The sequence below is a fragment of the Schistocerca gregaria genome, chromosome 6 (assembly GCF_023897955.1).
Source record: "Schistocerca gregaria isolate iqSchGreg1 chromosome 6, iqSchGreg1.2, whole genome shotgun sequence".
Lineage (NCBI taxonomy): Eukaryota > Metazoa > Arthropoda > Insecta > Orthoptera > Acrididae > Schistocerca > Schistocerca gregaria.
In genome coordinates this window covers 271,820,305-271,964,483 of record NC_064925.1, presented here as the reverse complement: position 1 = coordinate 271,964,483, position 144,179 = coordinate 271,820,305, and the positions used below count along the sequence as shown (strand labels likewise).

The 144,179-nt window shown below is 43.2% G+C and overlaps 1 protein-coding gene across 1 annotated transcript; it reads left to right on the top strand.

Annotated features, from left to right (window-relative positions):
• Positions 1-46,683: 46,683 nt before the first annotated feature.
• Positions 46,684-131,205, top strand: LOC126278843 (odorant receptor Or2-like). The gene is made up of 6 exons (XM_049979119.1): positions 46,684-47,013; positions 69,758-70,248; positions 86,018-86,117; positions 89,222-89,326; positions 117,189-117,350; positions 131,130-131,205. The coding sequence occupies exons 1-6, from the start codon at positions 46,684-46,686 to the stop codon at positions 131,184-131,186; spliced, it is 1,245 nt and encodes a 414-aa protein (XP_049835076.1). The 3' UTR covers positions 131,187-131,205.
• The last annotated feature ends 12,974 nt before the right edge of the window (positions 131,206-144,179 follow it).

Here is a 144,179-nt window from a genome sequence, read left to right as displayed (position 1 = left end):
TGACGAAGTGAACAGAGCTCTTCATGTTCTAGAAAATTCGACAGCGAATTATGCAGTGGCGCTCATGAATAACATCGCGGGCACATCAGATAAGCCGATCGCGGTGGCCAAGCGGTTCTGGGCGCTGCAGTCCGGAATTGCGCGACCGCTACGGTCGCAGGTTCGAATCCTGCCTCGGGCATGGATGTGTGTCATGTGCTTAGGTTAGTTAGGTTTAAGTAGTTCTAAGTTCTAGGGTACTGATGCCCTCAGAAATTAAGTCCCGTAGTGCTCAAAAAGATTTGAACATCCGATAATCTTTGGTGGCCTGCGATGTTTGCACGTGTCCGAGGCCGCAGTGTCCCCAAATGTCTTTCTAACAACTTTTTAGACCATTGTAGCTTCCAGTGGATTACGGGCAGAGCAACGTAATCGAAAAGTTACCAAGATCTGTCCTTGGGGCTCCATAAATGGTCCAGTTTTCTGTGACCTTAGAACTGAACTCCTATTACATCTGATAGACGGGGCAGATACTGTTGAAGATGTTGATGTATACGCAGATGATATCCCAGTAGATGTGTCGGCACACTCCAGGGAGTGACTTGAGGAAAAGATGAATGATGTGGTTGCTCCTATGCACATAGGTGCAAGGGCAACACAATGGCTACAGCTGTTCATAAAACATCATACAAAATTCTGAACGGAATACTTTCTCTTGCCAGAGATTCTGGACGAAATTCCTGAAGAACGCAGCACTGTCTGCAGATATTTAGACATTCTCCTAGGTGGGATAATGAACTTTCCAGAACATGTAAATTTGTTACACAGAAAGTGGCAAAAACACTGCATATGATTTGCATGTGCTGGCATTGGTGACTGTAAATTAACGCTACATATGGTATGGCCAAATCACGGAGATCAGCGCCATAGTGGGTCGCTGCACTATAGCCTTCGGCTAGGAAGCGGCAAAAAATACTGTGACGAAATCAGCGGAGCGTTCTTCTGAGGCTCAACGGTGCAATTCGCACTACACCTGCCGATGGATTACTAGTGATTCTCGTGATGCGCTAGATGGCAGTACTGTGTTGGTTGGGACGTGGACAATATGATAGCGTGTACCAGATCTTATTGCTTATAAAAGACGGTTACGAGCCTGGAAGTTAGATGAATGGCCGTCTGAATGGGACACGAGAACCACAATAAGGCGAGTTTTCAAAATATTTCCAAGCATGACAGATAGGCTCAAACTACGTGACATTCTACCTACTCGATGTATGGTGCACCTATTAACAGGTCAAGGCTAATGTCCCAAACGTTTGCAGCGACTGAGCGACTGGGATTTAGTAACACTCCCATCTGTGAACGTCGAGAGGAAGACTGCGCTGATCACATCGTTCTCAAATGAGAGACACTGCAGACAAGTTGACTGCGATTTGCAAACAATTGCAAGTGACCAAAACTTGTTGACTACAGTTAACTTGATTGCACATAGAATATCTAAAAGGCAGTTGCTTAATTTTCAGTCTATGAGATAAAGTGGGCTCTGTGTCTTTGAAAACAACATCAACAGATGACAAGAAGTGATCCAGTGATCCCTCCATTACAGATAATGGTAGTCATATATAAATTTAATTAACACAAACTTTAAAATACACACACACACACACACACACACACACACACACACACACACACACACACACACAAACACACACACACATATACCCTCCAACCCTATAGCACACATTTTCCCCTCTATACATCCAGTTTTTCGTGTATTTCGGTGTCTGTATGTGTGTGTATCGTGCGTGTTTGTGTATATACCTGTAATGTTAATAACACATTGCAAGGTCACATAAGGCTACTTACAACATATTCACGACAACTTCTTATAGGTATTATTAAGGCTTTATATATTCAAGTGCCCGATAAATAAATCACTTTGGAATGTCTGCAAAGACGTAAAATAAATTCACAAGCTGCTACACTGTCGCGAAAAAAACAGTGATCCGTATATGTAATAAGTTTCCTTTAATTTACGTCTATGGTCACAAACTTTTTGTAACAAATTACCAGTTTTGGTGTTTAATGACCACCATCAGATCTGTTTCATAAAAACAAAGTCCTTATGGCTGCAGTACATTAGGACTTTGATTTTATGAAACAGATCTGATGATTGTCATTAAAGACCGAAACCGGTAATCTGTTAACAAAAAGTTTATAACCGTAGACGTAAATTAAAGGAAACTTAGTAAAATAAATTATGAACAGCTCCATATGAACACCTCAATTTTTCACTTTTAGAAATATCTCAGGATTGTAATGGAACATCTTTTCATACGAATAACAATTTATACCTTCGTTGGTTCACGTGGAGAAACACCTTTTGCGTGGTACACTTACTACTAATTCAAAGCCGCGCACTTTCTTAACTGTGAGAAACTCGTCACTTGAACAAAATATAGCCATGAAGCGGCAATTACAAGAACCGGTCTTCATATCGATACGAATCTTTGCAAAATGAATGAAATTAACTCAAATTAAGTGAATGTTTTTCGTTCCCAGAGGACCAGTACAAAGTTGTGCAGATTTTTTCTGAAAGTACAGAGCTCTTAAAAGCCACTATTTTTTAAACGTGTTTTATATATTTATGTTTATTTTTATATTTTAGTTCTTAGGGTTTGATTTAAACAAAAAAGAACGTGAACAGATCAATGTTTTATAGAAGCCCAAAGAAAATCATCCTTCTATAGATTTGAAAAACATCTGTAAGTTTTCATCTTTAAATTGTACTTGTTTTATGTTTTTTATACACTCCTGGAAATGGAAAAAAGAACGCATTGACACCGGTGTGTCAGACCCACCATACTTGCTCAGGACACTGCGAAAGCGCTGTACAAGCAATGATCACACGCACGGCACAGCGGACACACCAGGAACCGCGGTGTTGGCCGTCGAATGGCGCTAGCTGCTCAGCATTTGTGCACAGCTGCCGTCAGTTTCAGCCAGTTCGCCGTGGCATAGGGAGCTCCATCGCAGTCTTTGGTAGCATGCCGTGACAGCGTGGACGTGAACCGTATGTGCAGTTGACGGACTTTGAGCGAGGGCGTATAGTGGGCATGCGGGAGGCCGGGTGGACGTACCGCCGAATTGCTCAACACGTGGGGCGTGAGGTCTCCACAGTACATCGATGTTGTCGCCAGTGGTCGGCGGAAGGTGCACGTGCCCGTCGACCTGGGACCGGACCGCAGCGACGTACGGATGCACGTCAAGACCGTAGGATCCTACGCAGTGCCGTAGGGGACTGTACCGCCACTTCCCAGCAAATTAGGGACACTGTTGCTCCTGGGGTATCGGCGAGGACCATTAGCAACCGTCTCCATGAAGCTGGGCTACGGTCCCGCACACCGTTAGGCCGTCTTCCGCTCACGCCCCAACATCGTGCAGCCCGCCTCCAGTGGTGTCGCGACAGGCGTGAATGGAGGGACGAATGGAGACGTGTCGTCTTCAGCGATGAGAGTCGCTTCTGCCTTGGTGCCAATGATGGTCGTATGCGTGTTTGGCGCCGTTCAGGTGAGCGCCACAATCAGGACTGTATACGACCGAGGCACACAGGGCCAACACCCGGCATCATGGTGTGGGGAGCGATCTCCTACACTGGCCGTACACCTCTGGTGATCGTCGAGGGGACACTGAATAGTGCACGGTACATCCAAACCGTCATCGGACCCATCGTGCTACCATTCCTAGAACGACAAGGGAACTTGCTGTTCCAACAGGACAATGCACGTCCGCATGTATCCCGTGGCACCCAACGTGCTCTAGAAGGTGTAAGTCAACTACCCTGGCCAGCAAGATCTCCGGATCTGTCCCGCATTGAGCATGTTTGGGACTGGATGAAGCGTCGTCTCACGCGGCCTGCACGTCCAGCCGAACGCTGGTCCAGCTGAGGCGCCAGGTGGAAATGGCATGGCAAGCCGTTCCACAGGACTACATCCAGTATCCCTACGATCGTCTCCATGGGAGAATAGCAGCCTGCATTGCTGCGAAAGGTCGATATACACTGTACTAGTGCCTACATTGTGCATGGTCTGTTGCCTGTGCCTATGTGCCTGTGGTTCTGTCAGTGTGATCATGTGATGTATTTGACCCCAGGAATGTGTCAATAAAGTTTCCCCTTCCTGGGACAATGAATTCACGGTGTTCTTATTTCAATTTCCAGGAGTATATTTTAAAGCTATTAGGAAGGACAGAATGATGGATCGATGATAGCCCTCCCCTCACTTCTATGGGCCGACGGGGATGAAATGACAATAAAGAAAAGAAGTCCTGTTTTGTCCCAGTGATCCCTCCAACTCCATCTTAACCAGGTTTCGTCCTGGTGTAAACAATGACGCCTGTAGCTAAACCGCTTCAAGAGAAGCAATAATTGTGGGAGGGCCACCCGTTTTTTGGTATTCACAACTTTTACCTCATTATTTACAAACGTCTTATCCAATTATTCAATCCACCAATACATTAAAATATCTTGGGCTAACCCTCTATCAACAACTAACCTCGAAACTTCATCTTCTAACCATCCAAGAGACAGCACACAATATTTAGCCAAACAGGCGGATTACGAACTTCCATTGCACTCCACACCTACAAATCTTTGACCCACCCTATACAAACGTACGTCAGTGTTGGCTAGTTATCTCGTCGGTCAAATTCTATCATTTCTTTCACATACTTCGCATCTGTTTACTTTCCCCTGCATCGATTATCTACCACGTCACTCAATTCTCCCTCACCCCAGTCTGCCGGCCGTTGTGGCGAGCGGTCCTAGGCGCTTCAGTCTGGAACCGCGTTGCTGCTATGGTCGCAGGTTCGAATCCTGAATCGGGCATGGATGTGTGTGATGTCCTTAGGTTAGTTAGGTTTAAGTAGTTCTAAGTCTACGGGACCGATGACCTCAGATGTTAAGTCCCATAGTGCTTAGAGCCATTTGATTTTCACCACAGTCTGCAAACTAGATTTAAATAACCCTGTTGTTCTCCTCTAATCACCAATCCATGTGTGTTGCATGGTCTTTACGAACAAATCCTATCGTCTCCACTCCTACACACACTCCATATCCTGCCCCAATGCAATATCAACTAACTCTCTGTCAGATAACGCAATCCGGTGCAATAGTTATCCATTCAACAACTGTGAGTCTTCTTCACCTATCTTACACCGCATTACAAAATGGCTCTGAGCACTATGGGACTTAATATCTGTGGTCATCAGTCCCCTAGAACTTAGAACTACTTAAACCTAACTAACCTAAGGACATCACACACATCCGCCCGAGGCAGGCTCGAACCTGCGGTTGCAGCAGTCGCGCGGTTCCGGACTGAGAGCTTAGAACCGCTCGGCCACCACGGCCGGCACCGAATTACAGCTGCCCCTTCTCTCTTCTCATTCCATCTCTCTCTATCACTTGTTCTTTTGACACCAGGGCGCCACCAGACACTTCTCCACTTTCTGTCTTCCCACTACCCATCTCAAAACATTAATTTGTCTCCAAAGATACTCCTTCTTTTGTCAGTGCATGTCCTTTGACTTTTTACGAGAATGATGCGCTCTTTTTCCCGAGAGTTCCGGATGCTGTACAGAAAATTGGAATAGAGATGAACATCAACATCATTTCCGCCCTTTTTATTGCTCATGAAAACCACACATTAAATGTCGTACCGCCATACAGCGAAACCTTCAGAGGTGGTGGTCCAGGTTGGCGTACACACCGGTACCTTTAATACCTAGTAGCATGTCGTCTAGCATTGATGCATGCCTGTATTCGTCGTGGCATACTATCCACAAGTTCATCACGGTACTGTTGGTCCAAATTGTCCCATTCCTCAACAGCTATTCGGCGTAGATCCCTCAGAGTGGTTGATGGGTCACTTCGTCCATAAACAGCCCTTTTCAATCTAAACCCAGGCATGTTCGGTAGGGTTCATGTCTGTAGAACATGCTGACCACTCTAGTCGAGCGATGTCGTTATCTGAAGGAAGTCATTCACAAGATGTGCACGATGGGGGCGCGAATTGTCCTCCATGAAGAATGATGACTCGCCAATATGCTGCCGATATGGTTGCAATATCGGTCGGAGGATAGCATACACGTGTCGCAAGCCGTTACGCCGCATTCCATGACCACCAGCGGCGTACGTCGGCCCACACATAATGCCACCCGAAAACAGCAGGGAACCTCCACCTAGCTGCACTAGCTGGACAGTGTGTCTAAGGCGTTCAGCCTGACCGGATTGCCTTCAAACACGTCCCCAACAGTTGTCTGGTAGAAGGCATATGCGACACTCATCAGTGAAGAGAACGTGATGCCAATCCTGAGCGGTCCATTCGGCATGTAGTTGGGCCCATCCGTATCGCGCTACATGGTGTCGTTGTTGCAAAGACGGAGATCGCCATGCACGTCGGGACTGAAGTTGCGCATCCTGCAGCCTATTGCGCAAAGTTTGAGTCTTAACACGACGTTCTGAGGCTGCACGAAAAGCATTATTCAACATGTTGGCGTTGCAGTCATGATTCCTCCGAGCCATAATTCGTAGATAGCGGTCATCCACGGCAATAGTAACCATGGGCTGACTGAGCGATTCTTGTTATAGACACTTCCTGTCTCTCTGTATCCCCTCATATCCTAACAACATCGTTTTGGTTCACTCCGAGACGCCTGGACACTTCCCTTGTAGAGAGCCCTTCCTGGCACAAAGTAACAATGCGGAAGCGATCGAACTGTAGTACTGACGTTCTAGGCATGGTTGAACTACAGACAACCCGAGCCGTATGCCTCCTTCCTGGTGGAATGAATGGAACTGATCGGCTGTCGGACCGCCTCCGTCTAATAGGCGCTGCTCATGCATGGTTATTGACATCTTTGGGCGGATTTAGTGACATCTCTGAACAGTCAAAGGAACTGTGCTTGTATTACAATATCCACAGTCAACGTCTAACATCAGGAGTTCTGGAAACAGGGGTGATGCAAAATTTATTTGATGTGTGTATGTGTACCTGGCATTCCAACATCCAAGGGCTTCTCCGCGGTCGTTGCTACCTGCAACGGTTGTTCACTGCAGCACGGGAATCCAGGATCCGTTTACCTTGACGTTTTCTACTTTCTTGTTGTAGTTATTATCATGTTTGTGTATTTCTATAGCTTCTCTGCACAAGCTGTGGTGATGGCTCTTATCTACAAGAAAATAGCTCTGAGCACTATGCGACTTTAATTCTGAGGTCATCAGTCGCCTAGAACTTAGAACTAATTAAAGCTAACCAACCTAAGGACATCACACACATCCATGCCCGAGGCAGGATTCGAGCCTACGACCGTAGAAGCAGCGCGGTTCCAGACTGAAGCGCCTGGAACCGCACGGCCACTCCGTCTGGCTCTTATCTGCAGCCAGATCGTCCTTGTCGACAAATTTCACTATGTGGTTCGCCTCATACAACACCTGCTTTGCCACGACCGATTTCTCCACCAGCCCCAATCTGTAATGTCGCGCCCGCATCTCGTGGTCGTGCGGTAGCGGTTTCGCTTCCCACGCTCGGGTTCCCGGGTTCGATTCCCAGCTGGGTCAGGGACTTTCACTGCCTCGTGATGGCTGGGTGTTGTGTGATGTTCTTAGGTTAGATAGGTTTAAGTAATTCTAGGGGACTGATGACTATAGATGTTAAGTCCCATAGTGCTCAGAGCCATTTGAACCATTTTTATTTTTGTAATGTCGCTTATCTTATTTGATCCTGGTGTTGATTAATCGTTCAATCATTCGAAAACAAATTTTTCTGCGTGTGCATGTTATACAGTATATTCGGATACTGCATGTGGGTCCCTTTCATCCTTTGCCGATCTGAGACACTCATTGATCTTCTTTGTCGGTTTGTAATTAGTCTTTGCGCCGTCTTCGCGCAATATGCCGCCGATTCTGTCCGTCACTTTGGAAATGTATGGCAGAAAGGTCGTACCTGACATTTCTTTTTCCTATGTGTCACTTCGCTGAGTGTTTGGCTCTGTCATACTTTTAATAGAGCGTGATTGGAATTAAAGTTAAACTTTCAAACCCCTGTGGAAATAAGACCGCTGGTCAGAATGACGTCAAATTGCAAAGGAATATTATCGGAGAAGGAGGAAAACGAATGGCAGAACAAAAATAAATATTTACAAAATGTAGCCATAGTGGCGCTATTAGCATCATAATTTAATAGTGGTCGACTACAATGACATATGAATCATACAAAAATGCCTAAGGCGTACATTTGACGTAAAAAAACTGTACTACAAGATGTGCATGGGTGTGCAGGTGTGATAATATTAGTTACGTAAGCCCATCCAACACGACAAGGTCATATCAGATCGGATGGGTAAAATCGATTTATAATTGTCCTGAGGTCAAAAACCGCCTAAAAAGCATCAATCACATAGGTTTTTAATTGTCCTGTGGCCAAAAATCGCATAAAAAAGCATCACTCAAAATCAAATCGGATTATTAATTTCCGTGTGGCTGGCGCAAAATACGTTCAATATGCTGTCCACCGTTTTCTGCAACTCGTTGCAATCGAGAAACCTCATGTTCCACAACTTATCGCATTGTTTCCGCCACGTTCAGAATGTGTTACGCAGTGCATGTCTTCAATGCAGCTAAGTTTGCAATCGTAACACCGAACACAGCATCTTTCAGATAGCGCCACAGCCAGGATTCACACGGATTAAGATCAGGTGATCGGGACGACCAGGCTGTAGGGAATGGGAAATGGCGGTTGATAATTCTAGGATTTCCGAAACAGCGCTTCAGCAGCTGCAGAACTGGATTTTTAATATGCTGAGGCGCGTCATCTTGCATAAAAATGGTACCATCCACGCATCAACGCTGCGGTAAGGTTGGAATGACATGATTGCGCAAAATACACTCATAGCGCTTACCAGTGGCGGTACAGGGAACAAGGCCGGAAGCACCTGTCTCTTCGAAAAAATATTGCCCTATGATAAATGATGCCGTAAACCCATTCCACACAGGACCTTTTCAGGATGAAGTGGTACTGGTTGATTCGACTGTGGATATTCCGTTGCCCAGAATCGACAATTCTGTGTATTGGCATATCTTGTCAGATGGAAGTGGGCTCCGCCTGTCCACAAACTCTTCCACAGCCAATCACTGTCACTTCCATACGAGCAATAAATTCTAAAGCAAAGGCCTCTCTTGCTGGCAGGTCAACAGGAAAGATGTCGTGCACAAGGGTTATTTTGAATGGATAGTAAATAAAGGATGTTTCGTAACATTTTACGCACCGTACTCGCGGGTATGTCCAATGTTCGGGCAATTCTCTGTGCACTACTCGTTTGCACACCACCACTCGTCTCCTCCTGCATTGCTGTGACCACTGCTTCCAAGGCCGGCCAGGGTGGCTGAGCGGTTCTAGGCGCTACAGTCTGGAAACGCGCGACCGCTAGGGTCGCAGGTTCGAATCCTGCCTCGGGCATGGATGTGTGTGATGTCCTTAGGTTAGTTAGGTTTAAGTAGTTCTAAATTCTAGGGGACTGATGACCTCACAAGTTAAGTCCCATAGTGCTCAGAGCCATTTGAACCATTTTGAACTGCTTCCAATGACGTCGAATCAATTCGTTTCCTCCTTCTACCAGGTTGCACACCTAAAGAACCCGTCTTTCCGAATCATTCTCTCCAGATGCACGGCAGTCATCGTGCCACTGCCTTTTTTTAAACCCTTCAGTGTCCGAAACTTTGCAGAGCGACGCGTGCATAGTCATCGTTATTGTTACACAGCTTTACAAGCAGAGCGCGATCCTGCATTGAGACAGTCAAGGGGAACGTCGCAGACGCGAAAGGAGGAAGATCCGTGTGCCCGGCTTTTATATACCAGCTTCAATGGGCCGTGCGCTACACAGATGTTTTCATTTACGTATTTCGACACATACAGCGCCATCTACTGATCAATTTTCACGCAATTTTTTTTTCTGCAATACGTTTTCCTCCTTCTCCGATAATATTCTGTTGCAATTTGACGTTATTCTGATCAGTGGTGTTACATCTGCAGCGTTTTGAAGGTTTAACTTTAATTATAATCACCCTGTATAACTTGTGGTGTACCCATTGCTCCTCAGAACACTTCTCGAATGTTGCATTTCGCGTCTGAGGTGCTGCTTCTCACATACTCGTCTCGATCGCGTTACGAGACTAGTAATCAGGCCTCTTTTCTGGCTCGGGTATTGATTTGACAGTTTGTGCAGGTATCAGTCCACGTGTGTAGGTTTTCGATAAACGCTGTGTCTCAGGTTTTCACCATCCCTTGTGGTCAGAACATTTAGAAATGGTAGTTGTATCTTTTCTACGTTCTTGGTAAGTTTTATGTTGGCAAGTAATCAATGTCCTTCGGTATATACAATTTCAACGCAAGCAAAACAATTGAGTTGGTAAGGCACTGCTCTGGCGTTTGTACGTCGGCTTGTCTTCTACTGCCCGCGGCTAGCCGGAGCGGCGTTTTATTCTCTTGGCCTGGATGCCTCTCCTGTCTTGGTGTCGTCCTAGAGAGCGTACTACTGGCTGCAGTCGTCTCACAGCCCTCTCTGCTCTCCCGTACTTCATCGTCGTGCCGGCGCTTCTCCTTACGCCGGAACATTCCTCCCCCCCCCCTAAAAGCGACGGGACATCGTCGTATAGGGAGCCCAACAACGGCGGGGAAGACAGGAGGGTGGTGGACGCTTCGCTGGACCGGATGCTGCGCCTGCTGCAGGGGACGTCAAGCTTCCAGTCGTACCCCGCCATCTGGCCTGCACTCTGGCGTAAACGTCCCCGGAAATCGACCGCAAGGGTACGCGTCCACCTGCTGATGCCAGTAACCAGATTAGAAAGTGTCGGCTGCTGCGGTGTGGGCAGGTCCAGCCCCATCGGAATGACGAGAGGGGGCGGAGGAGGCGAAGGCTCCGTCTCCGTGGGGTCGCCCCGCGGTGTCGTGATGACACCCTCCGGCGGCTGCTGTGGCCGCGCTGTCCTCGGGATCCGCGATTCTGGGAGAAAAGATACAGAAGGAACACCGTGAACATGACAGTGGCGAAGTTAAAATTACAATTACATTAAATTACCAAATGAGTAGCAACCAGTCGCACTATCATGTTTTCTTTATTTGCTTATGCAAATCGATTTCAACTGATTAACAGCCATCATTGGTGGTACAAACACAAGGATAAAAATAAAAATAATTAATAACAGTGACCAAATGAATAAATGTACATAAAGCAACGTAATACCAATTAAATATATACAGACGCATTAAACCATTTAAAATGCACATACAAATTTACCTTTCAACGTGTATGTTCCCTGAGTAGTAACACTGTCTTAAAGAGACGTCAAACATAAAGTGATACATAGAGAACTGACTATGATAACGACGAACCAAGAAGGGGCGCTGCAAAGCAAACCCGCCCTCTATGCAAAAAATCTAGCTAAAATAAAAATAAAAATGAGAAGAAGAAATTACATACAAAGTGAGGTAAAACATGATGAAAAAATATTGAAAAACTTACAAAAATGGATACATTGACAAAGCTTTTGGCAACCACATAGTACAGTTATATACGGCAAATAAGTGAAAGTAGGTACAAACATAGGTGAGAAGCACACTATATAAAAAATTTTAAAAATCTTTTTAAATTCCTTAAAGAAATTAATTATCATTTTATCGAAGAGCAAAAGTTAATCATAATGCCAAAACGTATAAACGGTGTTGGCATCCATCTAGCGTACAGTAAATGATATTCAGGAAGATCAGATTGTTTCCCCGCAGATGCCGCCATATTGCTGAAAGCAACTAAACTAAGTTGAGATAAGAAACAAACGTATTAAAGAAACAAGACCAAATGAAGAAATAAAGTGCTAGCACATTTCCTACATCGGAAAATTAACACAGGCTCGATGGGATGAATTGAGAACTCGTAGGGGCTCTTATGGTGTGCTCGTATATCACGAGACGTGAATCCACACCATATTTCTGTTGGTGTAGCCGACAAAGACAGTGAAAGCCCAACTAAAGGGCGCCAACGCAAACTTAGTCATAATAACATAATTCATATCACCGATCTATTTCTCTTTCCCCATTTCACTCTTCCCTTCTCCACCCCTCTCTCATGTTCCTTGTTCTATCCTTTCCATTCCCATCAAGCAAATGCTCGGAGAAGAGATCCCAAAAATGAACTCCCCTCACATTTACCTGCTCATTGAGAAGGCACACACTAGCCGATCTATGATGACAAAAGATCTCCATATCCTCTAGCAAATAAAGATAATTTCCCTTTTCTGCTCTATGTAATAACCACACATGCGTCTCAATTTGAGGAAGTTCATGTCCACTATTTATAATGTGGGCTGAAAATTCGACCTATCAGCCGCGTCCAGTCTGACCAACGTAACATGCTTCGCAGCTTGAACAAAGTATTTTGTAAACCCCCGACTGGTGTAAAACTTTTACTTAATCTACGCCGCGATCTAAAATTTGTCCCAAATTATTCTTAGTTCAAAAAGCAATCTTAATCTTGAGTTACCTAAAAATAGCTGCAACTTTAAGACTAACTGCCCGATAGTATGATAAAGACATTTATTTCATTGCTTCATTTTTCCCTACAATTACTTCATTTGCTCGGATGTCTTTATATTTATTGGAAAATTTTTCATACATTTTTTGAACAAAGGGTAGGGGATAGTCATTAGATTTAGCTACGGAAAAAATAATATGTAACTCAGTTTTACGATCCTCTTCAGAAAGTGGGATACGGAAAACACGATTAAATGCAAATCTGAAGAACGCCATTTTATGCTGATTAGGGTGAGCTAAATGATAGAAATATACTGTCTGTATCATAAACTTTTCCCGAAGTATACCAAAATGAAGCCTTCCGTCACTATTCCTTATGTACAGATCCAAATGGTTTGCGGTCGCTGCACAATTTGGGAACCATATGGAGCCCCCCATTCAATGGCGAATTGTGATGTTGGCCCTGCAGTCCGTCTGGGCCTGGAATGAGATACATGCAAGCGCCAAGCCGATGGACGATTTCGCCCCGCGCCCACGGTCTGCTGCCGCTAAAATCCCTGTAAAACACAATACCACGCGACGCGAAACGACACTTGCGGCCTTCCATCAGCGCCTGATGCTGAGGAGGGTGGAGCAGGTGGAGCTGTGGCCGATGGCGGATGAAATTCCGTTGGCGATGATCCATCTCGTGGGTGCGAACGATAGGAGGCAAGAAATAGTTGCAGTGCTTGGTTCCCGGTGTGTGCGGAGCGAAGTTTGGCCATCTGCTGCTTGAAAGTTCCGACAAAACGTTCCGCTCCGCCGTTTGACTGGATGAAACAGTGCACTAGTTAAATGCTGTATGCTATTGCGTTCGCAGAATGTCTCAAATTCACTTGACGTGAACTGAGTGCCGTTTATCTGACCCTATAACTTCAGGAAAACCTTCGAGGCAAAAAATAGAGGACAACACCTGAATTGTGTTACGTGACGTTGTCGAGTTCATTGGCACAGCAAAAGGAAACTTGCTATATGAGTCAACCACAATCAACCATCGAGTGTTCCAAAAAGATCCTGAAAAGTCTATGTGCACACGTTGCCATAGTGGTTGCGAGTTAGGCCAAGCAGAGAATTTTTGTGCCGAAGCGGACTGATATTCCGCACGTGCATGACATTGTGACGTCATCCTATTTGGGTGTCCATACCCTGCCAAATATAGTGTCGACGTGCTTACTGTTTGGTACGAAATATCTCCCACTGTCGTTGATCAAGTAACTGCAACATTTCCTGTTGCAAATCTTTAGGTATCAACACATGTAACTATCCACTGTCATTTTGAAAAAGAACCACACCTTTCTGTACAGTGAGACTATGCTGACGTGCAAAGTATCGGCGCACTACAGAGTTCTTTATACCGTGCAAGGACGAGGCCAAGGTGTGCGAATGTATTTTAGAAAAATGTTTAAATCTGAATCGGCTTCCATGGCCTGTGCAATTTTCGTATGAATCAGCGGAAAAGATTGAAGCAATTGATAATCCTGAACATCGATGTGGCAACAAGATGCAGCGGAAACGCCAATATCTCTTTCCGGGCCAATCGGAAGACGTGAAAGTGCACCCGCATTACCATGTTGAGCTGTCCGACGATACACAACCTCGTACTGGTATTGGGACAACCACAAAGCCCAACATTGCATTTTTTGGGCAGTTCATGCAGGAACCGGTTTCGTCGGATGAAACAAAGACTGCAAAGGCTTGTGACTCGTTACTAGACAGAATTTTCTGCCATAAATAGTGGTGGAATTTGGTGGCACCATACACAATAGCCAATGTCTCTTCTCAATTTGTGGATAGTTACACTGAGCTTTGAACAACACTTTTGATGAGAAATCAATAGACCTGCATTCATCATCAACTCTGTACGAAAGCACTGCACCGATTCCGTAAAAGGGAGCGTCAACTTGCAACACTACTAGTTTGTCAGGATCAAAGTTAACCTTGCATCGGTCACTGAGCAATGCATCTTTAAGATTTTGAAAAGCTACTTGTCTCTCATCTGTTCTAACTAAGGGGACATTCTTGCACCTCAAGCGATGCAATGGCGATGCGATTTGTGCAGCATTCGGTATGAACCGAATATAATAGTTCATTTTCCCGAAGACTGACTGCAATTCTATGACATTGTGAGGAACTGGCCAACTCTCGTGTGGCTAAAAATGCAACTGAAGAGGATGTACACCTTGACTGTTTATGGCTTGACCAAGATACTGCAACTCGCGTTTAAAAAAATCACACTTGTCCAGCCTACACTTCAGTCATGCATCCGATAACACACGAAACAAAGCATGCAAATTTGTAATATAATCTTCAGGTGTACCACCTGCTACGACAATTTCGTCCAAATAGTTTGAGTGGTTTGGCACTTGAACAGTCAGCTTTTCCAAATAGTGTTGGAAAAGGCCGGTGCCAAAAGACAAACGCAAATATTTAAAGAAGCCTAAATGAGTATTCAGTACAAACACTTTTTGACATTCTTCATCAAGCAGTATTTGAAGATATGGTCGCAATAGCTTCGATATCTTGCAGTTCTTTAAGTTCAGCAACGACTTTGTCCCTTAATGCAATGGGAACGAGGCTGGCCTGGCAAAATTTCGGCTGAGCATTGTCTTTCAGAGTAATATGTACAACAAAATCGTTAGTTGCTGAAACCTTCAGAAAAGTGTTCTGGGAATTCATTTAATAAGCTAGCTACACTGTCATTTGCATGGAATGTAGACAGTGACAACACATTGTCCTGAATGCTAAAGCCAAACAAATCAAATGGATCAAACTAAATATATTCTCACAATCGTATGATTATAACACCATAAAAGTCTCTGTTTGGGTATGCAAGCGATACATGCCAGGCAAAGTACATTTTCCGAAAATGTGAATGTCTTGTCCATTATAAGCCGTCAGGTGTGTGCTAGTTTAGGCAAGCATGGGGAGCCTATAATTTCATATGTCCGAGGATTCAGCAATGTAACAGAGGCACCCGTGTCCAATTGAAATATTACACGTTGCCCACAAAGAAGTAAATGGAACAAAAAGTTTCTTGGACTGGAGTACCGCTGAAGAAACTGCTGGATTGCTAGTTTTTCTAATGCCCGTTACAGACATTGAACATACTGCATTAACGACATGAGCCTCGTGACTAGATTTTTGTGAGTGGGCCAAATGCTTATGATTGTTCTGTTGCAAATACAGTATAACCTCCTCAGCGCGAATCGCATAAGACGAAATCGTGGCTAACGCGAAAAAAATATTGGTCCCGCCAGGAGTACATTACTTCTTATAGCATGTTTTATCGGTTAACACAAATTTCGATTAAAGTGAATTACGAACTCTGTTTCAGTAACTAGCGTAATTAAATTTCACTGTAACACAAACTTCCGACCTTGGAGTATTCTAAAGCGTTATTTTTTCCGAAATAAATATAGGAAATGTAGCTAATTATACTTATTGTTGTTTTGAACGTATTGTAGGTCGGTAGCCGCGGTTATCACCTCAACAACCAGCGTATGGTGTACATTGTAAGACATTCAATAATGTGTGCAGCAGCATTTAGGAATGTAATCAGTGCCAGATTTGACAGGTTCTGTTAGTCGTAGCCGTATCGAGTTGGAATACTGAATAAAAACTACAGTTACAACCGGTACTGTAGCACGCGAGAATGGCAAAGAGGGAACAGACAGGTGGATGAAGTGGACCGTGGTACCAAGAAAACAGCAATTGCAGAGCAGTTTGGAATACCTAAATCTACTTTATTTACAATTTTTAAGAATCGAGAAAAAATATTAATGTTGCGGCATCAGGTTCTGGAAACAAATCTAAACGACTTCGTACAGCCAATTATGAAGACATCGAGACGTTACTGCTAGAATGGTTCAATCATATGCGTGCATCTAACATAGCTTTACCTGGAAATATGATTCAGTCAAAAGCAAATGATATTGCTAAAGATATGGGCATCGAAGACTTCCGTTGCTCTGCTGGTTGGTGGTATCGGTTCCAAAAGAGACATTCAATTTCATCTGTTCAAATGTGTGGTGAAGCAAATAAAGTTGATGAAGGAAGTGCGAACAGCTGGTCGTATGAATTCAATCGTGTGATGGAATAATATGCCTCTTGTGACGTGTTTAACATGAATGAAACTGGATTTTTCTACAATCTTTTTCCAAATCACACCCTGGAGATAAAAGGGATAAGTGTCACGGTGGAGCACGAAGCAAACAACGTGTGACTGTTGTACTGTGCTGTAATGCTAACGGCAGTGAGAAGTTTCGTCCCTGGGATATCGGTAAATCGGAGAAACCATGTTTTTCTAAAAACATAAATATGGACACTTTACCTTACCTCACCGCAAGTATGGACACTTTACCTTACCTCACCGCAAGAAAGCTTGGATCGATGGCACATCATTTCACAAGTGGCTTCTTCGTTTCAACAGTCGAAGTGTTGCTTAGAATAGACATGTTCTTCGCACATTGGACTGATGTACTGCCCATAACGTTCATGATTTGAACCTATCCAACATAAAGGTTCAGTTTTTTGCACCCAACGCCACAAGCCGCCTGCAGCCTTTGGACAAAGGCATATCATCTCTCATAAAGAGAGCTTATCGCAAGCGACTTCTAAGAGCTGCAATTCGTGCTGCTGAAAACAATAGTGCAACCCTAAATCGGAATCTGCTTGAAGCAATAAAAGCCATCGCAGCAGCCTGGAACTCAGTATCGCCACATCATGTAATGAAGTGCTTTAACAGAGCTTGGAGACATATCAACACTGAAGATGTCCACGAGTTAGAAGATGCCACTTCACCTGATGAATGGACAGTTCTGCAGGACGTTGCGAACCCTGGGATTAGTCGAAGAATTCATTAGCGTAGACGACCATGTTGCCTTATGTGCTTCTGTGCAATCTGATGTGCCAAAAGCTGTGAACGAGGTGCTGGAAGGCCGATGAGAAGAAAGTGAAGAGGAAGAGAATACAGATTCCATTCCACCTACCTGTCAGGAGATGTTTACAGCCTTTGACTGTTTAAAACGGTTCGCTCCAACATGCGACGTCACTGCTGGGTTTACGGAAGCTATTATTACAACTGGTTGCGAAATTACAAAAGATTACGGTTCCCCTGAACGTTAGCGAACCATGACCGATTTTTTTCCAAAAAAGTAACGTACATAATTTGTGAGTACTTGGATTTCACATTCACTTTATAGTGTTATAAGTCTACAATAACGTGATTCATGGTGTAGTGTATTGCACATTAGTGTACTGTTGTACATGTATACTTACTTAAATTTGTGTTTTTCACTTAACACGAATTTTTTTAACACGAACTCCTGATGTTTCGGTCCCTTCGGATTCGTGTTAACGAAGTTTTACTGTATAAGGATTATACATGTCCTTTCTTGCCACAAGCGTAACACTGTATGTCAGGAGTGGCGGTCGTGGCGTTTGCGCCTAGAATAACAATGAGGGCATGACTTAATTCTGTTCCCCTGTGTAGCCGCCTGTTTAGCGAGCTGCTTACACGGTGTAGAGAGTTGTTTAATCAGCGTGGCGAGCGCAAGGTGCTGCTGCCGAATAGGCTGGTAGCAAACGAGGGACTCAATCCGACAAACTGCTGGCTGCTTAGATTTTTTGGCCGACAGGGCACCGGAATTGTACTAATCTAGCATTTGCACTATTTTCTGAAATGATGGAGTGGACTGTTTCTAAATCTGTTCTCTGAGTTTGACATCAGTTACATTGTACATGATCGCATTACGCTACATAACATCTGAATATAAAGCACCACAAGCACATATCGTCATATCCTGCAATTCTGTTTTTTGCAGTTAAAGAATTGATACCTATCTGCTATCACATTTATTTGTTGGAAATACTAGTTGGTTAGCGAATCTACAACCTGATTATGCGAAAGTTCGTTCGGAGTGGTGTTAGGAAATAACTTCTGAATGAGTCTGAATACTGCACTTCCTACCATGGACAATAAATGGGGGTGTTTCACAGTACCTGGTACGCTGTGAGCAATTACGTGGGCTTCAAACTGTTGCAACCATTCGAGCCATTCCTCTTCTTGTTCATAAAACTGGCGAATAGGGGGTATAGCACCTGGAGATGCTGTAGGTGCTGCTTCTGCTGTATTAGCTGTTTGGTTCGCCAGGAGCTGCTGTTTCTTGTTTAGCAGCGAGGATATTTTCTGGCTCTGAAACAGAAACATCCGCATTAGCTGCATTGCATCTAATGCTGGCAGTTGCGGCGCCTGCGCAAGGGGGGTGGGATAGCTGGGGTGGGCATATTGGAAGAGACAAATGCGAAAATTTCTGCGACGCCCACCTGAAAACACTGATTACCAGAAACATGATAAAAGTAAGTAAATACACCTGCAAAGAAAAGACAAGAGAGAAGTAAAGGGCCAGAAAAACACAGAAGAAAATTCCGAGGCTGCCAGGCAGTGGGTTCTTCTTACGACTCGTCGCCACTGTGGTATGCTGCCCACTCGTTTAGAATCGGGTGCCTGGAAAGATGTTTTCTTGGATCGCTAGAAAACAATTCAAGCAAATCATATTAATGTAGTTTATTTATTTATTTACGCATTTATTTCACCTGGCAAGATTAGGGCCTTCAGGCCCTCTCTTACACCTAACCAGGCATACTCAGATTGAACGAGTTACAGTGTCTACAGAACATTAAGGACATATAATGTATTATGCAGTACTGATGTTAAAGAAAAAATAGAGATTATAACAGTAGTACAATGATAACTATAACAATAAAAAATATTATATCAATCAAGAATAACAATGATAATAATAATAATAATAATAATAGTAATGACTATGTACATAAAAGTAAACATACTTTTCTTTTGTGAATGTCAGTCCTATTGTTAGTTGGGAATTTTCTCGTTATGTTCTTGCAGCTTGTGAGTTATTCTCATCGAACAGAGACATAAGACGATAGAATGGGGTAAAAGAGATATATTAGAGGTAGATAGCTTAGAGGAACAGAAACAGAATGTTAAAATTCGAAGCTGTGATGGAGAGGAGAAAGAAAGAGATGAGAGGGGCACAACAATGGTGGCTCTACCGTCCCTAGTATGTAAGTTTTGAGTTCCCTCTTGAATGTTGAGTAGTTCTGGATAAGACGCAGATCACAGGGGAGCGCGTTCCATAGTCGTATGGCTGAGATGGAGAATGATACGGAGAAAGATTTTGTGTTATGTATAGGTACAGCCAAGATGTGAGACGTATCCGATCTGGTATTGCGATTGTGGAATGATGATAGGTGTTTAATGTGAGACGATAAGTATTTGGGGCACCAGTGGCTAAGAAATCGATGAAGTAAGCACATCGTGTGGAGATCGCGTGCCTTATGAGGGCGTATCCAACCTAGCTGGGAGTATGAAGGACTGATATGATCATACAACCGAATATTGCACACGTATCAAACTCAAGCATTCATCACTAGCTCGAGGCATCTAGAATTTTCACTATTTGTGCCGTGTTGAACTACATCACAATAGTAAAGATTAGGCAAGACTAGTGTTTGAACTAATTTTTGTTTAACATGGGTTGGAAATATTTTTCTAAATTTTTGAATTGCATGTAGGGAGGAGAGCGATTTCCGGCAAGCTGTGACTATTTTTTCTTCCCAGTTCAGGTGTTCATCCAAGATTATTCCAAGCTCTTTTACTGCTTTTTGGTATGGTAGTTGGGTACCATTGAGGAGTATTTGAGTGACTGTTTCGCGAAAGTACCGGCTGATTAACTTTGGATGAGATATAAGTATGACCTGGGATTTCTTGGGGTGTAGTTTCAGACCTGGGTTCTGTGCCCATCGAGAAACAGAGCAAAGATCTGCGTTCATATTCGCTACTGCGTCAGCAATGTTTTTGGGGCTTGCACACAGTTGGATGTCGTCGGCATATAGATGGTAGTTGCAGGAGTGAATCACTGAAGAAATATCATTAATGTACAGTGAGAAGAGTAGTGGACCAAGGACGGAGCCTTGGGGAACTCCAGAGAGCACGTTTTTCCATGATGACTTTTCCGACCCACAAATGACTTGAGTGTCAGTGTCGCCCTAACCGCCGTCTGCTTCACATCTGCTGTGCAGCGAGCTACCTTAATTTAAGTATTAACTTTATTTTTCTTACTTGACAATTCTTCTTCTGTGTGTTTTTGCTTTCAGGAACCTTTAATTGTCGAGTGCTATTAATAGCGTTCCATAGATTTCGTGTTAGTGTTGAATACAGTCAGAGAGAGTCCGTGTAGTCAGCCATAGTGCCAGTAGTGTCAGTGTCGCCCTAACCGCCGTCTGCTGCACGTCTGCTGTGCAGCGAGTTACCTTAATTTAAGTATTAACTGTATTTTTCTTACTTGACACTTCTTCTTCCGTGTTCTTTTGCTTTTAGGAAGCTTTAATTGTCGAGTGCTATTAATAGTGTTCCATAGATTTCGTGTTAGTTTTGAATACAGGCAGAGAGAGTCCCTTTAGTCAACCACAGTGCCAGTAGTGCTAGTGTTTGTTTCCAATACAGTCCAGAGACAGGTAGTGCTATTTTCATTGTTCTCTACAAGAAGTGGTTAGCAATCACAGATTAGTAAATAATCAGCCGCCTTTAGTGAATTAGCAGTCTATTTAAAAGTTGATTAAGTCTCTTCAGTAAATTGATTCCTTAGGATGGATAGGACGTGTGACTGCTGTGTACGGATGCAGGAGGAACTGGCCTTTATTCGCGAACAGCTGAGCGTGTTGATGGCCGCAGTTAGCCGTCTTCAGGCTGCTGCCTCGGAGTGTAGCGGCAGTGGGGAGTCTGGTGCGGTGCAAGGTACACCCCAGGTGTTACATGCTTCACCCACTGTCCCTGCTGTCGAGACATCTTCGCAGGTACCGGGCGCGGTTGGGCCACCCTCTCCCCAAGGGGAGTGGCGGGTTCAGCGGCGTTCGCGGCGCACGAGGCGGAGGGTAAATGTGGAGGCTGGCCGTGTGGCATCGCCCGCTCTGCCTGTGACTGGACATGTGGCTGCTCCTTCAGCAAGATCCGAGCAGGCACATGGGAGGAGGGGTTTATTAGTTATTGAGAGCTCCAACGTTAGGCGAGTGATGAGGCCCCTTAGGGAAATAGCGGAAAGGTCGGGGAAGAAGGACAGTGGTCACTCTGTCTGCTTGCCGGGGGGTCTCATCCGAGATGTGGAGGAGGCCCTACCGGTGGCGATAGAGAGCACTGGGTGCACCCGACTGCAAATTGTTGCTCATGTCGGCACCCTGCCGTCGGGGTTCTGAGGTCTTCCTCAGTTCGTACAGGCGGTTGGCGGAATTGGTGAAGGCGGAAAGCCTCGCTCGTGGGGTGGAATCAGAGCTAACTATTTGTAGTATCATTCCCAGAACCGATCGCGGTCCTCTGGTTTGGAGCCGAGTGGAAGGCTTAAACCAGAGGCTCAGACGATTCTGCGGAGAGGTGGGGTGCAAATTTCTCGACCTCCGCTATCGGGTGGAGAAATGTAGGGCCCCCCTGAATAGGTCAGGCGTGCACTACACGCCGGAAGCGGCTACAAGGGTAGCGGAGTACGTGTGGAGTGCACATGGGGTTTTTTTAGGTTAGAGAATTCCCTCCCTAGGCCCGACAAGACGCTTCCTGAGACGCGGCAAGGTAGGAGTAGGCAAAATGCAACAGGCAATGACAATATTAATGTGCTAATACTAAACTGCAGGAGCGTCTATAGAAAGGTCCCAGAACTGCTCTCATTAATAAACGGTCACAACGCCCATATAGTACTTGGGACAGAAAGTTGGCTGAAACCAGACGTAAACAGTAATGAAATCCTAAACTCAGATTGGAATGTATACGGCAGAGAGAGGCTGGACAGTGAAGGGGGAGGCGTGTTCATAGCGATAAGATGTGCAATAGTATCGAAGGAAATTGACAGAGAACCGAATTGTGAAATGATTTGGGTGAAGGTCACGGTTAAAGCAGGCTCAGACATGGTAATTGGATGTTTCTATAGGCCCCCGGGCTCAGCAGCTGTTGTGACTGAGCACCTGAAGAATAATTTGGAAAATATTTCGAGTAGATTTCCCCACCATGTTATAGTTCTGGGTGGAGATTTTAATTTGCCGAATATAGACTGGGAGACTCAAACGTTCATAACAGGCGGCAGGGAAAAAGAATCCAGTGAACTTTTTTAAAGTGCTTTATCTGAAAACTACCTTGAGCAGTTAAACAGAGAACCGACTCGTGGCGATAACATACTAGACCTTCTGGTGACAAAGAGACCCGAACTATTTGAAACAGTTAATGCAGAATAGGGAATCAGCGATCATAAAGCGGTTACTGCATCGATGATTTCAGCCGTAAATAGAAATATTTTAAAAGGTAGGAAGATTTTTCAGTTTAGCAAAAGTGAATTTTTCCGTCTAAAGTCGGTTCATTGCTTATATCATGCCAAGGGATGTCTGAGCAATCCTTTTGAAGAGCGTCATGGTCAACATTTTTTAAATTTCTGTAGGTTACCAGGTGAGATTTTTCTTTGGTAGTATGTAGTGAGTAATTTAAGAATATCACGTCATGAGCAGAGAGTCCCGGAGCGGATGTCTGATTGGCGCGGATTATTTTATCTGGTCTCTTTGTTGCTATTATATCTATGAGTGTGTGGCTATGTGACGTGTGATGAGTTGGGCCCAGCGGTGTTAAACTCATATCATTGGAGTCGAACAGTCGCCTTAGTTTTTCGGCAGAGGGAGATTTTAACTGTAAGTCGATGTTTGTGTCGCCCATAATGATTATGTGTTCATACTGTGTCACGAGTGAGGACAGGGCAGACTGAAAGGAGGACATGGGACCGACGTTTGGAGGTTTATAGATTACTCCAATTAGCAGTTTCTGATTTGATGTATTTATTTCGAAAAACAAGAACTCTGCTTCTCTTTCGCCTTTTGCTTCCGACGTGCGTAGCACAGTAGGTTTCAGATCAGAGCGAACATAGGCACCCACACCACCCCCGCGTCGTGTTTCGCGACCTGCCCTTTATTACCATAAGTTAAACTGACAATATTTAGCTTTGCATATTCACAAAGGCGTGTCGCAAACAAATAGCGACAGGCAAATAATCAATGTTCTTCGATATATACAGTTTCAATGCAAGCAAAACTATTCAGTTCATAAGCCACTGCTGTGGCGTCAGTATGTCGGCTTGTCTTCTCCTGCTCGCGGCTAGGCGGAGCTGCGCTTATATTCTGTTGGCCTAGATTAAGCTCCTGTTTTGGTGTCCTCCTAGAGAGCGTCTTATTGGCTGACGTCGTGCCCCAGCCCTCTCTGCTCTTTCTTCGTTGTCACGCTGGCGCTTGTCGTTGCACCAGAACAGTTCAAGTGCCTCAAGTCTGAGCTGTTCCTCACCATGGCCCCACACAACGAAGGTATCATCGACGTATCTGTACCACACCTTAGGTTTACAAGGTGCCACGTCCTGTGCCTGTGCTTGGAAACGATCCATGAAGAAGTTAGCCACTACTGGTCTAAGAAGACTTCTCATGGCAAAGCATTCCAGCCGTTTGTTGAAGCTGCCATTCCTTTTGAAATAGCTTGTAATGATACATGAGTGAAAGAGCTTGGTAATGTCTTGCGGTAAAATGGACGCTATGTGCTCCAGAGTGTCACTGAGTGGCACTTTCATAAACAAAGAAACAACATCAAAGTTGACCAGGACGTCATTTGGTGTAAGTTTTAGTTTCTTCAACTTCTCAACGAAATATTCTGAGTCTTTTATGTATGTTTCAGTATTTTCCATGTGCGGACAAGTATTTAACATTTCTACATCTTCTGGTCACAAGGGGTGATGAAAACCTGGGAAACAGTGTGTATCGGCATCAACACACAAATGATTCCTGCACAAACAGATGCCTGCACAAACTGTCAAATCACCACCCAAGTCAGAAAAGAGGCATAATAAATACGCTCGTAATGCGACCAGGACGAATATGTGAGTCGAGGCACCTGAGACACGAAATGCAACTCTTGGAAAGTGTTCTCAGGAGCAATGGGTACTCCACAAGTTATAGCAGAAGTGTAACAGAATCTAACAACCGGCGAAGTGACACACCGGAAAAAGGAATCTCAGGTACCACCTTTCTGCTACAGATTCCCAGAGTGACGAACAGAATCGGCCGTATATTGCGTAAAAACGGCATAAAGACTAATTACAAACAGACAAAGAAGATCAAAGTGTGTCTCAGATCGGCAAAGGAGAAAAGGGACCCACGTGCAGCGTTGGAAATGTACTGCATACCATGCACATGCGGAAAAATTTATGTTCGAATGACTGGATGATCAGTCAGCACCAGGATCATAGAATATAAGCGATATTGCAGATTGGGGCAGGTGGAGAAATTGGTCGTGGCAAAGCAGGTGCTGTATAAGACCGACCACATAGTAAAATTTGTCGACACGGGAGTTCTGGCTGTAGATAATAGCTGTCATCCCCGACTGTTCAGAGAAGCTATAGAAATACATAAAGATGAGAACAGCTTCAATAACAAAGAAGAAAGCCTCAAGGTAAACGTATCCTGGATTCCCATGCTGCACCGAGCAACCGTTGCAGGTAGCAAGAGGAGAACCGCACGGAAATGACCGCGGAGAAGCCATTGGACGTCGGCGCACCAGGTATATACAGGGTGTTACAAAAAGGTACGGCCAAACTTTCAGGAAACATTCCTCACACACAAATAAAGAAAAGATGTTATGTGGACATGTGTTCGGAAACGCTTAATTTCCATGTTAGAGCTCATTTTAGTTTCGTCCACCTACGCTCAATGGAGCACTTAATCATGATTTCTTACGGGATACTCTACCTGGGCTGCTAGAACATGTGCCTTTACAAGTACGACACAACATGTGGTTCATGCACGATGGAACTCCTGCACGTTTCACTCGAAGTGTTCGTATGCTTCTCAACAACAGATTCTGTGACCGATGGATTGGTAGAGGCGGACCAATTCCATGGCCTCCACGCTCTCCTGAACTCAACCCTCTTGACTTCCATTTATGGGGGCATTTGAAAGCTCTTGTCTACGCAACCCCGGTACCAAAAGTAGAGACTCTTCGTGCTCTTATTGTGGACGGCCGTGATACAATACGCCATTCTCCAGGGCAGCATCAGCGCATCAAGGATTCTATGCGACGGAGGGTGGATGCATGTATCCTCGCTATCGGAGGACATTTTGAACATTTCCTGTAAGAAAGTGTTTGACGTCACGTTGGTACGTTCTGTTGCTGTGTGTTTCTATTCCATGATTAATGTGATTTGAAGAGAAGTAATAAAATGAGCTCTAACATGGAAAGTAAGCGTTTCCAGACACATGTCCACATAACATATTATCTTTATTTGTGTGTGAGGAATGTTTCCTGAAAGCTTGGGCGTACCTTTTTGTAACACACTGTATAATCTGCAGCGGTGAACTCGGTTCCAGTCCACCACAAGCAATGGAGGGTGATCCTTTGACAATGCCAACCACTCGTGCTTGCGAAGTGTCCAAAAAATAATCACAGAAATGTCGGCTGCAGAACCCGGGACAGCAGCCAACAGGCAGTTTGTCAACGGAGACAATGCTCGTAATACTGATGTGTGTTACAAGAATAACTTCTGGCATTCATTCTAGAACATCCCGCATGGACCTCATCAAAAAATAATAATTCATGCAAGTACCTCGTAATACACGTATTTATTAATATCCATTGTGATTACCAACATTTTTCTTTCATCAAATAATGCGAAAAGGTTGAGTATAGCGCTAGGTCCAAAACCAACCCCTCCCCCTCCCCCCAAAGGGTTTAATTGGTTAACATTACTTGAGAAAGGAGTCAGATACATGTGTACACATGTATTCAACAACTTACGAGACCACATTGAATCTCATGTGTATAACGTCGAGAAATTTGTAACTGACTCAAGAACTTTCTTTGAGGAAACTTCTTCTAGTCCAGTGAGGAGTACCTCCACAATACATCTGACGTTGAATATTTTAGTTTTTATATGAACAGAATTGGCGCAGTAATGAACAATGCAGCATTTCACTTAAAAGAAATCGAATAAACATCTTTTCGTTCTTTACACATCCCGCAGATCACTCTCCGTCACATCCACGGAACGAGTCTGATTGCGAATGTATCGGAAAAAAATTGTTGCACGCGGAGTAGTCCCTGATCAACAGATGCTACTGTCAACAATACCACCGTCTAATAATGAGGAAAGACTAGGTCGTCACCATTCATAGTGGGGATGGCCGTTGTCGCCGAAACAACCGGTTTTCCATTAAACTGGTTTTCTTCGACACCACTTTAACCGGACCGTTATAACCGCTTTAAACGCAGAAATCGAAGAAAGACTGAAACATTTTTACAGTCGGGCATGGATGTGTGTGATGTCCTTAGGTTAGTTAGGTTTAAGTAGTTCTGAGTTATAGAGGACGGAGGACCTCAGCAGTTAAGTCCCATAGTGCTCAGTGCCATTTAACCATTTTTTTAAAGTCTGCTCAAAAAGCATGATGTAACCGCGGACATTCCACTATTTTAACTTTACCAATAGGTATTGGTAAACTGGCGAAAATGGGGCTAAAGAAATTTATTTTTAGTGTTCATTTGTCCGTTTTCAAGAACCAAAAGCAGGTAAAGGTATGTTTTGTACACAAATACTGCAGATCTGAAGAGTTTGGTGGCCAGCGGAAGTGCTTAAACTCAGAAGAGTGTTCCTACGGCCACTCTGTAGCAATTCTGGGCGTGTGGTGTGTCGCATTGTCCTGCTGAAATTGCCACAGTCCGTCGGAATGTACAATGGACATGAATGGTTGCAGGCCGGCCGGGGTGGCCCTGCGGTTCTAGGCGCTACAGTCTGGAACCGTGCGACCGCTACGGTCGCAGGTTCCAATCCTGCCTCGGGCATGGATGTGTGTGACGTCCTTAGGTTAGTTAAGTTAAAGTAGTTCTAAGTTCTAGGGGACTAATGACCACAGCAGTTGAGTCCCATAGTGCTCAGAGCCATTTGAATGGTTGTGGGTGATCAGACAGGATGCGTACGTAGGTATCAGCTGTCAGAGTTGTATCTAGACGTCTCAGGGGTCCTATATCACTCCAGCTGCACACGCTCTACACCATTACAGAGCCTCCAGCAGCTTGAACAGTCCCCTGCTGGAATTCAGGGTCCATAGATTCATGAGGTTGTCTCCATCCCCTTACACCTCCATCCCCTCGATACAATTTGAAACTAGACTCGTTCGACCAGACAACACTTTTCCAGTCATCGACTGTCCAACACCGGACTTAAAGAACCTAGGCGAGGCGTAAAGCTTTGCGTTTTCCCAGTCATCAAGGATACACGAGTAGGCCTTCGGTTCCGAAAGCCCATACCGATGATGTTTCGTTGAATGGTTCGCACGCTGACACTTGTTTGTCGTCCAGCATTGAAACCTGCAGCAATTTGCGGAAAGGTTGCACTTCTGTCACGTTGAATGATTCTCTTCAGTCTTCGTTGGTCCCGTTCTTGTTGGATCTTTTTCGGGCAGCAACGATGTAAGAGATTTAATGTTTTACCGGATTCCTGATATTCACGGTGCACTCGTGAAATGGTCGTACGGGAAAATCTCCACTTCATCGCTACCTCGGAGATGCTGTGTCCCATCGCTCGTGCACCGACTATAACACCACATTCAAACTCTCTTAAATCTTGATAAACTGCAACTTTAGCGGCAGTAACAGATCTGAAAACTGCGCCAGACACTTGTCTTGTATAGGCGTTGCCGACAGCAGTGCCGTAGTCTCTCCGTTTACATGCCTCTGTATTAGAATACGCATGCCTGTACTAGTTTCTTTGGTGCTTCATTGTATTATGACGCAACCAAATGCAGCGTTGTACTTCATCGATGCCGCACTTCGTAAAATACTTCCAGGCTAGGGATAGTGTCATTCTGTAATACAACTGCTGTCCGACGACGACGGTGAGAAACTAACGTGTAGAGGAGATGGATACGTCTCACGCATTGAATGTATACGCGTACCATCTAACAGGCCACGGCACATGGTAGCAGCTTGTAGAATCGGGCGTATTGCCGGTGTTACACGTGTTCCCAACACGATATTTCGACTTCCTTCCTCGGCGTCTTTAGCAGTTGTTTCCTGTCTCAGGAAAACCCCATGAAGACGCCGAGTTGCAACGACGGAATATCGTGTTGGGAAGACGTGGAACACTAGCAGTAGACCCGATTCTACAAGATGGTAACGAAATACTGGTAACATCTAAGAAATTATTTAGGTACATAATTGTCGTACCACTGCTGTCGGAGTTGTTATGCCATGTTTTGCTGCTCGTTTCTGTAGGCATTGTTATTAAAAGAGCACTGGTAGCTTTTGCCCATTTTCTATATTAACGCAAGATTTCAAATCAATGCAAATTTTATGAATAAAAACTACTAGATCTTTAAACATGTTTATTTAAAAACGAAAAATTTTAGACTGCTGCTACGACTGATCGATATTTCCTTTTATTATCCGGTTGTTCGTAAAAATCTAAAAACTCCTATTATAACCAAGATCAAACAAATGCTGAGATGTACCGGTTATTCAGAACTGAAACATCAGTTTCGGTTTTAACCGGTCGGTTTTTCGAACCCGTAATTCGTAGTAGAGTATGTAATATATGTGACACAACACTGTGCTTTTCTATACCAGATCCTATGGTGAATAATAATTTCTGTGACTGTATGCTAATGTTTACTATAGAAAATCTCGACTCACAATGAATATACCTCTTTTCTCCTCATTACCGTCTAGCAGTGGAAGAGTAGAGATTTTCGTCTGCTCTCTTGGTTTCATTTCCGCTTTTGCAAGGCTCTTATTGCAAATATATCCTGTAGTCATCTCCCACTTGTATGTACCAAAACTTTTGACCGAATAAACATTCCGGAACAGTCCCGATTAGATCAACGAAGCCAATATTTGACACAGACTTGCTCGATGGACTGTTTCTCCATTAAGTCTACCTCTCTATCTTCAGAGGGGTGCTCAAATAAAAGTGATTATTTAGTAAAAGTCTTCAAATCTCGGTTAAGTAAATTAGTCGGGTAACTGTACCATTACTGGACAAAAATATCTGTTCATTATGGAGACTTTAAATGATAAAAATGTTGATTACTGCCCTCCACGATCAGCTTTATGAATATTTTATACACGGTCTAATTACTGCCCAGATGACAGCTCGAGCTCCATACCCCATAACTTATGAAAAGATGGCGAGGCGTGTTTTTTTTATGCTCGGAGCACGATAGAGACTGTGCCTCTTAATTCTGGAATAATTGAGAGCTCAAAGCACTACGAAAGGTACAAAATTTATTAACAGACGCTTAAATGATGTATGATATTTAAGGCACCACATGCGATGAGATTGCTTACGGCTAAAGGTTGTGTAACAGTCGCGTTCTTAAGAAAATCGCCAAGGATACCAGTTGCTCCAGCGCAGGTGGCTAGGTGAGATTTTCCTGCTTTCAGAGTAAATCTAAATATCGAATCACTGAATGTAGCAGAATGGCACCAAAAAATCGCATGCTGAAATTAAGATATAAAAGCGTTATCTGTAGTGTACAAAGGTAAAATTTTTGTTTTCGTCCTATGATATTTATTAAGTCCTTTCTTATGGTCAGTTTATTTAGCCATTTTCAAGTGTTCGTATATTGTAGTGTCAACATGGACACAAAACAATCATGAGCAACGGCTGTGTTCAGCTGCTACAGTACACGTTAGGAAACAACACATCGTAGCATACAGGGTGAACGTGAATTCACAAATTCGTGCGCCACAGCTCTATTCGTCACATACTACCAGTGCAGAAGTATCCGTAACCAAATTTTATCACGTACATACTTTCAGTGGAAAACGGATGTCAAAGAAAGACAATATGGTAACACGACAAGTACATCCATTCAGTGCTCAGTAACTGTGCTGACCAGTTAGTGCAGTACGAAAAATTTTGCTTTAGAATACCAGAGCTTTGATTTCAGGTCTAGGTGTAATGTTCTGTACTATCTAATTTTAGTCAGTACAATAGGGTATCTGGATTTCCAAACGTTACACAGTAATTACGGTAGATTTTATACAAAACCCATACAATCCCTTAATACTAACGCAGGAAAGAGTACAAGTTTTTACTATCCAAACTTCCCTATAAACCTTTATCAGTTCTCTTCTACGCACTACACCTGTCCGTTTATTATGATCTATTGTCAGCATCGCTTCCCTTTTTTTCAATTACACTCCTTCCTCCAAAGTTAAAAAAAGGAACTCCACCCCTCTCCTCCTTGACCTAGCCCCGCTGCGTTACACTACATCATCACCTACAGTCTAACCCAGTTTCCAGGATATTTTGCTGCCACGTGTGCTATCGAATATATCAAACCATCGTCCTTAACACATTTCTTTGGGACATTTGTCAGAAGTTCGCATACCAGCGCGATTCACAGGTACCAAACTCTGTGACGTTTATTGGACTTCGCCAACAAATGCGGCAGAACGGGTACCGCACTTGCTTGCTGCTCTCGTAACTTTGGATGTAGGTCAGCGGTGGAAAGCTTAGAGAAGTACGATACAGCAAGGCACTAAGTGTTTGGAGTTGTAGGAAAGTTACTTTGAATATCCGTTTTGAAGACCGTGTTTGTCTTGTGAAAGACATGCTGTCGCTGATAATTTATTTAAAATAGTACTTCCATCCGCTCTTACCGAGTGTAATGCGTAAGTTATGTTTCACATCGCTACAGGGATAAGTATTGTAACTATTTATGATCAACGTGAGATAATTTATTTTTTACTGAGTAATACTTTTCATGAATGTATCTGACATATCTGACAGTAGGATTATTGAGTAGATCTTAGGCACAAAATAAAAAAAAAAATGCTGTACCTGGATACAATATCCAACTCTCGAACTCTTATTCTTACACGAAATGTTACCCGTGCGTTATCTTGTCTCCACAGGTACAGCGCATTGAATGAGAGCACTTCTAGTACATATCATTGTAGTGTCTTTGACATTCTTCACTGCCGAAAATATGCACGGGACGAAATTTGATTAAAGATATTTTTGTACCGTTAATACGCAAGAAAACACGCTATAGCTTCAGAGTGCACGTATTTTGGTTCTCCCAATACGCGCCCTTACCCTCGGACAAGCCCCCCCCCCCCCCCAACCCTCCCCTCCAGGGATCAGACAAAGCAAAAAAAAAAAGAGTGTAGTCAGGCGTTTTGCTTGCAATAATGTGTGTTATTTTTTAATTTTTTATAGAGCATGAGCACTCTGGCCTAGTACTTTAGTAAGAGGATAAAGTTTTAGTCAAGGTCGCAACTGTAACATTTTAATGTCTACTCACAAGTCGCCGTTCATCTTCCAGAATATTAAAATTCTCGTCACCCCCAGATCTACCACCCCCTCCCCCATTACAAACTTATCACATGGGCGCTCTTGAACGTGTGTTAAGTGCTCCTTTTTATTATGAACTGGAAATGAACATAATCATTACTCATGGATTTTGACACCCGTATTGACACTAATATATGCAAACACTTAACGGTGCTATATAAGGAGCAATAAAAATGTATAATAATATTACGCCTCTCCACAACTGTGGTCTAAAATTATCCACATAAGAAAGTGTTCCACGGTAACATTTGTACTGTTTGCTTTGCATGCTCTTTTCGATCGACTAGCAGCTCTATTGAGCACCCATATTTTTGTAACCGCGTCGGCTTCAACGGTCATTCAAGCCAAAGGTAAAGAGAGAGGAAAGTTCTGTGTGTATGGAGCTGTGTACACTTTCACAAACACAGACGCAATTGTATAAGTGCATATTAATTTATAAACATTATTTGCGACAGCTGTAAGGGTTTAGCAAACCGTGCGTTGCATGAGAAATCTTGTATTAACCTACATTACTTCGTATGACATTTAATCTATTTCTACAGCTTGCAGTAAATTCAGTTTACATTGGAGCAACACCCGAATTATCACTCGAAAATAGTAAAAGATTTGTATTGAATTAAAAGTCAAAGAAAACAGGAATGAGAAGCAACAAGAAGGGGGATAGAGATGAAAATATGATGTGAGCAAAAAGAGGCCCTGGTAAATACTACAGCCTGAGAAGAAAAATGTCACCTTCATTCGAAAAAAATTCTCCCAGTTAAGATCAACATGTGAAAGGATAGCAATGCTTCTGATGTTTTCTTGCCACCTTCCAACCACATCCTACATTCTCAAATAAAATCCGTGCATTCGATTTGTTGAAAACCATCAAAACGCCTTTTCGTTTTCCTTGTACTATTTACAACATTGCTCTGTTTGCAATATTTACATCATTGTCATTTAACAGTAACGGTTACGCAGTTCATCTCAGCTACTTCAGTGCATAATTAACACCTCATTTTTGAAATTCCCTTTGATGACAAAAAATTTATGATAAATGAATTTTAAGAACCTCATTTTTTGGTAGCGTGTTTTACAGATGGGTTCTAGTCCAATCAGCGTGCCATGATGTGACATTGTACTTATCTCTGCTTTACTGGTAACAGGATTGACTTTAACGATGACACTCAGTACTGGTTTCCATTTGTTAAATAATTATAAATTGAACTTATTGGTTATACACTCAGTCTATTGGGTGGTCTAATCCTATGTCGTGCTGTACTGGCATCGCGCGATAAAATCGTTTACCATCTGCACGACGTTCTGACTTGCTTGTTGCAAATCCATCCTTGTCATGCTCTGAATATAGATTATCCACTATTGAAGTGGGGCGCATCCTCTAGACTTTCGGCCGTCGACTTTTCCTAGTGTGCATGCCCTTCCAATTGCCTCTTGTTCTGGCTAGGTGACCAAAAAATTTCGACTGATTATGATTGACAAGTTCTAAAGGAAATGTCCTTAGGATGCGTAGTTAGATATAGCGGTAGGTTAGCGTAACTGGGGGAGCAGGATTCAAGACCGGAGTGTTGCTAAAAGACATAATTGTACAAGTAAATAAACAAACAAATTTCTTCACTCACAAGGCAGGATGAAACATTGAACTTTCCGTCCTGTAACACCCTGTCTCAGATGAAGTAAAAGTGTTTGACAGTACTGAAGCCACGCGAGGATCAAATCTCGTACTTCAGTGATGGTTGCCAGAGAAACTGCTAAGCCATGCTGATGACGGTCATACAGCAATTTTCCAAGAATTCTTCCGTAATGATACAAAAATTATATGGCATAATTTTTATGAAAAAATTTCTGGAAGACACGATTGATGACAAAAACCGAACTATTCTTTTGAAGTTCGAAGAATTACATACGAAATTTTCACATACACAAAAGTAAAGGAATATTAGGAATTTGGGTAACCAATAATTATATATGTTGGTCTTCGAGTACTTTTCACAATCAGAGTCACATCAGTTTCCGTAAACGTCGAATACGTAAAACGAATTTCCAATGAACTGTGACATTTACGACCACGGCAGAAGACAAAATAATTTTCACACAAATTATACAACAGAGCGAGGTGGCGCAGTTAACCACAATGGACTCGCATTCGGGAGGACGACAGAGGTTTTGCGTGGTTTCCCTAAATCGCTTCAGGCAAATGCCGGGGTGGTTCCTCTGAAAGGACACTGCCGATTTTTTCCCCATCTTTCCCTCACCTGAGCTTGTGCTTCGTCTCTAATTGCCTCGTTGTTGACGAGAGGTTAAACCCTAGTGTCCTCCTCTTCCTCAGAAATGATACGGGAATGCTCGCACATGGGATTAAGATTTTTCGATGCGATGATATATCTCATTCCTTCATTAGCTAACAGTTCAGTTTTCACGAAATTCCCTCCTTATCAATGGTGCAGAGTGAAATTCTGTATTCCGAGGGAAAAGTCTCTAACAAGTAGCTTGCAGTTATAGTGTGAAATTGGTTGAAAAAACTTACAAGAAAAAGAGCAAATCTGAAGTAAATGGCAATAAACAGGATGAGTCAGGAGGAAAGGTACGTGTTTTGACGGGTGATAGCATTATCGATTCTGAACAAAAAACTTGATGTGGACATATGTAATGTCCCGAATGGTTTCAGAGATAGAACACTTTTAATGTACATTTTTTATTTATTTTCTGTATTATTCATTGTCATTGTTTTATTGTTTGCAACGTACTACAGTAATATAGAGGAAAATGAAACGAACATTTTAAAACAGAACGTTTGTGGTCTATCAAGTCGGAAAACTACCCCAAAGTGGCCTACAAAAAGTAACTAAGCTACAGCGCACGCGCGTCGCGCGAGACTTTCAATATTCCCGCTTCGTTACTGGCTGGTGTTCTCTAGAATTACCCGACTCCAATGTTACTGGTTGATTTCTGTTTAACATAAATCATTGTGTAGCAACTAGAGCTGTAAAACTACCGTTGGATACCGCAGACTATGATAATTAAACGTAGAATACACAGTTTTCCTGGTACCTTTTGTCAGTTAAGGTTGTAACTGCACTATCTGTGAGTTAGATGTGTTGCGTACCTGTTGGGCATTACCTCATTTCGGTCGCTTTATTTGTTTATGCGATCAGTGTCTTCCTAGAGTCCGCTAGAAACCCGAAATGTCGAACCTTCTAGTAACTGAGTGAACATATATAAAGAAATCCACAACCTGTAACATGTTTATTCTATATAGTTGCCCTCCTTTCTGTTGCATACAAATAAACAGTATGCATAACAAAGTTTCAACAGCCAATGTTTGATTCAAGTGTTATTCGGAAATTGTAGATTTTTAACGTGAAACAGAGGGATGTTGTGGCAAAATAAAAAAAAATTAAGATTATCATACAGCGCTAAAAAGCGCAATTTTCTAAAAAAGTAGTTCATAAAGAAAACACAAAATGCCAACAAATGAAACATCGCTTCCGTACTTCGTCGATCTGATAAGAAACATGTTTCTGTTATTCACACAAAGGTTTCGCACCTATAACAGCAAACAATTACCATTGGTGACGATGAGAAAGGTTGTTTAGAGTACAAAATGACAACAATAATTACATACACTTCCTCACGTTTGTGCATGTAACTGCATCAAAAGTGAATGGTTTGGTTACATAAAAGCGCGAAAGTTATGCGATCAATTAATGTTATTACTTAGAAAATTTGATTTATATTTCGTAGTATTATTCATCGAAGATCGAAAGGAATTGGTTCATTGGTCCCCTCGAGCACCCACAAGTGCCGCAACACGACGTGGCATGGAGTCGACTGCCTGAAGTAGTGCTGGAGGGAACTGACTCCATGATTCCTGCAGTGCTGCGCATAAATCCGTAAGAGTACGAGAGTGTGGAGATCTCTTCTGAACAGCACTTTGCAAGGCAACTCAGATATGCTCGATAATGTTCCTGCCTGGGGAGTTTGGAGGCCGCGGAAGTGTTTAAACGCAGAAGAGTGTTCCTGGAGCCACTGTGTAGCAATTTTGGACGAGTGGGGTGGCCTGCTGGAATTGCCCAAGTCCGTCGGAATGCACAACGAACATGAATGGATGCAGGTAATCACACAGGATGCTTACGTACTTCTCACCTGTCAGAATCGTATCTGGAGGTATCAGAGCCACATATCACTCCAACTGCACACGCCCCTCACCATTACAGAGCCTCCTATCAGCTTGAACAGTCCCCTGCTGACATGCAGGGTCCATGGATTCATGAGGTTGTCTCCATTCCCGTACACGTCCATACGCTCGATAAAATTTGAAACGAGACCCGTCCGGCCAGGCAACGCGTTTCCAGTCATCATCAGTCCAATGTCGGTGTGGACGGGCCCAGGCGAGGCGTAAAAATTTGACTCGTGCAGTTATCGAAGGTACGAGAGTAGGCTCCGAAAGCCCATATCGATGTTGTTTCGTTGAATGGATCGCACGCTCACACTTGGTGATAACCCAGCATTGAGATTTATTTATTTATTTACACGTTAAGTTCTGTAGGACTAAATAGAGGAGCAAATATTCAAGGTCATTAAATATGTCAGTACATGAAATTACAACGTAAAAATAATACCAGATAAAAAAAGTGTTCATGAACCCGAAAAAGTCAATCCATAAGTTTAAGTAAACGCAATCAACAAGGCAACAAGAATAAGCTTAATTTTTCAAGCAACTCCTCGACAGAAAAGAAGGAATGATCTATGAGGAAACTCTTCAGTTTCGATTTGAAAGCACGTGGATTACTGGTAAGATTTTTGTGTTCGAGTGGTTGTGTAGAAGAGTTAAGGAAATCCGATTCAAATGCAGGTTTGATTTCTGCCGAGTATTAACTGAGTGAAAGCTAATTATTCTTGGGAATAAGCTAATATTGATAACAAGAAACGACAGGAAGAAATATATACATTTAGAGGCGAATGTCAAATACACAAAATCGTGAACTAGGGCCGCAAGAGGTTCCTGAACTTACACCACTTTTTGCCCGAACCGCCCGTTTCTGAGCCAAAAATATGCTTTTAGAATGGGAAGAGTTACCCCGAAATACAATACACTCCTGGAAATTGAAATAAGAACACCGTGAATTCATTGTCCCAGAAAGGGGAAACTTTATTGACACAGTCCTGGGGTCAGATACATCACATGATCACACTGACAGAACCACAGGCACATAGACACAGGCAACAGAGCATGCACAATGTCGGCACTAGTACAGTGTATATCCACCTTTCGCAGCAATGCAGGCTGCTATTCTCCCATGGAGACGATCGTAGAGATGCTGGATGTTGTCCTGTGGAACGGCTTGCCATGCCATCTCCACCTGGCGCCTCAGTTGGACCAGCGTTCGTGCTGGACGTGCAGACCGCGTGAGACGACGCTTCATCCAGTCCCAAACATGCTCAATGGGGGACAGATCCGGAAATCTTGCTGGCCAGGGTAGTTGACTTACACCTTCTAGAGCACGTTGGGTGGCACGGGATACATGCGGACGTGCATTGTCCTGTTGGAACAGCAAGTTCCCTTGCCGGTCTAGGAATTGTAGAACGATGGGTTCGATGACGGTTTGGATGTACCGTGCACTATTCAGTGTCCCCTCGACGATCACCAGAGGTGTACGGCCAGTGTAGGAGATCGCTCCCCACACCATGATACCGGGTGTTGGCCCTGTGTGCCTCGGTCGTATGCAGTCCTGACTGTAGCGCTCACCTGCACGGCGCCAAACACGCATACGACCATCATTGGCACCAAGGCAGAAGCGACTCTAATCGCTGAAGACGACACGTCTCCATTCGTCGCTCCATTCACGCCTTTCGCGACACCACTGGAGGCGGGCTGCACGATGTTGGGGCGTGAGCGGAAGACGGCCTAACGGTGTGCGGGACCGTAGCCCAGCTTCATGGAGACGGTTGCGAATGGTCCTCGCCGATACCCCAGGAGCAACAGTGTCCCTAATTTGCTGGGAAGTGGCGCTGCGGTCCCTACGGCACTGCGTAGGATCCTACGGTCTTGACGTGCATCCGTGCGTCGCTGCGGTCCGGTCCCAGGTCGACGGGCACGTGCACCTTCCGCCGACCACTGTCGACAACATCGATGTACTGTGGAGACCTCACGCCCCACGTGTTGAGCAATTCGGCGGTACGTCCACCCGGCCTCCCGCATGCCCACTATACGCCCTCGCTCAAAGTCCGTCAACTGCACATATGGTTCACGTCCACGCTGTCGCGGCATGCTACCAGTGTTAAAGACTGCGATGGAGCTCCGTATGCCACGGCAAACTGGCTGACACTGACGGCGGCGGTGCACAAATGCTGCGCAGCTAGCGCCATTCGACGGCCAACACCGCGTTTCTTGGTGTGTCCGCTGTGCCGTGTGCGTGATCATTGCTTGTACAGCCCTCTCGCAGTGTCCGGAGCAAGTATGTTGGGTCTGACACACCGGTGTCAATGTGTTCTTTTTTCCATTTCCAGGAGTGTACCATATGACATAAGGGAATGAAAATAAGCAAAGTATACTAATTTTCCTGTCGAACGATTACTCACTTCAGATACCGTTTGAATAGTAATAATGGCAACTTTAAGTTGTTGAACAAGATCCTGAACGTGGTCTTTCCATGACAGTTTACTATTTACCTAAACAACTAGAAATTTAAACTATTCAGTGTTACTAATCTTATGCCATTCTGTGAAATTAAAACGTCAGGTTTTGTTGAATTGTGTGTTAGAATCTGTAAAAACTGAGTCTTACTTTGATTTAGCGTTAGTTTATTTTCTGCAAGCCATGAAGTTAACTGCACTATTTGAAACCGAGCCATTGTTGCACACAACCTCCTTTACTACCAAGCTAGTCATCAGCAAACAGAAATATTTTAAAGTTACCTGTAATACTAGAGGGCATATCACTTATGTAAATAAGGAACAGGAGTAGCCCCAACACTGATCCCTGGGGCACCCCCCCACTTGACCCATCCCCGCTCAGATATTACATCACAGGCATTCTTAACATTGTGAATAATGACATTTTGCTGTCTGTTGCTAAAGTAAGAGGTGAGCCAATTCTAATTGTCCAACTTCCAGAGAAATATTTTCTGATCAACACAATCAAACGCCTTAGGTAAATCAAAAATTGTTTAATTCTTACTTGTTTGCGTGTTTTTGGGTACTTGCATTGTTTAATTCATAAATTTCGGGCGTATTATAGTATTTGAGAGTTGTAGCATCGTGATTTTGTGTTTACGTCGTAGATTATTACTTAAATTGCGTGTGAGTTTCGTATAGGAGGTGTAATTTCGAGTTTTAGTTACTGTAATCGTAAATTCAAGGAGATTGTAGCGCAGTCGTTAGGCATTTGTACAAGTTAGTTCATACATTCTTGGAGTGTTTCCCTTACGTATTCTAGGCACGGACTCCTGTTTCAGTAACTGTTGTTCAACATCGATTAGAATGGATAGGGACTGTGATTGCTGTGTTCGGATGAGGGTTGAGTTGGCATCCCTTCGCTCACTGCTGCAAGCAGCGCTGACTTCGTTCGCGCAGCTTGGGGCTGTTGTCAATGGGCACCACTGTGGGGAGCCGGACTTGGGTATCACTGGGATGTCAACCTCGTCCTGTCTGCCGCTGTGGTTGCCTCGGTTGCTGCCCGCATTTGGGCTGAGCCCTCGCCTGTGGTTGATTGGGAGGTCGTTCCAAGGCGTGGCAGGCAGCGAAAGACGTCCCCGGAGGCTGATCAGAAAGCCTCTCCGATGCGTCTGACAAACAGGTTTCAGGCACTGTCTGGCTGATCCAGATGCAGCTGCCTGCCCTGTTTCAGAGGATGATTCTCAGCCTTCAAGGTCCGGGCAATCGCAGAGGATGGGCTTATTGGTAGTTGGGAGCTCCAATTTTAGGCGCGTAATGGGGGCCCCTTAGGAATATGGTGGCTAAGGAGGGGAAGAAATCCAGTGCACACTCCGTGTGCATTCCGGGTGGAGTCATTCCTGATGTGTAAAGGGTCCTTCCAGATGCCATGAAGAGCACAGGATGCAGCCAGCTGCAGGTGGTGGCACATGTCGGCACTAATGACGTGTGTCACTTTGGATCTGAGGAAATTCTCTCTGGATTCCAGCGGCTATCTGATTTGTTGAAGGCTGCCGGTCTTGCTTACGAGATGAAGGCAGAGCTCACCATCTGCAGCATCGTTGACAGACCTTTTTATGCAGAGCCGGGTGGAGGGTCTGAATCAGAGGCTCAGATGGTTTCGCGACCGTGTTGGCTGCAGATTCCTTGACTTGCGCCATAGGGTGGTGGGGTTTCTGGTTCCGCTGAATAGGTCAGGAGTTCACTACACTCAGCTGGCGAGTACACGGGTAGCGGAGGCTATGTGGCGTGGATTGGGTGGGTTTTTAGGTTAGAAGGCCTCGGGAAAGTACGGGGTGGGCTGCGATCTCAAAGGACGCATGGAAAATACAGGACGTGCTTGGATCAATGAACAGTCGGAATTGTAGTTGTAAATTGTTGTAGTTGTGATAGGAAAGTTCCTGAGCTTCAAGCGCTAATAGAAAGCACAGAAACTGAAATAGTTATAGGTACAGAAAGCTGGCTAAAGCCTGAAATAAGTTCTGCAGAAATATTTACGAAGTCTCAGTGTTAAGGAAAGACAGATTAGGCAGAATTGGTGGTGGAGTGTTTGTGTATGTCAGTAGTGGTTTATCTTGTAGTGAAGTCGAAGTAGATACTCCGTGCGAATTGGTATAGGTTGAGGTTGTACTTAACAGCCAAACTAAGTTAATAATTGGCTCCTTCTACCGACCCCTAGACTCCGATGATATAGTTGCTGAACAGTTCAGAGAAAATTAGAGTCTCATAACAAATAAATACCCCACTCATACGGTTATAGTTGGTGGGGACTTCAATCCTCCCTCGATATGTTAACAAAAATACTTGTTCAAAATCGGTGGTAGGCAGAAAACGTCTTCCGAGATTGACCTAAATGCTTTCTCCGAAAATTATTTAGAGTAGTTAGTCCATGAACCCATGCCAATTGTAAATGGTTGCGAAAACACACTTGACCTCTTAGCCACAAACAATCCAGAGCTAATAGAGAGCATCATGACTGATACAGGGATTAGTGATCACAAGGTCGTTGTAGCTAGGCTCAATACCGTTTCTTCCAAATCCAACAGAAATAATTTTATTTAAAAAATCGGATAAAGTGTCACTAGAAGCATTCCTAAGAGACAATCTCCATTCCTTCCGAACTGACACTGCAAATGTAGACAAGATGTGGCTCAAATTCAAAGATATGGTAGCAACAGCAACTGAGAGATTGATACCTCAGAAATTGGTAAGCGATGGAACTGATCCCACATGGTACACAAAACAGGTCCGAACGCTGTTGCAGAAGCATCGGAAACAGCATGCAAAGTTCAGAAATCGCGAAATCCCGAAAATTGGCTACAATTTACAGACTCGCGAAATTTGGCACGAACTTCAATGCGAGATGCCTTTAATAGGTTCCACAACGAAGCATTGTCTCGAAATTTGGTAGAAAATCCGAAGAAATTCTGGTCGTATGTAAAGTACACAAGCGGCAAGACGCAGTCAATACCTTCGCTGCACAATGCCGATCGTACTGTTACCGACGACTGTGCCGCTAAAGTGGAGTTACTGAACGCAGTTTTGCGAAATTCCTTCACCAGCGAAGACGAATGGAATATTCCAGAATTTGAAACATGAACAGCTGCTAGCATGACTTTCTTAGAAGTAGATACCTTAGGGGTTTCGAAGCAACTCACATCTCTTGGTACGGGCAAGTCTTCAGGTCCAGATGGTATATCGATTAGGTTCCTTTCAGATTACGCTGATACAATAGCTCTCTACTTAGCAATCATATACAACCGCTCACTCACCGATAGATCTGTACCTACAGATTGGAAAATTGCGCAGGTCGCACCAGTGTTTAAGAAGGGTAGTAGGAGTAATCCATCGAACTACAAACCTATATCATTGACGTCGGTTTGCAGTAGGGTTTTGGAGCATATACTGTATTCAAACATTATGAATCCCTCGAAGGGAACGATCTATTGATACGTAATCAGCACGGTTTCAGAAAACATCGTTCTTATGCAACGCAACTAGCTCTTTATTCGCACGAAGTAATGGCCGCTATCGACAGGGGATCTCAAGTGGATTCTGTACTTCTAGATTTCCAGAAAGCTTTTGATACCGTTCCTCACAAGCGACTTCTAATCAAGCTGCGGGCCTATGGGGTATCGTCTCAGTTGTGCGACTAGATTCGTGATTTCCTGTCAGGAAGTTCGTTGTAATAGACGGCAAATCATCGAGTAAAACTGAAGTGACATCAGGTGTTCCCCAGGGAAGCGTCCTGGGACCTCTGCTGTTCCTGATCTATATAAATGACCTGGGTGACAATCTGAGCAGTTCTCTAAGGCTGTTCGCACATGATGCTATAATTTACCGTCTAGTAAGGTCATCCGAAGACCAGTATCTGTTGCAAAGCGATTTAGGAAAGATTGCTGTATGGTGTGGCAGACGCTAAATAACGAAAAGTGTGAGGTGATCCACATGAGTTCCAAAAGAAATCCGTTGGAATTTGATTACTCTATAAATAGTACAATACTCAAGGCTGTCAATTCAACTAAGTACCTGGGTGTTAAAATGACGAACAACTTCAATTGGAAAGACCACATAGATAATATTGTGGGGAAGGCGAGCCAAAGGTTGCGTTTCATTGGCAGGACATTTTGAAAATGCAACAAGTCCACTAAAGAGACAACTTACACTACTCTCGTTCGTCCTCTGTTAGAATACTGCTGCGCGGTGTGGGATCCTTACCAGGTGGGATTGACGGAGGATATCGAAAGGGTGCAAAAAAGTGTAGCTCGTTTTGTACTATCGCGTTATAGGGGAGAGAGTGTGGCAGATATGATACGCGAATCATTAAAGGAAAGACTTTTTCGTCGCGGCGAGATCTATTTACGAAATTTCAGTCACCAACTTTCTCTTCCGAATGCGAAAATATTTTGTTGAGCCCAACCTACATAGGTAGAAATGATCATCAAACTAAAATAAGACAAGTCAGAGCTCGAACAGAAATGTTTAGGTGTTCGTTTTTCCCGCGCGCTTTTCGCGAGTGGAATGGTAGAGAGATAGTTTGATTGTGGTTCGATGAACCCTCTGCCAAGCACTTAAATGTGGATTGCAGAGTAGTCATGTAGATGTAGATGTAGATGCCTAGCGTTCGGAACATTTTGTTTAATCCATCCAGTACCTACCAGAGAAAAGAGAATATAGCATGTTCAGTTGTTAAACGACTTCTAAAGCCGAACTGATGGCCTTTGTAGTCTGGTCCCTTCAACCCTACAAACCAACCCCTCTCCTCCCCCGCCCACCGAACTGCACATTTGACAACAAATAGTGTGATATAAAATGATCAATTCTCCTTAGATACACAGCCGTGTCAATAACGTTAGCATTCTCTTGCAGGACCTCTTTCTGCCCGCAGCGATGTCGGTAATTCGATGTTTCACCGGATTCCTGATATTTATGGTACACCCATGAAATGGTCTTACGGGAAAAATCCCACTTCATAGTTGCCTCGGAGATGCTGTTTCCCATCGGCCGTGCGCCGACTATGACACCACGTCGAAACCCACTTAAATCTTGATAAATTGTCATTGTAGCACCAGTAACCGATCTAACAACTGCGCCGTCTTGCTTTCTTATATAGGTGTCGTCCACCGCAGAACCGCATTCTGCCTGTTTACACATCTCTGTATTTGAAGCTGCATGCCTATACAAGTTGCTTTGGCGCTTCAGTGTATAATGCACAAACGAGTAACACTGAACTACGTGCGGTTGTAATTATGGTAAAACAACAAACTGACAGACCTACCAATGCTACCGGTAATCCTACCATTCACTACGTCGTTTATGGTGGTGTTGTTTTCAGTCCTGAGACTGGTTTGGTGCAGCTCTCCATGCTACTCTATCCTGTGCAAGCTTCTTCATCTCCCAGTACTTACTGCAACCGACATCCTTCTGAATTTGCTTAGTGTATTCATCTCTTGGTCTCCCTCTACGATTTTTACCCTCCACGCTGCCATCCAATACTAAATTGGTGATCACTTGATGCCTCAGAACATGTCCTACCAACCGATCCCTTCTTCTGGTCAAGTTATGCCACAAACTTCTCTTCTCCCCAACCCTATTCAATACTTCCTTACTAGCCATGTGATCTACCCATCTAATCTTCAGCATTCTTCTGTAACACCACATTTCTAAAGCTTCTATTCTCTTCTTGTCCAAACTATTTATCGCCCATGTTTCACTTCCATACAAGGCTACACTCCATACAAATACTTTCAGAAATGACTTCCTGACACTTAAATCTATACTCGATGTTAACAAATTTCTCTTCTTCAGAAACACTTTCCTTGCCATTGCCAGTCTACGTTTTATATCCTCTCTACTTCGACCATGATCAGTTATTTTGCTCCCCAAATATCAAAACTCCTTTACTACTTTAAGGGCCTCATTTCCTAATCTAATTCCCTCAGCATCACCCGACTTAATTCGACTACATTCCATTATCCTCGTTTTGCTTTTGTTGATGTTCATCCTACAGGGTGTTTCAAAAATGACCGGTATATTTGAAACGGCAATACAAACTAAACGAGCAGCGATAGAAATACGCCGTTTGTTGCAATATGCTTGGGACAACAGTACATTTTCAGGCAGACAAACTTTCGAAATTACAGTAGTTACAATTGTCAACAACAGATGGCGCTGCGGTCTGGGAAACTCTATAGTACGATAATTTCCACATATTCACCATGCGTAGCAATAATATGGCGTAGTCTCTGAATGAAACTACCCGAAACCTTTGACAACGTGTCTGGCTGGCGGAATGGCTTCACATGCAGATGAGATGTACTGCTTCAGCTGTTCAATTGTTTCTGGATTCTGGCGGTACACCTGGTCTTTCAAGTGTCCCCACAGAAAGAAGTCACAGGGGTTCATGTCTCGCGAATAGGGAGGCCAATCCACGCCGCCTCCTGTATGTTTTGGATAGCCCAAAGCAATCACATGATCATCGAAATATTCATTCAGGAAATTAAAGACGTCGGCCGTGCGATGGGGCAGGGCACCATCTTGCATAAACCACGAGGTGTTCGCAGTGTCGTCTAAGGCAGTTTGTACCGCCACAAATTCACGAAGAATGTCCAGATAGCGTGATGCGGTAATCGTTTCGGATCTGAAAAATGGGCCAATGATTCCTTTGGCCGAAATGGCGGCCGAGACCAGTACTTTTTGAGGATGCAGGGACGATGGGACTGCCCATGCGCCAGTTCTGTTTATTGACGAAGCCGTCCAGGTAAAAATAAGTTTCGTCAGTAAACCAAATGCTGCCCACATGCATATCGCCGTCATCAATCCTGTGCACTATATCGTTAGCGAATGTCTCTCGTGCAGCAATGGTAGCGGCGCTGAGGGGTTGCCGCGTTTGAATTTTGTATGGATAGAGGTGTAAACTCTGGCGCATGAGACGATACGTGGACGTTGTCGTCATTTGGACCGAAGATGCAACGGAAACCCGAGGCCGCTGTTGGATCACCTGCTGCACTAGCTGCGTGTTGCCCTCTGTGGTTGCCGTACGCTGTCGCCCTACCTTTCCAGCACGTTCATCCGTCACGTTCCCAGTCCGTTGAAATTTTTCAAACAGATCCTTTATTGTATCGCTTTTCGGTCCTTTCGTTATATTAAACCTCCGTTGAAAACTTCGTCTTGTTGCAACAACACTGTGCTCTAGGCGGTGGAATTCCAACACCAGAAAAATGCACTGTTCTAAGGAATAAACCATGTTGTCCACAGCACACTTGCACGTTGTGAACAGCACACGTTTACAGCAGAAAGACGACGTACAGAATGGCGCACCCACAGACTGCGTTGTCTTCTATATCTTTCACATCACTTGCAGCGCCATCTGTTATTGAAAATTGTAACTACTGTAATTTCGAAAGTTTGTCCGCCTGAAAATGTACTGTTGTCCCAAGCATATTGCTACAAACGGTGTATTTCTATCGCTGCTCGTTTAGTTTTTATTGCCGTTTCAAATATACCGGTCATTTTTGAAACACCCTGTATATCCTCCTTTCAAGACACTGTCCATTTTGTTCAACTGCTCTTCCACGTCCTGTGCTGTCTCTGACATAGTTACATTGTCATCGGCGAACCTCAATATTTTTATTTCTTGTCCATGGATTTCAATACCTACTCCGAATTTTTATTTTTTTTCCTTCACTGCCTGTTCAATATTCAGATTGAATAACATCGGGGACAGGCTACAATCCTGTCTTACTCCCTTCCCAACCGCTGCTTCCCTTTATGCCCCTCGACTCTTATAACTGCCATCTGGTTTCTGTACAGATTGTAAATAGCCTTTCGCTCCCTGTATTTTACCCCTGCCATCTTTAGAATTTGAAAGAGAGTATTCTAGCCAATATTGTCCAAAGATTTCTCTAAGTTTATATACTGAACTAAAATATCGGAACCGTAGTTTTGGTAGAGCGCAACTACAACTGCAGCGTGTATGCAGGCGCGGTGGTATGGAGTCCGCTACGGCAACGTCAGAGCACGGCGCCGGCGGCGGCGGCGACCTGGAGTACCTGCTGCGGCTGCTGCACTGGACAGGCACTCTGCGCCACCCGCGCGCCGGCCGCCGTGCCAGCCGCGCCTTCTACGCCCGCAACGCCGTCGTGGCGGTGTCGGTGCTGCTGTTCGTCTGCTCGCAGGCGGCGGTCATCCTGCTGGAGGGCACGGCCGACCTGGACCGCTTCACGCGCGCCCTCTGCTTCTTCAACACCGCCGGCACCTGGCTGCTCCGCCTCGCACACGTCGCTGTGACGGAGCGACGCTTCCACGCTATGGCGCTACAGGTCTGCTCCACCTACGTACTCCGTTACAATCAACTTCCATGTCTGTACTTATAACTTTTTCGTTTCATCTTTGTAGTTGATTAAACTCACCAACCCATACATACAGGGTACACAGAAAAACGTCAATCCTCGCGGGATTAGCCTAGTGGTCTAGGGCGCTGCAGTCACGGACCGTACGGCTGATCCCGGCGGAGCTTCGAGTCCTCCCTCGGGCATGGGTGTGTGTGTTTGTCCTTAGGATAATTTAGGTTAAGTAGAGTGTAAGCTTAGTGACTGATGACTTTAGCAGCGAAGTCCCATAAGATTTCACACACATTTGAACACAAAAACGTCAATATTTCCACAATCCAATAAAACTAGAAATGATGAACGAAACAAACTGCTTTCATAGTAACTGAAACCTTACAACTTTTCCATTTACGAAACATTGAAGGCATTCATCATTTTTTTAAAAAAATTACGCTCTTTAGATGGTATCCTGCCGGTCGTGGTGGTCTCGATGTTCTAGGCGCTGAGTTCGGAACCGCGTGACTGCTACGGTCGCAGGTTCGAATCCTGCCTCGGGCATGGATGTGTGTGATGTCCTTAGGTTAGTTAGGTTTAAGTAGTTCTAAGTTCTAGGTGGATGATGACCATAGATGTTAAGTCCAATACTGCTAAGAGCCATTTTTTTAGATGGTATCCTCCTGCACGAATACGGTTGTGACTGACAATTACCAAATCTTCGCAAACACAACTTTTATTGATGTAAGTTCACAAGGTTGATGATTGGACAACAAACCAAAGGCAACAAAAATGATGCCAGTAAAAGTCTCCTAATTGAGGCCAACAAAAGTCCACTTATAATTTTCCACAAAGGTTCTTGGTAACACTTACAAACACTAGTAACTGGCCAATTCAGAGACGAAGACGTAATCTTCAACGGTCGCAGTCCACGAGGTCGGCATCCGGCGTGAACTGAACTTGGGGGCTGGTTATAGCCATGTGGCTGTCTCCAGCCACTTGGTTTTGGCGTAGTGATACTTCCTGCAGGCCATGGTTCGAGCTCCCCCTGCAGGAAGTGGTGCCCCGAATGTCTATTTCCATTATCTTGTATGTAAATATCCGGTGTTTACCATGATGCGTTTGGTATGCCTCTGTGGTGTACTAGGGGTTGCTGGCCCTCAGGGGCTCCCATGGCTTCAAATGGTTCAAATGCCACTGAGCACTATTAGATTTAACGTCTGAGGTCATCAGTACCCTAGAACTTAGAACTAGTTAAATCTAACTAACCTAAGGACAGCATACACATCCATGCCCGAGGCAGGATTCTAACCTGCGACCATAGCAGCAGTGCGGTTCCGGACTGAAGCGCCTGGAACCACGTTGCCACAACGACTGGCCACCTTGACTCCGGTATAGCAAACACATTAGTGGAATCTGCTGTTGAGATTCCTCATTGACCGCTGCAACATCTCAGCTGCGATACTGTCTCTTGCATAGCGAATTGTCTGTTTTAGCTCATCCAGGGTTCTTGGTCGAATCATGTAGATTTCGCTCTTGAGTTAGCCCCACAAGATAGAAGTCACAAACGAATAAATCTGGCGATCTAGGGGACGAGGGACTGCTATCGAATCGTAAGATCACACGGTAGCCAAACAATTCTCGCACTTATGGCAGTGATTGCCGTGCAATGTGTGATGTCGCTCAGTCCTGTGGAAACCATGTTAATTGAACGTTTGGAAACTCATTCAATGCAGGTGAAACGAAAGTTAGTAACATCTCCATGTAACGATCCTCATTGACAGTTATTGTGTTTCCCTGTTCATTTGCGAAACTGTCCGATAATCCCATGTAATGAAACACCACAGGATACTGTCACTTTACTAGCGTGTAAAGGGCGCTCATGAACGTCATTTGGATTTATGTTTACCCAGTAACGGTAGTTCTGTTTATACACATAACCTGTGAGATGTGAATATGCCTCATCTGACATCCACAACTTGTTTAGAAATTAATCGTCATTGTTTATTTTTTTATCATTTCTTGTCAGAAACCTAATCGTAACCTGCAATCGTTGACCTTCAGTTGTTGCACCATCTGTAGTTTATATAGATGAAATTTTAAATCAAGATGAAGAATTCTGCGAACACTCTGCCGGGACATTCCAACCACAGCTGCTTGCTTGCGAGTCGAGCGTTTTGGGTTCCATAAGAGAGACTCTTGTACAACATTAATGTTCGCTGAAGAACGCACACTGCTTGGTCGTCCTGTTGGTTTCTTCTTGAAGGCAGATCCAGTCTCTTCAAAGTTATTAATCCAACATTTTATCGCGTGTTTGAACGGAACGGAATCATGACGTCCTAAATTGTAAAAACGTCGAAACTCACTCTGCGCCGCTACCAAACTATCGTTGTTTTTATAAAACATTTGTATGACTAACGCAGTTTGTTGTCCGATCCACTGATCCATGATTACTGGAATGGTGGACTGTTTACTCGCTAACTGTCACGAACCAGCACCGCTACCACCTGCCCGTGGCTGCCACTACACATTTCAAACATTCCCGTTATTCTCTGTCACCCTGTATTATATAGATGTGTGTACGTAAGTAACTTACACTGTGGTGACAAGTCACACATGCATGTATACAAATACTGGCAGTAGCGCCTACACAGGGCATAAAAGGGCACTGCATTTCAAGGGCTGTATTTTGTACTCAGGTGATTCATGTGAAAGGTTTTTCGACGTAATTATGGCCACATGCGGGAATTAACAGACTTCGAGATTGGAGCTAGACGGATGGGACATTCCATTTCGGGAAGCGTTGGTGATTTCAATATTCCGGTATCCAAAGTGTCAATAGTGTGCCGAGAATGCCAGATTTAATGCATTTCCTCTGTCAATGGGCAACACGGCGGCCGACGGTCTTCATTTAACGGCCGAAAGCAGTGGCATTAGTGCAGAGCGGTCAGTGCAAACGGGCAAGTAAGACTGTGTGAAATAACGACATACGGCGAGCGTATCCGTTACGACAGTGTGGCGGAATTTAGCGTTAATGGGCTACAGCAGCCTTTGATAACAGCACGACATCGCCGGCAGCACCTTTCCTGGGCTCGTGATCATACCGATTGGACCCTAGACGATTGGAAAACCGTGGCCTCGTCATATAAGTCCAGATTTGAGTTGGGTAGAGTTGATAATAGGGTTCCATTCTGCGCAGACACCACGAAACCATGGACGCAAGTTACCAACAAGGCCCTGTGGAAGCAGATGGCGATTACATGTGTGTTTGCGTGGAATGGTCTGGGTCCTCTGTTCCAACTGAACCGATCATTGACGGGAAATGGACTTCACGTTCCAAAACAACGAAGGACTTCTCACTGGGCCACAAGTATTCGCGATTGATTTCAAGAACATTCTGGACAATTCGAGCGAATGATTTGACCACAATGATCGCCCTACGTGGATGCTATGAAACAGTTGTGGGACATAATCTAGAGGGCAGTTCGTACACAGAATCCTGCACCGATAATGTTTCGGCAATTATGGACAAGTATAGAGGCAGCATGGCTCAGTATTTCTGCAGGGTACTTCCAACGACTCGTTCAGTCCCTGCCACGTCGAGTTCCTGCATTACACCAGGTGAAAAGAGATCTGGCATCATATTACGAGGTAGCCCTTGACTTTTGTCACCTCAGTGTATGTATGTATATATGTTCCACATTTCTTCCGAAACCGTTGGACCGATTTTACCCAAAATGGTACACACATCACTTACTGTCTGGGAAGAATTATTGCGCGGGTGAAAGCCAGCTCTTTATCAAAGAGGCGGGGTTGGGAGTGAAAAAGAACTGTGTCCCACGTATGCGAATACAAAGGTTTTATTCATATTTACTTTTATAGCACTTAATGATTTTGAACGAATTTTGCACATAATTTCAAATGTTTATGGAACTTTTCTTACTGAGAAACCCTACAAAATGATGAAAGGAGAGAAGTTTGGCACATAGTACATTTTCGCTGTTCATGCAATAAATCTACCATGTCGGGTATCACTTTTTAATTTATTCATTCTAAACCCATTCATCAAACATTTGCGGACAATACTCATATGTACCGCTGATGTACTAGCAAAATTACATCTTTCTACGAAATATGGTTCTAGAGATATGACAACATAAACGCGGAGACGCTGGAAAACTGCCACATCATATATAACGTTTAAATCTGTTACATCTATGCTACTACCTCTATGGCCAACGAATTTCGCAAACAGCACCCATATATTCCGCTCAATGTATCTACAAAGTTATATCTTTGTACTATGCATAATTAAGGAGACTGGTGTCATAAACACTGAAATGCGTCAGAAACTGGCGCAGCATCCATGACGTCCTAATTTATTGTTTCTAACTATACTAGTGTCCAAAATGAAAGCTTTGCAAAAACAGACATAATGTCTAATGGGATACCTCCAATAACTGGTTGTAAAAAATTACTTATAATCCGTCTTGATTGCGAAAATGTTTATTCACATGAACGGTTTCGGTTCCTCTAGAACCGTATTCAGATCTGAAACGACAATGATACTTGAAACTTCCTGGCAGATTAAAACTGTGTGCCCGACCGAGACTCGAACTCGGGACCTGTTCGGTCCCGAGTTCGAGTCTCGATCGGGCACACAGTTTTAATCTACTAGGAAGTTTCATATGAGCGCACACTCCGCTGCAGAGTGAAAATCTCATTCTGGAAACATCCCCCAGGCTGTGGCTAAGCCATGTCTCCGCAATATCCTTTCTTTCAGGAGTGCTGGTTCTGCAAGGTTCGCAGGAGAGCTTCTGCAAAGTTTGGAAGGTAGGAGACGGATACTGCCAGAAATAAAGCTGTGAGGACCGGGCGTGAGTCGTGCTTCGGTAGCTCAGATGGTAGAGCACTTGCCCGCGAAAGGCAAAGGTCCCGAGTGCGAGTCTCGGTCGGGCACACAGTTTTTATCTGCCAGCAAGTTTCATATCAGCGCACACTCCGCTGCAGAGTGAAAATCTCATCCTTGACAATGATACTTATTTACTATTTCACAAATGCTAACCTTTTTCATCCTATACGATCAACATCCAATGTACCAGAACGTACCAGCAATTTGTGTTACAGGAGTAACCCGTCCACACACAGCAACCTTCACATGCTACGTCAAATTAAATTGGTTGGTAGAATGCACGTCATTTATATTAATTATATCACTATTACCGACAGGTGGCGTCTGGTACATTTGTTACATTACATATGCACATACTGTATTAAGTAGATTTTTCTAATTTACTTTTATCTCTAAAAATACATAGTTAAAATATGTATTTGTCACGGTTAAAATCTGTACATGTCACATTTAAAATACACAATAAAATAGCGGGAACCACGGGAGCAGACCATGGCGGTAAAGAAGTCTACACCAGCGCCATAGTTATAGAGATCTCCCTTTGTTTTTGATCGTACAAAAATGATAATTTTGCTCTCCGCACGTTCTCTGCTACACGAATAGCTGCTTCCTTCGTTTAGCGGAACTCTAGCCTATCAATGGTAGTCCTACAACTCTCCACTCCATGAGTCAGGCTCAAAAATTTGCAGCCATGATGGTCACACAATCGGCGGACCATCTTGTTGAGGCCCTCCACTCAGCTCCAAACTGAAGTGCCCATATCGTCTCTAGGTAGCATAATGAGCTCAGCTTGCAACCCGCAAGTGACGCCAGCAGGCTTCACTATTTTCACTAACTCCCCGTAGGAACTGAGGACCGCCCCAAAATCAAAGTGACACGTGACTGCGTTTGATTTTGATACTTATTCAGTGATTTCTTACCTATTATGTTTAGAGTAATTTACCAAATTATGTAGCAGTATTATGTTGTGGCTTATAGGTATTTGAGGCCAGTTAAATACATGTTGTGACAGATGCAATGGAGAGAATGTGCTGTTCGACTTGATTAATGTGGTATTCTTTCCTAGAACTAATGACGAACTGAGTATTTTTCTTAAAGCTGTTTTTTTCTGCTTCAGAAATGCAAATACCCTGTGTTATTACTTTCATTGTCTGTGTTAATATGGACTCTTCACATTTCTTGAGTTTAGTATTGTAGGAAGGATGACGACTGAGTGAGTATAATATGAGAAATCTTCCAAACCAACACACAGAGTCGTGTGTACCATCGGCTCAATAATCATTTAACGTACCGTGTGTAGTTTAGGCAGCAAATAATTCTGTAATGTTTTGAGGATGTGTTTCACACCAAGACTTGGGTCCATGCTTTCAGGGTAGGATGGCCATGAACTAGACTGTTCGTATCAAAATTCTCGGTGACCAAGTGTTGTTCTTTCTTCTATGTCTTGTTGATGAGTATGGTGTCGACACACCCATATTCTTAGATGAATTTTTCTATGTTAACAGGGTTCCAAGCTTACTTTCCTGGCTTGATATTCTTGCATCCTATCTAAGCTTCACTGATTAAAACAAAAAATTAAGTTTAAACCAAAATTTGAACGATCTGATTCGCTTACGTTAGTGGAAAAGAAGTGATGTACCTGCTCCATCTAGTGCTAAGCTAGTCTTATCTACTGTCTGCAGCCAGTTTCACAGTATGGAGAAGCTATGGAAAATGTAACAGAATTGTTATATCTTAAAATGCGAACATTTTAGGTTAGGTTTTAACATGACTGTTGCTGTTACCAGTCTCTATTTATTTATGTCCACGACGCGTTTTGAAGCTTTCAACCTCCTCCATTACGCGGATTTACATTTTTTAGTATGGCATTTGTGTTTTGTGTTACCTCCAAAAATGGTACATAGTACACATATTTTATACTAACAAATATAAATTCACTTGGTGATGGAGGTTTAAACTTTCGAAACGCGTCGTGGAGATAAATAGTGACCGGTAACAGTAAACATCTTAGAACTGTTATAGAACAATAGAACAAATCCATTGGAAACAGGTGACGTATGATTGGCAACTGAGACACTCCTAAAGCAAAAGTATTTCCAATTTCAATAGACTCTGCAAAGTCAGATGGTTAGCAGGAGCTGCCCTATGAGTGCCTAATTAGCTGAATTTCTGAAATGGGTTACATGGTTATGAATAATTTTTAAGTTCTAAACTACAGAACCGGACTAGTTGTGTGGACTGTGCTTTTGGCGTCGGGTGCACCATCGGCTCAATGAAGTATAATGACTTTGGTCCATGAATTCAGGATAGCATAAACATGAAGCAGGGTGTTAATTCCAACATTCTTCCTGATCAAGTGTTGTTGCGTAGACTCCCATCTTCGTACACGAGGTCTGCCGTGTTCACAAGTGTACACCTACACATTCCTAGTTGACGAATACTCTGGAATACCATCGCATAATTCCACGCTCTTCTTGCCACAGAAAATGTCGGGAACTATTTGGAAGAACGGGTGAAAGTAGTATCCAACATCCTCGTAATTTGATAGCTCTAGACGGTGTAATCATCTACGAGTTGCTACAGGTGGGTCTGGGACACATAAGATGAGCATTTGGCTCAACATCGACTGACGCATTTCAAATAGTAACTGAAGTACGGCCTCTTGATCTGTGTACAGCGAAACAGCTGGCGCATACTGCATGAAGGAAAACAAACGGCATGGAGTAAATGAAATTCTAGGATCTCATATTGATAAGCACATCTCAATCATACAGTATATAATGAATATCAGGGTGAAGCTCCAAATGGAGCACGTTGAGCCAGTCACTGATCTTGTAGACATACTGCCAGGAACTAGTTTCTACCTGGAATATGTACACAGAATCCAGAACACAAACAAGGTAGCTGTGACTGGAGAGCATAGGTACACCGGACCAAGTCGTACCGAAATGTCCTCCTTGCTGGCAAAATGGAGACAGCAGCTTCAGGCCACTCCAATCTACGACGCAGTGATTAATGTACAGAAACTAGACACCTTCACTGAATAGACTTCAGGCTTCTCACAGACACACGAAAGAGAGCATGCAGACCAACTACTGCCCGTCCCTGGCAGAACGATGTGACGTACCGCAGAGTAGGGCACTCCTTCGATACCAGGATATGAATGGAAGAAAAAAAAAAAAAAAGGTATGTAAACAGTCGCCGTGTCTTCTTTTCGGAAGCTTAGCTGTCTTCGGACCTGAAGTCGAGTTTGAAAGGGAGTATCGACCTTTAGTACCTTACGCACCACACAGTTGGAGAAATGGGAAATACTCTAGCAGACCTTTGACTGGTTTTTGCACCCACAAGGCTTCTAAATCTAGTGCGAAAAAGAAAATGGACTAGTCGTTGAAATTGCTTAAGATTAGAGAAAAAAGCTATAGCTTCCTGTAAGATTAAAACTACATGCCGGATCTTCAGTTGAAAACAGGACCTTTACCCTTCTCAGGCAAGTGCTCTACCGACTGAGAACTACCCAAGCACGATACGCGACCCGTCCTGCTTCATTTCCCACGGTACCTCACCTCCTACGTTCCATGCCTGACAGCATCTGTCCCTCGAAACTTGCAGGGTCAGCACTCCTGGAAGAAAGTTTATTCCGGAGACATGGCTTAGCTGGAAAATGATTCCAGGATGATTTTTTTGCTCTGCAGTGAAGCTTTCGCTGGTATGAAACTTCCTGGCAGATTAAAAGCTTGTCCTGCAAGTTTAGCAAAAGGACTTCTGTAAAATTTCGAAGATAAGAGATGAAAAACTGGCGGAAGTAAAGTTGTGAGGACGGGTTGTGAGTCCTGCTTGGGCAGCTCAGTCGGTACAGCACTTGTGAGTCTCGGTCAGGCACACAGTGTTATCCCGCTAGGAAGTTTCATATCGGCTCACATTACGCTACAGAGTGAAAAATTAATTCTGGTTAAAACAAAAATAGTATGTAGTCCTTGTACCCTCCTCCACATATATATGTAATAACAACAACTGTCTTTAACTTCTTGGCTCCACAGGAAATGATATGACTCGTAGTGGTATGTGGTTCCCTCTGCCTTGCACCGCGAGGTGTCTTGCGGAGTATGTATGTAGATGGATGCATATATGGCAGCGAACATGCACACTATATAACACTAACAAGAAAGAATCACAACAATCGTCAACAGAAAAGCACTCACCAATGTACCATCTTTATTCACACAGATTTAGCAGCACATTCGTGTGCTAAAAATTTTATTGTTTCGATGTCACACACTTCAAATTTGCCTTTCATTTCAACCTCATTTCACACAAAAATTTCTTCCATGCCACTAGGCCTTCTGGCACAGCAGCCATATGTAGATAATATGAATTAAAAACAGTGTTCGTTGCAACTTATTCTTTTATTAACAACGCTTTTTGTCTTCTACAAGGATAACAAAACAAGCAAAAACTATGGAATGGTCCCAGCTTGCACGTTGCTAAATGTGATTAAGGAATTGTAACTGACCTTAAAATAGTCTCTTTACGACATATTACAAACAACAAAACGGCTGTGTGCTAGACTAAAACTCTGTGCTTGATTGAAGCCCTCATCGAATCACACGAACCCGTAGATACTTAGTCAAAAACATCGAATAGAGTATCACGTAACCGCGGGATAGAGCGCTAAATAAGTAAGCAAGTTGTAGAAAACGTATTTTAATAAAGTCTACCACCAGATCAAAATGGTGCACTGGTAGGAGCACACTCACAAAGAAGGGTACACTTTTAAACAGAACAGACAGAGATACCGCAGTTACTTTACGGCAGCAGTGTGAAGCGGGCGCAAAGGAGGGTAATGGAATGAGGCTTGCATGCAATGTGTGTACAGGGCGCACATAGGTGGCCCTTAAAGCAGTTATGTGACAGTCAGCATATTTAATGGTTACAAAACGTTCGAAAAATGGTTGGTTCACCATAACGAAAGTAAGCAATTATAATTAATCAGAACACCGTCGCCCATAAAGGAAACTTAAAATTACCGCAAGTTGATAAAATAGTAACATCAGCAGTGTCTAAATAAAACCGTAAGTATGAATCATTTGGGGGGGGGGGGGAGGGGGGGGGGGAATTAATAAAACTGAAATGCAACCCATCGAAAGAGCACAACGAAATTTATGTAAAAATTTAAAAACTGACGTCACTAATCATAATAGCCTTGATTTTTACTAGCGAGCTGATCTTTGAGAAATTGTTCGTCGACCATTCACGTACGCATAAGGATTTCCAACTCTTACAATAAATTCAGCTTTTGGCCTTTCCGAGCACATTGTAGGATGCAGAGATCATCAATCGTGCGTGGCCGGTGCCGTGCAGTCTTCAAGTGTTCAACAAATATAGAGGGCTGATTTATTTGATCTTGTTTGGCTGACAAACGCTCGCTAAATCTTGTTCTAAAATTATTCCAGTTTGATCAGTATACATTAATTTATGACAGATATTGCATTTCAATTCGTAAACCCCAGAGGAGGAATGCCAATCTTTAGCAGGCAACTCATTATACACGTAAGATTTCACTCGACCTTATTATGCAGTGAAAAAGCTACATGAGCATCGATACTCTCGGTTAACTAAGCTAATTGATATGATAATTTTCTCACAGACTGAAGCTTGATATATCTCTGTGGTGGCGACAGAAGATTCGATTGTGTATTGCTCCTGCTACCTGATAATTTTCTTTTATATAGTATCTGCCATCCGTGGGTTATAGCCATTAGTAGCTACAATAAACATTTAGCTTATATACAAAGAGCTGAGTGGGACGTAGCAGATGCGGTAAGTCATTTATCTACAGAAACTTTGTTTGTACAGATATGGTCGACGTGATGAAACATGTCTTGGTTGTTGGCTAATAAATATATCAAAATGAATAGTATTGCTCTGGCACTGCAATCGTAAATCTAAACAGTTAAGACGCCCATAATGATTTATAACTTCATGGGTAAAGGACAGGATGAGATGTAAGCCATTAAATTAAGTTATTAACCTACAAACATCCGTGTCAGATCCATCGAATATTATAAATATATCTTCTACTTACCGTTAATAAACAACTATTCTATCGTTTAACTGGGAGTTTCTTAACAAAAAGGCTTTATTCACATTTAGAATCGTGCAAGTTAGGACCATACCCTAATTTTTGTATCCATGTAGATAATCAGAAAGTTGTCCGGCGAAGGCGAAACGCGTTGTTAGTAAACGAATAAGTTGAAACCAAGATTCTTTTTAATTCATATCAATTCACACACTTTAGTCATACTTTTCTGCACAGAAGTATCACTGAAAAATCGCAAATTTACAACATGTACTTGACCTAACAATTAGTAATCTTCTCGTGGATGTCCTTTTCCTACATTTGTGTACATTACAACTTCAACTACTGTCATAATTACCAGTCTTCTAATGTGTGTCCTTTTCTCTATGTATAAATGAACACATACTTTTACTGTTCGCGTAACTCAAGGAACAGTTTTACATTTGCCACACGATGCACCCTATGCAATTTGCACGTCAATAACATTTATGCTTCAACAGCATTTAAATGCACAGCTCTCCGAATATGAAATGGGCTCTTACACAGCAAGAAAAACTTACGTTTGAGAGACTTTCTCTTGTGAGAACCTTACCAATAACTTCTGTCGCACACGTGGCTCCTTGATATTCACTCATGAATGTAGTGAACTCTTACGTTTCTCAGCCGCCTTCTTCATATTTGAGAGTACCAGATGAACCATCATTGCATCGGGCATGGTGTTACCTCTTTTACTTGTGTAGCACCTGTTTATTTCTCAGTATAAAGAGGGCAGACAGTGAAGGAAAGTCGTTGGGTAGCTCATTCAAGGCATTCTGAAAATCAATCAAATACTGGTCCCAAGTCTTACAACGCCGATGAGATTATAACCTGCAAAGATTTCTCAAATCTTTCACCACCTGCTGCAACAGATTCGAAGCGGTATAGGAGAGAGTGTTTCTGCCTTACAGTGACATAAGGGTGATGACACTGAGGTCCATTACCTTATATAATCTTGTCGACATGACCAGCTTCATGTAAGAAATGCCTCACAATTGCTACAGACACTGACTTAGCACAAGCTTCGCGTGGTAGAGGTAGCGAAATACATTTTGATGGATGCTCAACTGCTGCAAATAGAAAAGGAAAACCCTGATTTGTCCTTGATATGCAACCAAAGGTTCAAATGGCTCTGAGCACTATGGGTCTTAACTTCTGAGGTCATCACTCCCCCAGAACTTAGAACTACTTAAACCTAACTAACCTAAGGTCATCACACACATCATGCCCGAGGCAGGATTCGAACCTGCGACCGTAGCGGTAGCGCCTAGAACCGCTCGGCCACTCCGGCCGGCTCAACCAAAGGGTCAACTTTCTCAATCTTACTTTGACTATAGTAAACAATGGAGCCTTAGTTGAAATGAAGAGAAGCTTAGATTTTTGACACAGTTTTCACACAGCAAGTACACAACGGATGCTCTTATTCATATTAAAGTAACGTGTGTCACACAGTTTGCTAAAAAATTTGTGGGGACCTAAGTATACATAACTGAGAGGTATGTACGAGACGAGTTTATCAGGCACACATGCAGCTCGACAAGAATCAAGTTGGATTACTACATCAGAATACAATATTAATCTGCACAAGTTAATATTTCCTCATCATATTCATCTTGTCATTCCATTTCTCGTCTACCTCTCTCCAAGAAGGAACCTTATCCTGCCAAGAGGAGACAAAGCTCTCGAATGCCACTTTCTTAGGAAACAAAAGACTGAGGTTGTTCTTACAGCACTCTTTTTCACTACCTGTGACTGAACTGATAGGTGCCTGTGACAAGGCATCAGTAATGATGTTCTGTGCCCCAGAAACGTAGCCAAAGATACAAATACCAACACGATAAGAGCCCATGGCTTAAATTGACAGGTATGAGAAATTGTGCGGCCCTATGATCAGTGAATATTGCGAAATCCCGAACAATGGCAAATGGCTCCAGTGCCAAGTCAGAGTAGTTTTTTCCAGACATAGAGAACACTGTACTGGCCCACCTTCACCATCTGATGTACATATTTTCTTCTCTTTCCTGGAACTAATGACCAACCAGGCACATTTTTGAGCTGCCATTCGAAATACAAAAATTACACAACAAATCACGATGTGATAGCACTGGTGCATCAAGAAGAGCATTCTTAACACTTTACAATTCAGTCTGTGTCTTGCCATCCCAATTCCATACCTCATTCTCTCCCTTCAACCGACGTAACCAAGGTATAAACAATACAATCAAATTGAGAAATTGGCAATAGATATAAAATGTAGTGCCATGGCACTTGGTCATGGGAAGAGAAATATTGTCTGTAACGGTAGCTTTTAACTATTCTGCATCAGGTCGAATAGCTTCAGTGGACGTAATATGTGAAATAGATTGAATGTTAGTTTATCAAACACTGTCTTTTCCAAGCTAATAGAAACACCAGAATTGGAAAATACTTGCAATGATGTATTTGGAACATGATTATAGGTGGACCAATACCCTTCAGCGATGCAGACATCACAGATATGGAGTGTAACTTCTTTTTTTAAGAAGTCAGGCATGAAACAGGAGTTTGCAAAACTGAGAACACCATTCTGAAACAGAGTAGGGCTATGTATTGTCAGCAGAAAAGTTGGTTTTCAGTTTGCCGGTAACTGGCTCACAAATCGACTGAAGGTAGGACAGTCTCCTCATTAAACCTTCGTAAAAGTTACAACAAGATCTAAGGCTTATCCAGCTCCACCATAATAATAGTGTTAGTTTGCCTCAAATCAAACACAACTCTTACTGACCCATCTTTCTTCAGAATGACAAGTACAGCACTGCTGTGTGAACTGACTGCTAATTCATTTATTCTGTGATTTTTTATAGACTGAATCTCCCTTTCTACCTTCTTGTTGTGGACATAACAGGTAGGATATGGTTACCAACGATTGTCTTCGAGTCTCCTCATTCTTATCCATAATCACTCATTTAATTTCCGTCCTTTGGAGAGGGAGGGGTGAGCAAATTGCCATCGTCTCATATTTACAAACTGCAGTTAAGAAAAGCAGAGCTCCATACCTCTGAACACGCGATAAATGCACTTCGCCAACTGAAATTGCAACGACAGGATGCACCACATAATTCTGACTATTCTTGTTTTCCTCCAATAATGCATCCCTCACATACACACATGACGTTAATAACGTTGGTTGCAACGTCGTCCATCTGATCAAATTCTCGTTTGTGTTGTCTGAGTTATATGTCATTGTTCCAAGGGAGTATCTCGTCTCTGATTGTTACGTGGATCCGGAGACCGGACCTCAACTACTTCTACTTGTCTCTGTGTGGTCAATCTTCCCTAATTACGGTAGATTTGGCAGAACTTATCCCTGTGACCATTACAATTATACACATTATTATAATTTCCATACTTTCTGTGATTCCAAGGCCCCCATTCTTCATTCCTGTTATGGTACCAGCCCTAGTTATTAAACTGCCCTCTGAACTGCCAGTAAGAATTCTTGTCTATTAAAGATGTTAAACTTCCTCTAGATTGCCTGTTATTTGGCTAATCTGACTGTGGTCGGAATTCTTGTATGTCATTATGATGATTGTTGTTCCTTGGTGGTCGGTCGACATTATCAAATTCAAGGTCTTTTAAAAGTCTTTAAAACACTTCCATATAACTCTTAGAACGACCTAATAGTATTCTAATTCATTTTCTAACTCTTGGGTTGGTGAACTATGCTGATCCTCTTGTTCTTCGATTTGTGTGATGTGCAACTGACAGTAAACTGGTTACTTCTGCCAACTTCTCTCCCGCATTATTTCCTTGTGTATCCCTTATCTTCATCAAATATTCTTCTACTTTTTAAAAAAACTTTTGTTTCCTGCTGTCACACTTTCTCCAACTCGTCCTACCTCTGTAATTTCCAACCTCGTGTTTGTGCTACTTATCTAATACTTCAGATCACCAAGTAGGCAAACGTACAAATTTCCCTGTAGATAAGGGCACAAAACTACAGACACCTTTATCATACACTTACTTTCCGTAGTGCACGCCACCAGCAGGTACGTAAATGGTTAGAATTTCAATTCTCTGTGACCTAAAACGGCTTCCAGAGTGCAATAGTGTTATTCGTGTTTAGTGTTGTTGCCAGTCCTGGCACAGGATGTAAAGGGCGTGTACAGCATCAGATCTTCATAGATTACTGTAAAGCATGCCATCCAGTCGCGTGAGACAGATTTATCGGCATATGACAGGTCTCATGGTGGGTCTCCATTTGACCTGCTGGTCGAATCGTGCAGCATCCAGACTTGCGGAGCCTTCAGATGCGGGAGTAGTCCAATGTTGGACTGTATGGTAACATGTGTTTCCTCTGATGCGACCATACCCTGTTGCATCTTCCAACAGTACAATGCTTGGAAACACGCAGCACGTGTCTCTATGAGCTGTCCGCGTGATTTTAAGATGCTCATATGGCCAATAGGATCCTCAGATCTATCCTCCATAGAAAATTGTGGGACGTCAACTTTGAACCATTGTAGCTATCCAGGATATCAAGGACCAGTTACGAAAGTTGTTGGCCGCGTGCCTCTGGAAAGGATATAATGGCCTTGTGCCACTCTTCCCAATTGAATAAGTGTACGTGTCTAGGCCAGAGACAATGCAAAATCATATTGGTATGTTGTCTTGTACAGTCAAATTCTTCGTATATTTGGTTCGATTTTGTAATCACTGAAATAACATAACATACACTCTCAACCAGTGAACTGTCTCTTAGTTTCCGCGCTTCTTCTGCGTGTGCTTCACTTTTTTTGTGAGGCAGTGTATACACACCATTATCTACTTACCATTCGCTGTCTTCTTGTGCTTATTAAACTGATATGTAAATCCAGTGGCGGCGCTAGGCGAAGTCTGAACGTCAACGACGAACGAGCTTTGCGAGGCCTTTTTCACTTTCCAGAGAGAAAGGAAATGTTAAATTAAATGGGCTGAATTGTACATTAGTAATAATTAGACAAAAATTTTGTTATTATAATATACAAGCATTATTGGAATGACAAAATTACATTAAACAAACACACATTAAAATAAATGAAACTTCCGGCTTTCCGCCTCACTGAATTTTTATAAGATTACGTCGTAGTGTTGATACCAGCCGCGGTTTCCGATTCAGTTGATAGTAGTGACAAGGTGGACAGTTTTTCTCGGCACAGCGTGCTACTTAAGTACGTCCTAACCAATTTTAACGCTCAGAAACTACTCTCGGCAGAAGCTGTACTGAGCGGAAGTGTGAGCATTATTCTCATCGTTAAGTACAGATTTGGATATATTTCTTCCAAATTATTTTCTATATGTACTGAATAAGTTGTTTTGAGGCTTTTATTGAGTCCTGTAGGTAGGATTGTAAAGGCTGGAGTTCCTCATAAAGTTCGAAAGTCTGTATGTCGCTATTTTCGCCTTCTCAAAGTACTGAAGCCAAATCATTACAATATTTGCGAAACTTGTCCTTCGATAACGATTTCAAGTAAGTCATATCGTGAACAAAATCAAATCGTTCAAATTATTCGTTGAGCGCTTTGAATCGACATTCAGTATTGACTATTATACCATCCACCATTGTGTTAAAAAATCTAACTCTGTACTACATTTCAGCTGATTGTATACGTTCATCAATTTGTTCAGAACCGAACATTCGTTTTTTTCTGTGCCATTCTTTTTTGTAAAGATGAGACTCAATTTAGTGACTACTTTTTTTTTTTTACAAACAGTCGATTTTCTGCAACACTTGTTTCAAATCGTATGTTACGGAGTTCTAGAATCCAGTCGCGAAAGAACGCAAAGTAACAATAGCGACTTTCAAGTTCACTTAAACTGATTGTCATAGTTAACTTCCATTGTTGACACGTAATCTCATATCACACGTGTATTGCAACAACAAACTCAAAATTTAACGATTCCTTCAAGACTGCTTCACAGTCGCTAAGGCTTTCGGTATCATCAGTTTTATTTTTCAGATCACTCACACTTTCGATGGCATCATAAAATTGCAAAAATATTTCGCAACTCCGATTCTACTTTCCCGTCGTGTTTCAGAAAGAGGTTTCAATGTCAATTTAAATTTAGTTTTTATAAGATCCCAACGCTGGCTTTATTTTGTAAAATGCACATGAACTTTATTGATGAAGCGGAGAAATGTTTTAGCTGTTGTAGAAGTATTAGCAGCATCTAGCGAAAGCAAATTCCAACAAGCACCCGTACGGCGTGAACATAGGACGTGGGTTAGTATTGAGTATTCTTGTTCTAACACCTTTATTAATGTCAACCATATTAGCACCGTTATCATATCTCCGTCCTCGACAGTTTTGGATGTCTAGGCCATTGTTTCCTAGTTCCTTTAAAATGGCATTTGTTAAATACTCTCTCGTTATTTCTGCGACGGCAATAAACTCAACGAAATGTTCCTGTACCTCTCCAGTTGAGGAATAACAAAATCTTAGTGAAATTTGTTCCACACTGCTCGAATCCCTAGTGCAATCGAGCATGAAGGCTTAATATTTTGCTTCTTCGACTCTGTTTATAATTCCAATGATAACAGATTTGGTCATATGTAACTAATTCACTTTGTGTGTCGTTGGTCAGATAATACTGACAAAGTTGCGTTTCGTTAATACGTCGCAAGTGCTCTTTTAGCGTTAGATCATACTTCGAAAACAGTTGAAATAGGTCTATAAAATTTCCACTGTTTCCGCTATCACTCAGGTTAAGGGATCCTCGATATCCCCTAAAGCCAGATTGTTATATGAATTATAATGTTATATGTATTATATTTATTATATGTATTATAATGTCGATCAATCTTTCAAACAAGTTATACCAATACTTTTACGATTCCCTAATCAGTCTCTCGTGTTCCTTATATATTGTTTCTCCGCATTTGATTCCTTTGTAGAATTTCATCCATCTAATCATGCGCTCCATGTATCCTTGACTTTATGTCTTTGCAACATCCATTCAGGTCTTTCCAGTCACCACATCCTTCTTTCACTATCTGCATCTGCAAATGTGAAAAAAGTTGACATTGAAGGCAATAACCTTTGTCTTGAGATATGAAATAAGCTAACCATCTGCGGTGTTGTTTTTCGCCATTACTCGATTTTCTATTAAAATAAAATTTAGTAAAATGTCTTTTATTTGCATATTTGGGGTAACTTTCGTTAGGTTTCTCTAGGTTTTGTTGGGGACCATTTTGAATTAAATCATGACGCTGCGAATTTGTTACTGAAATTCACACAAATCCGGATCCAATTCTATAAATGACTTCCTACATGAACGGTTTGCTCTTGATTATCACTTTTTAAGTGTTTATTCGGCTCTCAATCTCTGATCACTGTAGTTTCACCCAACTCTGATGCTGTATCAGAAAAGGTAAGAGATTCGACCCTGAAGCTGGTTCTGTTTCAGAAACTAAAGTCACTTGGATAAGAGCTTCATCGGAGGTCCCTGGAGCAGATGCAACTGAAGTTTTCTTAAGATGCACCGGATTCCCATTTTCTCCCTATGTCTCTGTCTCTCGTGGGTCCTCCCGACAGGATGATGTAAAAATATTTTGTGCTTAGTACGTTGATTTCATAGTATAGAGTGAATACGCTATGCGATTATCATACATGGCAGAATATTTTTTTCTGTTATATATGATAGCGCCAAAAAAATACCTCAAGAAATGTATTTTTATACCACCTTGCCATAGGATGGGGTACCTTTGGTATGTATGGCTGCAACTCTTACAACTACAGCTTAAGAGATGAAAGACTTGTTCACTTGTACCAGTTCAATAAGATGAAAAATGAGTGAAGTGACATTTGATAGAATTGACAATGCCCCTGCTGTATTGTCTCTTCCACAGAACTTTGTTGCTTTTCCTTGTTGTTGGATTGAAGTGTCAGTTCAGAGAAACTGTGCATACCAAGCGAGCTGTGAATATGGTATAAAGAAAATTAGGTGTGTTTTCCGTTTAACATGCATCTTTGTTTAATATGGCGATGAGCTATCTCTCTAAGTGTATAATTTAATAATTTGTTTCAGAAATTTGTTTTAGTTTGTATGAACGACCTTACAACAAAAACTTTACAACAAAACAGTCTCGTTCGAGTTTCATGCGTTGCTGGCGTCTAGTGCGCATGCGCTGATTCTCGACAGGTATGTCCTGTGCGAATCGTGTAATGTAATAGACGTACCAGAACAGCTCTCCAGTGCCGAATATGTACGCTTTGGCGCACTGCCGCATAGGAGTACACCTTAGATGCTTCTTGTAATGGGGCTTAACTGTCATAATGTGTCAGACGGCGATAGGTAGATGCTATTACTACTACTACTACCACTACTACTACTCTACTACTACTACTACTACTACTACTACTACTACTACATTCGTGCGGAAACAGAGACAGACAACTAAATTAAGACGCCCTGCTAAACCCGCAGGAGAGGACAGGTACTTTAAGTTGTGGAAAGAGGACAAATTAAGTGGCTCTCAGTTACACCCGAACATACAACCTTTTATTTGATCAAACACTGCAAGAGCCAAGACTTTTTTTTTTTTTAAAAAAAAAACACACACACACACAACTTTACTTTTGGAAGTTAATTAGCGGCTGAATGCGCCGTGCAATTTCATGCCATAAGGCAAGGCCAATTTAATTTAAAAACGGCTGAACACCAATAACTTAAAGCTCAACCAAATCAGAAATTTAAAAAGCAAAGCTTTACCTTAAAACAGTTCCTTAATTAGGCGAAATGCCCAAAGAGCTGACACTTAAAGAGCAAACAACTTAAATTCAAAATTGACTGAAGGTCCAACACTTAAGACTCAATAACATTAATTTTAAAAATGCTAAAGGCCTTACATAAAAGAGTTCTTAAATTAGGCTGAAGGCCCAAACCATCTGATGCCGTATTGGCAAAACAACCTTAACCTAAAAATCGCCTAGAAACCATACAAGTTCAAACAACAAGAACAAACAAAAAAAGGCACTACACCCAAGGGCGCTCAGAAGTTCCGAGGGTCGGCCTGGAATCCAAACACTGACGCTCGCTTAGGTGAGACAGGCAGTCGGCCCAGCCATTGTCGATCTGATGACAAACCAACCAACAGACAGTCGATGGAACCAACGACACCCAGCCAGCACACAACAGGGAGTTCAACGGAACAACGTAGAAGGTATTGGCGCCCACAACCAATTATACATTGGGCTGTCAAACTACACACTGTGCTGGACAGCGACAACAGGATGAGGAAAATACACTGCTTGGATTTATGTGAACGACCAGGGCAGGTAGCCGGAACGTTGACGGCTACAAGGCAGAAAATTCTGCTGGTGTACTTCGATTCAAATAATCAAGTACAGTTACACTCCATCGAAGGGTGGCTAAAATTTGCCAACGTTGTTGCTCGCGGAAATATTCCAACAGCCAACAACGAACTCCAAACGACACAATGTGAACAGTCGTGACTTGCTGGTAGATTAAATCAAAACACAACTTTCACATCCAGCATCGGTGAGCCACGAACCTCGTAGCAATGGCAACAGCCCACACACTCCAACACCGTATAGACGGTGCCAGCGGGCCTAGCCAAACTACGCGCCGCTGAGATTTCTTGGTTGCTCCACGCCAACCGACCAACTGCCAGTCGCAGATACGGTGAAAGGAGCAAATATACGTCGGCCGATGAGACGACGAACCAAACGACCAACCAACAGTCGTCGCTCTCCAATCTCCCTCCATCGGACAGCTCATGTGTGCTGCCAGTGGTCGGCGAGCGCTGGCTATCCGCGCCTCACCGGCGCTCCGTCCCTGACTTGACTGCTGCTCAGTCCCGACTGCACTGCTGGTCCGTCTCCAAACTGACTGCCAGACGCACGACGACTCAGAAATAGTATCGTTCGCTGCAGAGATGGTACGACAGAGCACTTATCGACATGCAATGCTGCTGCCACTCACGGTCAAGTAAAGCAGGAAGTTAGAGACGCCAGTAAATGGAACAAGAAAACGAGGCGGCAGTACCGTAAGAGAAAATGACAAACAATAATTGGGATAAACAAGAGCCATCCTCGGCTCATCAATACCTACGCTTTTAACAGTTTCAGCTTTTTTTGTGAGGCATGCACTGGCGCGTGGCCGTCAGCGGTCACTGGACAAATATATTATACTAGAACTGACATGTGATTAAATTTTTACGCAATATGGGTGCATACATCCTGAGAAATCAGTACCCAGAACAACCACCTACGGCCGTAATAACGGCGTGATACACCTGGGCATTGAGTCAAACAGAGCTTGGATGGCGTGTACAGGTACAGATGCCCATGCAGCTTCAACACGATACCACAGCTGATCAAGAGTAGTGACTGGGGTATTGTGACGAGCCAGTTGCTCGGCCACCATTGAACAGACGTTTTAAATTGATGAGAGATCTGAAGAATATACTGGTCAAGGGAGCAGTCGAACATTTTCCGTATCCAGAAAGGCCCGTACAGCACCTGGAACATGCGGTTGTGCATTATCATGCTGAAATGTAGGGTTTTGCAGGGACCGAAAGTTAAGCCACGGGTCGTAATACATCTGAAATGTAACGACCACTGTTCAAGGTGCCGTCAATGCGAACAGGAGGTGACCGAGACGTGTAACCAGTAGCACCCCATACCATCATGCCGGGTGATACGCCAATATGTCGATGACGATGACACGCTACCAATGTGAGAAGACCGCGATGTCGCCAAACACGGATGCGACCATCAGGGTGCTGTAAACAGAACCTGGATTCATCCGAAGAAGTGACGTTTTGCCATTTGTGCACCTAGGTTCGTCGTTGAGTACACCATCCTAGTTCTAGGCGCGCAGTCCGGAACCGTGCGACTGCTACGGTCGCAGGTTCGAATCCTCCCTCGGGCATGGATGTGTGTGATGTCCTTAGGTTAGTTAGGTTTAAGTAGTTCTAAGTTCTAGGGGACTAATGACCACAGCAGTTGAGTCCTATAGTGCTCAGAGCCATTTGAACACCATCCTAGGCGCGCCTGTCTGTGAAGCAGCGTCAAGGGTAGCCACAGGCACGGTCTCCAAGCTGATAGTCCATGTTGCTAGAAACGTCGTGGAACTGTTCGTAAAGATGGTTGTTGTCTTGGAAACGTCCCCATCTGCTGGCACTGGGATCGACACGTGGCTGCACGATCCGTTACAGCCAAGCGGATAAGATGCCTGTCATCTCGACTGCTAGTGATACGAGGCCGTCGGGATCCAGCACGGCGTTCCGTGCTACCCTCCTGAACCCACCGATTCCATATTCTGCTAACAGTCACTAGATCTCGACCAACGGGAGCAGCAATGTCGTGATGCGATAAAGCGCAATCGCGATAGCCTACAAACCGATCTTTATCAAAGTCGGGAACGTGATGGTAGGCATTTCTCCTCCTCAGACAAGCCATCACAACAATGTTTCATGGGGCAACACCGGTCAACTGCTGTTTGTGTATGAGAAATTGGTTGGAAATTTTCCTCGTGTCAGCACGTTGTAGGTATCGCTACCGGCGCCAACCTTGTGTGTATGCTCTGAAAAAGCTAATCATTTGCATATCACAGCATCTTCTTCCTGTCTCTTACACTTCGCGTCTGTAGCACGTCATCGTCGTGGTGTAGCAATTCTTCGACGGTATACGTACACTTATTGGCGATGCATGTTGCTCGCTGCCCCTGGACAGATGGACAGCGACTTTGGCGAGTTCGTGACGCGGCGTGACGCGGCGCTGCTACGCGCGCGCGGCCGCTCGCTGCGGCGCTTCGTGGGCGCCTACCTCTGCTTCGGCGTGGCGGCCGGCGTGGGCTGGGACGTGTTCCCGCTGGTGCGCTACGGCGTCAGCGGCGACGGACTGCCCTTCCACATGGCGCTGCCCTACCGCGTCGACCAGCCGCTCGCGTTCGCCGCCACGTGGTTCTACTGCTTCTGCATGACCATGCACGTGGCCGTCGTCACCATGGTGTTCGACTCCTACAACATCAGCCTCATGGCGCACCTGCGCCAGCAGCTCAGTGTGCTCTCCAGTAACGTCATCGCTCTGGCTGAAGAGACACGTCACGAGTCGCTGTCTCTCGTGGAGTCCAGTCCGACCTCGAACTCGCCCGTACGTATCGACAACACTCGCATTCGTTATCGACTGCGGAGCATCATTCGCCACCACCAAGCTATCATAAGGTAAGATCACCATTTTGAATATTAAAGTTTTCAACATGGCTGACAGCCAGCGACTGTTGTATAATACAAAATTTTGAAAAACAAAGCCCTCAGTCGCGAACACAATTAGTTTGTGACCTAGGTTCAAATGGCTCTGAGCACTATGGGACTTAACATCTTAGGTCATCAGTCCCCAAAAACTTAGAACTACTTTAACCTAACTAACCTAAGGACATCACACACATCCACGCCCGAGGCAGGATTCGAACCCGCGACCGTAGCAGCCCCACAGTTCCGGACTTCAGCGCTAGAACCGCACGGCCACCGCGGCCGGCTTGTGACCCAGGTTTCGGTGTCACAAGGGACACTTTCTTCGGGCAAAATTAAAACAGCATTACGTACCAAAAAACAAGAAAGCTGCGGTCATACCTGGCAGCGTCAGATAGACAGAAATTAAAGTAAAATGCAACAGAGGTGCAATCCACTAGGGGCTGCCATTTGTCCTCTGCTACAGTCAACACAAAACTCTCAACACAAAGCACAAAACTGAAAGTTTTGTGTTGACTGTTACAGAGGACACGTGGCAGCCCCTAGTGGCTTGCACCTCTGTTGCATTTTACTTTAATTTCTGACTATCTCACGCTGTCAGGTATGACCGCAGCTTTCCTATTTTTTTGGTACGTTTTGCTGTAACATTTAGTTTTAATTTTGTCCGAAGAAGGTGTCTCTTGTGACACAGAAATCTAGGTCACAAATTAATTGTGTTAATGACTGAGGGCTGTGTTTTTCAAAATTTTGTATTTTGAATATCCTTTTGCTTCTGCAGCATATCCACTAATGGATGTTTGCGAACGCATTTGCCCAGACTTCCCTGTCTCTTTCAGGACGGAGCATGTCCCCCCCCCCCCCCCCCCCCACATGTCTTATTTCTGTCCACTGTCTGACGTTGCGGAACCATGAAATCCTCCTCGTACCAATTCCTCTTTTGCATTCAGTCTTCCCTCGGTTATCAGTTGAAGAAAGTGATGTTTTATCACATGATCTAAGTAAGCTGTTTTTTACGTTTGATTGTGGTTAACAGTTATCGGTCTCTTTTTACTATTCTCAAGATCTCTTTATTAGTTTGCCTTCGTGTCCTTGGGATTTTAAGGATTCTTCGTTATAACCACATCTCGAATGCTCCCACCTTGCTCACACTGTTTACTTTCATCGCCCAACTTCCCACGTCATACAGTACTACTGACCACACATAGCTAATCATAAATCTAATTGTGAGATTAAGATCGAAGTCAGTGGTTGTAAACACTAACTAATTTCATCACGTCACTGCGGGTCTTCTCTATTCCACATCTGATTTCCATGTCGGACGACCAGTTTTCGCATACCCACATCTCTAAGTAGTTGAATCTTTCTCCCTTTCTAGGGGGTCATTATTATGCATTAGTTCGACAGTTTGATGTTCGCTGGAACTGCGAGTGACTGACATAAATTTTTGTCTTTGTGGTGTTGATACTCAGGCACATACTCTTCATTTTCTCCCCCACTGCAGTAAGGAGTTCTTGTAGGTCGTTCATGTTATCAGAAAATAAGTCTGTGTCATCCGCATATCTTATGTTGTTAGTCCATACACCATTTACTTTGACACCTATTTAACAGTCTTCAGGCGCCTACTGCAATATATGTTCTGAGTACAGATTAAAGAGGAGTGATCAGAGCACACATCCTTGTCTAACTCCTCTGCAGATTCTTTGTGCTTCTTCACTTGAATTCAAATTTTTCTCTCAACTGTTCCATTCAAATAAAGATTTTCTGTGCAGAGAATAGCTTCTTCATCTATGTCAAGTTTTCTCAAAATTTATACAAGTTTATGGTGTTGCATTCTGTCAAATTTTTCAAAATCTATGAAGCACAGCATAACATCTTTTCTCTTACAGTAGCGGTTCTGAATCGATACATGAATTGCGACCATTGCTTCGCTCATACCCAGACCGCGTTAAATCCAAACTGTGAAGATCACAGTTATTCTGGATTGAATGATCTTGGGAAATATCTTTAGAGTATGGTTTACTAGGCTAATTACTCTGTAATTCCGCATTTGGTTGCATTGCTCTTCTTGGGCAAAGGTATGAAGCATGACATCACTCATTTGTCAGGAAATTTACCAGTATCATAAATCTGATCAAATAATTTTGACGAACTAAGACACCATTATCATCTAATGATTTCAGCATCTCAACTGGTATTTGAGTTGGAACGATTGCTTTCCTATCTTTTGCTTTTCCTACTGCTATGCAGATTTCGAAAATTGTGATGGCAGGACCAGATGGGGCCCAGGCAACTCTAATTTGTATTTCAGATCTTCCATCTGCAAAGAGATTGTTAATATAAACCCCAGACAATTTTCCTTTGTTCATCGTCCAGCGCCATTTCTCATTGGTCATTTTCTATATTTGAGAACCCTTTTTTGTGATATATACGAGACGTTTCCTTTGTATTCTTACTTAAGCTGAAGTCGTCATGTAGTTGCTGCAGTCATTCCAACTCTTCGCATTGTTGTTTCAGCCAGCTATTTTTTGCTGCTCTTATCTCCTTTATTATGACTTTCTGCGTTTTTCCAATAATCCCAAAATATTGTCTGTCATCCTGTTTTCTGTTGTGTTTTCTGGTTGTAGCCTGTTTCACTTCGCCACACCATCTGTCATGATTCTTTCCATTTTCTCCCACATGCCGCTTATGTCTGCTCCCTCTTCTAGTTATGGTTTGACTGTAACTGTAATCCTTTTTCTGCTCTTAAGTCTATCGCAGTCTATGTTCTGCTGTTGTGTATGTCTCTTATCATTTACAATTTTTATTTCTGCTGCCAGTAGGGCATGGTCTAAGAGAACGGTGGCTCCTGGGTAGGTGCATACCCACGTTACCAAGGTTCCACAGCACTTATTAATAACAATGTAATCTATTTGATACCATACTGTATTGTCAGAGAGACCAGTTGGAGCCCTCCAAGTGTACGGATATCTAGGTGGTAACTTAAACCAAGTGTTTGTTACCTTTACCTTCTCATCTTGACGAAATTGATAAAACTGTTTGCCTCGATCATTTCGTATTTCTAGTCGATATGGACGAACTAGTTCTTCAAATCTTTCTTCTCAAACATTAGAGTTAAAATCACCCATTATTATGTTTACCTCATGTTCTTTTACCAATCAGAGCAATTGTTTCAGTTCTTCGTCGAATACCTCAGGTTCATCTTCAGTTGAGACTGATGTGAGTATGTATACTTGGGTGATGTTGACATTATTTGGAATGGCACTAAGTTTAAGTCATTGAGTCTGAACGTGGGAAGAAATTTATCACTTACTTGGACAATTTTTCCGTGATGAATATTCCTATGCCTTTTCTGTGTCTCTTATCTTGACTCCCTGAATTACACATTGTTCAACGCTGAACCTCACACATTCCAGCATCTGGTCACCATGCCTCTGCTACTCCTAGGATGTCTGCCGTCAGTCTTTCCATTTCTTGTATTAGGTTAGCTAATTTCCCAGCCTCATACAAACTCTGTATCTTCCAGGTACAGATCCTTACTTTGTATCGGAGATTCAACTTCCTTCTCTTAGCTACATTTAAAGCAGTTCTCCCCTGGAATTCCGATTCGGGAACTATTTATAGCTCCAGAAAATTTTGAATTAAATGTGCTTATCATTTTGGCCTACGTGATTCACTTGTGAATAATTGTTGGAGGTGGTTTTCCGTTACCTTCCTCCCATGTGGTAAACAGCCGCTCTTAACATAGAAAACAGACGCTGCTGGGAAACCGCTCCTCTGGAGTCAAACGCTTCTCTTTGTGCTAGTTTTGGTACGCCCCAGGTACTGCATTTCTCCGGTACCACTCATATCTGGGAGGTATTTCCCAAAACGCCAAGTGTGAAGGCGCCCGATGGGGTACTGGCAAACCTCACATCGGTTTTGAATATAAAAGCAGTAAAATAATGGATTTTTAGTACTGATAAATCTAGAGTAAGCTTTCGGGCTTATAAATGCGAATAAGACTACCAAACTCCCAAAAATAAAGAAAATCCGAGATCCAAAATGTATTCTGTGTATTTTAATACAAAAAATGTTGATCCCCAATGGTCTGTTACATAGTGACTCGCTCTTGTAATTCCAATTATCTACTTGACAGTATTGTTTGACCCTTGATAACAGTACGATACTATCATACATATGGGAATAACAAAATTTACTTTGCCAATACTTGTAAACAGTATAGCTTTCTGAACTTGTATAATCTAGAAAACGTGTTTATAGCCTCTGATGTCTTCATCATATGGCAACGAAACATCAAGCACGGAGATATGGAATGGACTGGAGTCTAGTTCTCATGAAATAAAAATCACCAGCTGAAGAACAGTTCGTTTCCATGCAATGTAAAACCAAGAACCGATGCTAAATTAACGTTCTTGATCACACTGAGCCTCATATTCACTTCAGATTTTACAGTGGGTCCCGTACAGAGCGAGCTGGAATTCCAAAGCTGCACATCAGTGATGCAAATACCTATAAAAGCGAACGTGGAGCTGAAGCCATAAAAAATCTGATCTATGGAGCAATGGACGTACGACATTTGCTCTGATGACTCTTAACACACTGTTTTTATCTTTGGCGGGGTTTATGTCCCCAGAGTTAAGAATAGCGGGGTTCGGTGACGATTTGGCCACCCATTTCTCGCAACCCAAGGTTACGGTGCAAGGTCACATTGCTGTATTTGAAGACGGCCGGGTCGCTCTTCACACAGCACACATCTTCAAGGACTGATTTAGTAAGCACGAGAATGAAGTGTCCCATCTGCCCTGGCTGCCATAGTCACCAGATCTCGCTATTATTCAGCCGTTGTGATGTAGTTCGGCGAGAAGGGTGCATAATCGATATCCACCTTCTAACAACCCTACCACAACAAAGGTCAAAATTTTAATAACGATTGTGGTGTTGCTCGCGCTGCTAAATACTGCATTTTCGGACAACATCAGTCATATTATGTGGCAGGTGTCATTAGAGCACAGTTAATGGTCATTTCATGTAATAATGAAAAAACTAGGCACTCATCATCCTGTGTTTCCCACGCAGGGCTCGTCGTAAAATCATGGCTCAATCGTTGCAAATCTAGGTGGTTATGATTCCAAGCTCGGATGCAAAGAGGCCTACGTTTTATTCTGCTATATTCAAAAGTTTTGTAGATGCGCTTCACAAAACATTCTTCAATATTACACTTTTGCAGGACAATGGTGATGTAAAAAAGCAATTAGCATTCCGAATTTAAGTTACACTTCCTTTAAATTGCAATATCACGTAAACACAAACATCACTTCACAATACAAAACATACTTGAAAAAATCTTCCTCACAGTCACTATTAAAGTTCACATTTTATAAGCTGACTACGTTATGCCTCTTTCCAACATGACGTCCAAGACTTGACTTTCTCAAGGTCCGACTCTTTAACAAGTTAACAACAAACTAACCATCGCTTACGCGCCCAAAAATCAGAGTTACAAGTACGTCAAAGATCATAGTGACAAAAGGAAGAATATACATAAGAATAATATCATTGCAATATAAACATATCGATGTATCACAAATGAAATCAAATCTGAATGTTGTCTCAGAAATATGTTAAGTAGTTAACAGAAACACAGTAGAATATTACTGGTATCGAGAGGTTCAGACGAGGTGCCGTAATGGTTGCGTAATTCCAGTACCATTACAACCTCCATCATTGTTACCTGGCATGATTTTGCAGGAAGCCACTTCATTTTGTTCACTCCGAGACGATTGGAAGCTGTTTAAATTCCAAAGGGTTTTCTGTACCGTATTAGGCATGGTAATGTGGTGTTTACATTTATTGCCCACCCCCTGTAACTTCTTCATGCACAGATAACTCGGGATGCTAATATAGAATGTGGACTGAGACCAAAATATCTGTCGTTACTCAAAGTTAGACGGAGCTATACACGAGACCCAAATTCAGTCTTTATAGCAAAACGTTGCTCAAGGAACAAGAGTTAAACTAGGACTTTAGTCAAACGTAGCAAAGGGTGCTCACCGTTATAGTTACTGCTTCTGTCCTTTGCTATATGGAAAATACTGGCAGCTCAGCATCCACAAATCAAGTCAACAGAAATAAGAAACATGCCGACTCAGAAGGTGCAACCAGCGAGCACAGGGCCAGAGGGAGTTAATAATTCTTCAAATATGATAGGCACAGTTTTCACGCTACTCCATAATACACTCCTGGAAATGGAAAAAAGAACACATTGACACCGGTGTGTCAGACCCACCATACTTGCTCCGGACACTGCGAGACGGCTGTACAAGCAATGATAACACGCACGGCACAGCGGACACACCAGGAACCGCGGTGTTGGCCGTCGAATGGCGCTAGCTGCGCAGCATTTGTGCACCGCCGCCGTCAGTGTCAGCCAGTTTGCCGTGGCATACGGAGCTCCATCGCAGTCTTTAACACTGGTAGCATGCCGCGACAGCGTGGACTTGAACCGTATGTGCAGTTGACGGACTTTGAGCGAGGGCGTATAGTGGGCATGCGGGAGGCCGGGTGGACGTACCGCCGAATTGCTCAACACGTGGGGCGTGAGGTCTCCACAATACATCGATGTTGTCGCCAGTGGTCGGCGGAAGGTGCACGTGCCCGTCGACCTGGGACCGGACCGCAGCGACGCACGGATGCACGCCAAAACCGTAGCATCCTACGCAGTGCCGTAGGGGACCGCACAGCCACTTCCCAGTAAATTCGGGACACTGTTGCTCCTGGGGTATCGGCGAGGACCATTCGCAACCGTCTCCATGAAGCTGGGCTACGGTCCCGCACACCGTTAGGCCGTCTTCCGCTCACGCCCCAACATCGTGCAGCCCGCCTCCAGTGGTGTCTTGACAAGCGTGAATGGAGGGACGAATGGAGACGTGTCGTCTTCAGCGATGAGAGTCGCTTCTGCCTTGGTGCCAATGATGGTCGTATGCGTGTTTGGCGCCGTGCAGGTGAGCGCCACAATCAGGACTGCATACGACCGAGGCACACAGGGCCAACACCCGGCATCATGGTGTGGGGAGCAATCTCCTACACTGGCGGTACACCTCTGGTGATCGTCGAGGGGACACTGAATAGTGCACGGTACATCCAAGCCGTCATCGAACCCATCGTTGTACCATTCCTAGACCGGCAAGGGAACTTGCTGTTCCAACAGGACAATGCACGTCCGCATGTATCCCGTGCCACCCAACGTGCTCTAGAAGGTGTAAGTCAACTACCCTGGCCAGCAAGATCTCCGGATCTGTCCCCCATTGAGCATGTTTGGGACTGGATGAAGCGTCGTCTCACGCGGTCTGCACGTCCAGCACGAACGCTGGTCCAACTGAGGCGCCAGGTGGAAATGGCATGGCAAGCCGTTCCACAGGACTACATCCAGCACCTCTACGATCGTCTCCATGGGAGAATATCAGTCTGCATTGCTGCGAAAGGTGGATATACACTGTACTAGTGCCGACATTGTGCATGCTCTGTTGCCTGTGTCTATGTGCCTGTGGTTCTGTCAGTGTGATCATGTGATGTATCTGACCCCAGGAATGTGTCAATAAAGTTTCCCCTTCCTAGGACAATGAATTCACGGTGTTCTTATTTCAATTTCCAGGAGTGTACAACGAACGAGGAGTCTGTCCTAGGAGAGAAACCTCACTTACTACGCAGAACAGCATCAAATTTTGGAACGAAGAGGGAGCACACGTGTAATTAAATCAGCTCGGCACGTGGGATATCTACCAATCGTTCGGTCGTATTTGTACTGTGTCACATTCGGAAACGCAAATGAGTCGCCAAGTGTGTGAGAAATAATGTACTCGGCAGTGTACGAAACAATATTCACTGCTGGGATCACAACTCCTATTTTAGGAAAGAACTTCCACAAATCCCTGTTGGTAGCTCGTATTGTGTCTTGCAATACTCACGTCAATCCGTTTCACCCATGGGAGCAAACCAATATTAATTACAGTAAACAGACTGTGTTAATTGAGGCAGCTGCAATCATACAGTAATGAACCTAAGTAATAGCTGCACCAACTTCAAATGTAGCGCGCGGGCATAGTATTTCCATAAGAGGGAAATGGTGTTCCTGTACTCACTGCCTTTCTATTAGCAGATTGCACGACCTTGACATGCCATCGCTCCTACACTACAACTGTTTCAATGGCCATATTTACTTTGAGATTAGTTTTTATACGCTTAACTTACAAACGTAATTATGTGCTTAAGTTCATGAAAGTATTCAGAAATGATAGCGTACGTGTAAAATTTATTTCGCTCATAATTAGTCTTCTTACTTGTAGCCGACATGCTGTGCGGAAAACTCTAGTATACCCTCTAAATAAATGAAACAACAATTTAACGATAATGTAATTTGTTAATGAAACTTTACTTCATCGTTATGATAATACTAGTTTCCTTCCCAAAGCCCATTTTGAAACTAGATTTCTGAAAACCAATAAGTTTTGCTTTTCATAATTCAGTACAATCAAACTGAAATGGCGGCCAGCTAATTTCTACCCATAATTAACACCCACTTCTTTGATTGTTCCAGAAGTTTTTACCTGTTTTCGCAAACCTCCTTGATTTTCCTTTTTGTAACCCTCCTTCTTAAAATCATTGCTTTCTTTAATTAGTTAGTTCCCTTTCTCTACATCAATGGACAGAATGGACAGTAGGTGGATATTAATTTACTAAAGGTTGTGTTCTTTAAATGATTTTATTTCTCATTCTGAATACAGCTTCACTTTGATAATGAGGGCTGACAAATGCCTGGCAACCGTATATATATATATATATATATAACTAAGGACCACAATCATGTACACTCTGTCTTTTAACAAGTTGAGTGTCTATTCAGACATTGGACCAATATATTATGCAAACTAATGACGCTAATTTAAGTCACTCATAACTTTATATTTAAAGTGATTGCTCCAATTGTATTTGTTCAGTCAAATGCTTCTGTCATTACTGGTTCAGTTCCAGTGAGGACTAAATTAAACCTTGAAATCTGAGTTGCACAACTGAATCCAATCACCAACTGCTGTTAACATAATATAAAAGTAAACCCACTTACACACATGTGCGTAAAAAATTAACATAATATAAAAGTAAACCCACTTACACACATGTGCGTAAAAAATTATCCTAACCATGCAATGGAGCTACAATCTCACACATCGCACACCAATCCACAACAATACCGTAATATAAATAGGGGAATAAAGCCAAAGTCAGCCCGGTCTCCACCATTGGCACATTTATTCAAGACAGCAGCTCTTCCAATGGAATTCTCTACCCCCTCTCCCTAAGATGTTTGTGGAACATCACATGACGTCATCATCGGGACTCTTCCCTTCTCCCCCACTTCATCTACACTCCACCACTTCCCCATGCCCTCTACTCCCTCAACTGTGAACAGGTGGGAGAGAGACTGTCTGTGCTGAGATGTTGGAGACGAAGGATATAAAGTGCTGTATTTATTTATTTGTATGTTGATTGATCTACAGCTGCCTCCCCTCTACATCTAGCGAATTGTTGGGAAAGGCTCCATCTGCATGGAGCTGTTGGCTCTGAAGATACTGTATGTTTGTGTTTGTGTGTGTGTGTGTGAGTGTGTGTGTGCATACAATGTATATTGTTGATGAGCTGTGGGATTGAGCAGAGATGAGTTTAATAACTGTATTGCACACAAAATACAGTCGTGGACTGCGTCCATACTGTCCTTCTAGATGGTTGGAAAGATAACAGAAGGGGGTATAGAAAAAAATACCTTTCACCAAATAATGGCGATGCAGCAGGACGGGTTGAAGTTGCATTTCACAACTGCTACAGGCAGTTGCTGGTGCTCGAATTGCTGACCTACTCCTTTGAAATGGCTCATGAACCTGCCTCTTGCAGCATGCAAGAGACGATTAACACCAGTCCAGTTAATAGGTGACATTACTCCTGTGTGCAACATTTTTATGGTGGTCAGCACACTGCTAAGAGTAAAATACTGAACCAATTACAGTTACCACTGTAGCCAAACAGGCAGTTCTCCAACAATGTGTCCTCTTCAGAGGCTGCAGACAGACTGACCTACTTGGCAATTCCACCACCAGAGGGTGCCTGACAGTGTGACATCATTGGGGGGAGGGGGAATTAAGGGGGAATCAATAACAAAACAGCATTCCTCCCTCCACAATCTAAAAATTCGCAGGGTCCAACAGCAAAAAAGAAACGGTACATCCTTTCACGTGATCGTAATGTCGATGGATCTAAGGCAGATGCAGTCTCAGCTGTAGTCAATCAGGGGAAGAAGCCCCAATAGCAACTGAGACTATCATCCACCTAAACCTCGCAGAAAAGGTGCAGAAGTGAGTACATTTGCTTACATTCTGTGTCTTTGTTTAAATGCATGAGTTTGTTTGTGCATGGTTATTGTTTCCTCTTCTTCTTTGTTCAGTGACCTCCAGCAGGTCCAAACCAGGAACAATCTCTGCATGTCCAAACCTGCAGCTACCTCAAGCAACTCGAGGCTAGCAACAGCAACTTCTGGGTGGTCAGAACCTCAGCAGCCTCTGGCCTGTTGGGGCTAGCAGCAGTGCCATGGGATCCTGTAGTGTACTTGACCAGAATGTGTAATCAGGACCAAGAGCTGCTAGCATCTTCCCTGCTCATAAGTTTGCATAATTAAGACACACAGCCAGTCCCTGACTCTTGGAAGAATTCTATTTGGGGTCCTACACCACATGTTGAAAGTCAGTATAGGTCTTAAATATATGTACAATCTGAGAACTTTCCCGTGTTACTGCAAGGACAGAGTGTTGATGTGGTGGATGAGAAGCTGCCGATTGCTCCCAGTGCTCTACTGATTTTCGCTTCAACTTATAATTTAACAGCAAGCGTTTCAAAGCATTTAAATATTTCTATTGAAGCATCAGCGGACAGTGACTGAGATGTTGTGTTAGAGATCGAAAATGAACTGAGAAGTGATAAAGTGTTGTTTATGAAATCGGAATTTGATGAACTTTGTAAACGGACATTTTCTGCGCTGGCCTGACACCATTGCACCACTGTATGATGGCACTGCACTCAGGCTGACAATGGGTGGTTGGTTCATTTATTTACAGTACTACACCAATACAAAATTGTTTGGATGCAGATTTTGCTACCTTTTGTGTTGGAAATACTCAACAGATCGTTGCCTTATGTTGAAAATGTGTGCAAAGACATTGTGAACTACCTCCACATGTGTAGTATGCATGTAGATGATTTACAACACTACATCAAAGAACCAGTTGATTTTGTTGATTTTGTGCATCGCATATATGATTAATAAATAAAAATAATATTTGTATTACAGCAAATTGTATTTCATTTTTGTATACCCCTAATAATAGTAATAGTAATAATAATAATAATAATAATAATGTTCTCAGTATTTTCTATGGAACGTCTGGAATACACTAGTAGCAGTAAACTGTCTGAATTGTGTGATCACCACAGTCATTCAGTATTTTTTAAACTGAATGATAGAACAAGGTTTTCTGATTTACAGGGTATACATATGGCCTGTACATCTGAACAGGTTTAGATATATTAGTGATGAAATGGCTCAGGCAGCTTGCTGCTGATGATGTATCTAGACACTGGATTGAAAATACTGACAACATTGTTATTGTAATTATTATTACATATTCTATGGGTTAATTGATGACATATTATATGCTTTCTATAAAAGCCACTTGCATGCCTATACATGATGCAGACAGTAGGATGGACTTTGTTGTAAGTGACTGGTCATGTGAAGGTGTGGAAGAATATAAAAGAGAAAGAATGGGATATTCCTCTCCAGTAATATACAAGTGATAACTGTAGGTCCGTGCAGTTGTGCAAGACGAATATTCTCATGCCAGTGCTAACACGCCCGGATGTTGTTTGATTTGGGCATGTATGTGTATTTTCAAAAGCATTGTTTTAGTTCATGTATTAGTTATTGCAAAAATAATGCAAGGTGTCAGTGGTGTAAAATACACGACATTAAGCCGAAGTAATGCAATCCCTTCACCAGAAAAAGTAAAGCCTAGCACCATGCTCATATTTTATGATGTTGCTGTGGAAAACCAGGATAAAATTCTATGATATTTTTGTTTTGGTTGTCATATGAGTGTTGGCGTATTTTATTTGAAGCAAACATCTTCCAGAACCCCAAAATAGTTGGCGAGGGATACGTGTCTATATTTATTTATTAAAATCACTGTCCACTCGCAGCCAATGCCTGTAACTCCTTTGTGTCCTAAGTGCAGTGGTGACTAGGGAAAACGTATCGCATTGTGAATGTTGTAAGACAGTTGTGTCCTCGTGAAATAACACGATAAAAAACTCACGATAAGCCGATAAAAGCGTTCTCTCAGGTACAGTAACGATGCGGTTGACTAATAACTATCATCAAGTGTAGGTACTGCCACAGGTGTACTTTACACGTGGCCGGAAACTTTTTGGATTATCTGCCAGTTTTCAAGACAGAGTTCCGTAGCGGAAATTATTGAAGACATATCGCGCTGAAGTCAGCAATAACTTCCAAGCGTCTGCAAAACTTCGCCAATCTTTTGGATTTTGCGTCTTTTAAATTTTGCTTCTGCAACATGGTTCTGATCTTCTTTGTGTCAAGGGAGGTGCGTTCCGTCTCTTATTGCTTTATTTGGTATAAATGTCTTAACTGTCGTCTATACAATTTCGTTGAATTCAAGCCTCATATGGTCTATGCTTACATAGTTAGTTGGGAAGGAATGAACTTTGCATTCCAAGATTATTTGTTGCTGTGAGGCCACCGATGCTTTCGGAACCATTTACACTTTAAGAGGGCTCCTGAACTAATTGCTCAAAATAATTTTCGAAGAAAAATTATAGCAAAAATTTCGGAGGAAGTTTTGTACCTACCATTATCTTTGGATACGTATTTTCGCCAACATATCGAGATTAGATTGAAGTCGTCACCAACTAAAGCTACATGAGTTGGGTTTCTTTGAATCTTTTCGCAATTATATCATTTGAAACAAGGGGGCGGTAAAATGAATCAATTATTAATTTATTCCGGTTCTCAAATATAACTGTTACCCACTCTAACTCACAGCGACTATCTATTTCAGCTGCACTGCAAGATAAACTACTTCTAACAGCGACAAATAGGCCACCACCAACTGTATTCAGTTTGTCCATCCTGAACATCTGTAGGTCTGTTGTAAAAATTTCGGATGAACTTATTTCCGGGTTTAGCGATCTTTCAATATCTGTAACAATTTGAACTTCAGCGCTTTCAATTAGACCTTGAGCTTTCTTCTTTCCCAAAACAGGTACGACAGTTTACGACATTGTGTTTTTTTTTTTACTTTAAGCAAATTATTCTTTCACTATCAGCTCCAACAGCTTTTTTATTTAAATTATGAAATTTTTGCCTCCCAGCCGTTGTTAATAGACTCAAATTTGTTACATAAATTGTGTTCTACATTTCAAATTTCACCTCACAAGTTAACTTCCAGATTAGATGCTCTTTGATCAATATTCTGAACTCTCGACTCGGTGTGTTCCTCTGTCAAGTAATTCTTCAATCTTTGAATTTGCTTTTGCAAGTTGATGACTTAGTACTTTTCTTGTGGCAGGGCTTTGATTACTTAATTCTTCCTGGAATGTTATAATTTGGTTCGGTAAGTCTAATTTAACAGCATAACAGTTTTCAGAAGTCCGATTCCCTAACTTATTTTTGAAAACGTCACTATTTTTAACAATTTCACTGTTGGTTTTTGCACTTTCTTTCCTCAGAACATCACAATTTCTTGCAATTTGACATCCTAAACCATTTTATATCTCACTCTTGACAGTGTCATTGTTTCTAGCCATCTTCATTCTTTATTTCAGAAATATGTATTCCTAATTCACTTCGTGTAGCGCAACTTTGTCTTGCCACTCAAACATTATTTGCTAAATCTGTTGAACTTTCAGTACTCTGATTTAGTCCTGATCCTGAATCATCTCCTTCAAATAAGTCCATAGCCGAATTTCTTTTCTCTAATTCTGTTGCTATTTTTCAAAATTTTTAGAATAAGGGCCTTCTAAACAAACCGTTTCATGTGAAAAAGAAGAATCAAAACCAACAAATTATTTGTTTCTGTTTCCCACCATGATGAAATTTGCTACTTCACTGTTGAAGGTCAAGTTACATTCGATGTCGTAACGAGTCCCGTTGTTGACAGATCGTAATTGGTTTCCAGTCAAGTTGCGCTACGATAAGTTTTGCATCCATTTGAAACTCTTTACGTTATCTGAAGTACATAACGAGTTAACGTTTTTTTTTGTATGATAATAAATTCGTGGGTGACGTAACCACGTTTGACACGCCTCTTTCAGTGATATTTATACAGTGACTTACCCACTGGACGGATATACGTGATTTTTATTGACCGTTAGAAGATTTGTACACAGTAATAAATTTACGTAGCCGATACTCTCAATGTTGACTTTGTTGTCTCTTAGCGGGGTTATGATTACGTCTGCATGAAGAAATTATACTAGTTCAGAACTGTTAGTTTCATTCATTATATCTTCTGTAATCGCAATTACTTAGATTACTGTCAACTTCCAAATTAACATTCCCTTATCTACTCATATGAGCTACAAATTCCAATCTTTTCGTCACTTACAACCGAACTGCTTTGTACAACACCTCAGACTTGACTAGTTTCTATCAAATCTGAAACAGAATTACTTCTTACAGCTCTTTCGGCCAACTGTGTGAGAGCACAAATATTACATTTAAAGGCAGAAAATTAATTGTTTACATCTCTGGTAAAGATCTTATTCAAAGAAATCTAGTGAAAAACTAGTCTACATATTTTCGTGTTAAAACTTTCAAAATTATGAAAATCACGTGTAATATAAATAGCAATACATGAAGTATGGAATGTCGCAGAACGTAGTTTTACTCATATATGAGCTTCTTCGCGTACAAATGAAAATACCGATACCGAACGATATCAGAGAACTTATAATGTGTATTAGGCGGTAGTTTGGAGAGATTTGTTAAGGGTGCTTGGTGATTGTGTCCTACGTCCACAGTCTCCGTGGCGCTATCATACCACAAAATAATACAAGACTACTTGTTTCCCACGCTTCACTGATCTACCTCGACATGAAGAATATTCGAATGTTGCCGTGCGCAACACATTCTCTCGATTCCTCATCTACGGGAAACGCCTGATCCCGGATTGCGGAGATCCTGTCAAGCTGACACTCGCCAACATACACGTTTGATGACGTCTGACAGTAGAAGTAATGTGCAATGACGTACCTATATCAGTAATCGAAACACAGTTCGACACGACGCCTGTTCATATCAGATCGAATGGAGCTGCCGTTGTGGCACCTCTGTTTCCTAAATTTCACAGCCTAATGCCCCAAATCACGCCCAAATTAAATAAATTATTCTTCCTACTACTTTGTATACTCACAGTAAGTATCAGTTAGTTATTTGCTATACTTTCTGATGATACAGCTTTAATGGCCAGGATAGTCATATTGTGGGTACTGTAGAACTTTGCCCATACGTGATACGAATAATGTTGCAGTTTTGTTTTATTCCTCTTTATGCTACGCGGTGTTCTTACCGATCTGCCAACTGTTTGACTTCTTAATGCAACTTTCACTTATTCTGTGCTTCCAGGAACGTCGAGTCACTAGAGAAGTGCTTGGGAGGTATGTTACTTGGGCAGAGCCTATCCATTGGTGCCTCGATCTGCTTCCAACTGTTCCAGGTTGCCACAGTGAGTCTCTTAAACTCCCTTACCATATCCGTTGTACTGAACATTACGTCTGCAGCGATAAAAATTCGAGTTCTTTTGATGTCTAGTGAATAAAATAATTTCATAAAGACCGTTACATAATAAACGATTTTTTATCATGTTTAAATAAATATGACCATTTGTCATATGAGAACGATGATGTTTCCAGAAAATCTCTGCATTTAATTTACAGAGATTTTGAAAAACAGAATCTTCTTGATAAGGAATTTTTATCTGCCTCACATCACACTAATTACATATATTTACAACTAGTTTTAGCAAATTTTAATTGTCACCTTCTGATAATATATATACATCAAACATAGTTCTACTCTCCGTAGTAGACTGTTATCTAGTCGTGAACGTACAGAAGCTCCTTTTTTTAAAAAAAATAGAGGTGGAGCCCCTCCACGCCCACACCGGCATGATGGCCAACACAAAAGGTCTACTGCCATCTCTGCATAAGGGTTAGTATTCACTAAAGTGAGGTGTCGCAGGATGTGGGTACTGCGATGTTTGCGTACGTCTGGATAGAATTAACCATTAATACGCGCTCATCTGGAGATAGATTGGTCGAAATCTGACGAAGGGTAGCGTTTTAAGGGCAGAGGAAAAAAAGTGCCAGGGCAAGAGCCAAGGGAAAAAAACCTCTGCGATAGTTAGGTCGGGTGGTAAGAGCAGTAGCGGTTTTCTTGCTGCCTGCGATAGGTTGTGCAAGGATAGGCTTTGTTAGTAGTGGGTATCATGCTTGTCGATACCTTGCCGTTGTGCGTTGTGCTGCTCGGCAGCTGGCGCTGGGTGCTGGTACGGAGTTCTCGTTCAGCGTCAGCAACCTGTAACAGTTAAGTTTGTTATCGATATTGCGTCCGATAGGTCATATACCGGGGACACAGTGTGAGGGAATGTTGGCAGTTTGTTTGTGCGCCTGTGGGCGAGCTCGGTCGGTGTCCCTGCTGTGGCCTGTTGATCGGCTCTAGTAGCAGCTGGTAGTTGCCAGTCAGTGTTGCTGATGTGCAGATGCTTACCGACGTTTGTCGCTGTTGCGTATGTTAGTTGACCACAGGCGGCTATGCCCTAGCTACCAGTGTCTTTGGCCGCTTGTGTTTCAACCTGTGGTTGTGATACAGAAGCTCTTGTCGCTGGATCAGAGGCACCAGTGTAGCGTCAAGTAATGAAAACATAATTGTGGTTTCATGTGTGTAGATGATCTGAAGAGGACAGTTTAAATTTGCCGAAACTAGTAGTCTACGCATGTAATTACTGTGGTCAGGGGAAATAAAACTTGTCTAAGAGGACAATTATATTTTTGATATTGAGATCGCTCTCCCGCTGACAACGTCAGATAATCATACTGTAGAAATTTATTTAATATGGCTTGGTGAAAGTCATCCCACCGGATATATTTCCAGCGAGCAAACAGCTATTTCTGCGGCGTTTTCTGTAGGTACATGCCTCTCTGAGCCAATAAAGCGAGGTTAGCTGAATGCTGTAATGTCGTGAATTTACTTCTAATTTCATTTATGTTACTTTCATGTAATATTTTGCACTTTTTCTGCAAAAGATTAGTCACTGTTCACACCTGAGTTGTAAGTCGAAATTTCGAATGCGCAGCTTAAAATAAGCAGGAAGCGGACTTCACAGAATCGGCGGCTCGGGTGAGGGCCCAGGACGATCATACTAGATGAACAGAGTGACAGCGCAAGTAACCGGAAATTCCAAACTCCTGTTCCGTAATTAAGAAAGCACTGAAGTCTGCATCGAGAGACAACGAAAAGTCGTGGGAATAAATTCAGACGTTAAACGATGAAGTTTCCTAAGCATCAATACTGATGTGAAATGTTACTTCCATTACATTCTAGAGTCCTTCGAGAACTGAAAATACTTTTGTCCAGAAATCTATGTCAAAATGTAGCAGTGATTGTAATCCTCCGTGTAAGAAGTGATTTTCCTCTTGTATGCCACGCACGCGCAATATTCGGCCCGTGTGCTCCAGTTCTTATCTCACAATGGCGTACTGTGTTGTACAGGTTAGAACTGTCTTCCTCTGGACTATGTAGTTATGTTCTGTTTTCCATTGCAAGACTTCATCAACACGTTTTGAGAGCATCCACGATCAACATCCACTCCTGCAGAGGTCTTAGTAGCGAAAAACTTTATGAACATCGGAAAAACATACGTTCTGTTATAATGGCTGATCAAACAGTATCCATTCGAGGGTGTTGCTGCAGCGTATATGCAACATAGCATGAACCTCGATGAGGATATATAAGCACCGACATGTAGGACCAATGTGTTAATCGCATCTTTCCGACGTTCGTGTGATAAATTCGGAAACGGAAACTGTGGCTACGTTATCCTCAAATGCGTCCAAACAGGACATGTGTGCTGTTATTCTTTTCTTGACTGCCAAAGGACAAACACCGGCAGAGATCCATCTCACAATGAGAAATTTGATAAGGCAGTATATGTTTCGAAAACTACTCTTGTGCGCCAAAGTTTCCTGCTGCCTCATGCTAACGCACGTCCCCATATCACAAATGTCGAAAAGCAGAAGTTACACTAACTCAAGTGGGAGATACTGGAGCATCCGGTCTATAGTACTGAACACTCCCCATGCGATTATCGCGCCGTAGATCGATTAAAGAAGGCCCTGAAAGGTCGAAGATTACTGTCCTACGGGGAAGTGTGACAGAAGGTTACGGACTTCTTTACCCATCTCTCCATGGCGTTATACCAAACACGTATCTACAAATGGTGCGTTGGTGGAGTGATTTCCTCAGTGCTCACTGCGAATTTGTCTGATTGACATATCGATTCTGGACTGTATGGCCTTCGAACTTTTTGGTCGTCCCTCATAGATTGCCTTCAAATTTTACGCCTTTGTGTGTTTTTCTTTTCCATTTGGTGTCAATAAATTCACTTGTAATGTACAACACATGAAGAGCTATTTGTTAACAAGTTCCTCACGAAGGGCACTGTGTCTATCAGGAATCAGATGTGCATATAAACATACAGTGAAATGGTAGCTCGCTTCAGTTTTCTTTACCAGCACAACTAAAAGGCACGTTTTGCTTTTTCCTTTTCAGAGTGCGGAAAGCCTAGCAGAGGCCGGCAAGTTCGGTTGCTACCTGTCCGTCATGCTGGCTCAGCTCTTCGTCTACTGCTGGTTTGGAGACGAACTCATCACAGAGGTGAGGTGCACGGGAAGCGAAATGTAACACCAAGGGTATTATATGTGTTAGTATATAGCATGTACCACTGTCAGCAACTGAATCGGAGACAGCTGCCTTGTAGCATTTAAGCGTGTTGTGCCTCCTTTAGTTCTGATTAAAACTGCAACGTACCATGCCTTTGCTCCATGAGACGTGACAAACTTTGAAGAAGCATCACTATCCAAGGCCGATCAACTACTACTCACGGAGGGATTTCGTAGCTTGGTCAAAGATGCTCACTTTGTGATCTCCCCGATCGGTTAAATTTATTTTATCCTTATTAAAATGTAATAATTGCTTTATTGACCTTGTGTGGCAAACGGAATCGTAAATTACGGTAGACAGTCGCGTGCCGCAGATGCTCAGCTTTGTGGCAGCTGTTCACTCTCTTTTCCCTGGAGGAGTTTGCAAACTACCTCTAGAATTCGTTTAAATGAGAGTAAACAGATGTTCACAGCAGATGACTGTAGGGAAAACCTAATAATAATTTTAATGTTAACTGCCTTTGAGGTGACAATCATACAGGATGTTAGTTCAGCATGGAGCACTTAAATTCGTAGGGGTATTAGTGTACCTATATTCACACTATCTAATTACTTTAATTAGCGCAGTACTTTTTACCAAAAGCAACATCATTTCCTTTTAATAAGCAACATGATGAACACTAAAAATATTTGCCTGTTATGCTGGTAAAATATTTAACCTTAATATTATAAAAATATTTCAGACATGGGTGAAACAGTTTAAGTCATTTAGTAATATGTAATCAGAAATTACGTAATGGGTCTCAGTAACAACCTATACCTGACTGTAATCAACATAAGCTCAGATTTCGTCACCAGCCACTAGTTTCGCTTTGCAAAGTACACAAGGCACTACAGTTTTTGGAAGAAAAAAAGTTTCACCTTACCTTGTGTTGTCTGCTTCTCAATAGTAACAGAGACACGCAGTATGCATTACAAAATTTGGCTGATTTACAGTGTTAAGTTGACGAACGAGTTTATATTCAGATAAGTAGCAGATTTTACCACTGTAAAAAGCTTTGTTTTAAAACATTGAAACAATAACGATGTCAATTTTTAAGTTCATAAATAGACACTTAAGATAACCATTTGCTCTATAAATAACAATATTATTACTCACCTTGGAGATCAGATTTTGTCGTCGTTTTTACACATTTGCTAGTAAGTCTTCCACTTTACGTTTCAGCACAGACACAATAACACAGTTACATGTTGTAACACAGACTAGATAAAACTGTTGTACTTTAAGTGATGACGGGGTATGTCCAAGACCCTTTAACAAATGCTACTGAAATGTGAAGCTGCAGCTTACTATTTGCGTTTCTGAAAGCTGCTGGAACTTCAGTTGTGCGCATAAGTGTGTCTCTTGCAGCTTGCAGAGGCTCCTGATCCACAACACAATTGGACTTCTACTCCACAATAAGTCAGAGCAAACCTCTTCTTACGTAATACACCGTTTAGGTGCACTTTTTATAATATACGCTAGTGATCAGAAAAAAGAGAACATCTGGAAGGACTAGAGAAAGGACGATTATACACTCCTGGAAATTGAAATAAGAACACCGTGAATTCATTTTCCCAGGAAACTTTATTGACACATTCCTGGGGTCAGATACATCACATGATCACACTGACAGAACCACAGGCACATAGACACAGGCAACAGAGCATGCACAATGTCGGCACTAGTACAGTGTATATCCACCTTTCGCAGCAATGCAGGCTGCTATTCTCCCATGGAGACGATCGTAGAGATGCTGGATGTAGTCCTGTGGAACGGCTAGCCATGCCATTTCCACCTGGCGCCTCAGTTGGACCAGCGTTCGTGCTGGAATTGCAGACCGCGTGAGACGACGCTTCATCCAGTCCCAAACATGCTCACTGGGGGACAGATCCGGAGATCTTGCTGGCCAGGGTAGTTGACTTACACCTTCTAGAGCACGTTGGGTGGCACGGGATACATGCGGACGTGCATTGTCCTGTTGGAACAGCAAGTTCCCTTGCCGGTCTAGGAATGGTTGAACGATGGGTTCGATGACGGTTAGGATGTACCGTGCACTATTCAGTGTCCCCTCGACGATCACCAGAGGTGTACGGCCAGTGTAGGAGATCGCTCCCCACACCATGATGCCGGGTGTTGGCCCTGTGTGCCTCGGTCGTATGCAGTCCTGATTGTGGCGCTCACCTGCACGGCGCCAAACACGCATACGACAATCATTGGCACCAAGGCAGAAGCGACTCTCATCGCTGAAGACGACACGTCTCCATTTGTCCCTCCATTCACGCCTGTCGCGACACCACTGGAGGCGGGCTGCACGATGTTGGGGCGTGAGCGGAAGACGGCCTAACAGTGTGCGGGACCGTAGCCCAGCTTCATGGAGACGGTTGCGAATGGTCCTCGCCGATACCCCAGGAGCAACAGTGTCCCTAATTTGCTGGGAAGTGGCGGTGCGGTCCCCTACGGCACTGCGTAGGATCCTACGGTCTTGGCGTGCATCCGTGCGTCGCTGCGGTCCGGTCCCAGGTCGACGGGCACGTGCACCTTCCGCCGAACACTGGCGACAACATCGATGTACTGTGGAGACCTCACGCCCCACGTGTTGAGCAATTCGGCGGTACGTCCACCTGGCCTCCCGCATGCCCACTATACGCCCTCGCTCAAAGTCCGTCAACTGCACATACGGTTCACGTCCACGCTGTCGCGGCATGCTACCAGTGTTAAAGACTGCGATGGAGCTCCGTATGCCATGGCAAACTGGCTGACACTGACGGCGCGGGGCACAAATGCTGCGCGGCCAACACCGCTGTTCCTGGTGTGTCCGCTGTGCTGTGCGTGTGATCATTGCTTGTACAGCCCTCTCGCAGTGTCCGGAGCAAGTATGGTGGGTATGACACACCGGTGTCAATGTGTTCTTTTTTCCATTTCCAGGAGTGTATTTACAGGACATGTACATTAGTATGATCTGCAGAAATGACTGCAAAGTACACAAGCCAGTACAGTTTTTGGAAGAAAAGTTTCACCTTACCTTGTGTTGTCTGCTTCTCAACAGCTGTCTACGTAAAATCGGTAAGCGTGTCGAAGCCTTCCATCCAGTCACTCTCCGATCAGTCTGGCCTGGCAGCGGAAGACAGCAAAAGAAAAGCTGAAATTTTAAATTTAGCATTTGAGATCTCTTTCACGCAGGAGGGTCGTACAAACATACGCCGTTTGAGTCTCGTACAGATTCCCGTATGGAGAACATAGTGATAGACATCCCTGGGGTTGTGAAGCAGCTGAATGGGTTGAAAATAAATAAAACACCAGGTCCTGATGGGATTCGAATTCGGTTTGACAGAGACTACTCTACTGCATTGGCTCCTTACTTAGCTTGCATTTATGGCGAATCTCTTGCCCAACGTAAAGTCCCGAGCATCTGGAAAAAAGCGCAGGTGACGCCTCTATATAAGAAGGGTAGAAGGACGGATCCTCAAAATAACAGACCAATATTCTTAACATGGGTTTGTTGCAGGATTCTCGAACATATTCTCAGTTCGAATATAATGAATTTCCTTGAGACAGAGAAGTTGCTGTCCATGCATCAGCACGGCTTTAGAAAGCATCGCTCCTGCGAAACGCAACTCGCCCTTTTTTCACATGATCTCTTGCGAACCATGGATGAAGGGTATCAGACGGATGCCATATTCCTTGACTTCCGGAAAAAGTTTGACTCGGTGCCCCACTGCAGACTCCTAACTAAGGTACGAGCATATGGGATTGGTTCCCAAGTATGTGGGTGGCTCGAAGACTTCCTAAGTAATAGAACCCAGTACGTTGTCCTCGATGGTGAGTGTTCATCGGAGGTGAGGGTATCATCTGGAGTGCCCCAGGGAAGTGTGGTAGGTCCGCTGTTGTTTTCTATCTACATAAATGATAGGGCGGATAGCAATGTGTGGCTGTTTCCTGATGATGCTGTGGTGTACGGAAAGGTGTCGTCGTTGAGTGACTGTAGGAGGATACAAGATGACTTGGACAGGTTTTGTGATTGGTGTAAAGAATGGCACCTGATTCTAAATATAGATAAATGTAAATTAATGCAGATGAATAGGAAAAAGAATCCCGTAATGTTTGAATACTCCATTAGAAGTGTCGCGCTTGAAACAGTCACGTCGATTAAATATTTGGGCGTAACATTGCAGAGCGATATGAAGTGGGACAACCATGTAACGGCAGTTGTGAGGAAGGCGGATAGTCGTCTTCGGTTCATTGGTAGAATTTTAGGAAGATGTGGTTCATCTGTAAAGGAGACCGCTTATAAAACACTAATACGACCCCCCCCCCCCCCCTCCATGAACCATGGACCTTGCCGTTGGTGGGGAGGCTTGCGTGCCTCAGCGATACAGATGGCCGTACCATAGGTGCAACCACAACGGAGGGGTATCTGTTGAGAGGCCAGACAAACGTGTGGTTCCTGAAGAGGGGGAGCAGCCTTTTCAGTAGTTGCAGGGGCAACAGTCTGGATGATTGACTGATCTGGCCTTGCAACATTAACCAAAACGGCCTTGCTGTCCTGGTACTGCGAATGGCTGAAAGCAAGGGGAAACTACAGCCGTAATTTTTCCCGAGGACATGCAGCTTTACTGTATGATTAAATGATGATGGCATCCTCTAGGGTAAAATATTCCGGAGGTAAAATAGTCCCCCATTCGGATCTCCGGGCGGGGACTACTCAGAAGGATGTCGTTATCAGGAGAAAGAAAACTGGCGTTCTACGGATCGGAGCGTGGAATGTCAGATCCCTTAATCGGGCAGGTAGGTTAGAAAATTTAAAAAGGGAAATGGATAGGTTAAAGTTAGATATAGTGGGAACTAGTGAAGTTCGGTGGCAGGAGGAACAAGACTTCTGGTCAGGTGACTACAGGGTTATAAACACAAAATCAAATAGGGGTAATGCAGGAGTAGGTTTAATAATGAATAGGAAAATAGGAATGCGGGTAAGCTACTACAAACAGCATAGTGAACGCATTATTGTGGCCAAGATAGATACGAAACCCAGACCTACTACAGTAGTACAAGTTTATATGCCAACTAGCTCTGCAGATGATGAAGAAATTGAAGAAATGTGCGATGAAATAAAAGAAATTGTTCAGATAGTGAAGGGAGACGAAAATTTAATAGTAATGGGTGACTGGAATTCGGCAGTAGGAAAAGGGAGAGAAGGAAACATAGTAGGTGAATATGGATTGGGGCTAAGAAATGAAAGAGGAAGCCGCCTAGTAGAATTTTGCACAGAGGACAAGCTAACACTTGGTTTAAGAATCATGAAAGAAGGTTGTATACGTGGAAGAACCCTGGAGATACTAAAAGGTATCAAATAGATTATATAATGGTAAGACAGAGATTTAGGAACCAGGTTTTAAGTTGTAAGACATTTCCAGGGGCAGATGTGGACTCGGACCACAATCTATTGGTTATGACCTGTAGATTAAAACTGAAGAAACTGCAAAAATGTGGGAAATTAAGGAGATGGGACCTGGATAAACTGAAAGAACCAGAGGTTGTACAGGGTTTCAGGGAGAGAATAAGGGGTCAATTGACAGGAATAGGGGAAAGAAATCCCGTAGAAGAAGAATGGGTAGCTCTGAGGGATGAAGTAGTGAAGGCAGCAGAGGATAAAGCAGGTAAAAAGACGAGGGCTGCTAGAAATCCTTGGGTAACAGAAGGAATATTGAATTTAATTGATGAAAGGAGAAAATATAAAAATGCAGTAAATGAAGCAGGCAAAAAGGAATACAGACGTCTCAAAAATGAGATCGACAGGAAGTGCAAAATGGCTAAACAGGGATGGCTAGAGGACAAATGTAAGGATGTAGAAGCTTATCTCACTAGGGGTAAGATAGATACTGCCTACAGGAAAATTAAAGAGACCTTTGGAGAGAAGAGAACCACGTGTATGAATATCAAGAGCTCAGATGGCAACCCAGTTCTAAGCAAAGAAGGGAAGGCAGAAAGGTGGAAGGAGTATATAGAAGGTTTATACAAGGGTGATGTACTTGAGGACAATATTATGGAAATGGAAGAGGATGTAGATGAAGACGAAATGGGAGATACGATACTGCGTGAAGAGTTTGACAGAGCACTGAAAGACCTGAGTCGAAACAAGGCCCCCGGAGTAGACAACATTCCATTAGAACTACTGACGGCCTTGGGAGAGCCAGTCATGACAAAACTCTACCAGCTGGTGAGCAAGATGTATGAGACAGGCGAAATACCCTCAGACTTTAAGAAGAATATAATAATTCCAATCCCAAAGAAAGCAGGTGCTGACAGATGTGAAAATTACCGAACTATCAGTTTAATAAGTCACAGCTGCAAAATACTAACGCGAATTCTTTACAGACGAATGGAAAAACTGGTAGATGCGGACCTCGGGGAGGATCAGTTTGGATTCCGTCGAAATGTTGGAACACGTGAGGCAATACTGACCTTACGACTTATCTTAGAAGAAAGATTAAGGAAAGGCAAACCTACGTTTCTAGCATTTGTAGACTTAGAGAAAGCTTTTGACAATGTTGACTGGAATACTCTTTTTCAAATTCTAAAGGTGGCAGGGGTAAAATACAGGGAGCGAAAGGCTATTTACAATTTGTACAGAAACCAGATGGCAGTCATAAAAGTCGAGGGGCATGAAAGGGAAGCAGTGGTTGGGAAAGGAGTGAGACAGGGTTGTAGCATCTCCCCGATGTTATTCAATCTGTATATTGAGCAAGCAGTAAAGGAAACAAAAGAAAAATTTGGAGTAGGTATTAAAATTCATGGAGACGAAGTAAAAACTTTGAGGTTCGCCGATGACATTGTAATTCTGTCAGAGACGGCAAAGGACTTGGAAGAGCAGTTGAACGGAATGGACAGTGTCTTGAAAGGAGGATATAAGATGAACATCAACAAAAGCAAAACGAGGATAATGGAATGTAGTCAAATTAAATCGGGTGATGCTGAGGGAATTAGATTAGGAAATGAGACACTTCAAGTAGTAAAGGAGTTTTGCTATTTAGGAAGTAAAATAACTGATGATGGTCGAAGTAGAGAGGATATAAAATTTAGACTAGCAATGGCAAGGAAAGCGTTTCTGAAGAAGAGAAGTTTGTTAACATCGAATATAGATTTATGTATCAGGAAGTCGTTTCTGAAAGTATTTGTTTGGAGTGTAGCCATGTATGGAAGTGAAACATGGACAATAACTAGTTTGGACAAGAAGAGAATAGAAGCTTTCGAAATGTGGTGCTACAGAAGAATACTGAATATAAGGTGGATAGATCACGTAACTAACGAGGAGGTATTGAATAGGATTGGGGAGAAGAGAAGTTTGTGGCACAACTTGACTAGAAGAAGGGATCGGTTGGTAGGACATGTTTTGAGGCATCAAGGGATCACAAATTTAGCGTTGGAGGGCAGCGTGGAGGGTAAAAATCGTAGAGGGAGACCGAGAGATAAGTACACTAAGCAGATTCAGAAGGATGTAGGTTGCAGTAGGTACTGGGAGATGAAGCAGCTTGCACAGGATAGAGTAGCATGGAGAGCTGCATCAAACCAGTCTCAGGACTGAAGACAACAACAACAACGACCTATTCTTGAGTACTGCTCGAGCGTTTGGGATCCCTATCAGGTCGGATTGAGGGAGGACATAGAAGCAATTCAGAGGCGGGCTGCTAGATTTGTTACTGGTAGGTTTGATCATCACGGGAGTGTTACGGAAATGTTTCAGGAACTCGGGTGGGAGACTCTAGAGGACGGGAGGCGTTATTTTTGTGAATCGCTACTGAGGAAACTTAGAGAACCAGCATTTGAAGCTGACTGCTGTACAATTTTACTGCCGCCAACTTATATTTCGCGGAAAGACCACAAAGATAAGAGAGATTAGGGCTCGTACAGTGGCATATAGGCAGTCATTTTCCCTCGTTCTGTTTGGGAGTGGAACAGGGAGAGAAGATGCTAGTTGTGGTACGAGGTACCGTCCGCGTGGTGGATTGCGGAGTATGTACGTAGATATAGATGTAGAACGATTCAGTCACCTCGGTTCAGCACGTGTCCTGCGACCTAGTAGGCACAGGGTCTACCATGGGAACTGATAACTTGTTCTATTCGTGAAAATATAGACGCGTGTAACGAGCGAATGGCATCCTGTGCTATAGCTATCCATGCTGTATTCTCCTGGTTCCAAATTTCACCTGTGGTGGTTGGCATTGGGTCACAGCGCTGTACTTGTCCATTCACCATATACCACACATTTTCGATTGGCGACATGTCTGACGATGTGGCAGGCCAGGGGAAAAGCTCATACCCGGTGACAGCAAGAAGGCACGTGTTCATGCAGTAACATGTGGTCATGCATTGTCTTGCTGAAAACTGGCGTCTGTGGTGGTGCGCCGAGTCACTGGATGTCATTAAAGTTGGTTACACTAGTGACAGTGGCCTGGACGAGGACCAACTGTGATTTGTGGTTGCACCCAATAGCGCTCCACACGATGAGGCTTTGCGTAGGCGCAGTATGTCTTGTGTGAATGTAGTCACTGTGGTGCCCCTCTTCTCGTCTGGCGAGAAACAAAATGAGGCCATCATTTTCAAACAAACAGAACCTGGATTCGTCATAAATCACTATCAGATGCCATTCCTGTTCCCACTGACCTCTTTTCATATATCACTGCCGTGTAGCATGTTTCGGCATATTCGTTAAAGGTAGGGGAGAAGTGGATGACGCACACGTAGCCCATGTCATCATAAACGGCTACGGACTGTCAGCCCTGATAGTGTGAGATGTTTTGCACCGTTCCACTGGTGCGCCGGAGCTGAGGAGGACGCGGATCAGTCCTGCAACGCCGTTTTTATGAGTTGTCGATCTTCTCGGGGGTTGTCTGGATGGTGCCACCTGTCCCATCTCGCGCGGGTTCTACGGCGTTGCGTGATCCAGTCTGCACACACCCGTTGTACTGTCGCGCACGTGCAGAGTTTTCTGGATGGACGCACCACATTCTCTCATGTCAATAATGCGCCCTCTTTCAAACTCACTGATTTGACGGTAGGGTTCGCGCATACGTCTGCGAGACGTCGTGCACGTCTATTCAAGTCACTTTGATCCATTACCTTCGGATTATAGCGACAACTGGAGAAGTAGGAATATTTTATCGGTAGGGGGTGATGCGCCGCGAAATCGATGTTGAACTATAATCCGCCGGTCGACATTGTTCAAATGCTAATGATTTCTGCAGAAGATACGAATGTACATGTCCTGTGAATATTAACGCTCTATCCCCAGTCGTTCAAGGTGTTCTATTTTTTCTGTACATACTGTAGTAACACCATTTAGTAGTCATCTGACGATAATTTTGGCCGTGCTCGAGCTTTACTACGCAAACACCATACGCGTGCACTGTACTACTTAGACAATCTTTGTTCGAGAGTTATCTCTTCTCAAAAAGGTTGTCATACCACCGCTTGTATTAATATACATTAATTCCCTCGACAACTATTACTTATTTCTAACGCTACGATTGTTCATAAGACACAATATATAATTTTACAGTTCTTTTAAGACTCTAAGATTTGTAACAAAATAAAACGGAACACGTTATATGTAATTATTTCTTAATATAATCTAGTAAATGTGTAACTTAGGTTGTCTGCCATTTCTGTCAAGAAGTGTTAACACATTAACAGCGATTTCTAACTCACCAGTTTTTACAACAAGATCGCGTCATTGCAAACGCTAGATGGAACTCCTTCAGCGATGCCAACTGTTATTTTTCAAAGTTATGATGCATAACGACGAACAATTAACCTGATCGAAATTTAGTAATTATGTTAACATAGATATTGTTTGGTGTTGTATTGATATCAGTATCGTTACAACCTCGCGCCCGAAGGCGTAAGACTGGTGCTCATTGGGATAGAATTCAAATTACTGCGGCCACAGACGCACACTCATGCCCGTGCAGTGTTCTTCAAACCATTCTGACACATTTTGGGTTCGATGGTTTGGTGCAATACTGCAGAATGCTGTAGTTGGAGAGACGGACGCATGTGCACTGACAGTAGGTTTCTATGTCATTCGCCAGAGGGAGGAAGACGATGGTGGACGAATCATGGGACTCATTTCTTTGGATGTAAATATACTGATATTTATTGTAGCTTCCCCTCTCTATATTTATGCTGATTCTTAATTTGAATAATTTTCTTTGCAGTGATCGGATGTGCGTAAGGAATGGTAAACAGACAGAACACGCTTTGTATGAAATCTGGCCGTGTTACTTAAACGAGAACCTTATTTCTGTGCAAATATTAAAATCATCAGTTCCTCAAATGAAGTGAAAAGGTTGTTTTGAAAAGTAACAGTTAATACCGTTTACTTTGTTTATTGAGGTAGTAAGTAGTACGCTCTCTAGCGAAGGCCGTGCTCACATCAGCAGTTACATTTAGTTAGATTTCCACACTGACGTATGCCGTTGCCGAAGTGCTTTCCCAAACTGTAGTATCACGTTTTAAAAGCTCATGGTAACTTAATGTCGGTTATAATAATAATACAACTCATCAGCAGAGGCTACTGGGTAATAACGACGATACTGATTTGTCCATTGATTTTTGCGTAATTACACTCATCCTCCACCAATAAACCGCTTAGTGACTGACTTTGCGGTATCATTTCATAGGAAACTTACGAACTTGTATTTTATGAAAATCGGCGAACTGTCCATATAACTTTGTGCGACCGGACCGCAACATCGATTCTCATAAAGGCACGCGAGTGGTAGTGCTTGAGCACTGTTCAACGGAACGGCATCATGCCCCCTTTTGGGAAAAGCTAACTCAGTTCTGAATGTTCTAGAGGGGTACGACTTCCTGTCATACCACTGTCGATCGCAGCATCCCCTACATTCTTTAATTACCAACGTGAAGAAGGACGTGTGTAACTGAATATGGTCTCTGGTGGAGATGGTCTGGTATGCTTGTGGCAAACACCAAAGAAAGAAAGTGATAAAACAATTAGCATTGGAAATCTGACCTTATTGTTAGAACCTCATGGTGGTGGAACTGATAGTTACATTAAAAACTCAGCTCATTTAATTTGATTCCGCTGAACGAAGCTCTCTCATGCACAGAGGATGGTTCTCCAACTGATGTAGCGGCCTTATACAGACATCGCCTCTCCACAACTTGTTCCCAGTTCAGCGATGATGTTTATAAACGAACTGATTCGGTGGCTGAAGGTTGTCCTCTCAGTACAGCGGTACCTAATTTCTATATGGAGGCTTCTGAACAACGGGTGCTGCAGACTGCCAGTGGTATTGCTATGTTGATGATCCTTTCGTAGTATGGAAACATGGTGCCAAAGAGTTGGATGCCTTCTTGGCTTATGTAAACAGTATCAATCAAAATATTGAAAACATTCTAGGAGACTGGAGGAATGCTCTAATCTTTCCCATCCACAAGAAGAATGAGCGTATTACATGTGAAAACTGCCGTGGTATCTCTCTGCTCAATATTTGTTATAAGATCTTCTCAAACTGTATTCTAGATCAAATACAACCGTTGGCAGACACCATTAGTGGAGAATATCAAGGAGGATTTCGTCACGGGAGATCTACCAGCGACGAAATCTTTGTCCTACGTCAGATCGTAGAAAAAAGGCGGCAGTTTGACCAAGAACTACACATGCTGTTTGTCGACTTGAGAAAATCATAGTATTGCATTCATCGGGAAAGTATGCTGAGGTGTCTGGAAGAGTTCGGTTTTGCCAAGAAACTAGTAAGCCTCACGAAGGCTTGCCTGACGGGTACTACAGCAAAGGTAAAAATTGGAAATGCGGTGACTAAAGCATTCAAAATAGAAACTGGGGTACGGCAGAGCGATGGACTGTCACCTGTTCTTTTCAATCTCGCATTAGAGAAGGTAATGCGAGAGATGTCATCTAATGCACTCAGAGGAGTCCAGACCGGGGATGTGAATATCACGTACCTCGTATATGCCAATGATATGGTGCTACTATTTGGGTCGCAAAAAGAATTGGGGCAAATGGCTGACATTCTGGAAAGAACAGCGACGAGAATTGGACTTCAAATCAATCGTGACAGTAAGGAATGCATGGTTCCACATGGTAGACATAATGAAACTAAAGAACCACTTCCACCCTTAAAAGCAACTAAAGTTTCTTATCGTCAAGTCATGGATTTCAAATATCTGGGTGCAGTATTCAGAGATGAACCATCCAGTAAAATGGAAATACAGGCAAGACTGCAGGCAGGTTATCGCTCCCCTGAAAACCAGAAGTTTGTCAAGACATTTCAAAATAAACATCTACGAAACACACCTACGGCCGGTAATACTATATCGATGTGCCAGCTGGTGTACATCCAAGCAAGATCTTAAAAGACTGATGATATTTCAGTTTGCGATAATGAGAGTGAAAACTGGAGGATTCCTCACAATACAGAGTTGTATGACATTTACAAAGACCCGAAGATCGTGGCTATAATGAAGACACGACTCCAGTGGGCAGAGCATGTTGCTCGAATGCAGGACAATGGATGGCCGAAAACTGTACTCAAAACCAAGCCAACCGGCAGAAGGCCCGTAGGAACACCTAGAACTCGATGGAGTGACTGCATATCCAAAGACCTTCAGAGAGTGGAAATGTTGGAAGAATGGAAAAAAGGAGCTGAAGACAGGCTGAAGTGGAGGCAATCTCTCAAAGCAGCGCACGGTCCTTTGGGCCTGATAGCGTAAACTAAAGTTAGTAGTATCAATCAAAAAATCCAATTTACTATGGAATGGATACTTAATTTACTGGATGTGCCTGTAGCTGGAAATGTGGACGGGAGTTTGGGCCGTAAGTCATGAAGAAATGCCACGCATGTTGATTGTTACTTTCATAAAATGCTGACAATCATCCCAGACAAAAGAAAAAGATGTTAAAAAATCCTAAATAGAAAGGGCTGACAGAATTTGTAAATAGTTTTATTTACAAGACGAGCTTAACCACCTACGATCGACGATAGTGGTTATTCTAAGGAGACAGATCGAGCTCTTCACCCTATGGAGAGGATGAGGATCAACGAGTAACAACGGTTGTCCAAAGGAAGAGTTTTTTTCCATCTATTGCTAAGATTACATCTCACATTGGAAAAGTGTTGGGGAAGTATGTATGGAGCTGAAACTATTTTTAGAAAGATAAAAGAATGTTTGATAACGGCAAAAGGTACGGCGTCCTTTTGCTGCACCGGGTGTAGGCAATATAAATTTCTTTGGGTTTGTGTACTGTTACGTAATGTTACCACTGGTAAAGCCGTTTGATTCAATAGAAGAGGAAGTTCCGTCTGAGACATAAGGATAAATCGGTCGTAGCGGAACATGAGTGCCAAGATGACAATTATGAAATAAACTTCAGTGAGACTTCTCACTATCATTAGCAAAAAAGAAGAAAGTGCCAAAATATGAATGTCGATTATGCGCAGACAGAATGATGACTGTTACTTTCAATCGAAAATGGTGGCACCATCTGAGATCTCGTAGCTGGCGTGATGGTGATGCCCCCCTTTTTTTTGTTATCTGTCTACTGACTGGTTTGATGCGGCCCGCCACGAATTCCTTTCCTGTGCTGACCTCTTCATCTCAGAGTAGCACTTGCAACCTACGTCCTCAATTATTTGCTGGATGTATTCCAATCTCTGCCTTTCTCTACAGCTTTTGCCCTCTACAGCTCCCTCTAGTACCATGGAAGTCATTCCCTCATATCTTAGCAGATGTCCTATCATCCTGTCCCTTCTTCTTATCAGTGTTTTCCACACATTCCTTTCCTCTCCGATTCTGCGTAGAACCTCCTAATTCCTTACCTTATCAGTACACCTAATTTTCAACATTCGTCTGTAGCACCACATCTCAAATGCTTCGATTCTCTTCTGTTCAGGTTTTCTCACAGTCCATGTTTCACTACCATACAATGCTGTACTCCAGACGTACATCCTCAGAAATTTCTTCCTCAAATTAAGGCCGGTATTTGATATTAGTAGACTTCTCTTCGCCAGAAATGCCTTTTTTGCCATAGCGAGTCTGCTTTTGATGTCCTCCTTGCTCCGTCCGTCATTGGTTATTTTACTGCCTAGGTAGCAGAATTTCTTAACTTCATTGACTTCGTGACCATCAGTCCTGGTGTTAAGTTTCTCGCTGTTCTCATTTCTACTACTTCTCATTACCTTCGTCTTTCTCCGATTTACTCTCAAACCATACTGTGTACCTCTGAGACTGTTCATTCCGTTCAGCAGATCATTTAATTCTTCTTCACTTTCATTCAGGATAGCAATGTCATCAGCGAATCGTATCATTGATATCCTTTCAGCTTGTATTTTAATTCCACTCCTGAACCTTTCTTTTATTTCCATCATTGCTTCCTCGGTGTACAGATTGAAGAGTAGGGGCGAAAGGCTAAAGCCTTGTCTTACTCCCTTCTTAATACGAGCACTTCGTTCTTGATCGTCCACTCTTATTATTCCCTCTTGGTTGTTGTACATATTGTATTTGACCCGTCTCTCCCTATAGCTTACCCCTACTTTTTTCAGTATCTCGAACAGCTTGCACCATTTTATATTGTCGAACGCTTTTTCCAGATCGACGAATCCTATGAACGTGTCTTGATTTTTCATCAGCATTGCTTCCATTATTAGCCGTAACGTCAGAATTGCCTCTCTCGTGCCTTTACTTTTCCTAAAGCCAAACTGGTCTTCACCTAGCGCATTCTCAATTTTCTTTTCCATTATTCTGTATATTATTCCTGTAAGCAGCTTCGATGCATGAGCTGTTAAGCTGATTGTGCGATAATGCTTGCACTTGTCAGCTCTTGCCGTTTTCGGAATTGTGTGGATGATGCTTTTCCGAAAGTCAGATGGTATGTCGCCAGACTCATATATTCTACACACCAACGTGAGTAGTCGTGTTGTTGGCACTTCCCCTAATGATTTCAGAAATTCTGATGGAATGTTATCTATCCCTTCTGCCTTATTTGACCGTAAGTCCTCCAAAGCTCTTTTAAATTCCTATTCTAATATTGGATCCCCTATCTCTTCTAAATCGACTCCTGTTTCTTCTTCTATCACATCAGACAAATCTTCACCCTCATAGAGGCTTTCAATGTATTCTTTCCACCTATCTGCTCTCTCCTCTGCATTTAACAGTGGAATTCCCGCTGCACTCTTAATGTTATCACCGTTGCTTTTAATGTCACCAAAGGTTGTTTTGACTTTCCTGTATGCTGAGTCTGTCCTTTGACAATCATATCTTTTTCGATGTCTTTACATTTTCCCTGCAGCCATTTCGTCTTAGCTTCCCTGCACTTCCTATTTATTTCATTCCTCAGCGACATGTATTTCTGTATTCCTGATTTTCCCGGAACATGTTTTTACTTCCTCCTTTCATCAATCAACTGAAGTATTTCCTCTGTTACCCATGGTTTCTTCGCAGATACCTTCTTTGTACCTATGTTTTCCTTCCCAAATTCTGTGATGGCCCTTTTTAGAGATGTCCATTCCTCTTCAACTGTACTGCCTACTGCGCTATTCCTTATTGCTGTATCTATAGAGTTACAGAACTTCACGCGTATCTCGTCATTCCTTAGAACTTCCGTATCCCACTTCTTTGCGTATTGATTCTTTCCGACTAATGTCTTGAACTTCAGCCTACCCTTCATCACTACTATAATGTGATCTGAGTCTATATCTTCTCCTGGGTACGCCTTACAATCCAGTATCTGATTTCGGAATCTCTGTCTGACCATGATGTAATCTAATTGAAAACTTCCCATATCTCCCGGCCTTTTCCAAGTATACCTCCTCCTCTTGTGATTCTTGAACAGGGTATTCGCTATTACTAGCTGAAACTTGTTACTCTTTCATTCCTTTTCTTCTATTCCTTCCCCTACAACTGCATTCCAGTCGCCCATGACTATTAGATTTTCGTCTCCCTTTACATACTGCATTACCCATTCAATATCCTCATACACTTTCTCTATCCGTTCATCTTCAGCTTGCGACGTCGGCATGTATACCTGAACTATCGTTGTCGGTGTTGGTCTGCTGTCGATTCTGATTAGAACAACCCGGTCACTGAACTGTTCACAGTAACACACCCTCTGCCCTACCTTCCTATTCATAACGAATTCTACAGCTGTTATACCATTTTCTGCTGCTGTTGATATTACCCGATACTCATCTGACCACAAATCATTGTCTTCCTTCCACTTCACTTCACTGACCCCTACTATATCTAGAGTGAGCCTTTGCATTTCCCTTTTCAGATTTTCTAGTTTCCTTACCACGTTCAAGCTTCTGACATTCCACGCCCTGACTTTTAGAACGTTACCCTTTCATTGATTATTCAATCTTTTTCTCATGGTAACCTCCCCCTTGGCAGTCCGCTCCCGGAGATCCGAATGAGGGACTATTCCGGAATTTTTTGCCAATGGAGAGATCATCATGACTCTTCTTCAACTACAGGCACATGTCCTGTAGATACACGTTACGTGTCTTTAATGCAGTGGATTCCATTGCCTTCTGCATCCTCATGTCGTTGATCATTGCTGATTCTTCCGCCTTTACGGGGCAACTTCCCACCCCTAGGACAAGAGAGTGCCCTGAACCTCTATCCCCTCCTCCGCCCTCTTTGACAAGGCCGTTGGAAGAATGAGGCTGACTTCTTATGCCGGAAGTCATTCGGCCACCAATGCTGATTATTTATCAAAATTTAGGAAGTGTCGGGGATCGAACCCGGGACCGAAGACGTTTTGATTATGAATCAAAGACACTACCCCTATTTTTTTACCCCCTTTTATTATTTTTTATTTTTTTCTTTAACAGTAAGGAACAGAAAACTAGTAAGTGCACTCGTTGCGTCGAGTTGGCGACACACGTAGCTAAAACCATGCTAATAGTTGTAGAAAAAGGCATAAAGAAAGAGACCAAAGTGCGGGGCGAAGGAAACCATGAAACAAAACTGAAGGGTGGAATCCATATCACCATTAACCAGTGCTACATCTTGCACCGGATGGGAGAACTAAAACTGCGAAGACCTTTTCGCACCGGGGACAAAAAGAGGAAATGGGACAAAAGCTGCTACAGAGTGTGAGGGTTCACAACGAAACTCTCCATCTGCTGTATCATCCAGGTATGACTTCTCGTAATGATGAAAGTAGATCCCACGTTGTACCGTGTAGTGTTCTATTATCGTATTGTAATTTTAGCTTCTCTTACCCGTGATGTTCCAGCTACGTGGAGGGTCGTGGAACGCACTCCACAAAAAATTGGCAAAATATTGTCGATTCTTTGGGTTACGGAGGATCTTGCAATGTCGTTCCTGCAAATAGTTCCAAAAGTCTAAAGTGTCAGTGCCGTCTTGAAACAAATAATGCACTGCATGTCCACGAAGCCACGTCATTGCATTAGTTTTAGTGCGTGGGTAATACACTCCTGGAAATGGAAAAAAGAACACATTGACACCGGTGTGTCAGACCCACCATACTTGCTCCCGACACTGCGAGAGGGCTGTACAACCAATGATCACACGCACGGCACAGCGGACACACCAGGAACCGCGGTGTTGGCCGTCGAATGGCGCTAGCTGCGCAGCATTTGTGCACCGCCGCCGTCAGTGTCAGCCAGTTTGCCGTGGCATACGGAGCTCCATCGCAGTCTTTAACATTGGTAGCATGCCGCGACAGCGTGAACGTGAACCGGATGTGCAGTTGACGGACTTTGAGCGAGGGCGTATAGTGGGCATGCGGGAGGCCGGGTGGACGTACCGCCGAATTGCTCAACACGTGGGGCGTAAGGTCTCCACAGTACATCGATGTTGTCGCCAGTGGTCGGCGGAAGGTGCACGTGCCCGTCGACCTGGGACCGGACCGCAGCGACGCACGGATGCACGCCAAGACCGTAGGATCTTACGCAGTGCCATAGGGGACCGCACCGCCACTTCCCAGCAAATTAGGGACACTGTTGCTCCTGGGGTATCGGCGAGGACCATTCGCAACCGTCTCCATGAAACTGGGCTACAGTCCCGCACACCATTAGGCCGTCTTCCGCTCACGCCCCAACATCGTGCAGCCCGCCTCCAGTGGTGTCGCGACAGGCGTGAATGGAGGGACGAATGGAGACGTGTCGTCTTCAGCGATGAGCGTCGCTTCTGCCTTGGTGCCAATGATGGTCATCTGCGTGTTTGGCGCCGTGCAGGTGAGCGCTACAATCGGGACTGCATACGACTGAGGCACACAGGGCCAACACCCGGCATCATGGTGTGGGGAGCGATCTCCTACACTGGCCGTACACCTCTGGTGATCGTCGAGGGGACACTGAATAGTGCACGGTACATCCAAACCGTCATCGAACCCATCGTTCTACCATTCCTAGACCGGCAAGGGAACTTGCTGTTCCAACAGGACAATGCACGTCCGCATGTATCCCGTGCCACCCAATGTGCTCTAGAAGGTGTAAGTCAACTACCCTGGTCAGCAAGATCTCCGGATCTGTCCCCCATTGAGCATGTTTGGGACTGGATGAAGCGTCGTCTCACGCGGTCTGCACGTCCAGCACGAACGCTGGTCCAACTGAGGCGCCAGGTGGAAATGGCATGGCAAGCCGTTCCACAGGACTACATCCAGCATCTCTACGATCGTCTCCATGGGAGAATAGCAGCCTGCATTGCTGCGAAAGGTGGATATACACTGTACTAGTGCCGACATTGTGCATGCTCTGTTGCCTGTGTCTATGTGCCTGTGGTTGTGTCAGTGTGATCATGTGATGTACCTGACCCCAGGAATGTGTCAATAAAGTTTCCTCTTCCTGGGACAATGAATTCACGGTGTTCTTATTTCAATTTCCAGGAGTGTACGTTTCATCCGGGTATAAGATAGTCTTGGGGTCGATATGATTCGGCGTTACCCGAAGGAAGTATGCTGAAATTTGCCTCACTAAGTGCCACACTGCTGTAGACTCGCCACAGCTAAGACGGTGTTCATAGTTGTCTTGAACGCCACAGCTCGTGCACGTGGGTGAGTCTACCATGTGGATCGCATGTAGCCTCGATCTGGTCACCTGCTTACCGTTGACAGTGATATACCACATCGCCGTGACGTCAGTGTCTAGTGTTACGTGGTGAATTGTCCTCCACACTACTCGCCAGTTGACGTTCGGTTGCTTCCTCTCCACTACGTTGTCGGGTCGTCCACGTTGCAGGACCCTATAAACCGTCTTTGCCGTCGCCAGTTGAGTAGCTGGTAAGGCATGTCGAACGTAACTGAGTTCGAGCTAAAAGACACCGATGTAGAAGAGCGAAGAGGGGACGTGGTGTATCGGCACAGGCGGCAACAGGGAGGGCGGAGCTAGTTCTTCTATTAACAAACTGGTCAGACTGTCCGGACGGCGGTGGCATAGTTTGACTAATGTGCTCACAAATAGGGCGACCGCTCTGTCATAAACGTGATAAAGGCCAAGCCCTCCCCGATCCGGGGGAAGGGTGAGAGTCTCATATTTGATCTTGAAAAGCATTCCAGAACTCACGAAGGACCCAAAAGCCGCAAGTATACGTCTAGCTAACATCACCGGTATAGGTAATATCTGGGCGTAGTGCGGAATGCGTGACGCTAAATGTGTGTTGACATACTGGGTCCGTTGGACGATATCCAGGGCTCGTAGGCGGTTGTTGGCAATTCCAGTTCGAACATTTCGTAAAAGCCGTCGAAAGTTGTGAGCAGCGGTCCGTCGTATATCGTCTGTAAAATCAATGCCGAGACATTTCAAACTATCACTGAGGTGTAAGGGGGTGACACTGTTCTCAGACAATCCGACCCCGATGTTCATCGCCACCGATTTTGCGACGTTGTTACTACTACCATTGGCCATGCCATATTTCGCTATCCAAGTTAGTGCGCTAGCGGTGTCGTCGCCGTTGCGGATGACAATCACCAGGTCGTCAGCGTACGCTTTACATCGGAAAATGTGGCCTCGTAACGTCATACCCGTCAGTCGTTGGCGCAGGCCGCAGAGGAGAGGTTCCATGGCCACAGCGTAAAGTAAAGTGGACAGAGGGCAGCCTTGGCGTATCGATCGAGAAATGGTGAGGGGCTGCGAAGGTCGGCCGTTGACGATCACCTTGGACGTCGCGCCACGGAGTAGTCGCATGACGACAGTGACGAATGGCTGTGGGTACCGCATATGTTGGAGAACCGCTTCCAAATAGTTGTGGTCCACTCGGTCGAAAGCTTGGCTAAAATCGATGGCCGCCAGTGCACCCTTCAGACGACATGCCCTCGCCAGTGAGATCAAGTCACGGTATTCGCTGAGTGCCGTTTGAATATTATTGTCGCCTCCTAATGACGTCTGATCGGGTGAGATAACATTGCGTAGAGTCTGGCGTATCCGCGCCGCCAACAGTCAAGAAAAGAACTTAAAGTCGCAGTTCAGTAGCGTCAACGGACGGTAGTCCTGCAGTCGTGAGCCACCGGACGGTTTGTGAATAGGAATAATCATCCCTTCCACAAGGGCCGCAGGGAGCGGCACGTCCGGGGATAGTAGTTCGCGACAGATGTCCGTCCATCGGGAGGCTAATAAATATTGAAAAGTCCGGCAAAATTCCAAGGGGAGGCCATCAGGACCCGGAGACTTGTTGACAGCTCCTTTTCTAATGGCGTTGATCACTTCTTCTTCTGTAATTTCTTCCATCAAGGCCGCTTCTATTACCGGGGTGACGGTGCCGTAAATCGTCTGAGAGACGTCCTCCAGTGCTGTCGGATCAGGGGTCTGAGCTGGGAATAATGATTGTAGAACGCTGTGTTTATGTCTTGTTGCGTGGTGAGGATATGACCGTCCTCCGTGTCGATGAAACGTATCAGCGCTCGTTGGCGTCGTTTACGTTCACGAAGGACGTGGAACATTGACGGGCGTCCTCTAGGTATCCGATCCTGCGTCCTCGAGCGGATGACTACCCCCTCTAGGTGGCGTCGCATATGAGCGAGGATCTGAGCCTTAGCACGGTGGACCGCCGTTTGTCGTTCCAGAGACGGCGCCATAGCATCGCAGTCGCGCAGGACCCGGAAGTAAAAGTCGAGTGTATGTCTTCGCCAAGTAGCGTGATCGCGACCGTAGGTTATGAACGTTCGCCTCAGTGCCGGTTTGGCGCAGTCCAACCACCAGCGGATCGTTGTGGGATATGCACGGAGGCGATTTTCACACGAATGCCACGTATCCTCAACGGCTTGGCGGCAATCCGGGTACGACAGGTGAGTGATGTTTAATTTCCACGGGCTGCGGCTTCTCCACACTTGTTGCCGCCGCAGGGTGACGGCACAAATGTAAGCTGAGTGGTCCGAGAATGCTGCAGGCCACAGTTCCGCATCCTGTGTTCCAGCGGCGAGAGAGCGTGAGACATAAATCCGATCGATACGACTGGAAGAGTGACTCGTGAAGTGCGTGAATCCCGGTCGGTGGCCGTGAAGATGTTCCCAAGTGTCCACCATCTGCAGGTCTCGAATTAGCGTCTCGAGTTCCGGGCACGGATTATGTCGTGGGAGTTGGTCTCTGGGCGCCAGTACGCAATTGTAGTCACCTCCAAACAACAGATGGTCGTGGGGGCCTTGGAAGAGCGGGGCGACGTCTTCCGCAAAGAATCGTGAACGTTCGCGACGTTTGTCCGTCCCGAAGGTGCGTAGATATTGATAAGGCGGACACCCAGTACTGCGAGTGCCATTCCTCTTGCCCCAGGCAGAAGCAGGATATCGTCCGCCACTATCCCTTCCCGAAGAAGTACAGCGACACCGCTGCCTGTTGGGAAAGCTGGAGAGACCCAATCATCGTAACCGTACATGCCTGGGAAGTCGTCGACGTACACTTCCTGGAGGAGGGCTATGTCGATGGAAGCAGAGTTCAATATTTCCTGAATCAAGGATAACTTAGCTCGCGTCCGTATAGTGTTGATGTTTATAGTTTGAGGTCTATCCACAGCATACGTGTTGGCCATCAGTAAGGCTGTCTCGTCACTCTAACTGATGGCGGGAAAGGGTCAGCACTGGTGGGATAAATTTCCCCCCGTGTCGTCCGACACGATGGGCAAGGAGTGTGCCTCACAGTCGTCTGCCCAGTTGCCATGAAATACCATCGGCTGTTGGTGGCTGTTAGTGGCTGCTGCGGCACTCGGCGCTGACTCCATCGGCTCTTCTGGCTGGGAATCGGCAGCGGCTGTCTGCTTGTGATCCTGCTGTTCTGTGGGGTCGGAGGGGCTGAAGCCGTCACCACGGCGATCTGTTGAGTTTTAAGTTACAGCGACCTCTGTACCGCCGGTACCGTCGTCGGAATTTCCACAGTCCATGTCAGACGATCGCTGCAAACACTCGTCCGATGGAGCACGCCGCCGTCTCTTGTGTTTTCGCGGGGAACGCTGTTTACGGAATTGTGCTTCAGTATATGAATGTGGGTGGATTTCTTAAGCTGCTCCGGTGTCTGGAAGAAAAGCCGCTGTCGGCACAACCCGTGGGTCAATGTCCATCCTGGCATCCACGCCTTCTTGCAAGGTGGGTCGGTGATTATCTTCAGGTGGGGGTGCCGTTGTAGAGGCCGGATCCTGTACTGCAGAAGCCATTATGGTCTCGCCATCGGGGGTGGCTATCGGACTAATGTCGTCAGCATCGGTAAAGGTTGCTGCCCGTGTAACTTCGGCGTAATTGAGAGGAAGGGTCGTCACCGTAGAAGGAGTCATAGATTCACCTGTCGGGATTTGAGTAAGCCGTCGTCGGAGACAATAAGAACAGACGTGCCCTACTTGGCCACAACCAGAGCAAGTGCGTGGCTGACCGTCATACATAATGATCGCCCTACATCCGCCGATGACAAGATATGACGGAACATGTTTGGTCAATTCAATTTTAATCTGTCGTACCCCGTTAAGAACGGGGTACGTTGTAAAGGTGGTCCATTTTTCGGCCATATGGCTGATCACTCTGCCGTAGGGCTGGAAAGTCGCGGTGACTACGTCCGGTGGTACTTCAAAAGGGAGTTCGAAGACCCGTATCGTACGTAGGCCAAGCCCCGCGTGATCGATAGAGACCGCCCCAATATGGCCATCAGAATGTTTGAATTTAAGACCGCTCGCATGTGCGCTCACGATTCTGTTGCACACCTCGTCACTTACTAGCTTGACGTAGACAACACTGCTCGTGATAGAGAGATGGATACCAATTATGTCTCGCGGGTCAATTTTAACGTCGTCACGTAGGAAACGTTCCACTTCAAAAGCTCGCGGTCGTGCATGATCGGGTTGAAAACTGATCTTGATGGTGGTTTGTCTGTATGAATGTGCCATGTTGCGTCGGTAATGATGGACTCTAAACTAGCGACACCGCAGTAGTAAACAAGTACGGGCACTCGCGACCGCGCGGACGGGACGTAAACAAGACGTCCTCGCCGCAGCGCTGCGGAAAGCAGACTGTCCCTAGAACATCATTTAATGCCCAATGTAATGCCTATATATTCGCCGCTCCCTCGAGTTCTAATTGCAGTTCGCCGCTTCACAACCGAGGATGCGTCTTGCAGACGGAGATGAAACCTTAGGAGAAAGTATTATGTACCGTATCGACAACGGTCTGTCAGCCAGGAAGTTGTAAGTTACAACTGGCCGTGAAAGCCTACACCGTATGATCAGCTATTTAATGGTTTGTTTTAATGGTTTGTGCAAGTTACTTAAGACGGGGACTACGAAGAAACGAGAACGAGTTGTTGAGCATCAAAACAGACAATGCATCACAGGAAAGCCGACGTTTAGGAAACAAGATGTCACAGGTTGACGGAAGCAAGAAATACATTTAAAGTAGAGTGTCACAGTTTGGGAAAAAAGCTTTCCACGAGCGGGAAAGTATCTAATCAATAAAGGTTTGATCTTGAAACGGAAATCACACGGCGCTAAACAATTAGCGTAGACTCAGACATGGAATAATTAAATATATATCCACTTTTAAGACCTACAAGATAGAAGTCACGGCTGTTCAGTGCCAACTGGAATATTAGAATGTCTCCTCTCTCATGTTCACAACGGCTTTCTATCGTATAGAGAGGTCAGAATATTTCTTAGATAACATCTGTTTACATGCTTGTGAGGCATTTTATTGGAAGACTGTAAGAAAAACAGGTCGAAGCGCCACAAGGACTCATATTTGCTCATTTGGCGGTTTACAGAATGTAAACAGCACAACGATGTTAGTTACAAATGTCCTCCAACCACTCAAAATACGATACACTTCGATTTTATGTAACAGGCCAGAGTTCGAAGAGACCATATACGCTGCATGTGTGTGTGTGTGTGTGTGTGTGTGAGAGAGAGAGAGAGAGAGAGAGAGGGAGAGAGAGAGAGAGAGAGAGAGAGAAAGGCTAAGCCATTCACCCGGCGTCGTACAAGAGAGCCTTGAAAACAAAGAACTTCCAACGTGTGTGTGTTATTTATGCAAAGAGTGGTATGGTTGCCTTTAACAAAAAAATGGTTCAAATGGCTCTGAGCACTATGGGACTCAACTGCTGTGGTCATCAGTCCCCTAGAACTTAGAACTACTTAAACCTAACTAACCTAAGGACATCACACACATCCATGCCCGAGGCAGGATTCGAACCTGCGACCGTAGCAGTCGCACGGTTCCGGACTGCGCGCCTAGAACCGCAAGACCACCGCGGCCGGCTGCCTTTAACAAATGAATACCATCCCCAATCAGTGAATCTCGCTTTCCCCCTGGGCTGGATAAAACCGAAAACATTCTCCTTGAAATATTACAAGCTGCGAGGGGTATGAAAGTGGCTATTGGGCAAGTGCGCTGTTATGAACAGAACTTCATTTACATCTATATCTACAATCCACACGTAAGTGCATGGCAGAGTGTTCTTCGAACAACTTTCAGACAATTTCTCTGGCGTTCTACTCTTTAACAAGGCTTAGGAAAAGTGGACTTTTAAATCTTTCTGTTCAAATGGTTCAAATGGCTCTGACCACTATGGGACTCAACTGCTCTGGTCATCAGTCCCCTAGAACTTAGAACTACTTAAACCTAACTAACCTAAGGATACCACACACATCCATGCCCGAGGCAGGATTCGAACCTGCGACCGTAGCAGTCGCACGGTTCCGGACTGCGCGCCTAGAACCGCGAGACCACCGTGGCCGGCAAATCTTTCTGTAACAGCTCAGCTTTCTCTTATTTTATTATGAGGATAATTTCTCCCTACCTACTCTGGTGGAAAGAAAACAAACACAAAATAATCACATTCACAGGAAAAGTTGTGAAATATGGAGAAAAGTTCTCGCCGCAATGGAAAACGCATTTGTCTTAATATTGCCACCTCAACTCCGTTATCATATCCGTGTCACTCCCTCTGCTATTTCGCGATAATGCAAAACGAGCTGTCATTTTTTGGACTTTATCAGTGTCCTCTGTCAATCGTTTCTAGTAAGAATTGCGTATCGTAAAGCAGTAATCTAGCACAGTATGGGCAAGGGTAGTTTAGGCAGTCTCTTAGACGTGTTTCATCTTCTAAGTGCTCCCCCAATAAAATGCAGTCTTTGGTTTACCTTCTTCACAACGTTATCTACGTCATCCCTCCACTTTAAGTTTTCGTAATTTTAATTCCTAGGTATTTAGTTGAACCGACTTGCCTTTAAATTTGTGTAATTTATCGTGTAACCGAAAGTTATCGGATTTCGCTTCTTACGCATATGGATCACCCCATATTTTTCCTTATTTGGAGAAAATTCGCACTTTTCACACCATAAAAATACCTGGTATAAATAATTTTGCAACTCGACTCGACCTCCTGATGACTGTATTATACGGTATTACATGCAAACAATCTAAGAGGGCCGTTCGGATTGTCTCCTAAATCATTTATGTAGATTAGGAACGACAGATGGCCTATAAAACTTCCTTGGGGTACCGCGAATATCACTTCTGTTTTACTCGATATTTTCCGTCGATTACTACCTACTGTCAGCTCTCTGAAAAGAAATCACGACGAATCCAGTCCCACAACTGAAGCGATAGTTTATAAGCTGCCCATTTGATTAAAAGTGTCTTGTGAGGAACTTTGTCAAAAGCCTTCTGGAAACCTAAAAACTCCGCTGTTGATGGTAATCACTACTTAGTGGGAATAAAGAGCTCGATGTGTTTCAGAAAAACAATTTTTCTGAATCTATGCTGAGTATGTGCCAATAGACCGTTTTCTTCAAAGTAATTCTTGTTTAAAATTATAAATAATGTAGCAACCTGTCGCGGAAACATAATTTACTTATCTTGTTGCAAGTCTTGTTGTAATTGATGTAACTATGTTTTATTGTCATTTTTTTTGTTTGTTAAAGGAGTTGTTATTTATACCCTCTCTCTTGTATTTGTTCTAGTACCGATGATGACTGATATCAGTCGAAATCGATTTGCAACAAGATAAATAGATTATGTTTCCGCGACTGGTTGGTACAGTCGTTATAATTTCATATTCCACGGTCTCTGCTCAGAAAGGAAACCTAATAGATCCCAACTTTCAAATTCTTTTTTATGCTAAATGTATGGAGTAGTTCAACGCTGTTTACAACATACTATAGTCGTATTTCCTATTGGTTTTCTAAGTGACAGTAATGCATCGAACGAGCGCGGCGCGGGACATGAAAAAAATATCATCCAAACACAAAACAGGAGCCACTAACATGACTACGTCACTGTAGTTATAAAGGAATTGACTTCCTCACTCTGTATCTTGATTCGGGGTAACTGCTGTTCCTAGTTGTTAACTACGTGTGGATGACAGATGTCAATTGGCACATCGGTCCACACAAAAGACATAATCAGCCGTATTATATGAGTTCATTAGCCACTACCTCAATATCTCGTGAGATTCCCACTCCTTACCTCGTAGCTTCTAAACTCAGCTCTCCTAAACAAAGAACACAGCACATGTAGAGCGTGGTGAAGATAAGAACTTTTCCGTTGGTCGCTGCAAACATCCAGGATGATCGAGAGATAACTTACACATATGTGGTCTAGTATCGTTTCTTACAGAGGCGTAACACAGAAACCTGCTAGCAAGTTATGTGTGCGCCCTCGTTTGAGCATGGCATTCTGCTGGGGATCTGTATGTTTATTTGAGTCGTATCCAAATGGTTCAAATGGCTCTGAGCACTATGGGACTCAACTGCTGTGGTCATTAGTCCCCTAGAACTTAGAACTACTTAAACCTAACTAACCTAAGGACATAACACACATCCATGCCCGAGGCAGGATTCGAACCTGCGACCGTAGCAGTCGCACGGTTCCGGACTGCGCGCCTAGAACCACGAGACCACCTCGGCCGGCAGTCGTATCCATCGTAATGTGCTCGCTTTGGATTATATTCCAAGTGCACTCCCTCAGTTATGGGCAGCTATTGTACAGTTTTTCACATTTATGACCTAATATATCTTCTATAGCAATATCTCTCTTAATCCTAACTCAGTAGTGTGGCAATGGCTAAACTGCACAAAGCAAACTAAGAAAGAATGGTATAGACGAGTACAAACCAGTTATTTAACTTCACTCAGAGCTCCTCTTAATGTCGGGACTCCATTAAGGGTTTTTGTATTAATTAATTACATGCCTCATAGACGCCCTTGTCACTTTCGTTGAGTAACAAAAATTGATAGTTACATACTGCAAATGAAGGCAACTTTCATTGTCGAGGATGCATAAGGGAAGTGAGTCGCTACACTGTAATACTGTTTCGCGCTACAGAGGATGACTGATGTTCTTTCGCAGAGCGAGAATGTTAGCACGGTGGTCTACTCGACAGTGGCGTCACTGCAGGGATGCCCCGTGTCTCTGAAGCGGTCTCTGCTCCTCATGATGACGCGCGCGCAGCGCCCTCTTCACATTACGGCTGCAGGGTTCTTCGAGCTCTCGAGGGAGTCTTTTGTGAAGGTAAGCAACGCCCTACACCCACCCGCCTTCTCTCAATCTCTCTCTCTCTCTCTCTCTCTCTCTCTCTCTCTCTCTCTCTCCCTCTCTCCGCGCGCGCGCGCGCGTGTGTGTGTGTGTCTTTGGTCCATAATACCAACTGCGTGTCTGGACCATTGGTCGCACTTCATTGACTGATGAGCTACACAAGAGGGCGAAACCTTTCAGATGCAAAAACGCTGCGAGATGGCAAAACTAGACCAATTATTTTTTGCACTTACACTGACTTCACAATTCAAGACGTCATCTTTAAAACCATCCAGAAGATCTGAATTTTGTACCATTTTGAAAAATATGTATAGATATTGACAACCCTGATATATTATCACGTCTTTATTATTTACCAAAGAATACACACGCTTCACCTGAGTCTCGTAAACTACCGCTGTGTATTCAACCAATCTCAGTTTTGCGCCATGTTCAAAAGTACTAGAGGCAACTATTTATTTACAGTTCGTAAATTCATTTTTGGAACACAACCTACCACCAGCATAGAAACAGAAGTGATGACAATTTCTGCAAGAACTGACCAAAATTTCGCATGACAATGCTCAAGCATGTACAGTGCAAGCTGTTACTGATTTCCAGAATGAAATTTTCACTCTGCAGCGGAGTGTGCGCTGATATGAAACTTCCTGGCAGATTAAAAGTGTGTGCCCGACCGAGACTCGAACTCGGGACCTTTGCCTTTCGCGGGCAAGTGCTCTACCAACTTTTTTTTGTTTTTGTTTTTTTTTGTTCGCTTTTGTTCGTTGCATCTGCTTAGGGCGGACGTCGTAAGACAACCGTTTTAAGTTCGTTATTGATCGATTAACTCAGTTTTTTTATTACAGAGGGCACGTAACCCTCTGACCGAACACGCTGAGCTACCGTGCCGGCTTACTGAGCCACCGAAGCACGACTCACGCCCGGTACTCACAGCTTTACTTCTGCCAGTACCTCGTCTCCTACCTTCCAAACTTTACAGAAGCTCTCCTGGGAACCTTTCAGAACTAGCACTCCTGCTTGCAGAACTAGCAGGTCCCGAGTTCGAGTCTTGGTCGGGCACACAGTTTTAATCTGCCAGGAAGTAGTTACTGATTTGTTTGACTAATGGGGCTGCTTAGTGCTATGCCACCTACTGCACTCCACTGACTTAAGCTTTCGTGAGTTCAACTCGATTTCCAAAGTGAAGGAAACACTGCACGGCATCCGCTTCAGAACTGCTACAAATTCTTCGGGCAATAGACCGCACCCCTCCGTCAACACAACTGGAACTGCTAAGTGTGTCCTACGACTTCCACATCGCTGGCAACGCTTTATACACGATGCTGGTGACTACTCTGAAGGTCAGTAAAAGTGTGAATCACGTATCAATTTTGTACGAGCTGTAAATAAGTAGTTGCCACTATTAAAGTAGCGACCCTTGTAGCTAAACAACCTGAATTATTTATTAAAAGATGTATCATAGATGAAATACGATATTTCCATATCTGAATTACCTCAGCTGTGTCGCTAGTAAAACACAATTGCCCGCGCGCGAGCGCGCACACACACACACACACCCACCCACACACACACACAACACACACAGAATGTTTATATCAGTGTTATTTCCACACCTAAAATTACAGGTTAAGCAGCAGTTGTCAATCTGTACTATACTTGGATCCTCGAAAATTGTCGATATTATTTACCTAAAATACATAAGCACACACACTGGATATGTTAATATTAATACCGCGTCTAGACAATAATATTTGACAGCTCCTCTTAGAAATATAGTAGCCCATGCCACTGGTAGCAGAAATAAGGACTTATTAACTGTCAATAAGAACACACACACAGTGGTTATTAACAGGTCTAAAATGTCTGTCAAAATGTGTGAAGGGTGTAGCTTCCAGCATTTTGACTTTTAAGTTTTTCTACAACTCTAGAAAACACAGGAGCTCTTCTAAAATTTCATGGGAAGCAGGCAGCTGACAGTTCCTCCCAGGTCACAATGAAACAATGTTACAAAAACGAACTGACCGAGCACCATATTAGAAGTGGAGAAGATAACAACATGCACAAAGTTTACGTCAAATGTCACAATCAGTTTCACATCACTCATGCTCAGCTGAAACGTCGCCTTCTGGTTCAGATGGCTCTAAGCACTATGAGTCATAACATCTGAGGTCATCAGTACTTAGAACTACTTAAACCTAACTAACTTAAGGACATCACGCACATCTATGCCTGAGGCAGAATTCGAACCTGCGACCGCAGCAGCCGCGTTGTTCTGGACTGAAGCGCCACAACCATTCAATCACAGCGGCCGGCCGTCACCTTCTCTGTGCTGAATGCCGACTGGTGCATTCCACAGCAGTATGCTACCGCCAGCCCTGCCCATGCTTCCTGTTTGGACGTCAAAGCATCCACAGTTATATTCTGTGGACGATCAATATTAAATATTGTAATACTGTTAGAATATCGCCTTTGTGCGGCAGACAGGCATCTTCCCTTCTGGTCGACATAGCCACATCTATTGGGCGGCCAACTGTCAACCCCATCCTGACCGCGATAAACCACGCACTGTGGTAACCTATAGCGTGAACGCTTCCTTTGGCATTAGCAGTGTTGCTGTAAGATGGCACGCGACATCGAAGGTGTTCCTGGTTCTACTTCGCTACTGCAGCCTCACTAACTGTCCAGAACTTCTGGTTGGTGACTGCACCTTTGTTTTATGTGTTACAATCATGACTACTAGATTGGACATTCACACGGACCTGAAAGTAAATTTGTAAACCCACAACAGCTTGATGACCTGCCACAAGTCAGAAGAAAGTATAGGGAATGGTACTTACGGCCTCTAAGGTACCAGTATTGTAATTTATCTGCGCAGAAGTTTTGATGTAGAAAGGCAGTGCCATTTATGTGTAACACCTGTAGAAGGAAGGATTGCCCACGAAACTAGCAGTGTACTGAATCTCTGTAAACCATGATTAGAGATATAAGATTTATTGTGTCTCTAGATGTATACTTACACCAATAGTCTCTCATAATTTGCGTAGCTGTCAGATAGAGGCTACGCAAATGCCAGTAACACGTGAGGCAATGATACTTGAAGCAAACGATCATTTTAAGGGGCAGGTAGCCACATTGTTCCTTCTTAAAGGTACCTGTCCATTCTGTATATCCCGCAGCAGGTATTCTAGTGACTTACTTTTCGGGAAAAACAAAAGTGGATATGTCTCTATTTACAGTGAAGAACTAAAGAAACTGGTACACTTGCCTAAAACCGTGTGAGGCCCCCGCGAGCACACAGAAGTGCCGCAGAACGACGTGACATGGACTCGACTAATGTCTGAGATAGTGCTGGAGGGAACTGACACCATGAATCCTGCAGGGATGTCTATAAATCCTTAAGAGTACGACGGGGTGGAGATCTCTTTTGAACAGAACGTTGCAAGGCATCCCAGATATGCTCAATAATTTCCATGTCTGGGGAGTTTGGTGGCCACCGGAAGTGTTTAAATCCAGAAGAATGTTCCTGCAGCCACTCTGTAGCAATTCTGGACGTGTAGGGTGTCGCATTGTCCTGCTGGAATTGCCCAAGTCCGTCGGAATGCACAAAGGACATGAATGTATGCCGGTGATCAGACAGGATGCTTTCGTACGTGGCACCTGTCAGAGTCGTATCTAGACGTATCAGGGGTCCCATATCACTCCTACTGCACGCTCCCCACACCATTACAGAGCCTCCACCAGCTTGAACAGTTCCGATCTGACATGCAGCGTCCATGGATTCACGGGGTTGTCTCAATACCCGTACACGTCGATCCGCTCGATACAATTTGCAACGAAGGTCGTCCGACCAGGCAACATGTTTCCAGTCATCAACAGTCCAATGTCGGTGTTGACAGTCCCGGGCGAGGCGTAAAGCTTCGTGCCGTGCAGTCATCAAGGATACACGAGTGGACCTTCGGCTCCGAAAGCCCATATCGATTATGTCTCCCCTTGAATAGTTCGCATGCTGACACTTGTTGATGGCCCAGCATTGAAATCTATGCGCGGAAGGGTTGCACTTCTGTCGCGTTGAGTGATTCCATTCAGTCGTCATTGGTCCCGTTCTTTCAGGACCTTTTTCCGGGCGCCGCGATGTCGGAGATTTGCTGTTTTACCGGAATCCTGATATTCATGGTACACTCGTGAAATGGTCGTACGGGAAAATCGCCACTTCATCGCAAACTCGGAGATGCCGTTTCCCATATCTCGTGCACCACACTCAAACTCACTTAAATGTTTATAACTTGCCATGGTAGTGACAGTAAACGATCCAACAACTGAGCCAGACATTTGTTTTCTTCTATAGACGTTGCCAACCGTAGCGCCGTATTCTGCCTTTTTACATATCTCTGTATTTGAATACGTATGCTTATACCAGTTTCTTGGGCGCTTTGTGTATTAATGATTTGAATGCTGCCACTAGATTACGAGGGCCACTCCAAAAGAAATACACACTATTTTTTTTAAAAATCCGTCTTTTATTCTACATGTTTGAAACTTTTACAGTGTGTAGATACAATATTTTCATTTCTCCACATAATTTCCATCCCTTTCAACTGCCTTACGCCATCTTGGAACCAGCGCCTGTATACCCGCACGGTAAAATTCTGTACCAACCTGTTGGAGCCATTGTTTGGCAGCGTGCACAAGGGAGTCATCATCTTCAATCCTTGTTCCACGAAGAGAGTCTTCCAGTTTCCCAAAGGGATGACAGTCACATGGAGCTATGAATGTAATGTGGGTGTTTCAGTGTTGTCCATCCGAGTTTTGTGATTGCTTCCATGGTTTTTTGACTGACTTGCGGTCGAGTATTGTTGTGCAACAGCAAAACATCCTGCTTTTGCCGATGTGGTCGAACACGACTCAGTCGAGCGTGAAGTTTCTTCAGTGTCGTCACATATGCATCAGAATTTATGGTGGTTCCACTTGGCATGATGTTCAAAGCAAGAGTCCTTCGGAATCGAAAAGCACCGTAGTCATAACTTTTCCAGCAGAAGGTGTGGTTTTGAATTTTTTTCTTTGGTGAATTTGCATGATGCCACTCCATTGATTGCCTTTTCCTCTCTGTTGAAAAATGATGGAGCCATGTTTCATCACCTGTCACATTTCTTCCAAGAAATTCATCTCCACCATTCTCGTACTGTTCCAAAAGTTCGCTGCATACCGTTTTTCTTGTTTCTTTGTGTGCGACTGTCAATATCCTGGGAACCCACGTGGCACAAATCTTTTTTAACGCCAACACTTTCAGTATTCTGCAAACACTTCCTTCCCCTATCCCAACGTTGCGTGACAATCCATTCACAGTGATGCGACTGTCAGCAGTCACCAGTTCGTTAACTCTTTGCACAATGCCTGGAGTGTGTGCAGCACGTCGCCTGCCACTGCGAGGACAGTCCTCAATATTGCCGTACCCGCTTTCATCACGTAACCTACTTGCCCACCGAATAACTGTACTGCGATCGATAGCAGCATCTCCATACACCTTTTTCAACTTCTTGTAGGTATTTCCCACTGTCTCGTTTTCACAGCACAGGAATTCTATGACAGCACGTTGCTTCTGACGAACGTCAAGTGTAGCAGCCATCTTGAAGACAATGCGGTGACGGCACCTTCACGGGAACAGGTTGAACGAAGTTTGAAAACAAGTGGGAAGGATGTATCTACACACTGTAAAAATTTCACCCATACCGAATGAAAACTGTGTTTTTACAAAAATAGAGTGCATTTCTTTTGGAGTGACCCTCGTAGGTCATCGAAAAGATGAAACGCTTACGTATGGGTCAGTTATGATTATCGGTGAATCGAAAATGTGTCTCATAGACCTTAAACGTTTAAATAAATCTCAAATAAAGCTGAAACGTTTGAACAGCTAGCTAACTGACTTCACAAACAGTATCGTAAGCCGAACAGTGTGAGGTTTTTTGCCTCTCACAAAAGTGCATTGAGTCAGTAGAAGCATTTTAAAACAGTATTAGAAAAATTAACGTGAAAACCTATGAATTGAAGCAGCATACTGAAACAGGGAGAATTATTCTGCAGCTGGCAGTAAACAGAATACTGGGTGTATTTTTGTGGTATTTCCAGGCTGACATGTCGAGAAGGGTCTGAATGGCATACCTAAGTGATTTAGCTGTCGATATTAGATTTGCTATGCAGATTGAGCAAACTGACATTTTTACCCAGGACAAAAACGACCGAAGTGTTGTAGGTTCGGACATAAACACACACTAAAAAAAGTTTTGCGTCACCCCAGTTCCCAACAACTCCTGAAGATAGACGTTGACAGTGGATACTGTATCACAGACACAGTCGCTCTGACTGCTTAGAGACGTCACTAAACCTGCCCAAAGACGTAAACAATCATAGATGAGCAACGCCTATTAGACGGAGGGGGTCCGACAGCCGATCTTTCCCAGTCATTCCACCAGGAAGGTGGTACACGGCTCGTGTTGTAGTAGAACCGTACCTCGCCGGTAAGTACCGCGGTTCTATTGCGTCCGCATAGTTTGTTTCTGGCCGGAAGGGCTCTCAACAAGGGAAGTGTCCGGGAGTCTCGGACTGAACTAAAGCGATGTGGTTCTGACATGGAGGAGAACAGAGAGACAGGAACTGTCGATGACGTGACTCACTCAGACCGCCTAAGGGCAGCTACCGCAGTGGATGACGGATACCTACGGATTAGGGCTCAGAGGAACCCTGACAGCAACGCCACCATGTTGAATAATGCTTTTCGTGCAGCCACAGGACGTGTTACGATTCAAACGGTGCGCAATAGGCTGCATGATGCGCAACTTCACTCCTGACGTCCATAGCCGACTTCCATCCCTGCAACCACGACAGAATGCAGCGCGCTACAGATGGGCACAACAACATAAAGAACGGACCGCTCAGAATTGGCATCACGTTCTCTTCACCGACAAGGGTAGCAAATGCCTTTAGCTAGACAATCGTCGGAGGCTTGTTTGGAAGGAACGCGGTCGGGCTGAACGCCTTATAATCACTGTCCAGCGAGTGCAACAAGGTGGAGGTTCCCTGCTGGTTTGGGGTGGCATTATGTGGGGCCGACGTACGCCGCCGGTGGTGACAGAAGACGCCGCAACGGCTTTACGATACGTGAATGCCATCGTACGAGCGATAGTGTCAGTGTCGTCCTAACCGCTGCCTGCTTCACGTCTGCTGTGCAGTGAGCTACCTTAATTTAAGTATTAACTGTATTTTTCTTACTTGTCACTTCTTCTTCCGTGTGTTTTTGCTTTTAGGAAGCTTTAATTGTCGAGTACTATTAATAGTGTTCCATAGATTTCGTGTTTGTTTTGAATACAGTCAGAGAGAGTCCTTTTAGTCAGCCATAGACCCAGTAGTGCTAGTGTTAGTTTTCAATACAGTCCAGAGACAGGTAGTGCTATTTTCATTGTTTTCTGCAAGAAGTGGCTAGCAATCACAGATTAGTCAATAATCAGCCGACTTTAATGAATTAGCAGTCTATTTAAAAGTTGATTAAGTCTCTTCAGTAAATTGATTCCTTAGGATGGATAGGATGTGTGACTGCTGTGTACGGACGCAGGAGGAGCTGGCCTTTATTCGCGAACAGCTGAGCGTGTTGATGGCCGTGGTCAGCCATCTTCAGGCTGCTGCCTCGGAGTGTAGCGGCAGTGGGGAGTCTGGTGCGTTGCAAGGTACACCCCAGGTGTTACATGCTTCACCCACTGTCCCTGCTGTCGAGACATCTTCGCAGGTACCGGGCGCGGTTGGGCCACCCTCTCCCCGAGGGGAGTGGCGGGTTCAGCGGCGTTCGCGGCGCACGAGGCGGAGGGTCAATGTGGAGGCTGGCCGTGTGTCATCGCCCGCTCTGCCTGTGAGTGGACATGTGGCTGCTTCTTCAGCAAGGTCCGAGCAGGCACATGGGGGGGAGGGGTTTATTAGTTATTGGGAGCTCCAACGTTAGGTAAGTGATGGGGCCCCTTAGGAAAATAGCGTCTCCATGAAGCTGGGCTACGGTCCCGCACACCGTTTGGCCGTCTTCCGCTCACGCCCCAACATCGTGCAGCCCGCCTGCAGTGGTGTCGCGACAGGCGTGAATGGAGGGACGAATGGAGACGTGTCGTCTTCAGCGATGAGAGTCGCTTCTGCCTTGGTGCCAATGATGGTCGTATGTGTGTTTGGCGCCGTGCAGGTGAGCGCCAAAATCAGGACTTCATATGACCGAGGCATACAGGACCAACACCCGGCATCAAAAAGCCAACACCCGGCATCATGGTGTGGGGAGCGATCTCCTACACTGGCCGTACACCTTTGGTGATCGTCGAGGGCACACTGAATAGTGCACGGTACATCCAAACCGTCATCGAACCCATCGTTCTACCATTCCTAGACCGGCAAGGGAACTTGCTGTTCCAACAGGACAATGCACGTCCGCATGTATCCCGTGCCACCCAACGTGCTGTAGAAGGTGTAAGTCAACTACCCTGGCCAGCAAGATCTCCGGATCTGTCCCCCATTGAGCATGTTTGGGACTGGATGAAGCGTCGTCTCACGCGGTCTGCACGTCCAGCACGAACGCTGGTCCAACTGAGGCGCCAGGTGGAAATGGCATGGCAAGCCGTTCCACAGGACTACATCCAGCATCACTACGATCGTCTCCATGGGAGAATAGCAGCCTGCATTGCTGCGAAAGGTGGATATACACTGTACTAGTGCCGACATTGTGCATGCTCTGTTGCCTGTGTCTATGTGCCTGTGGTTTGTCAGTGTGATCATGTAATGTATCTGACCCCAGGAATGTGTCAATAAAGTTTACCCTTCCTGGGACAATGAATTCATGGTGTTCTTATTTCAATTTCCAGGAGTGTATGAAAAGCTGAAGTAACAACTTCAGTATATCATGTAGTGAACATGGCACTGCAAACTTTGATACTTAGGAAATGAGGAGGATTAGATGTAGGTGAAAAACTACTGAAAACAGTATTTGGCACCGCTGCGAGTGAGGACATTCAAGGGTTGAACAACATACTGTGGCAAGTACAAGCAATAGGGAATGCAAATCGGGCAACTGTGGGATTGCATCGCACATAGCTCACGAATCTGTGGAAATGGCATGACGAACTCCATCGGAATAGCAACAATGATGAATACAAAAGCGATTAAACATGGTTGAGGGAACTATTGTGGTAGAAAGATAGCAGCACTTGCTAGCACACAGCCTAAGTGACGCAAGAACTGGAGTTGCAACGTTGCAAGAAGCGGTCCCTCATGCAGTAAATGGGCAGTTAAGCCCCACGTTCCTACCACCTCGAAATATTCTCGCACCGAGCATACAATCTTACGTGTCTGACTGTACAAAACATGAGTAGTTTGCAGAACTTTCCATTTTGGGGTGCAGGATCATGCATTTATAGAGTGGGGGACCATGCATTTATATCAGAACACATTTCAAATCAAGGGATGACCTCAGTACAGTAAGTAAAGACAAACACTTTGTAATATCAGCTATTGAATTAACATGGCTTAGTATCACCAAGAAATTAATCATTTTGTGTGTGTATAGATCTCCTAGTAGCAGTAAATTAACAGAATTTCCAGATAAAGTCTCAGGTTCGAAGGTCAACATAACCTGTGTGGGGACATTAACATCAACACTAATATCGTAAATGAATCCAGAAGCACCTTCATCAACATCCTTCAAAGTTTTGACATGTCCCTATTGGTCAATAGTGCAACAAGGGTTACTACAAGGACTGCATCAGTAAATGACCATGTGGCCACAAATAAGGACAGGGAAAAATGTAATGTAGCTGTAAAAGATCTCGTACTATCATACCATTTCTGTCAAATAACAACAGTAAAATCAGGCTTCATTCCCTAAATTACAAGCCTACAAACGACATCTATCAGAAATCAAAATAAAAGAGCTAGGAAAGCAAGGCTAGGATGAAGTGTATAAGGAAAGCAATGTGAATATGAAATTCTCTTAATTCTCCGTGCTGTTTAAATTGAACTTTGAAAAAGCATTTCCAAAACTATGCATGTCTGTACCAACATCTTAGAAAAACAGATAGATAACAGCAGGTATTAAGAAGTCCTCCAAAACACTTAAACACCTCAGTTGCATGAAAGAGATTCACAATGATCCAGAATTCTTAAATTTCTATCATAAATACAAAAAGATCTATAGGAAGGTGCTGATTACTGCAAAAAAAGTCACTTAATGACAAAATAATGTATAATGCTGAGAATAAAAGAAAACCAGTCTGGGATGTTATAAAAAAGGAAGCGAGGGGAGGCCAACAATTGCAGAATGACATACTGCTAAGGGAGCGGGATAAGGTAATAAATGAGCCACAACACTTAGCAAACTATGTAAACGAATATTTTTCAAGTATTGCTGAGAAGTTACAGTAAAAATTCCCCAAAATAAATATAACACCTGTAAATAATGTTAAACTAAGTAAAATGATGTCACTCCCAACCACAGAGAATGTAGTCAATAAAACTGTTCAAAAACTAAAAAATAAAAAGTCAGTAGGCTTAGATGAAGTAATAATATGTGCACTGAAACAATGTATAGGTATTATACAAGGCCCCTTAATAAATATAATAAATTTATCCTTCACATCAGTGATATTTCCAGAGCAGTTAAAACAGGCAAGAGTTGTACCTTTGCTTAGGAAAGATAATGCAGAAGGCATAGAAAATTACCGGCCCATTTCCATGCTGTCACTGTTCTCAAAAATAATAGAAGCAATTACGAAAGACTGCTTAATGAATTATCTGAATAAATCTTTTAAGCGAATGACAGTTTGGTTTCCGAAGTGGAAAAAATACGCAGTCAGCCATAGTAGAATTCAGAAAAGTTGTACTCGATGCTCTTGATGAAGATGAGTGTGTCACAGACATATATTGGATCTTTCTAAGGCCTTTGATACAGCCGACGACAAGATTCTATTAAATAAATTAGAGGAACTAGGAATAAGAGAGGTAGATAATGACTGGTTTCGATCATATCTAACAGACAGGGTGTAAAGAGTAGACATAACACATACTTCAAATTCATCTAAACATTTATTAAAATACTTATCAGAATCAAAATACATTATTGTAGGGGGTTCTGCAATGTAGCATATTAGGACCAATACTGTTCCTGACATACATCAATGACTTTCCCAGCAGTGTTACTCATCGTGCAATAATCCTCTTTCCTGATAACAGCAATATTATAGTCACTGAGAAAACAAGGGAACTCCTTGACGAGAAAGCAAATGAAACTCTCAAGGAAGCTTATGATTGGTCAATAAGTGATAAAGTGACATTGAACATAAAGAAAACTAATGCCATGAATTTCAGTTTGAAAAGGAAAAATGACCATGTTAAATTAAATGTAGGTGGCACCTCTATAGACTGTGTAACAAATGAAAATTTTTTAGGAATAAATATTGACTCTCAATTGAAGTGGTGTGAACACACAAAGGTACTTGCAAACAGAATGCCATCAGCATGTTACGCCCTTAGAGTCCCATCATCAGTGTGTAACACGCAGTGTCGTTTAGTTACATATTATTCATATGTACACTCAATCCTTAGCTATGGCATTATTTTTTGGGGAACAAACACTCAAAATATGAACACAGTTTTCAAACTCCAGAAAAGATCCATAAGAATAATAAGCAAAAATACTAGTCGAGCTCATTGTAAAGATCTGTTCAAAACACTGGGGATTTTAACTGCTCCATGTAAATAGATTTACCAGTCAGTTGTACACATAAAAAATAACATTGTTAATTACTACACTAAAAGCTCTGTTCATGGACATGCAATAAGAGAAAGACTCAACTTACATCTACCAGGAAAAAGTAAACATAAAACTCAAAACAGCATTTTCTACCAAGGAATAAAACTATACAATAAATTACATAAGGAGATTAAAGAAATTGCAAAAATACACAAATTTAAAAAAAAACAGCGAGAAAAGTACCTGTCAAACAATACATTTTATACATTGAAGGATTACTTAGACAAAACAGAGTAGCGGTTCGACAAAAAATGTTATAGTAATAAATAATAATAATGATGTTTATGAAACATCCACCATTCCACATAACACCTTCACTTTATGTTGTTTTCCTTCTTCTTTCCTTTCTAGAAATAGTTACCCCCAAGCCATGTATAGCACCTCTTCCTCTTTCTGAGCTCAACATCTCACTCATTATGGAGGGATGCTGACAGTTTTTCAGAATAACAATGGGAAGTTGCGGTACAGAAAATGGCTCAGAGATAACCAGTGTGTGTGTGTGTGTGTGTGTGTGTGTGTGTGTGTGTGTGTGTGTGTAGTGAGTGAAGTGTTATGAAACAATGTATGTACAGTGTGTTCAATGACGCATAGTGAGATATGGGTCAACAGTGTGGCATTACATTATTTAATAAGTTATTTGTAAGAAAAGTATTGTATACCAGGAGTAAATCTAATGCTTCAAATTCAGTAAATATATGTGTGTACGAATTAGCTTTTTTGAAATTGATCTAAACCTGTAAATACTTTGACATGTCGCATATCCTTGTAAAAAGAGATCTATGGATGAATAAATTTACTACTACTACTGCTACTATTACTATTATGCACACTTCCACAACAAGCTTCAGACATTCTGTAAACTCGCCGTCACAGAAACAAAGCGCACAACAAATGGTTCAGAAATGTTTGCGATGTCGGCCACGACTGAAGTCTACAACTGGGTACAGTAGCCACAATCTTCAGTACCAGAGAGATTTGACAATGTTGAACGGAAGAGGGGGCGAGGCCAACCGCCTTCTGTGATTGACTGCTACTCTAAAACAACTACACGTCAGTCACTTTGTTATTTTGATTCGGGTATAGTGTCACCCATTCTAGAGTACTGCTTTAGCGAATGTGGTCCCCAGCAGGTAGGATTATAGGAAATTGTCGAAGCATTTCAGAGGCGTACTGCGAGATTTGTTACCTGTAGGTTTAATTGGTATGTGAGTATTGCAGAAATGATCTGTCACTTCAAATGGAAGTCGCTGGACGGAAGACAATGAATGCTCTTTTCAGGGATCTCTATTAACAGTGTTCAGAGAGTCTGCAGTTGTGACAGGCTACAGAACTGTTATGAAGCCACTGACTAACATTTCGCACAAGAACCGCAAAGTCAAGAGATGTTGGGACTCGTACGGAGGAATAAAGACGGTGGTTTCACTCTCGCTGCATTTTCAAGTGGATCAGTAAGGGAAAGGACTAGTAATTGTACAAGGCACCTTCCGTCATGCACCATACAGTGGCCTGTGGTGTATGTGTGTAGAAACAGATTTAAACTGATATCAACAAGTTCGGCTCAGACTAAAACTAACTCTGTTAAAGCGTTATGAGCTAAGAGCCGCTCATCACACAAACTGCCAGAATAAAAATATACATCCCTAGATAGAGACCGAAACGCTCTAGTGGTATTTCAGAACAGTTTACCGAAGACGGTTGTCTGCAATGTCCATTCACTGTTAAAAATAATATGCCTTTTTGTACAAACTACTACTGATTTTCTGACCACTAAACCCCTCGTAACCCATTTCCAGTACTACTTCTTTTCGTTCCTATTTTCACATAGTTATTTACTCAGGAATAGAGCACCTCGAGGAGAATAGTGGCTGCATTTAATTAGGAATAAAAATATGAATGTATCACATAACTCATTAATTTCTTTCTTTTTTCAGGTTTTAAATGTATCTTACTCATTCTTCGCCATTCTTCGGAATTTCAAGGAAGAGTAGGAGTGAACGAATACTTGTCGCTGCACACACCAAAATGGCAGCTACTACCGCGCCTAGTTCCGGTGCACTGCAGTAGGAGCAGAAAATTAACATATCCTTGACAAGATACTTCAGAATGTCAACAACTTTAAGATAATACGTCTCAGCTATGTCTTTTTGTTATGGAAAACATAATTTGCAAACAAGTTGAAACCGTTGTAGTACTGTGGCCGTCGAACGATGGCTAATTAAAACATGGATCTGATATAGTTCTTCGCACGTGAACTATGTCGTGTAATCTTTCTCTGGCAAAGTTCAGAACAGCTGTGAAAGAACACAGATCATCTAAAAAATGGGCAGTCTTCATATGGATTTTTTCAAGTTGGTTTCCGTCAGGAACTACATGCTCCATGACCGAATCAATGAATCCCAGCGACGAGTAAGGGCACTATCGGTCATAAATTTTTAATATGTTTAATACAGCTTGTTTTCTGTGTGGCTATATTCAGTGAATTTATATCCAAATCATGATGATTCATTGTAAATAAAATCACACATGGTCTCACGTTGCTATTAGACATAACAATGAATTTAACGCTTTGTCATCTGTATTTGCAACATGGCACCACGTGAGATTCAATTTACTGCATTGAATAGCTACACAGTAGCTGAAATAGGTCTTCACTAAACACATTAAAAATTTACGATTGATGTTGCCCTTCCTCGTATGTGGCACCTCACAAGGATGCTTGCGGTCGTCATGATGATTAAATTTTATAATTAGTTGGGTGAAATGTTGTCTGTCAATCAAATGAATATTAGTGTATTAGTGAGACGACATTCAGTATAATTATAGTGGTTGATGTTCCACAATGTTGAAATCTCAATGATTCTCTCATAGGATTGACAGCTATGGTAGCTGAACGCCATAACTGCTTTAGCAAAATAAAAATAATGCGATTAATTTCAAATGTATATCAAAAAAGATTAAAAGTTTTGCTACTGTTATAGCTTTGTTGTGTATATTTTATTAAGTAACTAAACAATTTAAAATCAAATCTTGAGACTCAGTCTCTTATATTTACCGGGAAACTAACACAATATGGGACGAAGGAGAACTATTGGTATGATGTGAAATTTACAACAGTAAAGGGTTCGGAAATAAAAACTACTACTTACTGGATATAAGTGACATTTTTCAATCTATTAATGCAGTACACTGAAATAGGGACATGTGAGGTAAACATCTGCATACTGTATGTAAATGATGGTCAGAAACAGCAAATCTGAGTTCATGGGAAGCAAATAAAATCTTTGAAAACAGAAAGTTGGCTAACTGACTACAGAGTATCGATTGCAATATGTTTTTGTTTTTGACTATGCTTGGTTACAATGACACTGGAATTTTCTTTTTCACTAAGTTATGTATATGTTTCTTTGTAGAAAGCTTTTTAGTTTACATGTAAATGAAAAGTGTGTAACTTTTTTTGTATTGCTACATATCGATGGGTACAGTATTAACTAGGACCTGTACAAGGAACATTGATGTGTCAGTTCTTATGTAAATTTGTGTTATGTAGTTTTGTTTCTGTCATGTTACACATCCTTGTGGATCTATTCTCTATTAACAATGTATGTAATGTATGCATGGCCTAATCTTACACTATTCTCAGAGTCAGGTGGTGCAGTGGGTAGCACATTGGACTAGCATTCGTGAGGACGATGATCCAAATCCCCATCTGGCCACCTAGATTTGATCTGTGCTCCATCTCTAATGAACACATAGTCGACGAGACATTAAATCCTAGTCTTCCTCCCTTATAATCTTACACAGGAGCTGAGGCAACTGTCCAGATGCGATGATGTTAGAATTCCTGGAACACTTGGTGCTGATGTCAGCGATTTGTGCCAGAACCAGCAGCGATCCTCTACTCCAGTCCACAGAACTATTACAGTCTTCTGGTAATCTGAGGGTACTGCGCCTGATACATTACTCTTGTTAGATATTTTTGCCATGTCTGCATCATCCAAGGATCTCGTTAATTCTGAGGGAATAGCATTTGGGATAGGTACACTATCAATGCACCACATAAGCAATTAACAATAATGAACCTAATAGATCCACCGTTTTCTATCAAAAAATATTCAAAATTATTCAGAAATCTCAACAATACGTACCTCATACAGATCTTGGCAAACAATGGAGTATCTCAATAATCAGGCTAACTCAAAACAGAACTAACGTAGGTCCATGGATGGCAGTCTTCACATCTATGGACCACTTTGTTGTTCTGAAAGGACCATATACATAAGAAATAAATGCATGCATTACAGAACAAAATAACACAGTACCGTTTAAAACTAAACTTGGATACAGGATTTTGACTGTACTTTTGCAAGTTTTATACTGAACGCTAACTTATAGTACGAGGTCTTATTGTCACCATGAACAAAACTATAATCACTGAGCATAAATTACTGAACCGTTAAGAGTATGTCAGGAACTTCGTCAGCATATTTGGTGGAAACACAGGAAGAACATAGGAAATGCTTCTATCCCTTCTTCGGTTCTATGTAGTTTCCATGGGCCCATTCACAGCAAGAAATGTACTTAATCATATCTTGTACTGAGTATGCAGAGCACACATTCTCATCAGTTTGCGTCTTTTCGTGGCTTTGCCCACACCTTGAAATCTTTAATTTAGTCGCACCCTATGTTTCCTCTTATCCTGATTCTTGTGCATTTCAGCTTCTTAGGGACTGCTAGTCATGACCTGTACTTGTTGCAGTCTACTAGATGCCACATTTTGTACTCTGTGATTTAGCCAGTTGGTAGAGCATGAGATGTTTCATATGCAGGAACATCTGTTTTTTTCGGAGTAGGAATGCCATCAGAAGTTGCCTGAAGAGCGTCAGAATATGAGAAATGATAATATTTGGAGAAGTCGCTGTTTACTGGCCCAGAAACATTACCCAAAAATCCACTGATAGCAGTGGCAGTAGTTGATGCTTTCCCACAGACCATATGGAACGTTTCTGCAGTCTGAAACTGTGTGACACATTTTTCATTGTTCGCCTGATTCTGTAACTAATTCTCTATTCCAGTGATGTAATAAGAGGACAAAGGCTTGAGAAATGCTACGTCCAGTAACTGGAGCTGTGAGTGCTATGGAGAGGTAATGCAAAAAGGGCATCACGCCCTTACCATGTGCTGAATCAAGTGCTTACATATTTTTAGTGCACTTTAAATGACCATCTATGAAAAGAATCACCTCGTTCTCTTTATTGTGACGAACTTTCTCGATGAAACGCTTCACTCACACTGAAAATAGTTTGTTAATGTACATAATTTCAAGATTGAATGTGAGCATGGCATCTGACTCTGTTCTACTCTATTTGTGTTATGCCTACTTTTCCATTACGTTGGTTCTTATTTCCAGCTAATTCTTGGTCATGAATTACAATCAGTGTGTGGATTAATTCTCACACATCATTCATTCAGACATATTCAACTGGTTTTTATGTGCATTTTTAAAATGAAGCCTGCACCTGTTTTCTCATCTACACTTTAGTCTCAATCTCCAGTTGATTTTGGGAAATAGCCATCAATAATCTCTTTCATGAAATTATTATATTTAATACCTCAATCTGATTTAATTTTATTTGTGTTCTTTTCAAAATACAACGCTCCTGAGTAAAATGATAGGTCTGCATAATTTGATATGTCGTTACTATTAAATTTTTTACTCACATCAACTACATTAATACGTTTTTTAGTTAATTGATTCAAAAATCCATCTGTACCCTCTGGTGTTCTTACACCAACTGTTAATTTCTCTCTATCAGTTATTACTGGTAATTTACCAACGAATTTAAATGTACCAACAGGTCTTAACCAATAACTTGATCTGCACTGTGGTTAATACGTTTTAACATTCTTTCAGTTATGTATACCTTTTTATTAATTTGTTCTTCATCTTTCAATTTTTTTCTGTTTTGAAATTCTTCTTCAGATTTCTTCAATGAATCTTGTCTCTGTGATATGCTTAGCTTATAGTCCCTTATCACTAAGATAGTGAGATCATTAAATTCTTCAAGATAATGGAGATAAGTACCATTTGCTTCTCAACATTTCTATTTTCTTCTATAGTCTTCAATACATTGGGACCTGAACGTCCAGTTCTTTGTTTTACTTGCTCAAATGCATTAATAACAGGCTGATTGTCTTTCTTCTATTTTTCATATTGCTTTGCAAACTTTTCTTTATTGTTTTTTATTTTTTTATAATTCTTTATTTTTCTATTTCGTCTAGATTCTTAACAACTTCTCAGCTGTATTAAATGTAGGTATTTAATGTAGGTAAAAAAGGTACTAAGCAAATATTTTTTTAAACCTAGGGTTAAAATGAAAAAACACATGACAGTTAGCATGGAAGGTTAAGTGAAAATTTTTAATTACATAAAGTCATAGAATTGTTGACTTTAGGTTTACATTTCCTCGTGAAGTATTTTAAGAAAGACAAGGGAAAAACTTAAGTCAATTTGAAGATATCCGATTTTATTCATTATAGCTGTTTTAATGTAGATTATGTCAGCGTTTTTAATTTTTAAAATCGTTTAATATTAAGCTGACAAATTAACAAAAAGAATTAGTCCCTTTTCATGCAAGTTAGACAGCCCAACTTACTTCCATATTTTTCAGGTTGTGTTTCTTCAGAGACAAGGGTACTATCCAAAAATGTGATCAGAATTCAATTGTCTGTAAAAAGAAAAAAAGTTATAATGAAACAAATTTCGTGCACATAAATGTAGGCAATCCACTTTAAATGTACAAAATTTGCCTGAGCCTTAGTGTGAAAATATGTCAAAATGTGGCGCTGATGAAAGCTCCATTTTAATTAATGTTGGAACATTCATTGTTTTAAACAGAAATTATTCTTTTCAACTTTAATTTGATATTGTAATTGATATTATTTACTTTTCGTCTCTCGAGATAAAATAAATAGTGTGAGGAGGATCATATATTTACATCCAAAATAAGCTGATGAAAATACCGTGTTTTAGAATGACATTCAACTGTTGTTATACCTCTCTACTTCAACCAAACTCTAGTATATACGTTGACTGAAGGGAGTGTGCATTATTGGTAGATATTATAACATAATGTGTCGAAAGTGTGGCCAATTGTAGACAACTTTGTGGGCAGGGCAACGACAGCTATGAGTAGTCACCTTAGGTATTATTAAACCGCTTCAGCTGTATTTAGTCCTTTATTATTGGTTCACTACAGGTTTTGTAGACTGAAAAACCACACCTTCAGGTGAACATCTGTATAACAATAAATACAGAAGCAATAACAACCCTGATATATACACTCGTATGGTAAATTATTTTAAGATTTAAAATTTTAATTTTAAAACTATTAAAAATTTTACTTGAGAATATTGCAATGTTAGCACCCACATAACTAACACATTAGAACTGAAAAGCTGGGAACTCTGTGCCCAACATTTTTTGTCCCTCAGAACGAAACGGCCCCTTAAAGGTGGCATGTAATAGAATAATACAGCTGGATTCAAATACACTGGATGGGTCCTCCACAAACCATACCATAGAGATCCATTGGTAAGGTGAAAATAAATAAAAGTCTATTAAGACCCAATTTTGGGCCAGAATGAAAACCCAAGAAGTGGTTGCCACAAAATGGACGGAAACCCATCAAGAAAATAGCTATTGACATAACTTCTACTTCTCTGGTCTATACACAATCACACTCAGAGGATGTGGCAGTGAGCTATGTCATATTGAGAGCAGGAAAGTAAACAGCCTTACAGATCGCACATGCGCCAGTGGCATGTGGGGTTGACCAAACGTTTTGGCGGTGCTTTGGGGAATACAAGAACAGTGAATCAGAACAAGGAATACTTGTGTAAAAGTGACAAAAACTTATCTGCAAAACAATCTGTAGAATATGATACTGACAGTTGACACATTTTTTCGTTAATAATGCCCATAAGTTATGATAAAACTTGAGCATCTAATGATGTATAAACGAACACCATATGCATCCCTCCATTTTTGCAACCATTTCTTGGTTTTTTATTCTTGGCCAATATTGGGTCTTAATACAGTTTCATTTATTTTAGTCTCACCAATGAATCACTATGGTTCGATTTGTTTAGGTCCCATCCGCTATATTGGAATCCACTATTTTATTCTTTCTCATACTGTCTTTAAGTGGTGTTCTGTTCTGATGGACAACGAATGTTGGGTACAAAGTTCAAATCTTTTCAGCGCTAATGTTTTAGTTATATGGGTAGCAACATGTTAAAGTTCTCATGCAAAATCATTTTTAATGTTTTCAATTTTTTCTTAAATCTTAAAATAATATACTGTTCCAGTGTATATCTCTAGTTTGTTTGTCCTCCTGGAGTTATTGTTATAAAGATGTTCATCTGAAGGTGTGGCTTTTAGTGCCACAACGCTGGTGGTGATCCTACAATATAAGACTAAATAGTGCTGAAGCAGTTTGTTAATACCTAAGACATTACCATTTGGCTAAAACTACCAACACTCCAGCCTATTTATTTAATAACGACGTGAGAGATGGTGCATTTCAGTTACTTCTGAAGTTAGTCTCCGTGCAGCATCACATACAGAGTGTCAGAGTCCAAAACACACAAGTTGTGTGGAGGGTAATGTAATGGTTCCCTTATACATTTTTAAAATGGTTCAAATAGCTCTGAGCACTATGGGACTTAACATCTGAGGTCATCAGTCCCCAAGACTTAGAACTACTAAAACCTAACTAAACTAAGGACATCACACACGTCCATGCCCAAGGCAGGATTAGAACCTGCGACCATAGCAGCAGCGCGGTTCTGGACTTAAGCGCCTAGAACCGCTCGGCCGCAGCGGTTGGCTAGACATTTTTAAAAACTCATTTGGAGTGCGATATCTTTCACAAAATGTAGGGACATTATTTCACTCCAACTGTACCCAGTGTGCACACTTAGCAGTGGCGTAATTGACAACATTCCGAAATACCTTCATACACCTCCCCACTTACAGAGTAGTTCGTGAGCACTAAGCAAGCTATCTCTCTCATTCAACGCTCCACTGGGTTACTAGCTGGATAATACAGTTGGCAACTTACACACACTGTGAGCTGCACAGAGCTGTCATAAGGCAGACATGTTACCCTGATGTGGCAGTGAAGGACATGCAGGAATGATCATCCCACACCACTACCTCCACCATGGCCACCACCATCACTGCCATCACAATTGCCAGTTGCTATATATAGGAGGTAACTTCAAACCTGAAAACATGTCAGTTGTAATTAGATCCTGAAGCTGAAACATCATGGTAGCTGTGGAGAGGAGCAAGGTAGGTAAGCAGCAGCCATAGACCTTATAAACATGGAGGCGGGTAGAAAAGCTGTTACATAGTGCATGACTTTTAAATTTATCACTACTTTGCTGCTAACTCCCTTCAAAATATTTTTCTCACACCATTACCTATGAATACCACAGTATGCACCTACAAACTTATACGATTCTATGACACACAGATGAGGAGATATGACATCAGATACTGAGATGCCGCATCATACGTGGCGTTATAATTTATTACTTGTTTACTGCTAACTCTGTTCACAACAGATTTTGTGGATAGTAGACGAACGTGCTGCTAGACGTTCCTGCAAAATTATATCGTCATAAATCAGGTACAGGAGACACGACATCATTAACTTTGAGAGGTGTGAAAATGAACTACAGGGGGAAATTTGCTAAAGATGTGTACAAATGTGTGAAACATATTAACCCATTGAAGGCTTTCGGGGCTACTTTAACCGAAAGGGATTTTTGATGGTCTATAATTTTGAAAATATTTGAATTTAATAAAGTGATTTCATTGACTTTTTTACGCCTTTGTGAAGTGGTTCCTGACAGAAAAAAATATTTTGGGGCTTCAGTTTAGCATCCACAGAAATTATACTTGTTAACCTGTCTTTATGGACCCTGTGTATTTATCCTTCATTGTTACAACATATTCTGACAATATTTAAATTGTCAGCAATGGAACTTGTAAGGGTACAGGGAGGTGACTATGAGCAAGTGAGTCCATCTTCAGTTTGAACAACTGAATGTCAGTTTCTGTGGAAAGGAGGGAGGGGGAATTTTGAGTCATTGTTTTTTCCTGTAACCAAATCAGTTTGTAAGTTGATTCCCTTCAACTCAGTTCACTAGGTTTCTACGTTTACAATTCATCCATTTTGTAAGAATTTGTTCTCAAGGTGATGAAATAGCAGACATACTGATGAACATATAGTGATAAAGTAGTTCCTGAGAATGAATATCATATTTAAGAAAGCAGTTCTTCATCTTCACGCGAAGGAGCAGAATATACACTAAAACAGCAAATGATAAGCAGTACAAATATGATGTCAAAGGGTAACTCAATTGAATGGAAGACAGAACGGCTACCTCATCTGGGAGGGCATGCAGCATGTAAGGTAATTCAACTGACTTCAGGACCAACAAGGCATGCCACTTCTGGCGTTACTAATGAATACTCAGCTTTCAAAGTGTTTCGTCTTTCATCAATTGAAAACATTATATTCAGCCATTCTAACGCAAAAGGAATACGTTTATATGGAGCTAGGTGAAAAATAATTAAATGTTATTGACGTAGACGCTTGAGTAAGTCTGTTGTTATTAGCAGAAGTTACATAATAAGCTTGCTGAAAGTTTATGGAATGACTACAAAGGCAAACCGGTTTTCAAAGCTACAGTGCAGCTAGAAATATTCAAAACGATATTTGGAGTTATCCGATTTATGACGGTAAGACTACAAAGACATGAAAAAGATACATTTTGCATTTTTAGGGGATTTGTGGGAGAAATGGGTAGGGATAGTACTACTATACAATTCTAGTATGGATGAAAGGCAATGAAAACCTGGTAATTCCATCTATCTGTGAACACATTGTAAATCCAATACCTAGCAACTTCATTATCAAAGAGAGATTTGAAAGTGCACGGATTTCTCTAATCTGTCGAAAACTAGGCTTCTATTATATAGATACACATGTAGTAACATTATCTGTATCACTTCATATATTGCTTAAGAAAATACATTTGCTCCTATTGTGAAATTTAACAAAATAGAGTTGCAAGATTTTCATTGCCTACCAATGATATGTTTGTTTAAATAGACGAAAAGTTGTGGCATTGCAGGGAAACTGCCTTTTCCGCTAATATATGGCTAGTAATCCGGAAAAATATGACGTCAAGTTCTGGGTATTTCGTGACAATGAAATAAGTTATGTATAAAATACTCAGCCATATAATGGGAAACGACCATGTAGTGCCCATGAAAAGAGCAAAAGTCTAAGAGTTGTAACTGACTTGTCTTATGGCTTGCAAGGGCATAATACTACCTAGAACAACTTTTTCATTCCCTACGAGCTAGGACAAATGCTGTTGTAGAGAAATATCACAATCGTAGGAACTATTGCAGACCAGGGGGATTGCTAGTTACACATCGACACTTACTTTCACAAAGGGCGCAACACGTGTAACATACACTCCTGGAAATTGAAATAAGAACACCGTGAATTCATTGTCCCAGGAAGGGGAAACTTTATTGACACATTCCTGGGGTCAGATACATCACATGATCACACTGACAGAACCACAGGCACATAGACGCAGGCAACAGAGCATGCACAATGTCGGCACTAGTACAGTGTATATCCACCTTTCGGAGCAATGCAGGCTGCTATTCTCCCATGGAGACGATCGTAGAGATGCTGGATGTAGTCCTGTGGAACGGCTTGCCATGCCATTTCCACCTGGCGCTTCAGTTGGACCAGCGTTCGTGCTGGACATGCAGACCATGCTGGCCAGGGTAGTTGACTTACACCTTCTACAGCACGTTGGGTGGCACGGGATACATGCGGACGTGCATTGTCCTGTTGGAACAGCAAGTTCCCTTGCCGGTCTAGGAATGGTAGAACGATGGGTTCGATGACGGTTTGGATGTACCGTGCACTATTCAGTGTCCCCTCGACGATCAGCAGAGGTGTACGGCCAGTGTAGGAGATCGCTTCCCACACCATGATGCCAGGTGTTGGCCCTGTGTGCCTCAGTCGTATGCCGTCCTGATTGTGGCGCTCACCTGCACGGCGCCAAACACGCATACGACCATCATTGGCACCAAGGCAGAAGCGACTCTCATCGCTGAAGACGACACATCTCCATTCGTCCCTCCATTCACGCCTGTCGCGACACCACTGGAGGTGGGCTGCACGATGTTGGGGCGTGAGCGGAAGACGGCCTAACGGTGTGCGGGACCGTAGCCCAGCTGCATGGAGACGGTTGCGAATGGTCCTCGCCGATACCCCAGGAGCAGCAGTGTCCCTAATTTGCTGGGAAGTGGCGGTGCGGTCCCCTACGACACTGCGTAGGATCCTACGGTCTTAGCGTGCATCCATGCGTCGCTGCGGTCCGGTCCCAGGTCGACGGGCACGTGCACCTTCCACCGACCACTGGTGACAACATCGATGTACTGTGGAGACCTCACGCCCCACGTGTTGAGCAATTCGGCGGTACGTCCACCCGGCCTCCCGCATGTCCACTATACACCCTCGCTCAAAGTCCGTCAACTGCACATACGGTTCACGTCCACACTGTCGCGGCATGCTACCCGTGTTAAAGACTGCGATGGAGCTCCGTATGCCACGGCAAACTGGCTGACACTGACGGCGGCGGTGCACAAATGCTGCGCAGCTAGCGCCATTCGACGGCCTACACCGCGGTTCCTGGTGTGTCCGCTGTGCCGTGCGTGTGATCATTGCTTGTACAGCCCACTCGCAGTGTCCGGAGCAAGTATGGTGGGTCTGACATACCGGTGTCAATGTGTTCTTTTTTCCATTTCCAGGAGTGTACATTCCAAAGGAGACGCAAATGTGTCATTATGCAAAGCACAGTGCACCACAATTCAAAAGTCAGTGACGGCACCAACAGAGAACCTCAAATTATTTTAGACTGCAGGGCTACGAATGGAGCCGTGGACGCACTACAGGAGACAGCGAGGAATTACAGTAAAGAGGAAGACAAACAGATGACCTACTGTTGTGTTCTCAAATATCTTCTACATATCTGCATGTAGCTTATGTGCTATGCAAGAGAACTTACACGTAATGTAAAGCAAATACCCTACAGGATAGATGACTATTCAATAGCAACCTGTAGCGAGCAGGTAACTGATGGGGATATGAGGACATCTTCCAAGCGGAATTGATGCTAGAGTAGCTGTAGAGAGATGGACATCGTTTGATTCTACACCTTCCACACCGAAATAAAGTGATCCTAGGAGTAAGAAGAGAGGCAGATGTCATCTCTGTGGAAAACCTCATTACAAAACCTTAGTGAAATTGTAAGTGTAAATGTAAGTGTAAAAAATTCACTTGAAAGGACATCTTACATTCACATGTAAAAACTGTTAGTAAAAGTAAAAGTGTAGTAAAATTGTAATGCACATAATTACAGTATTCGACTATTGTATTTTTGTATTAATCTATTATATAGTTTGGGTGATTGTGCATAAAGCAATCAAAACTATAACTGTATTTATGATTTCAGTATACGAATGTGTAAAAGCATACCTACAGGAAACAGGAGAAAGCTTGGCCTTCTTTGACCCATACATCTTAAATATATGTGCAGAACAAACACCGTAGCAGGGTTAAATATATGTGAAACATATTCTAGAAGTGCATATGCGGTCAAAGCCATGGGTAAAAAGGTCATTCACTTAGAAGTATTCCAATGAAATTTGATACATACACTAATCACGATCTGCGAAGAAATATTGTGGCAGTAAGAACGACGAGTCAATTTTTTGGGTGAGGGTGATAACATGGAGGGAATCAGGGGAGGAAGAGATAGACAGACCAAGAGAGGGAAGTAGGAGATGGACTCATTCAGCTGTGACGAGGACGTGGACAGACATGAGGGGGAATGTGATAGAAGGCAGAGGTGGATGTGGACAGAGGAAAGAAAGATGAAGAGACTGATGTAGAGATAGGAAGGAGGAGGATATGACAGTGAGATGGGAAAATGGATGTGAACAGAGAGAGGGGAGGGGAAGATGGACAAAGAGAGGGGGGACACGCAGATCGAATTAGATACAGGAGGAAGAAATGGACAGAGGGGGAAGGAGCAGATGAACAAAGTGGGAAGGAGCGGATAGACAGTGAGAGGGGAGAAGCGCAGATAGGCAGAGAAATGGGTGGGAGGAGATGGATGGAGAGATGGGCAATAGGATATGGGCAGAACGGAGGTTGAAGTAGGTAAAAAGAGAGATGTGGTCTAGGAATGGACAGAGTGTGGGGAAGGAGGAGATGGACAGAGCGAGCGGGGAAGGAAGAGAAGGAGGAGATGGACAGTGCGAGCGGGAAAGGAATATATGAATGGAGTGAATGCAAATCTGAGAAACTAGTATATACACTGAAATGACAAAACTCTTGGGACAGCGATATGCGCGAATAGTGATGACAGTACTAAAGGGTATGCAAGGCATAAAAGGGCAGTCCGATGGCAGAGCTGTCATTTGTACTCGGGTCATTCATGTGAATAGGCTGCTGACGTGATTATGGCTGTACGACGGGAGTCAACAGCCTTTGAACGAGGAATCGTAGTTGGAGCTAGACGGAATGGACATTCCATTTTTGAAATCCTTAAGGAATTGAATATTTCGAGATCCTCAGTGTCAATAATTTTCCGATAATACTATATTTCAGACATTTCCTCTCATCACACAGTGGCCGATGGCCTTTACTTAACTGACTTAACTGACAAGAGCAGCGCGTTTGCATAGAGTAGTCAGAGCTAGAAGATTAGTCACACTGCGTGAAATAACATCAGAGAGCAATGGAGCACTTACAGCGAGCGTATCCATTAGGACGGTGTGGCGAAATTTCGCGTTAAAGGGCAATCGGAGCGGA

Excerpts from the sequence above, each read along its gene's own strand:
- LOC126278843 (XM_049979119.1), top strand. The coding sequence starts at position 46,684 with ATGGAGTCCGCTACGGCAACGTCAGAGCACGGCGCCGGCGGCGGCGGC. Across the intron at positions 70,249-86,017 it reads CACCACCAAGCTATCATAAG|GAACGTCGAGTCACTAGAGA; the intron begins GTAAGATCACCA and ends CTGTGCTTCCAG. Across the intron at positions 117,351-131,129 it reads CGAGGGAGTCTTTTGTGAAG|GTTTTAAATGTATCTTACTC; the intron begins GTAAGCAACGCC and ends TTCTTTTTTCAG.